The sequence below is a fragment of the Primulina eburnea genome, chromosome 11 (genome assembly GCF_022965805.1).
Source record: "Primulina eburnea isolate SZY01 chromosome 11, ASM2296580v1, whole genome shotgun sequence".
In the NCBI taxonomy this organism is placed as follows: Eukaryota; Viridiplantae; Streptophyta; class Magnoliopsida; order Lamiales; family Gesneriaceae; genus Primulina; species Primulina eburnea.
The window spans coordinates 31,090,738-31,234,916 of record NC_133111.1 but is presented as its reverse complement, the minus strand read 5'-3'; the positions used below and the strand labels follow the sequence as shown (position 1 = coordinate 31,234,916).

Below are 144,179 nucleotides of genomic sequence, written 5' to 3'. Positions count from 1 at the left end.
TAAAGATGCCAACGTCAGGAGACGACCGATGGTATTCGAAACAAGAGACTGAATATTGAACTGACGAGATTAAACCGAATTGATAACAAATGATAGTATTGGATTGATTGTGAATTGTTGATCGATATATACTGATATCGTATAACCAGTATTTGAGATCAATTCTAGCAGAGCTACTTCAAGTGGTATTGTGATATTGTACTTCTTGAATTATTATTCCCGATTTGGAATCAGAATCAGTAGAAATTAGCATATCAGAACGAAGACTATTCCGCTTGTGAAAGTTCAGTAGAATTGTCATGTCATTGAAGAAATTACTTGGGAGACAGAATCAGAGATGAGACAGTGATATTTAGAGTTATTTTCATGACATGAGTATTTATTCAACTTTTGAGTATATTGCTCCTGTTATATCTGATTTGAATGCCTGCGAGTTCGAGGACGAACTCATATCTAAGAGGGGGAGAAATGTAATGCCCGAGATTGTAGGTTGATAAGATGAGATTATGAGGTGTTACATGGAAGAGGCACCGCCGCCGCGCTTAATTTTCTACCGCACCCGCGGTGTAGTGGCAGTAAATTGGATTGTTGCACACTCGAGACACCGCACCCGCGCCAAGAAGAAGACCGCATCCGAGGTCGCTATTTCTGAATTTCTGAACGTGGTGCCGTGAGCTGACCGCACCCGCGGTCTAGAGGGAGCGCACCCGTGGTGCAACGTGTTTGATGAAAAATAAGACATTTGCCCATGCCATGCATATATTATGTGTTGTCTTCTTTTCCTTCTTCCTTCAACACCAGATTACCGAGAGCACCATGGTAGAATTCTCAAGTTTGCTTCAAGCTTAGAAATTGAATTGCACACAAGCCGATCAACCGATTTTCAATTCGAGTTCAGATTTATGTTCCTCTCTTCGATAGCTTTGTAAGGATGTAAGTATTACTATTTTTCAGCATGTTCTGAAGTTTAGATGTTGGGGAAATTTTGATATGATTGAGATTATGTGTCCTTATGATTATTGTGAATGTATATTCGAAATCGGATCGAAGAACGGATAGGATATGTGATTGTTATGAAACTCCAGCATATATGTGTATGATTATATAGATTTTGAGCATGGTGGATTGATGTTGTCGAGGATTATGATTGATTGTTATTGATTATTGATATTTGAATTAATCGGTATCGAGAAACTACGCCGTTATGCCTTCGATATGTACCGAAATGAAATAGTGATAAGTACTTGTATTGGGTTGCGTTTGTTATTGATTATGAGTTGAGACTGATATCTGTTGATATTGTATTGACGGGAATATCGAGATTTTATTGTCATACCGACGAAACATCAGTAGATGGATTTCGATTAGATTCAGTGTTGACTGAGATTGAAGATCAGAATTGTATTATTATTGATTCTGAGATGTTGGGATCGATATCTGATAAATATGTTATTACTGGGTATATCGTTATGGTGCAGTTATGCTGTTGAAATAGAATTTGATCGAGTTCTGAATATATCCAGTATTGATTTGAAAATGTATATTGATATCGCGACTATTCGGTATTGTCATTGTCAGATTGACATGGACAGATTTGAATCTGAGACTTCAACTTCGTCAGACCCAGAAGAAAAAGGTATAAATCGATTTTAACTGGGAGATCGTCTTGAGTTAGATTTAACTTGAGTTTCCCTAAACCACATACTTGTATGGTATTGTTTTTATACCTTTGTGTTTTAGTGATTATGTTTATTCTATGGAATTAGAAAGTAGAAAACAGAGAGCTATTGAGTGAGAGTCACTGACAGAGAGGCTAGACTATGACAGAGGAGTCACTGGCCCATTGCACATTGTCAGAATATGTTTAGTCTTGGACAGACATGCCAAGACACTGGACGTTTTGTAACGTCCCGAAAATCGAAAAGTCCACGTGAACCACATACATGCAAATTATTAATTTTTTTTGGTATTTTATTAAATTCTTTTTAAGCATAAAATGCATGTTTATTTTATTAAAATCTTTTAAAGCGTAAAATGCATGGTTATTTCATTAAATTATGTTTAATTATTTTTATGCATTTTATCCATAATTATTGCATGGTAGAATTTATTTATTTCATTAAATTGTGTTTAATTATTTTATGCATTTTATGCATAATTCATGCATGCTAGGATTTAATTCATGTTTTATTTTAAAGTTCATGCATTAGGATTTCTAGATGCATTTCACGCTCTAACGAGGAACGGAGTCCGGAAAATTTTCAGGAAAATTATTTTATCAAACGATTTATTTTTTATAAATTAATTTAAAGCGTTTTTAAGTGTATTTTTCTAAATAGGATTTTATTATGGTATTTTTACCCGCGAGATTTTATTTTTAACGGTACGCAAATTTTATTGAATCGAGAGACTTTTTAATGGTTCGGCTAATATTTTCAAAATCTTTCCAACAAAAAATATTTTTCGGGAGTGTGATTGGATTTAATGGGCCTACTTTTAAACTCGTTGGGATTGAAATCATTTTAAACCTTTAATTATCAAGTTTAGGCCCATTGATTTATGGTTAACTATTTAATATTGTATATTACGCCCCTAACCTAACCCTAATCACTCCACTATCAGCCGACGCCGACCCCCCCCCCCCCCCCCCCCCCCCCCATATTCTGAATTCAGTGCCTCGATTTCAGAAAAGAGCACCGACTGAAGGCCACGCTTTGGCTGGTGATTTCAAGAGAAAATTCTTTCGGCTCCCTCACTTCATTCTTGAGCATCCACGCATCATAAGGCATGCTTTGTACTTGTTCTTTCTGCATCATACACGTTTATTATGTTGGTGATCATAACCGTGCATGACATACACGATTTAGCTTTGTACAAGAAAATTCTCTCGGTTCCCATGTGATTATGGTGTTTCCTTGGCCAACTCTCAAATTTTCTAGTCTTGTGCAAGGGGCTGCTGTATTAGGATGATGAGGGGTTGTACAGATCGTGAATCATTGAGGTTAGGTACAGCTGGGTGCATCGAGGTCGGGTTTTGATGCAATAGGGTGAGAGCCGATCGGGTACTGTGAGGTGTGAGGGGGCTCGATCCACATTGTTCTGCTACACCAACTGTGCGAGGGCCTTCTCCAGCCCTGTACCAGACCCTGGTGGGTCTGAGTTGAGGTCTGGAAGGGCTCTAACAACACTGGAACGGTGGGACAATCGATTGGGCCAGGGGGTGACGCGTTGGTCTCCGTAGGAGGCGGGTTGGGAATTCTCGCTTCCTAGCTGTTAGAAGCAAGTATGGGGCGGGTATCTTGGCTCTGATAGGTGGCTTGGGATCTGGTCTAGGTCCTTGGTAAGCTGGTTTATGGCTGGAACGACGGGGTAGCTTGTGGCATGAGGTTTCGAGAGAGATGTGCATATGAGGTGGGGAAATGGGTAGGACCGAGAATTGATTTCAAGAGCTGGAAATTTCAGCCGTGGTCTAGCAGCTTTATGACAGTAATTTAGGACCTTTTAATTGTTTTTAAATTATGATAAAAAGTTGGGAAAGTTTAAGTTATTTTTTTGTTTGGGTCGGGTTAAAACCGGGACTCCGGTTTCAGTTTTAAAACAAATTGGTTAAGTTGTGAATTTGGCTCGAATTTACATCTATGAATGATTTTAAAAATGTTTTGAGATATTTTAAGGATTATGGTAAGCTTCAGGTCGATTTTAGAGGTCCAGGAGTGAAATGATAATTTTTGGGTTTCTAGAGGCAAAATGGTCATTTTGCACCCAGTGTGAGATTTTGGTCAAGACAGAGCCCTGAGCACAAATTCATGATATTTTAAATGTTCATGCATCATGATTTACAATTGTTAAGATTTTAAGAGCTTATACGCTGCATGCTTGAATTTAAAGAAAATTGCATATGTGCACGATTTTTATAAATGATGTAAATGATGATGTTTTGAATGACGGAAATTAGTTGTGACTATCGAAGTATATGTAAATGTTTAAGATGTATATGTAAACGATGATGATGATGATGATGAGGCCTAGGCACAGTGGATAGGTAATCTTGTCACTGATGTCCGACAGCCGCCCGGTACCGTGGTTCTATGTATGATGGATCCATCGTAAATGATGATGATGTACAATAGTCACCTCTAATGAACTGAATTCACCAATGATAAATGATGAACGATGAATGATGATTAACGATGAGCTTTTTTGACACGTCATGATTTTACACGACATGATTATGTTACGCTTTTAAAGTTCATGAAAGGTATGTTAAGTATGGTATTTTTCACTGCTGTGTGCTATGTATATGTATTTGCTATTAACGGTGCAGGCGTGTTGAGTCTTTAGACTCACTAGGCGTGTGTGATGCAGGTGAGCTTAATGATGGAGAGACTGGAGGTGCCGAACTCTGAGTAGGCAGACTTGGTGCGGTGACACGACCCGAGGACCACATGTTTTCCGCATTATGATTTTATGAGATTTGAGTAGACACGAGCAGTTTACACGTTTTTATGATACGCTGATGATTTTCCGGATTTTACTCGTTTATTTTATTTATTCATGATTGTGGGCCGAGTTGGCAATATTTTAAACTGCTATATTTTTATTTTCGATTATTTACGATTGTTTTTAAACGGCATAATTTTCAGTAGGGTTATATGCATGCAAAATATTTAAATGTTATTTAGAAAATGGGAGCTTTAAAAAAAAAAAATTATTTCCGCACTTTTTAAAAGTTGTAGACGTTTCAGTTGGTATCAGAGCAAGGGTCCTGTATAGGGTTGTGCCACCGTCAGCTTCTGCCGCTCAGTCTTCAAGTCTCAAGTCTGTAAGCTTTTATGATTTAAATTTTTTAAATGATTTACTCTTATCACTTGTATGTTAACATGATTTATGCTTTATGATGATCTACGGTATATTTTTAACTGCTTTTATGATTTAAGGATTTACTAAAAAAAAAAAAATAGATTAAATTGCATGTTGGTTACGTTTGGAATTGGACATGTCTAAGAATTCAAATATTGGGCTTTAGTAGAGGTTGAAAATGATTTGACTATATTAATTTTTGAGTTAGTAGTATTGATGTTATACTTATGGGTCATAAGTTAATCTTGAAAATTATGAATGCTTTTGGAACTTGTAGAATTTCTAAGAAATTACTGATGGTTCGTGGTTGCTATTTGAATTAATTTTTGAGAATTTTAAGGGCCAAATTGCAAATTCCGAAATTTTTGAGGATTAAATTCAATTTTTTGAGGAACACTTGGTCTATTTCAGTAATTGTTGAGGTTATGATAATTGATTTTGGGTTTAATAAGCTTAAAATTATTGAACTTTATGTTACGAGAAATCTATATAGTGGAATTATGTAATGCCCAAGAATTTAATTACCGTAATCTGAAATGATTTGGATATGATTACTGTAAATTGAGATTAATTCAGAATGATTTATTGAATTAATCAAGATAATTATAGACGGGACGCGTTCTTGTTAGATTTTGAAAGGAAGAATATTGCGTGTGCGTGACTCGAAGGTCTCGCGCATATGCGCGAGAAGTGTACGCGCATATGCGCGAGCCATGCGAGAAGCCAAGGGAGAAATCCAGAAAGTTTGGCGCACATGCGCGGTGTAAGTGCGCGCACATGCGCGGCAAGGCCAGAACCAGTGGCGCATATGCGCGAGTAGAGTGGCGCATATGCGCGGGAGGGCCAGAAGGGGTGGCGCATATGCGCGGAATTAATGGCGCATATGCGCGAGTAGCAGTTTCGCCGAGACAGTAGGTCTCGCGCATATGCGCGAGTAGTGGCCGCGCATATGCGCGAGACGTGCTGCGTGAAGAAGTACGCCACTTGTCTTGCATGCATGAAACATATATATATATATGTATGTAAAGAATCGAAATTTCTCAGAATTGCTGGAGAGAAGAAATCGGTTTTGAGGGAAAAAGCTTCGTTCTTATTTTCTTAAATTGATTTGCGAGTAAACCGTCTATCTGAATTGGAATCCGACTTCGGTACTGTGTTACTATCAACGCAGGCTACACAAGGACGTAAGTTTTATTACGTTTAGACAAGATTTGAATTTATGATGTTGTTAGAATTGAATATGATTCAGATATGGTGTTTCTACTACCGTATATATTGTAGAATCGAAGTCAGATTTAGAAATAGACTGGTTATGGCATTGTTATGAATTTTAGAGTGGATTTGATTGAGGTTGCTATCAGAATTATGCTGTTATTCATTCTACAAGGTACAAATACTGAAGTTATAGATTGTACTGAGATTTACTAGGAATTCTGGTAGTGTAATTGTGATGTTAAGACTGACGGGATTACAAGACTGTAGTGTTATGCCGTCTAAACATCAGTTGGTACAGATTGATCAGATTCAGTATTGGTTTCTGTTATCTTGTGATATGGTTGATATGAATCAGATTGTAGTTTATTCAGATATTGACCAGACAGATTTTGAATTGGATTATACATTGATACAGTGTATGGATTATTGTCATTTCAGATCAGATATGGACAAATTCGACTTCGAGACTTCGTCTTCATCAGACGGGGACGACAAAGGTATAATTCATGTGATATTCGGGACGAACAACTCAATTGAGATCGCGTTGAGTTGCCCAATAAATCACATACTATACTCTTATTATGTGTTATGTGATTATGCTATGATTATAGATTGTTATTCATGCATTAAGATAGGACAGTCTGGAGATCAGGCAGACTTCTAGATGTTCTGTGTATCTCAGCTTAGGAGTAGCTATTACTCTTATTGCAGCCGTTGATACAGCTCAGACCGAAGTCTAGGAATAAGACGTACAGCACCACGATTGGTTGGGTAGGTGACAGCCAGTGACGTCTTATTCACCCCGGGATCCCTAGAGTTATAGTTGAGTCGAGTCTAGACATGATTTGATTAGGACTGCATGCTCATATGGATGTGGCTCCTAGATCATGGGACCCATCATTATTGCTTTCAGTTATGATAGCATGTTTGTATGATTTAGATTGTTTATGTGCATAATTATTGATTTAAATGGCATGCGAGTTTAAATGGATTTCGTAGATTAGGAAATCTATTATTTTGATTCTAATCATGATTTATTTTGAATATATACATGCTTATCATGTTTTATACTGGGATTTATTCTCACCGGAGTTATCCGGCTGTTGTCTTGTTTTGTATGTGTGCATGACAACAGGTGGGGCTGGATCAGGGTCAAGATGATGATGAGAGAAGACGAGTGTAGCGTGGTGATTCCGGACTTACAGTAGACTTGGTTTTATTACTGGACTTTAGTAGTTGAACCTTAGATTAGCTTGTTGTACTTTAATACTGAAATGTATTTTATACAGACATGTATAGTATTTAGATTCCATTACCTTCCGCAGTTTTATATTTTAAAAAGAAAAATTTTTAGACCCTGTTTTATCTTAATTGATAATTAAATCCCAAAGATGATTAGCGTCCGGGTCCCCACAAATTAGGAACGCCAAAAAGTTATGGGTAATTGTTGGACCTCGAGATTAAGGACAAATCGGATAATTTTCGAGGAAATTAAGAAATAATTTTGTAATTTTTTTAGAAAGTTGAGGACTAGTCTAGCAGTAAGTGATAATTGAATGGTTTAAATGATAGAAATTTTCGGTGATTTAGGCTTGAAGGATATTTAGAACCTTTAGATATCTGCATTATAATGTTATAAGGAATGATAATCAAGGGCATTGTAGGATAAATCAATCGTGAGCTTGAAAAATGTAAGCATTAGTGAAATAATGTGGTGGCAAATTAAGAATTTAAAGTGATGGTCATCTAAGGTAAAGTTGATCGGTTATTTAAGTTATAAGAATAAATATTGAGTTAACAAAATTTTGGGAACTTAAGATCTTAAGAGTTAAATTTATACCTTTGTTGGAATTTAATTTTTTTTTTAGAAAGTTGGGCATGATCGATGATTAGGTTATTTGATAGATGACGCATGTAAGAGGTGAGGTAGACACCTTGTCTTGATTAATTTTTGGTAAATCATTAAGAAACTTGGGAATAAGTGAATACGTGTGTTGGAATTATTCTACCTAATACTACTTGGGTTGAGTAAGCTTGAATTTCAAGTTGATGAGATAAGTGTTTCTACGGAAATTTTTGGGTGAAACAAAAACAAAAGGGAATTAGTTGTATTCAACATAAGTTATCAATGAATGAATATTAAGATTTTTATCGACTAAGAAATCTAAAATCTTGATATGGGAATTCTAGAATTCTGTGGGTTATAAGTAAAGTTGATTTATTAGAGTTAGTCCCACATTAACATGGATGACTTAGTAAGTTTTATACGCTAGAATTAATTAAGCATTGAGGATATGTAAGAATGCGACATTCGTTCCAATGAGGGAAGTCCAGAATCTTAGGCTTCAACTATATTGTAATTGAGAAGAGAATATTTTAAGCATGTAATTGATACTAGAAGAGTTTTATTATTAGGTAGAAGATCGATATTGTATATTTTGGGTTTTATGGATTATCACTACTCGAAATTTAAGGTCTGCAACAATTTAATAATTTGGATGTACTTGTAAATAGTAAGTTACGTAAGTTGGGTGCCGTAAGATAAAGATTCGATTCAAGGATCTTAGGCTAATATTATTATGGGGTTGAGATAAGGTTTAACTTTTAAGTGTATTACCAATGATAGAAGTTGATCAGTAACGTTTGGTACTAAGATTTCTTAAGTTGAACAGCATAACGGACAATGTAATATGTTGATAAACATCAGGGGTATAATATAAGAAAAGTAAGACGCGATAAAATTCGGACTGTCATTTCTAATTAATATTGGGAAGTTTGAGAGAAGTTGAAATTCGAGGTTATAGAAAAAATAGAACTAGGTCACCATGAGTCGTTATAAGTTGAGTTTCGCAAACGATGATTTTGATAGGAAAAATAATTAGGATCGGGGAGACATAAGGACGTCTTAAGATTTATTATTTTATCATAGTAGCGCCGCGGAAGCGTGGACTATTGGAATACTAGAATTAAGAGTCTAAACTTTTTGTTTATCGAGGGTAAGCGAATTTCGGGGACGAAATTCAATTTAAGGGGAGAAGATTGTAACGTCCCGAAAATCGAAAAGACCACGTGAACCACATACATGCAAATTATTAAATTTTTTTGGTATTTTATTAAATTCTTTTTAAGCATAAAATGCATGTTTATTTTATTAAATTCTTTTAAAGCGTAAAATGCATGGTTATTTCATTAAATTATGTTTAATTATTTTTATGTATTTTATCCATAATTATTGCATGGTAGAATTTATTTATTTCATTAAATTGTGTTTAATTATTTTATGCATTTTATGCATAATTCATACATGATAGGATTTAATTCATGATTTATTTTAAAGTTCATGCATTAGGGTTTCTAGATGCATTTCACGCTCGAACGAGGAACGGAGTCCGGAAAATTTTCAGGAAAATTATTTTATCGAACGATTTATTTTTTTATAAATTAATTTAAAGCATTTTTAAGTGTATTTTTCTAAAATAGGATTTTATTATGGTATTTTTACCCGCGAGATTTTATTTTTATAAGGCATGCTTTGTACTTGTTCTTTCTGCATCATACACGTTTATTATGTTGGTGATCATACCCGTGCATGACATACACGATTTAGCTTTGTACAAGAAAATTCTCTCGGTTCCCATGTGATTATGGTGTTTCCTTGGCCAACTCTCAAATTTTCTGGTCTTGTGCAAGGGGCTGCTGTATTAGGATGATGAGGGGTTGTACAGATCGTGAATCATTGAGGTTAGGCACAGCTGGGTGCATCGAGGTCGGGTTTTGATGCAATAGGGTGAGAGCCGATCGGGTACTGTGAGGTGTGAGGGGGCTCGATCCACATTGTTCTGCTACACCAACTGTGCGAGGGCCTTATCCAGCCCTGTACCAGACCCTGGTGGGTCTGAGTTGAGGTCTGGAAGGGCTCGAACAACACTGGAACGGTGGGACAATCGATTGGGCCAGGGGGTGACGCGTTGGTCTCCGTAGGAGGCGGGTTGGGAATTCTCGCTTCCTAGCTGTTAGAAGCAAGTATGGGGCGGGTAGCTTGGCTCTGATAGGTGGCTTGGGATCTGGTCTAGGTCCTTGGTAAGCTGGTTTATGGCTGGAACGACGGGGTAGCTTGTGGCGTGAGGTTTCGAGAGAGATGTGCATATGAGGTGGGGAAATGGGTAGGACCGAGAATTGATTTCAAGAGCTGGAAATTTCAGCCGTGGTCTAGCAGCTTTATGACAGTAATTTAGGACCTTTTAATTGTTTTTAAATTATGGTAAAAAGTTGGGAAAGTTTTAGTTATTTTTTTGTTTGGGTCGGGTTAAAACCGGGACTCCGGTTTCAGTTTTAAAACAAATTGGTTAAGTTGTGAATTTGGCTCGAATTTACATCTAGGAATGATTTTAAAAATGTTTTGAGATATTTTAAGGATTATGGTAAGCTTCAGGTCGATTTTAGAGGTCCAGGAGTGAAATGATAATTTTTGGGTTTCCAGGGGCAAAATGGTCATTTCTCCATTTTGCACCCGGTGGGAGATCTTGGTCAAGACAGAGCCCTGAGCACAAATTCATGATATTTTAAATGTTCATGCATCATGATTTACTATTGTTAAGATTTTAAGAGCTTATACGCTGCATGCTTGAATTTAAAGAAAATTGCATATGTGCACGATTTTTATAAATGATGTAAATGATGATGTTTTGAATGACGGAAATTAGTTGTGACTATCGAAGTATATGTAAATGTTTAAGATGTATATGTAAACGATGATGATGATGATGATGATGATGATGATGATGAGGCCTAGGCACAGTGGATAGGTAATCTTGTCACTGATGTCCGACAGCCGCCCGGTACCGCGGTTCTATGTATGATGGATCCATCGTAAATGATGATGATGTACAATAGTCACCTCTAATTAACTGAATTCACCAATGATAAATGATGAACGATGAATGATGATTAACGATGAGCTGTTTTGACACGTCCTGATTTTACACGACATGATTATGTTACGCTTTTAAAGTTCATGAAAGGTATGTTCAGTATGGTATTTTTCACTGCTGTGTGCTATGTATATGTATTTGCTATTAACGGTGCAGGCGTGTTGAGTCTTTAGACTCACTAGGCGTGTGTGATGCAGGTGAGCTTAATGATGGAGAGACTGGAGGTGCCGAACTCTGAGTAAGCAGACCTGGTGCGGTGACACGACCCGAGGACCACATGTTTTCCGCATTATGATTTTATGAGATTTGAGTAGACACGAGCAGTTTACACGTTTTTATGATACGCTGATGATTTTCAGGATTTTACTCGTTTATTTTATTTATTCATGATTGTGGGCCGAGTTGGCAATATTTTAAACTGCTATATTTTTATTTTCGATTATTTACGATTGTTTTTAAATTGTATAATTTTCAGTAGGGTTATATGCATGCAAAATATTTAAATGTTATTTAGAAAATGAGAGCTTTAAAAAAAAAAAATTATTTCCGCACTTTTTAAAAGTAGTAGACGTTTCACGTTTGGTATATCGAGATGCTTCAGATACAGATAGCATCCTTATTATAGATTATTCGATATAGACTAGACCAAAGTCCAGAAATAAGAACGTACCGCCACCGCGACCGGTAGTGGTAGGTGGGAGACCTGTTACGTTCTTATTCACTGGGATCCCTAGATTAGATAAGAGAGAAGTCGAGTCTGAGAGATCGAGTCAAGAGTTTGATTTACAGACTTGTGTTGATTCATGTTTCGTAGATTACGATTCATTTTGTTATTACATTTTGTATCGTTTCGTGTTTTGAGATTTTGATACATGTTTTGATAATTGTTTCATGCTTTTATATGATCACATGTATACATGATTTATACTGGGATTTATTCTCACCGGAGTTATCCGGCTGTTGTCTTGTTTGTATCTGTGCATGAGAACAGATGGGACAGGATCATGGTCGAGAAGAATATGAGAGATTGAGATTAGCGTGGTGTTTCCGGACTTGGATGTAAATAGGTTTCAGCTCTTGACATGTAGTAATTGAACCTTAGTTAGTTTGAATTCACGTTGTTGTAATATATTTGTATTTGTATACTGATTTGTATATTAGATTGATTCCATTACGTTCCGCAGTTTAAGAAAAAAATTTTATGACCCTAATTACTTGACTAGTATATTGATCCTAATAAAGATTAAGAAGATGATTAGCGTCCGGGTCCCCACAAATTTCGACTTCAAATACATGCTATTCCAGCACTTTAATATTTAGAGCTGCTGAAAATAGAATAAATTTACCTCAAAAGGAAGCTCTCGACGCGAGAATTCCGAATATATAATTTGTTTCGCGTTTAGATACCGTTTCAAAGTCGATTTGGACGAAAGAAATTGAAATTTCTCTAATTCCCTCGAAGTTTCTGAAGATAGGTGAAGAAAGAAATGAACAGAAATCTATTCTTATCTCCACCGCTATTGCGCTCGGGCGGTAGAATTCTCGCGCCCAAGCGCGAGACATTCTGTCCGCGAGTGTTACTTGCACCGCGCTCGGGTGGTCAAAAACTACCACTCGGGCGCGGAACGTTCTGTCCGAGCACTAACATATTCTACACTGGCGTTCGGGCAGTCATCTTCTACCGCTCGGGTGCCACACGTTCTGTACAATTACCCAAATTTTGGTACACTGGCGCTCGGACGGTCATTTTCTACCACTCGGGCGCCAGATGTTCTGTCCAAAATATTGGTTTTGTATTGTATTGGCATCCGGCTTCTACACTCAAGCTCTTACAACTTTAATTATGTTAATTAATCAATATCTAGTACGATATTTCATTATCAACACTTATTTTCTCATTTTAATTGTCATGATATACATCATGTACATAATCACATAACAATTTCATAAATTATCGATGATCGCATAAGATTTAAGATAAGACGGTACACGGTGCTTACACAACGTATTTATCGTAATTCCATAAATTTATTGTGGGGACCCGGACGCTAATCAAGTTCTTAATCATGTTTGGGACTAATTAATCAATTATAAAACAGGGTTTAAAATTTTTTTTTAACATACAAAGCGGAAACGTAATGTAGTTTACTCAAATTACATATTAAACATGAACATACATCTCAGTATAAAAGTACAAGTCCTGTACAACATACATTTATTCAACTAGGATTTAACAACTAATATCAAGTGTCTAACCCTATCTCTAAACCAAGTCCGGAATCACCACGCTAAACTCGTCTTCTCTCATCCTCTTCTTGACCCTGATCCAGCCCCACCTGTTGTCATGCACACATACAAAACAAGACAACAGCCGGATAACTCCGGTGAGAATAAATCCCAGTATAAACAATGTAAACATGCAGTCATATAAAAGCATATACGAAAGCATATAAGAAGTATTCATAACTTGTATCAAATCAGAAACATAAATCAATATCAAACAATGAATCATACTCAGACTCAAACTCGACTCAAACAACGCGTCGTCTCAGACTCGACTCAACTCTAACCTAGGGATCCCGATGTCTGGATATTGATAATTATATTGAATCTCAGTCGATAGGAATGAATCAATTCCTACACGGCATCGATATAATTAATATATCCAGTGTCTGGGCGAATCAGCCGCAGAATTGACGAATCAGTCAAGAATTAGGCGAATCAGCCAATAACCAGACGAATCAGCCTGTAATTAAGCGAATCAGCTTAAGTTTAGACGAATCAGTCAATCACCAGACGAATCAGTCGGTGACTAGGCGAATCAGCCTATAATAAGACGAATCAGTCAATAACCTGACGAATCAGCCGGTGACTAGGCGAATCAGCCTATGACTCAACGACTCAGTAATCAATACATACAGTCAGTATCTAAGCAACTCAATCAATGACTAGCGAATCAGCAGTCATTACATGCAGTGGCTATAAATCAATAGACTACAATCATCAGTCTCATCAATTACAAGAATCAACGTAATAAACTAAGTATGTGATTTAGGGAAACTCGAGTCAAACCTTCCTCGAGTTGTGCAATCCCAACTCAACATTAATTTATACCTTTCTTGTTGTCGCTCTGATACAATCGAAGTCTTGATTCAACGTCTGTCACTGTTCAATCTGGCAATGACAATATCAATATTCTGTATCAATATTCTAATCAATTCAAAACATCTCTGTTTTATCAAATTCTGACGGTACAACCGTACCATCTTACGATACTGATAATACTATATCCGTCTATATCAATTCCAATCATTTACAATCAACCACTATACCAATCTGGTATCAATTCTAGTCAATTTCATTCTGAAATTCATAACAATTCCATATTCAGTCCGTTTCTTAATCTGACTTCGATTCTACGCTGTCTAACATGTCAAGAACAACATATATGACGTGTATTCAATTCTAACAACATCATATTTCCAAAACATGTCCAAACGTAATAAAACTTACGTCCCGTAATAGCCTGCGTTGCTAGGAACACGGTGCCGTACTCGGATTCAAGTTTGGACGGACGGATCGAAATATAAAGGCGTAAGGATTTCTTCGAAAGTTTCTCTGAGCCCTTCCTCGATTTCCCTTCGTATTTGCTGAGGAAGGAGACGTGATATACATATATATATCAAATTTGCATGTAGGAGAAACGTGGCGTTTTTCCACCAATTGCAGTCGGCGCTCGAGCGTTGCAAATCTACCGTTCGAGCGCGGTAGGTTCTGTCCACGCTCTTCCGGAATACACCTTTGGCGCTCGGGCGGTCAAAAACTACCGCCCGGGCGCCAAGTCTTCTGCCCGAGACCATTTCTTGATGCACACTGGCGCTCGAGCGGTCACTTCCTACCGCTCGGGCGCCAGACTTTCTGTCCAATTCTTGTATAAGTCATATACTTGGCCCCGTTCGGTCTCGGCATTATGCATCTATAATCATATCAGTTCATCATCAATAAATCATCTTATATTACGTTAATCATCTCAGATTACGGTAACCAAATCCTTGGGCATTACATTTATGAACGCGATGGATAAACATTTAAAACATGATAAAATTTGTTGAAGGCGCTGCCATGACCAAAATCTCACTCCGGGTGCAAATTGACCATTTTGCCCCTAGAAACCCAAAAATTATCGTTTTACCCCTGGACCTCTAAAATTGACCCAAAACTTACCAAACTCCTTAATCCATTCCAAACATATTTAAACCATTCTTAGACATAAACCCGAGCCCATTTCATAACTAAATAGAATTGTTTTAAAACTTGGACCGGAGTCCCATTTTTAACCTGAATCGAACCGAAACTTAACCAAATTTTTCCTAACTCAAACCATGACTCAAACCTCCTTGATCAGCCTTTATCCCACTTATTTCAGACTACTTAGGACATAGAAACAAGCCTAAAGGTTGCTGGAAATCTCCAGCATATGCCTAATTTTCCCAGCTTGAGCGATTTTACGATAAACATCATATCTCCCTCGTTTCTTATCAGAAAATTAGGAATTTGCTATCGAATCGAAGATAACAGATAGTGATACAAATCATATGTTGAACACATTTCCATAAAACCAACCAATAAATCGCAGAATTTTAAATAACCGAGGATGAAGGATTTTTAAACACCGAAATTTCACAGCTTGAACGACTTTACGAGAAAAAACATATCTCCCTCGTTTATTATCCGAAAATTACGAATTTGCTATAGAATCGAAGAAAACAGAGAGTGCTACAAATCATATGTTGAACACATTTACAGAATACCAACCAATAAGTCGCAGAATTTTAAATAACCGATGGTGACAGATTTTTAAACACCAAAATTTCACAGCTTGAGCGACTTTACGAGAAAATCATATATCCCTAGTTTTTTTATCCGAAAATTACGAATTTGCTATCGAATCGAAGATAACAGAGAGAGATACAAATCATTTGTTGAACACATTTCCAGAAAACCAACCAATAAATCGCAGAATTTTAAATAACAGAAAACAAACCACAAACTCCACCCTACTCGCCTCTATCTCATAACCAACCGAGGTTGAGCCGTTCTAGACCAATTTCTCCCAACTTTTTACCACGCCTTATAAACATGTAAAAGACCTTAAAACCATCAAGACCAGGCTACCCAACCCCTCGGCCATAACCTGAAACCTGCTGGAAAAAGTTTGCAAACCTTCACTCGAAAACACTAGTTGCCCATTTCTCTTAATATCGTCTCTAACCTTTGGTCGAAGGGGCCAGTCACTAATCATCCTCACCTAGACCACCTTAGGACCCTATTGGATTCACAAGGCCTCACGGTCACAACCCCAAGCAACCCAAACCCCACACACGAGCACCTGCTACTACCGAAACATGCCAACGACCCAAACAAGCCACCCCTCACCTTATTCCTTCACTCAGCTCCTAGACCTCTACCAACAGCTCACGGTTCTCTCTTGGACCTGTCACAGACCCAAGTGGGTCAGCTCCTTGGCCAAGTTCGAACCATGCACTGCCTCACAAAAAATCCTCTCGATCTACTCACCATACCAACGCACACGTTGAAGCCTACAACCCCTTCTTCCTACCAGCTTTTACATGGTCTGCAGCTTCCATCCTTCATGCAACTCGATACCTATAGACCCTTATCAACCGAAATAGCAGGCCCCTTACACAGATCACCAAAAGAGTGAGATTTGAAACAAAAAAGATGCATGTTGTACTCCAAAACCGAAAAAGCTTCAAGCTATGCTTTGGATCGATAAATCCTTAGACAAATGCACACATAGCAGCATACATATAACGTGTATGATGCAAAAAATAATAGTACGAGACGTGCCTTTGCGATTTTTGCAAGAAAACTTGAAAGAATGCACGTCGAGGAGTCACTGGAGAAGGGGAGATGATCTTTTCTTGAAGAATAATGGAGGAATGAGGCTGCTGCATTTTTTTCTTTGCCAAACCGAAGGGGAGCTTCTGAATTGAGGGGTGAGTGTCGGTGGTGGTTGAAGATATAAGTGTAGGATAGTTTTAGTTTAAGTATAGTTAGGTTAATTAAAATGTGTACTAATGAGCCTCAATTAAAATAAAAAGGATTTTAAGTCCAATAAGCTTAAAAGTAGTCTCATTAAATCCAAACACACTCCCGAAAATTATTTTGTGTTGGAAATTTTTTGAAAATATTAGCCGAACCCTCAAAAATTCTTCCGATTCGATAAAAAATACGTACCGTTAAAAATTAAAATATTACGAGTAAAAATACCCAATAAATCTCAAATCTTGAAAAATACCTTTAAAACATCTTATATTAAATAATAAAAATTAATCGTGTAATTAAAATAATTTTCCTGAAAATTCTCAGGTCTCCGTTCCTCGTTTGGGTGCGAAATGTAACTTAAAAATTTTTAATGCACGAACCTTTAAAATTGAAATAAATTCTATCATGAAATAATTATGCATAAAAATAATTACACACAAATTAATCAAATAAACATGCATTTAATGATTTAAAAAAAATTAATAAAATACCAGTGAAATTTAATATGCATGTGGTTTACGTGAACTTTCAAATTTTTCGGGACGTTACAGCCACATTCGGCTAATTTGGGAGGAGACATACAATATTTTTTCACCTATAAATACTCCATCATGTGTTGGGAATTGACACACCAAAATCCCCCACAAAACCCTCCAAAGGTCGGCCACTCTCAAGCATGGAAGAAATTGTTGTGCTCGTCCATTTCAAGCAGCAACTAGGCGACATCCAAGGTGCTATTCTGCCCAGGAATCCCATCCAAAACCTACTCGAGGTACTACCCAATTCACGTCCAAGTGTTGTCTAGGATCAGTTGAGTCTTCATCCAAGAATCAAGCATGATCGAACCGTCCATTTAAAATAATTGTATGTGGGCTTATGTATTGTTTTAAAGTTTGATATATGATTTAAAATTTGATTCACTACTATATGTTTTGCTTTGGTATGCATTACTATATGTTTTGTTATGCATCCTTTGCTAAGTTCCGATTCGTTCCGTCCATTCTGTTCCGATTTGATCTGTTCGATCCTCCTCTTTCGATTCATGTGATGAGTTTATTTGTTATGATTCAAATATTGGAGCATCGGGAAAGCTTACGAGGGAAAAGGCCCCAAAATGAGCCCGTTTATAGGAGAATGCTGCAGAGGGGTCCCAAGATCAAGGATAGCTCGTGGTCATTATTATAAGATCTATGTACAATATAAGATTCTGATTTGATAAAACTTTGTTCTGTTAAGATTTTGTTCTATTTAATATGATCTGATTGATATAATTTGTGAACTTTGTCTGTTCCGTTTTCGACTTCTGCTCTGAAAAATGATCATTTTAAAGATATGTATATGTATAACTTGTTATTCTAGTATTCGATCGACCCCACTTGCTGAGTGTTTCTAAAAACGATCACCCTTTTATGTCCCTATCCAGATAATAATGAATAATAGGTGGAAGAGACGAAACAAGGTCAATTTTGGGGGTGGTGAAGAAATCCAGAGTTTTGAAGGCCAAATCCCTGATTTCAAGTTTATAGTTTACTAGCTTACGCATTTCACAATTTTCTTTGTAAGAACAGCTACCACGTTATGAATTAGACTGGATTTCAATGAAATTGTTAAACAATGTCGGATGTCTTCCACGCCTTAGTATCAGGGTGTGACATCTAAGTGGTATCAGAGCCGCAAGGTTCATAATCTGGTTGAGATTTTGATAGACAAAATTTGACATGTCAAATTTTGGCAAAGCCCCATGCCTTCTTCTCCAAATCATTCTGACAAATCGAACTCATCTTACATCTTTTAGATTTCCAAATTCGAGCTATTTTCAGTTGTGGGTATATTTAAATGAATTATATCTTCGCATAGAAATCTCAAAACTCGATCACGTAAACTATTCCACACTTTCGATATATGTGAAAATTTCTTAATTTGACACTTTTGGAAAATTCCATGAAAGTATTTTGTCACATTCAAATAATTTAATTGTCTATGTAGTAACTTTGATTTTTGCTATTATTCTGATTCTAAGTCTTTTCACTTGATTTGTCTAGGAGATGGCCGCCCCATACATGTGTTCAAGTTGCACTTCGCATGCGTCAGCTTACCATTGACAACAAAATCCGAGAGATTGCAACCCTAAAGGCTCAACTCGCTAGAGAGAAACAAGAGCTCATGGAAACCAAGGACCTGCTTCAGACTTATGTATAACATCTCACCCATCACCTTGATCGAGAAGAGAGCCATCTTGCCCAAACCCTATGTGACCAATCTCACGTGGTATGATGAGTTGCCATTAACCGAGAGTTGATATAATGGATTTGATATAATGGATTGAAACTAAGAAGGACCTTTCTACCAGCTCTCGTCACCAACACGACAAACTTGCTAGCAAGCAAGAGCGTTACACCGCCAAGCCTCATGGCGCTATGGATAGGCTGCAAGAACAAAATAATTATCTGCACCTCGTCATTGAAAACACATGCTAGCAAACAAATTAAAACTCATAAAGTATATCGGAACGGCAAAAATTGCATCGATAAACAAATCTTCGAGTTAGAATTGATTCAAATAAATATGGTCGAATTCGATGTCATCCTAGGAATGAATTTTTTTGTTAAGATCAATTTCTTGGTAGATTGTTAGAAGAAAAGTTTCAAACTTCAAACTCCAAACTAGGAAGAATCACATATCATGGCAAATCTAAAGAACAAAATCTCTTCTATCTGCATCAAAAGCCTGAAACGCCATGTAAAATAGTGAAGAAATTTACCTGACAATGATCAGTAAGGTAAGTGTTTAAGTTACCTCAATGTTAGAAGATATTCCAGTCATTCAAGAAATCCCAAATGTCTTTCTCGAGGATTTCCTGGCATAATTCCTGACCGTGAAGTGGATTTTGAAATTAATTTGATCCCTGGTATTGCACCGATCTCAAAAGAACCATACTGAATGACTCCGGAAGATTTAAAGGATCAAATCCAGGAGTTTTTGGAAAAAAAGCGAATCTGACCTAGTGCATCTCCATGAGGAGCCCCAATACTCTTTGTGAAAAAGAAAGATGAGAGTATGAGACTATGTATCGACTATAGAGAGTTGAATAAGATCGCAATTAAAAATAAATATCCTCTCCGGATAATAGATTAAATTTTTAATTAGTTAAAATGAGCCAATGTCTTTTCAAAGTTCTCTAAGGTCAGGTTACCATCATTTGAAGGTCAAGAAAGATGATATTCTTAAAACAGCCTTCAGGACTTCACGGAAATGTCGTTTGGTTTGATTAATTCTCCACCAACATTCATGGATCTAATGAATAGGGTTTTCAATCCATACCTCGACAAGTTTGTCGTAATATTTATAGATGATATCCTTGTGTACTCACAAAGTGAGGAAGATCATAAGGAACATCTTGTTCTCAGTCTCTAGACACCCAGAGAAAAAGAACTATATGCCAAATTCAAGAAATATGAATTTTGATTAAAGAGTGTCGCCTTCTTGGGTCACATAATCTTTGATCTAGGAATTTTAGTGGATCTTAAGAAAGTAGAGAAAGTTATGGACTAGCCTTGACCCAAATCAGTAACCGAAATTCGAAACTTTTTGGGTTTAGCTGGTTATTATAGAAAATTTGTCAAAGGATTTTCCTCAATAGTCATCACTCTCACTAAACTCACAAAAAAAAAAATCTAAATCTAATTGAAGCAAAGAATGCGTGAAAAAAATTTAGGTTCTAAAAATGAAACTTGCATCTACACCAGTGCTAGTACTCCCCGAAGATGGCAAGAATTTCACAATATATAGTGATGCATTCAAAGGATGATTGAGATGTGTACTCATGTAGGATGGTCACGTAATTGCTTATGCGTCAAGGCAATTAAAATCCTATGATAAAAATTACCCAACACATGATCTTGAATTGGCTGCACGTGAATTAGCGCTAAAAATATGGAGACACTATCTATACGGTGCTAAATGCGAGATAATCACCAATCACCAAAGATTCAACTTATTCACACAAAAATAACTGAACATGAGCGAGAGGCGGTGGATCGAGCAATTGAAGGATTATAATTAAAAATCCATTATCATTCGGGTAAGGAAAATGAGGTAGTTGGTGTCTTGAGCCGAAGAGACACGTGAAAAGTAAACTTAGCATCTCTTTCAGCTCAACCATTCGTTCAAGTATCCAGCTGAATCTAAACAAAGATCCCTCCATAAAACAAATTAAGGAACAACTCCAAAGAAGAAAACCAAAGAATTCCAAACTGACGAGAATGAAATTCTATAGATGAAAGGACATTTTTGTGTAACGGCTATCGATGAAATTCGTCAAGAAGTAATCTCCGAGTCGCACAAGTCCAAATTTTCAGTTCACTCTAGTAGTATCAAGATATACAGAGATTTGAAGAAAAATTGCTGGTGGAATGTGATGCAGAAAGATGTGGCTGAATTTGTTTCTAAATGCCAAATTTGTCAACAAGTCAAAGCAGAACATCAGTGACCTGGAGGACTCCTGCAACCATTAGAAATACCGAAGTGGAAATGGGAACACCTCACCATGGACTTTGTAGTAGAACTACCAAAATCAAGGCAAAATCATGATGGTATCTGGGTAATCATTGATAGATTAACTAAATCTACACATTTTCCACTGGTTCGAATGAACTACAATCTAGATAAAATAGTCACCCTGTACATGGACAACATAGTAAGATTACACGGTATTCTAATAAGAATATTATCCGACAAAGACTCAAGATTTGTGTCCGATTCAAGAAAAGTATTCAAGAAGCCAAGGGAACCAAGGTCATTCTCTTCACGACCTACCACCGGCAAATAAATAGCCAAACTAAAAGAACAATTCAAACCCTTGATGACATCTTAAGGATGTGTGCTCTAGATTTTCAGTGGGAATTGGAGTGAACATCCACCCCTAATAGAGTTCGCTTATAATAACAGCTACCACAGTTGAATCGAAATGTCTCCTTATGAAACACTTTATGGACAAAAGTGTAGGTCGCCACTATATTGGGATGAAATCGGAGAGAAAGCCATCACATGACCTGAAGTGGTTCAGATACCTATGGATAAATTAGCTATCATCGGGAAGAAACTCAAAGCAGCACAAGATCGACAAAAGAGATGGGCTGACTTAAAAATAAGACCATTAGGGTTTGAAGTCGATGAAAAGGCCTATGTCAAGTTTCACCTATTAAGTGAGTAGTTCAGTTTAGCAATCAAGAAAATTAAACACGAGATATGTCAGACCCTTCGAAATTTTCGAAAAGGTCGGAACCTTAGCTTATCGACTAGCCTTTCTACCAGATATGTCAAGAGTCCACAACATTTTCCATATTTCACAGATAAGAGGATACATCCCCGACTCGAATCATATTCTTGAAGTCTCACCATTGCTAATAGACGGGAACCTGAATGTGGAACTAAAATATGAAGAATTCCCTATCCATATAGTGGACATAAAAGACCACGTACTAAGATGCCGGACCATTTCATACGTCAAAATACAATGGTCTACTGAGCGAGAATCAACATGGGATTAGAATAAAAGATACGCACCCAGTATTCAACTTTTTGAAGATAAAGCAAACTCAAGTTTTGATGACGAAACTTCAGGAGGGTGGGATGTGAGGACACGGATTTTTGAAGCAAATCATGTAAGCAATTGTGGGGACCCGGACGCTAATCAAGTTCTTAATCATCATTGGGACTAATTAATCAATTGTAAAACAGGGTCTAATTTTTTTTTAAAATACAAAGCGGAAACGTAATGTAATTTACTCAAATTACATATAAAACATGAACATACAAATCTTGTGTTATCTACAAGAATTCAACTAGGTTCAACCACATATCAGTACTGAATACTATGTTGCTTCGAAGCCCGGATCTCCACGCTATCTAATCGTCTCTCATCCTCTTCTTGACCCTAATCCAGCCCCACCTGTTGTCATGCACACATACAAAACAAGACAACAGCCGGATAACTCCGGTGAGATATAAATATCCCAGTATAAACAATGTAAATATGCAGTCATATAAAAGCATATACGAAAGCATAATAGAATTATTCATAACATGTCTCAAATCAGAAACATAAATCCATATCAAACATTCAAGATTCATGAATGGCATAAACAATGTAAATCAACATGTCATATCAGACTCAACTCAACCGACGCGTCGTCTCAGACTCAACTCCACTGACGCGTCGTCTCAGACTTGACTCAACTCTAACCTAGGGATCCCGATGTCTGGATATAGGTAATTATATCGAATCTCAGTCGATAGGAATGAATCAATCCCTAAACGGCATCGATATAATTATTATCTCCAGTGTCTGGGCGAATCAGCCGCAGGATTGACGACTCAGTCAATAACCCGACGAATCAGCCGGTAATTAGGCGAATCAGCCAATAATCAGACAACTCAGCCTGTAATTAAGCGAATCAGCTTAAGTTTAGACGAATCTGTCAATAACCAGACGAATCAGCCAATAACCCGACGAATCAGCCGGTGACTAGGCGAATCAGCCTATGACTCAACGACTCAGTAATCAATACATGCATTCAGTATCTAAGCAAATCAGTCAATGACTAGCGAATCAGCAGTCATTACATGCAGTAGCTATAAATCAATAGGCTACAAATATCAATCTTATCATACAGTAGCTATAAATCAATAGACTACAATCATAAGTCTCATCAATTGCAAATATCAATGCAATAAGTAAAAGTATGTGATTTAGGGAAACTCGAGTCAAACCTCACTCGAGTTGTGCAATCCCAACTCAACATTAATTTATACCTTTCTTTCTGATACTCTGATTCTGTCGAAGTCTCGAACTCAAATCTTTCAATACTCAATCTGACAAGAACAATATCGAGGAGTATAATATCAATACACCACTCGAATCAAATCTGTTCTGCTCAATACTTAACCTAATTCAATATCGATGGCATAACGGTATAATATCAATATACCCAACAATACCATATCAATCAGATATTAATTCTTATATCTCATACTCGATAATACTCCAATCCTGATATCAATTCTCAATCAACTCAACTCTAAAAATCATAACAATTTCATATGGTATCTGTTCCTCAGTCCGGTTTCGATTATACGATGTCTAACATGCCAAGAACATCATACATGAATCATATCAGATTCTGACAATACCATAATTTCAAAACATATCGAAACGTAGCAAAACTTACGTCCAGTTGCAGCCTACGTGGATAGGAACACAGTACCGCAGTCAGATTTAAAATCAGAAAAACGGATTTTGTAGAAATCACAAGTTTATGCTCCGAACTTGTTTTTCTCTCTTTCCTCAATTCTTTGCTTCGTTTCCTTCTTCTGAATCGTAAGAATGAATGTAGGTATATATATATATATTGCATGTAAATCGTACGTGGCTTCTCCAAAATTTGCCAAAACACCACTCGCGCATATGCGCGCTTCATCTCGCGCATATGCGCGCTGCGCCAAAGATTCTGGAACTGTCACGCATATGCGCGAGGGCTTCTGGACCCCTCGCGCATATGCGCGTGTTTCTTCGCGCATGTGCGCCGGTCATTTCTTTTGAGATGCTCGGTTGAACATCTTGGCTTATATTATAACGATGCCCGACCTCGTCATTTGAGTTCTTATAACCTCAATCATGTCAATAATCAATGTCTGATTATAATAATTAATTCTCGGGCATTACATTTCTCCCCCTCTTAGATCTGAGTTCGTCCTCGAACTCACAAGTAATCGATTCAGAAGAAATGTATATATATAGTTTAAACCAAAACTCAAATATCTGATTCCGGTCTGGAATAAGAATTCACTAAGTATAATGTCATAATACTTCTCCAATCCTTCTGACGGAATCAATCTCGAATTACTGGCTATACAATGTCCGTATAAACCAATCTACAATTCATCACATATCCGTACCATTTGTTGTTATCAAAGACATCGACAGTCTTCAGCTTCAAATACCACTCGTCATCATCTGACGTTGGTTTCTTAAATCTGTCCATTCTGAACTATCTTCATCTTCCTTCGAATTTTCTTCAAAAGAAATCTGTAGTATTCACCGTATACTGTCTTGTCTATAACTATCTCATTACCCATCTGATAAACTGATAGTTATTGTCACACCGTGATAATAAGTCATATCAATTGGTGCTAACATCCAGCACTAAAGCTGTACCCAAGTCTTCCAATGTCTGGATAATACATTCTGACGGTCTGTCAATCTGTAAAACCATCTAAGAGAGAGTTCATGATATATTCGGTTACGAATACAAACTCGAGAAAAACACAATCTGATATAATCTACTGTGGCATTCTGATCTTTCTGACCACTTTTCTGACATCAATCTGTGTCATTGGGTCATGTTTGTACATTATCTAGTACAAACGGATAGATATAGATTGAACAATCTGTCAATCTTAATCATATCATATTAAAATCTGTAAAATGACGGTAATTTCATTACGAAGGCTATAGAAATGTACTCTCATTTCTATTTAGAACTTTACAATTCTGTAATAATTCTCCTGATTTCTATCTTTCTATCTTTTCTGTTAGCAACTTAGACATATCAGTACAATTTCTGCCAACATTTCAATACAATTCTGTTATAACTGCTCTCATCTGTCTATATCACCACTATTGATATGAATCTTGATACGAATAAATAGCAAACACGATTAAAAATAAATCGCACCCTCTATTCAATTACGATATTAAGATTCGTGTGTTTTTCCCGATCTTTTGAATCAAGTAATATGTGATATTCGCCTCTAAACTAGCAAGAGTTTAGCAACAAATAAACACGAGGATAAACAATCGAAAACTATACGAACCTTCGAAGAACTTTGCCTACGACAATCCGCACAAGCAACGATCGACAAACGCCACAAAGTTAAAAACTTTGATAAGTTTGATTTGATTTGACAAAGCTTGGCTTTGAAAAGTTGAGAGAAAATTCTCAAAAGTTTTGATAAACTCAAAATAAAATATGTATTGTGTGTAATTTTTCGTCCAACATAGTCAATATATCAAAAGATATCAAAAATCTAGTCTCCCAAAATAATAAAACTCTAGAAAAGGAAACAAATCCGCGCAGAAAACAGAGGACACGGACCCCGTGCAGACGTCCGTAGACGGGTCCGTGTACATACTGTAAAACTCTTCAATCGGGATCAAGCGACACGGACCCCGTGCTCACCTCCGTGTACGGGTCCGTGTAGGCACTGTATTCGCCAACTTCAAAGGGCACGGACCCCGTGCCTGGGTCCGTCTCCAGGTCCGTGGAGCCACTGTAAAAACCCTCCCCAGCTTGTGAAGGACACGGACCCCGTGTGCAGGTCCGTGTACTGGTCCGTCCAGACTCGGTAAGCAACACCAATGTTTGAACGACTTTCCGTTGGCCTCCAAACGTACTCCCATGCATCGCGACCTCTTCAGGCTTACTCATGACTCCTTGTAGCGCCTCCTTGAATCTCTTTAGTCGACCCCTCGTGATTGGTCCCTCCGGCAACTGCAAAGGATCCCATGCTTTCCTTGGGACGTCCACGTTCGCATCATCCTCCCCTTCTTGAAAAGGATTTGTCCTCAAATCTTGCTCATCACCTACATCAAACAACGACAAATCACTAACATTAAATGTAGAACTTACGTTGTACTCACCTGGCAAGTCGAGTTTGTAGGCGTTGTCATTGATCCTCTCAAGTACTTGAAATGGTCCATCGCCCCTAGGTAATAGCTTTGAGCGTCGCTTCTCCGGAAACCTCTCCTTCCTCAAGTGTAACCACACCCAATCGCCCTTCTCGAATACCACCTTCTTTTTCCCCTTGTTAGCTTGCTTAGCATATTGCTCATTTCGCTTCTCAATATTGGCTTTTACCTTCTCATGCAAACTCTTAACGAATTCAGCCTTCTTTTTACCGTCTAAGTTTAACCTTTCACTCACAGGTAAAGACATCAAATCCAACGGAGTCAAAGGATTAAAACCGTATACAATTTCAAATGGTGAATAGCTAGTAGTAGAATGCACACAACGATTATAAGCAAATTCAACAAATGGCAAGCAATTTTCCCAATTCTTTAAGTTCTTCTTGAGAATAGCACGTAATAAAGTTCCTAACGTCCTATTAACTACCTCAGTTTGACCATCAGTCTGAGGATGACAGGTCGTAGAAAACAGTAATTTAGTGCCAAGTTTAGCCCACAGTGTTTTCCAGAAATAACTTAGGAATTTAACATCACGGTCCGACACAATGGTCCTAGGCATGCCATGTAGCCTAACAACTTCTCTAAAGAATAGGTCCGCAATATTAGATGCATCATCAGTCTTGTGACAAGCAATGAAGTGTGCCATTTTAGAAAACCTATCCACAACAACAAATATAGAGTCCCTCCCCTTCTTTGTCCTAGGTAATCCCAAAACAAAGTCCATAGATATATCAACCCAAGGTTCGCTAGGGACGGGAAGTGGTGTATATAATCCATGTGGTAGTGTCCTAGACTTAGCTTGTCTACAAGTTATGCACTTCTCACAAATACGCTCAACATCACGTTTCATGTGTGGCCAATAAAAATGTTCATGCAATGCACTTAAAGTTTTAGCCACCCCAAAGTGTCCCATTAGTCCACCCCCATGTGCCTCCCTAACAAGTAATTCACGAATCGATGACTTGGGAATGCACAATCTATCCTCTCTAAACAAGAAACCTTTATGCAAGTAGAATTTATCATGTGGACCATGCATACAAGTTTCAAACACTTCCTTAAAATCATCATCTAGCACATACAACTCTTTAACAAGTTCAAACCCCAATATTTTAGATTCCAAAGTAGAGAAAAGTACATACCTCCGTGATAGTGCGTCGGCCACTACATTTTCCTTACCTTGCTTATACTTGATCATGTAGCGGAATGTCTCTATGAAGGCCACCCACTTAGCATGCCGCTTGTTCAGCTTTTGTTGCCCCTTGAGGTGCTTTAGAGACTCATGATCCGTATGAATCACAAACTCTTTAGGCCTCAAGTAGTGCTGCCACGTCTCAAGAGTCCTCACAAGTGCATAGAACTCCTTGTCATACGTGGGATAGTTCAGCGCTGCCCCATTGAGCTTCTCACTAAAGTACGCCACCGGCCTTCCTCCTTGCATCAACACGCCACCAATACCTACACCTGAAGCATCACATTCAATTTCAAAAGTATTAGCAAAATCAGGTAACACAAGTAAAGGAGCATTAATTAATTTTTGCTTGATAATATTAAAGGACTTCTCTTGCTCCTCGCCCCAATAGAATGGAACGTTCTTCTTGATGACCGCCGTCATCGGTGCCGCCAATGTGCTAAAATCCTTTACAAACCTCCTATAGAAGCTTGCAAGACCATGAAAGCTTCGAACTTGACCAACAGTAGTAGGCGTTGGCCAATCTCGAATGGCACTTACCTTGTCTTCATCAACTTGTATACCTTGTGAACTCACAACGAAACCAAGAAACACAAGTTTGTTTGTACAAAAATCACACTTCTTTAAGTTAGCATACAAATTTTCAGCCCTTAATGTGATTAGTACAAGTTTCAAGTGTTGAACATGCTCTTCAAGATTCTTGCTATACACTAGGATATCATCAAAGTAAACCACAACAAATTTACCTATATGTGCACGCAAGACATGATTCATTAACCTCATAAAGGTGCTAGGTGCATTAGTTAAACCAAAAGGCATAACCATCCACTCATACAACCCATATTTAGTTTTGAAAGCAGTTTTCCACTCATCACCTTCTCTCATCCTAATTTGATGGTAGCCACTCCTCAAATCAATTTTGCTAAAAATGCAAGAACCATGCAATTCATCTAACATATCATCTAGTCTAGGTATGGGATGCCTATACTTAATGGTTATGTTATTGATTGCCCTACAATCTACACACATACGCCATGAGCCATCTTTCTTAGGGACTAGCAAAACAGGCACCGCACAAGGTGACATGGACTCACGCACATAACCTTTATCTAATAACTCACTTACCTGCCTTTGAAGCTCCTTAGTCTCCTCCGGATTGCTCCTATAAGCTGGACGGTTCGGCAAGGCACTCCCGGGCACCAATTCAATTTGGTGCTCAATTCCCCTCAATGGTGGTAAGCCTTGAGGTAGCTCCTCCGGAAATACATCGTCAAATTCCTGCAATAGTGAAACAACAATGCTCGGAAGGGATCCGGCTATATCACTTGTGTTAAGGAGGATCTCCTTGTAAAGAATTAACACAAGTGGCTCATGTGTGTGCAACAAGTGTTTTACCTCACCTTTTTGGGCCATATAAGAATTCTTTTTGGCCTCTTTCCTCTCTTTTTCTTTTCTCTCATTTTCTTTCCTCTCTTTTTTTGTTTTTGTGGCTATCTCACTCTTTTGATCACTCTTTTTTTCAGCCACTTCATTTTTGTTTTCAAAGGCCATCTCACTTTTTAGTTCACTCTTTTTTTCGGCCTCATCTCTCTTTTTCTTTTTCAAGTGGTCCTCCAATACTTGCTTTGGGGACAATGGAAGTAAGACAACTGTTTCTTTTTTCAAGACAAACGAGTACTTATTTTTGAACCCATCGTGAGTCACTCGCCTATCAAATTGCCATGGCCTACCCAACAAGATATGACAAGCATGCATGGGCACCATGTCACACAAAACCTCATCTTTGTACTTCCCAATTGAGAATGACACTAGAACTTGCCTATTAACCCTCACTTCCGCACAATCGTTCAACCATTGAAGCCTATATGGTTGAGGATGTTTTATTGTAGGCAACCCCAATTTTTCAACCATCTCAACACTAGCCACATTGGTGCAACTACCCCCATCGATGATTACATTGCACACCTTACCATTCACAAAACATCTAGTGTGGAACAAGTTCTCTCTTTGGTTAACTTCCTCATCTTTGACTTGGGCACTCATGATTCGCCTAGTCACTAGAGCTTCTCCTACAACCGCCCCATATCCCTCATCGGGATCCTCCAACTCCGGCATATCATCATCACTACCCTCGCCATCCCCCTCACTTTGAGACTCATACTCACCATAATCATTTAAGAACATGACTCTCTTATTAGGACAATCACTAGAAATATGACCCATCCCTTGACACCTAAAACATCTAACATCTCTAGAGCGATTAGAAGGAGTTTCAGATTTACCTTGGACTCCTTGCTTAGGCGCCTCTTGTTTGGTCTCAAATTTGGGCTTGGCCACCACTTTGTTCTCCTCACGCTTCCCCACATTTGATCTCCAAGAAGATGATGCACCTCCGGTTTGATTGGTGCGGCCAACTCCTCGCCTCTTGAGTTGTTGCTCCACCTTTATGGCCATTTGCACCATCTCGTCTAGATCTAAGTAGTGCCGAAGCTCCACTTGATCTTGGATCTCCCTGTTCAAACCACAAAGAAAACGAGCCATAGTTGCTTCATTATCCTCCTCAGTATTTGCCCTAATCATGAGTACTTCCATCTCCTTATAGTAGTCCTCAACACTCTTCAACCCTTGCCTCAAAGTTTGTAACCTCTTAAACATCTCCCTATAGTAATGGTTAGGCACAAACCTCTTCCTCATTACACTCTTCATCTCATCCCAAGATTCAATAGGCCTCTCATTATACTTTCTTTTAGTGGTCACTAATTGATCCCACCAAATGAGAGCATAGTCTAAGAATTCAACCACCGCCAACCTCACCTTCTTTTGTTCGGAGTAGTGGTGACATGCAAATACGAACTCTACCCTCTTTTCCCATTCTAGGTACGCCTCCGGGTCAGATTTCCCATGGAATGAAGGGATCTTCATCTTAATGCTACCCATGTGACCATCTTCCCTAGTCTCCTCATATCTACCCCGCATGGCTTCCCTTCTTCCTCTACCAAATCCTCTATCTCTCCCATTCCTACCCCAATTCTCATTTTGACTCTCATCGCCTCCTCCTAGATCATACTCCTCATCATCTCTACCCAAATCTCTAGGCTTAGGTTTACCCCCACTAACACTAACCTCAAGTTTACCCAACCTCTCATGCAACGACTCCATTTGGGTCGCCATCGCTCTACTAAAATCCCCAAACAACGCATCTAGATGAGCTTTGGACACCCCCGAATTCGAACTATCTCCTACCTCCCTCTCCATTTAATTTCAAAGTTGTACCTGCAAGAAAAGGTTAGTAGAAATAAAATAATCCTCACCCAAATGCTCACGATCACTCCAAAGAAATTCACTCGTCTTTTACCTCTTTATTTGTATGTTCACAACAAATACTCACCGTTCACTCCAAAGAAAAGTCACTCTCACTCAAGTGTATCACTCGAATTTTGAAAGCTCTCTTGGAAGTGCTCAAGCTTTGTATTGTGGGTATATCAAACAATCAAAGTTCAAACTTGTGAACAAATGCGACCGACTCACTTGGACTGTGTAGACAAGAAATTCGAATATAGGAAAATTTTTTTTTTTTTTTTTTTTTTGACTGTGTGAGACAATTGAATATGACTCTATGAAGACAATAGAACAATATATCAAAAAGAAATAATGGTGAATTTTCGGAATTTTTGTACTTTTTTTTTTTTTTTTTTTTTTTTTTTTTTTCCTCTTTGAATTCCGAAAATGCAAAAAAAAAAGGACTCAAAATTTCGTGTATCACAGATTCACGAAAAAAATACGAAGAACGATAGAACAAAACAGATCTGAAAATATTCGAATAAATAATACAGATCTGCAATTTAAGAACAAGATAATTTACTTGAATTCAATAAACCTGGCGCTCTGATACCAAATGATATGAATCTTGATACGAATAAATAGCAAACACGATTAAAAATAAATCGCACCCTCTATTCAATTACGATATTAAGATTCGTGTGTTTTTCCCGATCTTTTGAATCAAATAATATGTGATATTCGCCTCTAAACTAGCAAGAGTTTAGCAACAAATAAACACGAGGATAAACAATCGAAAACTATACGAACCTTCGAAGAACTTTGCCTACGACAATCCGCACAAGCAACGATCGACAAACGCCACAAAGTTAAAAACTTTGATAAGTTTGATTTGATTTGACAAAGCTTGGCTTTGAAAAGTTGAGAGAAAATTCTCAAAAGTTTTGATAAACTCAAAATAAAATATGTATTGTGTGTAATTTTTCGTCCAACATAGTCAATATATCAAAAGATATCAAAAATCTAGTCTCCCAAAATAATAAAACTCTAGAAAAGGAAACAAATCCGCGCAGAAAACAGAGGACACGGACCCCGTGCAGACGTCCGTAGACGGGTCCGTGTACATACTGTAAAACTCTTCAATCGGGATCAAGCGACACGGACCCCGTGCTCACCTCCGTGTACGGGTCCGTGTAGGCACTGTATTCGCCAACTTCAAAGGGCACGGACCCCGTGCCTGGGTCCGTCTCCAGGTCCGTGGAGCCACTGTAAAAACCCTCCCCAGCTTGTGAAGGACACGGACCCCGTGTGCAGGTCCGTGTACTGGTCCGTCCAGACTCGGTAAGCAACACCAATGTTTGAACGACTTTCCGTTGGCCTCCAAACGTACTCCCATGCATCGCGACCTCTTCAGGCTTACTCATGACTCCTTGTAGCGCCTCCTTGAATCTCTTTAGTCGACCCCTCGTGATTGGTCCCTCCGGCAACTGCAAAGGATCCCATGCTTTCCTTGGGACGTCCACGTTCGCATCAACTATCTGTTCGAATACAATACAATCTCAATCATCAGACTGAACACAGAATCCATGACTGTAAGCTTCTGACAATATCTGTTCTTTCTGATTCGAACTATTTGATATACACAATTCAGTTAATAACATAAATTAAAGAGGAAATACCTACCTGGTATTCGGCTCTGACTATCAATATCAAGCTTTATTGTACAATTCTGACACATCTGACATCACAGAATAATCAATCTCATACAACATACACAATCACATATCTGTTACTTTGATCGACACTCTGTTCTGATTATCGATACTGAGTTCTAAACATTCTTATCAGCTTTTTGAACTGCTAACGTTTCAAAATCAGCTCTGGTTCAGACGGTACAATATAATCTTCATTGTCTACAATCCGTCTCAACATGTGTTCAGAATAACATCAATATTCAATCAGATTCAAAACATGCTAAATTCATAGACCGCAACTGTCCGACACTGATGTCAACCTCAGCTGACTAATTACGGTTTAATTCTGTGAAAATCAACGAATATATCATCTTCAGATATAACACATCCTGAATGCAATCTGTCTCAATCAGGATGCAAATTTCAGCAATTTCTAATATCAGTTCAAGGCTAAAATCAATCTCTCTGCCTGAAATTAGATCTGAAATCTGATCGGGGAAAACATCAATAACTTTCATATCATTGGTAAATCAGCCAATGATAGACTCAATTTCAGTAAATCAACTGAATACATAAGGAGTCACTCTGCTCCTTTCTGTAATAATCGAGTCATAGCTAGTACGAATATCAAAGAAATTCTCAGTCTAGAATTCTTATCGTACAATATTCATCTCTTGATCATCTCAGGTCTGATTCTTACCATCTTCTGGAACTAATCTATGGTAGCTCTGTACTTGGTCAGCATATCCATATCAGTAATTGCAGTTCCAAAATCATAGAACACCAGTACAATACAAGCTACTACATGATCTAGTCAATCTCATTCTCATCCTACTGTAGTATACAAGATCTAACAGAGATCGCTGATACAAGATCTTTTCCCAAAGGAAAAGAAACAAATACTACAGTAAATAGGAATTCAACAGATAATGCATGCATCAATGCAAATCTTTCAAAAACAAAAGTATGTGAAGCACCGGTATCATTCAATACATATGCAGGATAATCAAATAAATCAGTTACCTGCAACATCATCATCTGGTGCTTCCTGAGCCTGCTCCTCAGTCAAAGCAAATACTCTGGCCTGCTGTCTAGGAGGTTGGCCAACTGTCTGGCTTCCTCCTGGCCTCTGCTGTGACTGAGATGGTGCTGGCTGAAATGAAGGGACAATCGCTGATCGTCTACTCCACTGTGCCGCTGGTCCAGATGGTTCGGCTCCCTGGGATCTTTGGGAACCCCTCTGTGGACATACTCTGGCAAAATGTCCCTGTTGTTTGCAGAAGTGGCAACTACCAAGTACTCCTTGGCATTGCTCAGTGGAATGTCTCCCTCAACAATTTCCGCAGTAAACGCCGATATAACTCTGCTGAGAACCACTAGAGCTAGAAGAACTGCCGCCAGACTTCTTAAACTGCTTTCCTCTAGCCTTCAGAAATTCTTTCCTTCCACCACTGCTACTGTCACTCTCGAATCGGGGAGGTGGTTGCGGTGGTCTCGACACTGGAGGAACAAATTCAGCTCCTCTCTGCCTTATCAGGCCCGCTTCAGCGCCCTTTGCTCTATTCATGGCATCAGCAAAGTTATTAGGTCGCCCTGTGTTCACCAATGTAAAAATATCGGGATTCAAGCCATTGATGAACTGATCAGCAACGGCTTCGTCATTTCCAGCCACATGTGGAGCAAACTTCAACAAGGTAGAGAATTTGGTCACATATTCTTCAATGCTCAGTCGACCCTGTCTCAAATTGGCAAACTCCGCCCCCTTGTCTTTTCTTTACGATATTGGGAAAAATCTCTGATAAAACTCAGTTTTAAATACATCCCAAGTAACAATCGTACCTCGCTGCTCCAAGGCTCTCTTCATTGTAACCCACCAGCTTTGTGCAACATCAAGCAACTGGTGCCCAATCAATTTAATCCGGCGCTCATCACTGTACTCCAGTGAATCAAACAGCAACTCAATGCTACCTAACCAACTTTCACACTCGACTGATGTCTCAGTACCCGTCAGAGTGGGTGGTTTGAATGACTGAAACCTCTTCAGCAAGGTTTCCATTGGAGTCGGTGTTACATCCATTGGAGGATTTGATGTACTACCCTGTTCTGGTATTCTTCTGGGAGGCATATCTGAAACTCAAAAGGATTAGTAATCCAATCCAACACACCTGTTTCAATTCAGTCTCTCCTCCGATCATCTTACTGCTGATCGAGAATCAATTCAGATTCGTTCCCAATAATACATATTACAAAATCAAATCAGATAAATCAAGTAACATGTATTTTATAAAGCAGTACGACATGCTAGCATTCAAAAGCAGGAAAGAAAACCTCAATTTACCCCGCTCACTAGACTCTTCTATCTCAATCTCAAGAATCTACAATTCTAGTACCTACAGCTCTGATACCACCTGTTGTGGGGACCCGGACACTAATCAAGTTCTTAATCATCATTGGGACTAATTAATCAATTGTAAAACAGGGTCTAAATTTTTTTTTAAATACAAAGCGGAAACGTAATGTAATTTACTCAAATTACATATTAAACATGAACATACAAATCTTGTGTTATCTACAAGAATTCAACTAGGTTCAACCACATATCAGTACTGAATCCTATGTTGCTTCGAAGCCCGGATCTCCACGCTATCTAATCGTCTCTCATCCTCTTCTTGACCCTGATCCAGCCCCACCTGTTGTCATGCACACATACAAAACAAGACAACAGCCGGATAACTCCGGTGAGATATAAATATCCCAGTATAAACAATGTAAACATGCAGTCATATAAAAGCATATACGAAAGCATAATAGAATTATTCATAACATGTCTCAAATCAGAAACATAAATCCATATCAAACATTCAAGATTCATGAATGGCATAAACAATGTAAATCAACATGTCATATCAGACTCAACTCAACCGACGCGTCGTCTCAGACTCGACTCCACTGACGCGTCGTCTCAGAATTGACTCAACTCTAACCTAGGGATCCCGATGTCTGGATATAGGTAATTATATCGAATCTCAGTCGATAGGAATGAATCAATCCCTAAACGGCATCGATATAATTATTATCTCCAGTGTCTGGGCGAATCAGCCGTAGGATTGACGACTCGGTCATTAACCCGACGAATCAGCCGGTAATTAGGCGAATCAGCCAATAATCAGACAACTCAGCCTGTAATTAAGCGAATCAGCTTAAGTTTAGACGAATCTGTCAATAACCAGACGAATCAGCCAATAACCTGACGAATCAGCCGGTGACTAGGCGAATCAGCCTATGACTCAACGACTCAGTAATCAATACATGCATTCAGTATCTAAGCAAATCAGTCAATGACTAGCGAATCAGCAGTCATTACATGCAGTAGCTATAAATCAATAGGCTACAAATATCAATCTTATCATACAGTAGCTATAAATCAATAGACTACAATCATAAGTCTCATCAATTGCAAATATCAATGCAATAAGTAAAAGTATGTGATTTAGGGAAACTCGAGTCAAACCTCACTTGAGTTGTGCAATCCCAACTCAACATTAATTTATACCTTTCTTTCTGATACTCTGATTCTGTCGAAGTCTCGAACTCAAATCTTTCAATACTCAATCTGACAAGAACAATATCGAGAAGTATAATATCAATACACCACTCGAATCAAATCTGTTCTGCTCAATACTTAACCTAATTCAATATCGATGGCATAACGGTATAATATCAATATACCCAACAATACCATATCAATCAGATATTAATTCTAATATCTCATACTCGATAATACTCCAATCCTGATATCAATTCTCAATCAACTCAACTCTAAAAATCATAACAATTTCATATGGTATCTGTTCCTCAGTCCGGTTTCGATTATACGATGTCTAACATGCCAAGAACATCATACATGAACCATATCAGATTCTGACAATACCATAATTTCAAAACATATCGAAACGTAGCAAAACTTACGTCCAGTTGCAGCCTACGTGGATAGGAACACAGTACCGCAGTCAGATTTAAAATCAGAAAAACGGATTTTGTAGAAATCACAAGTTTATGCTCCGAACTTGTTTTTCTCTCTTTCCTCAATTCTTTGCTTCGTTTCCTTCTTCTGAATCGTAAGAATGAATGTAGGTATATATATATATATATTGCATGTAAATCGTATGTGGCTTCTCCAAAATTTGCCAAAACACCACTCGCGCATATGCGCGCTTCATCTCGCGCATATGCGCCAAAGATTCTGGAACTGTCGCGCATATGTGCGAGGGCTTCTGGACCCCTCGCGCAAATGCGCGTGTTTCTTCGCGCATGTGCGCCGGTCATTTCTTTTGAGATGTTCAGCCGAACATCTCGAGATGTTCGGTTGAACATCTTGGCTTATATTATAACGATGCCCGACCTCGTCATTTGAGTTCTTATAACCTCAATCATGTCAATAATCAATGTCTGATTATAATAATTAATTCTCGGGCATTACAGCAATAAAACTTTATATTTGTAATTCAAACTTACCATCTAAAACTCAAACTTTCAGCTCAAAAAGCTCGGGGAGTTAACTCAAAAGAAATCGATGCGACGGAAAATCGCAAGAACGGAAGTATTGCTGATTAGAGAAGAAAACCTCTAGCTCATGAAATCGAAACTTTAGGTCAAAGAAGCTCCAATTTCATGTCCTAAATAAACCAAAAATGCATCCAATGGAAGAGAGAAAAGATTGGAAAATTTTATTGTGTAAGAAATAATCATTGAGTGCACCAAAGTGGCTTTTGGTTGTGAATAAACCTGGACTACATGGAGGCTAATTGGACCATCGCCTTTTACCACATTCGGCTGATTTGGGGGGAGAACTACAACCACTTTTCACCTATAAGGGAGCCTGTCTATGGCAAAATGTTTCAGAGAGAGGCCGGATATGGGAAAAGGCCCTAAAGAGAGTTCATTTACAGGAGAAAACCATAGAAGAAACCCAAGATCAAGGATAACCCATGGTCATTATTATAAGATAAATGTTCAGTATGTGATTCTGATTTGATAAGAATTTGTTCTGTTAAGATGTTGTTCTATTTGATATTATATTATCCATATAATTTAAATCATTTTGAACTTCTGCTATGGAAAATGAACTTTAAAAATATGTATATGTATAACTTGTCATTCTTGTATTCGATCGACCCCCACTTTAAAAAGATCAAGGATAACCCATGGTCATTATTATAAGATAAATGTTCAGTATGTGATTCTGATTTGATAAAAATTTGTTCTGTTAAGATGTTGTTCTATTTGATATTATATCCATATAATTTAAATCATTTTTAACTTCTGCTATGGAAAATGAACTTTAAAAATATGTATATGTATAACTTGTCATTCTTGTATTCGATCGACCCCCACTTGCTGAGTGTTTCCCAACACGCTCACCCCCTTATGTCACTCCCCAGTTAATAATAAATAACAGGTGGAAGAGATGAAACAAGATCAATTTTTCGGCTTGTGAAGAATTCCAGAGTCATGAAGACTGAGTCTCTGATTTAAAGTTTATATTTATTAGCTTCCGCAATTCGCAATTTTCTGTGTGAGACCAACCACCGCATTATTTGCATTTTGCATATGTAAAGACAATGTTTGATGTGATGTCGTTTAGCCACCAAATTTATTTTCCTACTCTGTAAATAAAATGAGTGTAATGATGAGTAGTGTTGAATCTACAGAAAACATGATATTTATTTATTTCAAGGAAATACAATAAAAAAGAGGATTTATTTGATTAGAAATAAATAAAATACTACTAATATTTAGAATACAATAAGAAATAAACAATCAAGAGGAATAACTATTAAATGTAAAATTTAATATTACCAAACTATGATTCAAGAGGTTTCACTATTCAATTATATCGCTTGTCATCCGCTAATATATTATTTATTTATGCAGATACAAGCAATTTACATTAGAATTATAGAGATAGCCACTAAAATCCTCGTGTTTCTTAATTTAATTGACCAAACACAACATCAAGTCAAAACTTATAAATAATCAAATGAGCACGATAGCATTCCATATTGATTAAAAATAACATTTTCGTTTTGTGAAAACAGTCCGAGATAGCTACAATTTATAGATCTAGTTTCTTTGATTTATTTAGATCCTTGAGTACTCAATGTGAGAAGACTCGTGACTTTGTCAAAACTAGTTGTCTCCTATCTTTTGGTTGAGGAGCTTAAAATTTTGAGGTGGAATAAAAATTAGATGTTGCAGAGTTTATGTCATATTGTGCCCACCAAAAGATGGAATTCCAGACTTAATTCTTAAGGTGTCCACCCGGATGTTGAGACTAAACAACATTGCAACCTTTCGAACTTCCCCCAATTCCATCTTGACTAGAGCATCTCGTTGACCTCGAGAATACCTATGAAGACCGATAAGGTACAATGGAGTAGACATGGTATATAAGAAGCGACATGAGAACTAGAGGATCGTATGCGACAGAGAAATTTAGTTCAGACATGTGTAGTTCATCTTAGGTTTTGATTAGTGCTGTGACTATGACGATTATGATTCTTAAACAGATTTCGAGGAAGCAATCTATTTTAGAAGGAGAGAATTGTAATACCATGATTTCTAATAACATATTATTATTAAAATTTATTTTGAGATATTAGACCAATAACCTAAATTGGAAAACTAACAAAATTCGACAGTGACAGGTTTTGGTCATTTCAATTTAAAATAGAGTAAATTATATACTCTTGGAAATATACTGGCTACAATTTAATGTTTTAAGATTTCTCAAATTCCTTACGGGTTGTTCAGAAAAGGGGATGCAGTCAGGCTATACGTGTAGGATGCGAGAATATGTGTTATTTTTGTCAAGGGTTAGTATCCACATTTCACATTTGTTTACCATGATATTTAAAATAGACCTAAATAACTCATTTTTCATACTACATTCTCGCTCTAGGGTTCTGTTCTTCCTTGTCTATAAACTTGCGACTTTGAGACTCGATCTTTCGACTATCCGACTTCGGTTTTGGAATCTCCTCGTCATAGGCTATGTTTGGATGAAAATAATAAGTTGGTATTCTGAGTTTGGCATTTAAGTTACTTGGAACGCCTTGAAAATCAAATGTTAGAGAATTATATTGTGTTTTTGTAGTTGTATTTAAAGTGTACACTAGTAGAAAAATCGCTTATTACTTCGCGTATTCAATGAAGTAATAAGGTAGTTAATTGCCGAAGTATATGGACGTGAAGTAACAGATGTACCTTTTGCTTCGCATAATAACCGAAGTTGTATGATTGAAATTACTGAAGTCTTTGGCTGGTTTTCGAAGGAAAACCGGTCCAGAATTGGACCGGTGCCGAAGTAAGAAATGTGTTTTACTTCATTGATTTTTGTAAATAGTGAAGTAATAGATTATATATAACTTCGTCTTAATTATTATTTATCGAAATAGTTTATAATATTTTACTTCACAATTTACATTGAGTGACGAAGTAATTCATCTGAAAGACTTAATAGTTATGTATTTTGGTGTAGTAATAGACGCAAATAACTTCACAATTTACCCTATTTGTTGAGGTAAATATAATTTATAACTTCAGCATTTATCCTATTTGTTGAAGTATTTTATATTATGTTACTTCACAATTTACATTTATTGACGAAGTAAATGGTTCGAAAGACTTCAATATTTGTATTTTGGTGAAGTAATTGCGCAAAACAACTTCGTTTTTTACAGAACAATGATGAAGTAAATTAATTCTATCACTTCGTATTATTTATTATTGACGAAGTACTTAATATCATGTTACTTCACAATTTGCAAATAACAACGAAGTAATTTATCTATTACACTTCATTATTTTTTATTTTGATGAAGTAATTGTTAAAAAGACTTCGCAATATATAACTTAATACACTAATATAATTAAATTTATAAATTATCCATCTAAAAATGATGAATATCCACGAATCCACAATTACATATTCATCAATCCACAGATAGCCCAAAAATATATCCACAAAACCAAAAGTATATCCAAATATCCACAATGACAAACAAAATATTTATCCCAACATACACCATCCATTTAAACACCTACATAGGAGTAGACAAATTCACTCCATTCACTTCTGACCTCATCACATTGACATTGGTTGCAAAATTGGTTCTTGATGCATCCTGCAAACTGAAATTTAAAAAATAAAATACATTAAATTCTTCTATTTTAAATAAAAATTGACAGCTATATATTTAAAAAGTATTTAAATTGATGGAATATGAACATATTACATATATGTTGGCACTTAAATAAAAAAACAATGGAGATATAATGACAAAAAATTAAAGATATGCTAACAGTCGTGTGTGAGAACTTCACAAAACTGAGAAACCAATTAATGAAGCATGCAACCAAGAGTCGACTCAAAGGAAAATCTGATTGTGCATCAGCATACCATATGAATGTACCAGTTCTCGACTGAAAACACAGATGCTTGGACAGAAAAGTCCAAAAATCACGTAACCAAAAAATGTCAAGAATTTCTGTTTTGAGTTGTTTTTTGTTAATGTGAATGTACCATTTCTCGGCAGAAAAGTCCAAAAATCATAAAATATGCATTTCCAGTTCTCGGCTACAAGTTAACGAAGGCAGTGAAGACATGAAGATGACAACTTGGATATAAAGCTATGCAAGAAGGAAAACCGTTTTTACAGAATTGGTAGAGATAGAAGATGCAAAGGGTTAGCCTTGCAAGAATACCAAAGACACAGCGTTTCGATCCATCAAATTCGTTTACGAGTGGACTTTTCATTGTTAAGTTCACCAAGTTAACAATTCCATAACAGTTTTGTATCTCAATTTGTATTACTGGAACTACAAACTAAAAGAACAGGGAACTTAATTAAAGCATTTAAGAACTCTCTGTAGATACAACAAAGGAAAATGAACGAAGAAGATAGGTAAAAGCAATATTATGCAATGGTACGGATTTGAAGAATCATGGGGATCTGTATAGTTTTCAAGAGTTACCAATTCATGAAACTTTTGAATTTCTAGACCCAATTCACTAATATCAGTGGTTATTCAAGATGATATGGTTTCTGAATCGGCTACAAATTCATGAAACTTTTCATTGAAGAGCCTATGGTTTCTGACTCGGCTAACATAAGTGGTTATTCACTAATATCAGAGGTTATTCACACTGCATAATCCAACATAAAAAATCTGAATTTTAGCAGCTACGATACTGCTAAAATCTGAATACAAAATGCACATTTCATTAATATAAAATCTGCAGAATCCAAAGGCAAACAAGTTACTGTGTTCAGCTAAAATATCACTAATATAAAATATATCACAATGACAACAATTCATCTCAAGCAATTATATCAACAATAAAGAATATCCCAATGGCAACACATTATGTAAGGACCGTGTATCGTATTATCGTAAATCTTACATGATTATCGATAATTCATGAATTTGATATGTGATTATACATTTGATGTATATTATGACAAGGAAATTGAGAAAATGAATCTTGAATATGAACTGACGTTGTAAGAGCTCGAGTGGCAAATCCGGACGCCAATAAGTACAAAAGTTAATATTTTGTACAGAATGTGGCGCCCAGGCGGTAGAAAATGACCGCCCGAGCGCCCGGGTATGTAAAAATTTGTGTTCGGGCAGAATGTTCCGCGCCCGAGCGGTAACTTTTGACTGTCCGAGCGCGGCACAAATGCAACTCGAGGACAAAATATCTCGTGCTCGGGCGTGAGAATTCTACCGCCCGAGTGCGAGAGCGGTGGGAAGATAAGAACAATTTTTGCCGTTCGTTTTCTTCATTTCATTTCAGAGGCTTCGATAGAATACGAGGGATTTCGATTTTCTTTCGTCCAAATCGACTTCGAAACGCTATCTAAACGCGAAACAAATTATGTATTTGTGATCTTCGCGTCGAGGGCTTCTGACTGAGGTAATTTTCTTCTAGTTCCAGTAGCTCGAAATATCAAAGTGCTGGAATAGCATGTATTTGAAGTTGAATTTCTGATATGTAGTAAAATAACCGACAAGAAACTCATATTCGAAGTCGGAATTTAATTATGATATGATTTGGATTTGATATGAATTTTTGAAGTTTCAAATGATATTTGAAACTCATATTAATGATTTTGAAGTATGTTATTGATTGGAATGAGTATGTTATTGATGTAGATAAAGTGTAATATCAATATCTTCAGACTGCATCTACTGGAAACGAAGAATAAGGTATGTTGCGATCGGGTAACATACGACAGGTATCTGTATTTTATAATATATGTCGGATTGATTGGAATGAGATTATGTGTCTATATGCCTTATTTGTTGATTGATGTGGCATACATGACATTGAGATTGAGATATCGATGTATAAAATAAATGTTTTGTTAACACACATCATTTGATGCATACATCGATACATGACATGCACGTTGAGCTATGATCCTTGGATACCCTGATATGATTTGATTGGATTCTGGGGTTTTTTAACACAATTGCTATGTTGGTATTATATGACCCGTAAAGCTTAGACAATTGTGGCCCCGATGATTGGATATGAGATTTGGGATTTGATGGCGCTTTGTCGACGCTATCATACGAGTATCCCTTATTGAGGCCGGTTTGCTAGCTCGAGCTATAATGCCCAATAATTAATCACTGTTAATTTACGAGTATTGAATACTAATTTAATGTGATTACGAAAGGGCTAACCGAGACACGAAATGAGTTTCATGAGAGTTGGAAGTGTGCAAGGGCAGTAGCATCGGCGCACATGCGCGACAAGTACGCGCGCACATGCGCGAGACATCCAAAGAAGTCGGCGCACATGCGCGACGTGTATGCGCGCACATGCGCGAGACGTCCAGAGAAGTCGGCGCACATGCGCGACGTATATGCGCGCACATGCGCGAGAAGTCCAGAGAGTTGGGCGCACATGCGCGACTTAAACTCGTGCATATGCGCGAGGGTACCTGAGAGTTGTGAAGAATTCCTCGCACGTATGCGCCGAACAGGGGCGCTCCTATGCGCGAGCTACCGAGAAGTTATGTGCGATGAACAGTAGGTCTCGCGCATATATGCCGATTGATGTCGCGCATATGCGCGAGACGTGCTGAACTAAGAATGAGCCACACGTCCATTACATGCATGATATATATATCATAAACGAATTCATTGCCTCAGAATCAAGGAGAATGAAGCAACTTTCAGAGAAAGTTTCAGAGAAAGAGTGGAAAATCCTTACGCCTTTTGTGAAAAATCCGTCCGTCTGATTTCGAATCCGACTTCGGTACCGCGTTCCTAGCAACGTAGGCTACAACTGGACGTAAGTTTTACTACGTTTTGACATGTTTTGGAATTATGATTTTTCAGAATTGAATATGACTCATATATGTTGTTCTTGACATGTGAGACATCATAGAATCGAAGTCAGATTAAGAAACGGACTGATTCTGAAATTGTTGTGATTTTCTGAAGTTAATTGACTAAGATATGATATCAGATTGTATTGGTTTTGATTATGAATTGAGGGAATTGTTATCTCGTGATGTGGTATTGACGGGGATATTGAGTTTGTACCGTTATGCCGATGATTTGAATTAAATCCAGATTAACCAGATTTAGTGTTGAATTGAGAATGGAATATTGATATTATGATTCTCAATATGTCGTTTCTGATTTACAGAGACAGTCTTGAGTTCAGAATTGATATTGCTTCAGACCGAGACTACAAACGGAAGGTATAAGTCAATGTGGTATTGGGAGATCGACTCAAGTCGGTTTAGACTTGAGTTTCCCTAAATCACATACTTTACTTTATTGCATTGATATTTGCATTGATTGGACTGATGTACTTGTCTTCTTGAATTATAGATAGCAGGTATTCAGACGAGTAATCTTGTGACAGAAGTGCCTGATAGTGGCGGGATCACCACAGGCACATTGCACGATGTCTCAAGATAGGATATTAGCGATAAAGCTACAGTCTATGACGATTAGGTCAGGACACCGGATGTTTGGTTATATCGAGTAAATATAATTGGAATTTCTTCTATTACGGAATTCGATATAGGAACACCATATTTGGTTATATCTAGTAAATAGAATCACTGTTCCTTCTATTACGGAATTCGATATAGGAACACCACATCTGGAAACCGGGATCCCTAGACTAGGATTGAGTCTAGTCTGAAATGTAGAGTTATGAGCATGGTCGACAGTCTGTGATTGATTATGTTTAAGATTTTGATACATATTGATGTTACCTGTTACATGCTTTATATTCGTTTATATGATTGCATGTTTAGTTGATTTATACTGGGATTATATTCTCACCGGAATTATCCGGCTGTTGTCTTGTTTGTATGTGTACATGACAACAGGTGGGACAGGATCAGGGTCCAGGAGATGAGGAGAGATCGTGATAGAGTAGAAACTTCGGACTTGGATGTATATAGGGTTTTGACACTTGATATTTAGATGTTGAACCTTAGTTTTACTGATTTGTAGACAGTACAGGACTTGTACTTTCTTTTATACTGAGTTGTACGTTCTTTTATACTGAGTTGTATATTAGTTGATTTCACTACGTTCCGGATTTTAAAAAAAAATTAGACCCTGTTTTATAATTTATTAATTAGTCCCAATGATGATTAAGAACTTGATTAGCGTCCGGGTCCCCACAACAGGTTGTATCAGAGCGATAGATCCTTGAGACTGAGATAGGAGCTAGTGAGCGGGGTAGATTGATGTTTTCTTTCCTGCTTTTGATTGCTAGCATGAATTCCTATTTTAAGACATGTTTGCCTGAATATCTGATTTTGATATGGTCTTGTGTATTATTTGGAATGGATCAGCTGTAAGATGATCCGAGGAAAATTGACACCGATATGTGGTAATTGGAAGTACTAACCTCTTCGATTATCAGATATGCCTCCGAGAAGAATACCTGAACAGGGTAGTACTTCAAATCCTCCCATGGATGTGACAGCTACTCCCATGGAGAAATTGTTGAAAAGGTTCCAATCTTTCCATCCACCGACCTTGAAGGGTACGGAGAATTCCGTGGAATGTGAGAGCTGGTTGGATGATATTGAAATGATGTTCGAATCTTTGGAGTATACTGATGAGAAAAGGGTGAAACTGATAGGACACCAACTGCATGACGTTGCTAAAAATTGGTGGATTACAACGAAACGGGCATTGGAACAACGAGGTACGGCCATTACCTGGAATGTGTTTAAAGCCGAATTTTATCAAAGGTTCTTTCCGGTATTGTATAGGAAGGACAAAGGAGCCGAATTTGCAAACTTGAGACAGGGCCAGTTAAACATTGAGGACTATGTGGCCAAGTTCTCTACACTGTTGAGATTTGCTCCCCATGTAGCTGAGCATGATGAGGTTGTTGCGGACCAGTTCATAAATGGCCTAAATCTGGAAATATTTACGTTGATAAACACTGGGAGACCGAACAATTTTACCGACGCACTGAACCGAGCTAAAGGAGCTGAAGCCGGTTTATTGAGACAGAGAGAAGCTTTGTTTGTGCCTCCAGCATTGGCACCACAGCAACCACCTCCCAGATTCGAGAGTAATAGTGGTAGCAGGAAGAAGGATTTCTTGAAGGCTAGAGGGAAGCAATTCAAGAAATCGGGAACTAGCTCGTCCAGTTCAAGCAGCTCGAGACAGATCAGTCAGGGCCAGAGTTATACAGGACCATACTGTAGCACTTGTGGAGGGAGGCATTCCACAGAGCAGTGCCGAGGAGTGGTTGGTAGCTGTCATATCTGTAGACAGCAGGGACGCTTTGCCCGAGTGTGTCCCCAGAGGAGTGCCCAGGGATCACAGGCAGCTGAGTCATCGGGATCAGTGGCTCAGGCAGGTAGACGACCATCTGCCGTCCATTCTTTTTAGCCAGCACCATCTACTCAGTCACAGCAAAGGCCCGGAGGAAGCCAGACAGTGAGCCAGCCTCCGAGACAACAGGCCCGAGTGTTTGCATTGACTGAGGAGCAGGCACAGGATGCACCTGACGATGTAGTTGCAGGTAACTGTTTTATTTCTGGTTATCCTGCATATGTATTGCTTGATACTGGTGCATCACATACTTTTATTTCCGAGAGGTTTGCATTGAGTCGTGCATTACCTATAGAATCATTGTCTGCGGTAGTGTATGTTTCTTCCCCGTTAGGAACAGGTTTGATATCGGTGAAGTCTGTGAAATCTTGTATACTGCAATAAGATGGGCATACGATTGAGTTAGACTGTATTGTGCTTGGTTTATCTGATTTTGATTGTATCATTGGTATCGATATGCTAACCAAGTACCGAGCTACAGTTGATTGTTTCCACAAGATTGTTCGATTCAGACCTGAAATGGCTGAGGAGTGGAAATTTTATGGTAAGGGTTCTCGAGCTCTAATTCCTTTGATATCTGCAATGAATATGACTCCACTATTGCAGAAAGGAGAGGATGGATTCTTGGTATATTCAGTTGATTTACTGAAGACGAGCCCATCATTGGCAGACTTGCCAGTGGTGTGCGAATTTGCTGATGTCTTTCCAGATGAGATTCCTGGATTGCCTCCGATTCGAGAAATAGACTTCAGCATTGAGTTAATGCCAGGAACAGTTCCGATTTCGAGGGCTCCATACGGGATGGCACCGATCGAGTTGAAAAGGTTGAAAGAACAGTTGGAGGATTTACTGGCCAAGGGGTATATTAAACCGAGTGTATCTCCTTGGGGTGCTCCAGTACTGTTCATAAGAAAGAAGGATGGGTCGATGAGACTTTGTATCAACTACAGGCAACTGAACAAGGCAACGGTAAAGAATAAATATCCATTGCCTCGTATTGATGATTTATTTGATCAGTTGCAGGGTTCTGCGGTGTATTCCAAGATCGACTTGAGATCTGGATACCATCAATTGAGAGTCAGGGACTCTGATATCTCTAAGACTGCATTCAGAACCAGGTATGGACACTATGAATTTATTGTCATGCCATTTGGTTTGACGAATGCACCGGCGGTCTTTATGGGATTGATGAACCGCATATTTCAGAAATATCTCGATGATTTTGTTATCATATTCATTGATGATATCTTGATTTATTCAAAGAATGTGATGGAGCATGCTGAGCACTTAAGAACTGTGTTGAGAATTTTGAGGGCGGAGAAATTATATGCTAAACTGTCGAAATGCGAGTTTTGGTTGAAACGGGTGATATTTCTGGGACATATTATATCCGGAGACGGGATATCCATTGATCCCAGTAAGGTTGAGGCTGTGATTTCTTGGCCGAGACCGACATCAGTACCCAAGATTCGCAGTTTGATGGGTTTGGCAGGATATTATCGCCGATTCATTAAAGATTTTTCGAGTATTGCCAAACCAATTACACAGTTGACTTAGAAAAATGCTCCATTTATTTGGTCAGAAGATTGTGAATCCAGTTTTCTGGAATTGAAAAAGAGATTGACCAGCGCGCCTGTGTTGACGATTCCTTCAGGTACTGGTGATTTTGTCGTTTATTGTGATGCATCTCACCGCGGATTGGGTTGTGTTTTGATGCAGCGGGGGCATGTGATTGCTTATGCCTCGAGACAGCTGAAACCCCATGAATCTCGTTATCCAATCCATGATCTTGAATTGGCAGCCATAGTCTTTGCATTGAAGATATGGCGGCATTATTTGTACGGTGAGAAATTTGAAATATATTCTGATCTCAAAAGCTTAAAGTATTTGTTTTCCCAATCAGAATTGAATATGAGACAGTGAAGATGGCTGGATTTATTGAAAGACTTTGATTATGAGATTAAATACTATCCGAGGAAGTCCAATGCAGCAGCAGATGCATTAAGTCGAAAGGTATGTTCGTTATGCTTATCGACGATAGGTGTCTCCAATTTAATTGAAGACTGTTGTTTGTCTGGATTAGTTTTTGAAACAGATTGTCAGCCTCTGAGATTATATACAATTCGAGCTGAACCAGAATTGATATTGAGAATCAAAGAGGCACAAAAAGTTGATCAGAACGTACAGAATTCGATTGCAATGGTCAGAGCGGGTCATCAATCGGAATATCAGGTTCGGGATAGTGTTTTGTATGTGAATAATCGCCTTGTTGTGCTGAATGTTTCGGATTTAAGACAGCGAACACTGACAGAACCGCACAACAGTCGATTTAGCATTCATCCTGGTGGCAGGAAAATGTATAATGATTTAAAGACACAGTATTGGTGGAAGCAAATGAAATTTGATGATTCACATGTTATTCAACCAGACAAAGCCAAACTTAATGAATCTCTGAGTTATGTTGAAAAGCCGATCCGGATTATCGATCGTAAGGAAAAACAACTCAGAACGAAAATGATTCCTCTGGTGAAAGTGCAATGGACTCGTCATGGTGTTGAAGAAGCCACTTGGGAAACTGAATCGGATATGAGACAAGAATTCCCAGCATTGTTTCACTGATGTAAATTTCTTATGCAGTTTTGTATATACTCCTTATTAATATGATTGATTACTTGTGATTTCGAGGACGAAATCGTATCTTAGGAGGGGAGAAATGTAATGCCCAAGAATTAATCACTGTTAATTTACGAGTATTGAATACTAATTTAATGTGATTACGAAAGGGCTAACCGAGACACGAAATGAGTTTCATGAGAGTTGGAAGTGTGCAAGGGCAGTAGCATCGGCGCACATGCGCGACAAGTACGCGCGCACCTGCGCGAGACGTCCAGAGAAGTCGGCGCACATGCGCGACGTGTATGCGCGCACATGCGCGAGACGTCCAGAGAAATCGGCGCACATGCGCGACGTCTATGCGCGCACATGCGCGAGAAGTCCAGAGAGTTGGGCGCACATGCGCGACTTAAACTCGCGCATATGCGCGAGGGTACCCGAGGTTTGTGAAGAATTCCTCGAGCATATGCGCCGAACAGGGGCGGGCCTATGCGCGAGCTACCGAGAAGTTATGTGCGATGACCAGTAGGTCTCGCGCATCTGCGCCGATTGATGTCGCGCATATGCGCGAGACGTGATGAACTAAGAATGAGCCACACGTCCATTACATGCATGATATATATATATCATAAACGAATTCCTTACCTCAGAATCAAGGAGAACGAAGCAACTTTCAGAGAAAGTTTCAGAGAAAGAGTGGAAAATCCTTACGCCTTTTGTGAAAAATCCGTCCGTCTGATTTCGAATCCGACTTCGGTACCGCGTTCCTAGCAACGTAGGCTACAACTGGACGTAAGTTTTACTACGTTCTGACATGTTTTGGAATTCTGATATTGTCAGAATTGAATAGTACTCATATATGTGGTTCTTGACATGTGAGACATCATAGAATCGAAGTCAGATTAAGAAACAGACTGATTATGGAATTGTTGTGATTTTTTGAAGTTAATTGACTAAGATATGATATCAGATTGTATTGGTTTTGATTATGAATTGAGGGAATTGTTATCTGGTGATGTGGTATTGACGGGGATACTGAGTTTGTACCGTTATGCCGATGATTTGAATTAAATCCAGATTAACCAGATTTAGTGTTGAATTGAGAATGGAATATTGATATTATGATTCTCAATATGTCGTTTCAGATTTACAGAGACAGTCTTGAGTTCAGAATTGATATTGCTCCAGACCGAGACTACAAACGGAAGGTATAAGTCAATGTGGTATTGGGAGATCGACTCAAGTCGGTTTAGACTTGAGTTTCCCTAAATCACATACTTTACTTTATTGCATTGATATTTGATCTGATTGGACTGATGTACTTGTCTTCTTGAATTATAGATAGCAGGTATTCAGACGAGTAATCTTGTGACAGAAGTGCCTGATAGTGGCGGGATCGCCACGGGCACATTGCACGATGTCTCAAGATAGGATATTAGCGAAAAAGCTACATTCTATGACGGTTAGGTCAGGACACCGGATGTTTGTTATATCGAGTAAATAGAATTGGAATTTCTTCTATTACGGAATTCGATATAGGAACACCATATTTGGTTATATCGAGTAAATAGAATCACTGTTCCTTCTATTACGGAATTCGATATAGGAACACCACATCTGGAAACCGGGATCCCTAGACTAGGATTGAGTCTAGTCTGAACTGTAGAGTTACGAGCATGGTCGACCGTCTGTGATTGATTAGGTTTCAGATTTTGATACATATTGCTGTTACCTGTTACATGCTTTATATTCGTTTATATGATTGCATGTTAGTTGATTTATACTGAGATTATATTCCCACCGGAATTATCCGGCTGTTGTCTTGTTTGTATGTGGACGTGACAACAGGTGGGACAGGATCAGGGTCCAGGAAATGAGGAGAGATCGTGATAGAGTAGAGACTTCGGACTTGGATGTATATAGGGTTTTGACACTTGATATTTAGATGTTGAACCTTAGTTTTACTGATTTGTAGACAGTACAGAACTTGTACTTTCTTTTATACTGAGTTGTACGTTCTTTTATACTGAGTTGTATATTAGTTGATTTCACTACGTTCCGCATTTTAAAAAAAAAATTTAGACCCTGTTTTATAATTTATTAATTAGTCCCAATGATGATTAAGAACTTGATTAGCGTCCGGGTCCCCACACGAGCATTGATTTGATAGCGATTCGTTTGATTCTAACATGTGCTCAGTGGATGGGCATTTGACATGATACCTCCACGATATACATTCATTGCATACCATATATCATTGTTTAGATATCTGTGGTATATATGATTGGTTGTTCCATACGGAGCTTTGCTCACCCCCAAGGGGGGCTGTTGTCTTTGTGTGTGGACAATGGCAGGTACTCCAGGATATCAGGAGACCAGAAAGGGTACTTCTGGAGGGAGCCACAGCTTGGGCTGAGGTTGTATGTTTATGTCTTGTTCCCAGTATATATGTATATGTATCTATATACCGGGGCATGTCCCGAGAATATGAGATGTTTGTATGTGATTGGTTTTGATTACGTGTGGGCATGTTTATGACGTGAGATGAGATACTATTTTTAGTATTCAAATAAAAGGATTTGGGCTCATTGTAAAGAAATTTTAAACTCGTTTTCCGCTTTGATTAATTAACCTTGATCAAGTTGTATTGTAATAACGATTAGGAGCTAAGGGCCCCACACAGAGTGGTATCAGAGCATAGCTGGGAATGCTCGATTGAGTCTTGTATACACCTGAATAGGCACAAATGAATTGTGCGTATGTGTTTGACATATTTGTATTACTTGCTCTTATGTGAGTTGATTTGAGTAAGTATCTGATGATATTGATGCTATGAGATGATGATATTATGAATTGATATGAAATTGTAATTGTAAAGGCCCGTATTTCGTATTCGTAATTTTGCGGAATTATTAAAAATTTTCTAAATAAATAATTATCTTGTCTCCTTTAATTAAAATAAACATGTAAATAATTTGAACTTTAAAATAACAGCGGAAGCAAATATTTTTTTCAACCAACAATTTAAAATAATTCGACGTAAACATCAACTTAAAAATAATCCAACGTATTAAAACTGAGTTCGAATAATAAAAGGTGCATAAATTAAATCATGAGGTCCTCGGGTTTACTGCTGTTGTCCCAAGCCAACTCACTGGTCTCCGCCCTCGGCCTCGACCCCATCAGTACCTACAACAATAAAGTCTAGTGAGTGTAAAGACTCAACATTTATATATCGTGAATATCAAGTAAATATATCATAAAATCACATGTAACGTAAAAATATGGTATCGTAAAGTGCATGGTAAAAATCGTATCATGTATAATCATAACTACGTGCATATCTGAAAATTATACGTAAAAGCTTTGCTCAATAGAGTTCTGTCATAACATATCATAATTTTCTGGTAGAGATAATGTTTCTAAGCAAGTGGCCCATAACATAGCGTAAGCGCCTGATCAGACTAAACCACAGTATACTGGGCGATAGAGATCAATCACAGCCCTTGGACTGGATGTCCGTACCCGTACATAATCATAAACTGGTCGTAAGTCATCGGGCAGAGAGGTCCTCGGTTGCGCCTACCGACTTCCAAACCCATAAACGTAAGGTGGCCACAAGACATATAGCATATATCTCAAAAATAAACATTTTATATTTTTATGCACGTAATATAATTATAACCTTATTTTTACCGAGTGAGTTGAATCGTTCCCAGGCTTGCTGCGACTTACTTCTAATATGTGACACATGCAATAAATCTTAACTTGACAAAAATTTAACAATAGAACCAAAAAGAGACGACTCGGACCAACAACTTGATTTTTAACCATGGCTTCGTACCAACCCGAACCAACATTAAACCGACGTTTAACCATGATTAAAAATATCCCAAACATACTGAAAAATATGCATAATAACTGTAAAACACGAAAATAGGTGAAAGTAATCCAAAAACATAAAACACTCTTTCGAGAGTCATTTTGGCACCTTTCACCATAAATTCTCGTACGACCTCTAAACTCGACCAAATCACAAACGGCCAAAAACATGACTTTCCTAACCCATTAAGGTACTGTTCAGTCCAAGGCCATGGGCTGAAAGCCAACCAATAACTCAAACAAGCACCAAAAACATGACCCAAAGTTCCTGTCAAACGTGCAGCAGGAGCAGCTTGTGTATTTGAGGTGTAACTCTGAAACTTTATGACCAAGGGCTTGAGCCGCCACCCAATACTCTTACCAACATCCTAAGGCATGGCTTAGACCATGATAAGGGCTTAAAGCCAACAACAAACCAAGCCAACACTTAAGACCATCCAAAGCTTCTACCGAGAACCCATATTCTGTGCAGTGGGGTGTATTAAATTGGTTGTTTGTCTTGTATCGTTCCAATGGCCATTTGATTGACCTTGGCTCGATTTAGACATGTTGGAGTGTTGTATGAACCATAGCTATGGGCTAGAACCCAGCCATAAGCCAAACAACAACACAAAACCGAAGGTATACTCGCACAGAAAGCAGATTTTTGGACAATCGATGGCACTTGTCATGTTTATGTAAAAATCCGAAGGATCCGTCAACCAAGCTTGAAAATTTGATTTGGTAACATCCTAGACATGATAAGGAAGGGTTCTAACCATGGCTATGGTCCTTAAAACAGTCATGATCCGAATACTCCCTTAAACCATTCAAAAGACCAAAACTATAACTCATTTTGCTGCTATAAACCAACTTGCTGTCATTTCTTTGTGTGTGCGTGAATGGCCTTGAACCATTGAACCAAATACAACCTAACACATTCTAATTTATTCATAGAAGTAGCCTTAGAAGCCTGGAACCGAAGCAACCCCTGAAATCAACAAAACACTTCAAACGTAACACATGAATACATGGCCGAGACTTGTGCAGATTTTTCGAGAAATGTAGCTGTCAACAATTCGTTTTGCCTCATGAATCTTGAACATATAAGGTTTTAAAATATTTATAGGACTTGATTGAAGAGAAAAAAACCATATATACATGCCTGGAATTTGTTTTGAAGAAAAACAAATCAAAACGACAATACAACGCTACGGAATCGGAGTTGAGGATTCTTTTCTTTCTTAGTTTTCATGCTGCTGTTCACGAATTTTATCAGCTGGTTTCCTCTGATATTTTCGAGCATATGGGTGTAAGTGATGTTAGGGATGAAGGTGTATGATATAGGAGGTGTTAAGGGGTCATAATATGCATTTAGTTAGGAGTTACAAGTGAGAATTTGATTGGTTTTGAATTGTTTCTCCTCCCTCTTGTAGCCGTTGTCTTGTCCTTATTTTTGCTGTATAATTTTGTGTATATGCTAGCATGATGGATTAAAGAAGAATTAAGGTGTATTTTGTATTTGAATTTACTTATAATTAGTGCATTAAAATGGGGAGATGAACACACCATAGAATACAATTAAAATTGACTTGAATGGGGAGTTACCTATCACTTTAGAAATGGGTTAAGGTTTTCACCGAATTTGCTACTCATTTGCATGGTATATTCTTATTTAATCCTTGCATTTTTATTGTTTAAGATATTAACCCTTCATTATATATTTTAATGCATTAACAATTTAAATTAGTTTAAAGATCTTGCTTAGAATTTTGTATGGTATGCTTGACTTAAAATTGAAGTATTTAAATGTTATGTTTAATTTCTTGAATATATTATACCTAGATTAATTCATCCTCCATTGTTTACACATTTTAATTTAAGCTTTAATTAAATCTTGAACCTAAAAGAATTTATTTAACAACTTAGTTCTAATTAATTTAATAAATCTTAAAACATTCTATTTCTTTAAATTAAATTATTCATTGACTTAACTAAATTTAGGAATATCTTTCTTATTGTTAATTTTATCTTTAATCTCCAAACTCCGGTCCGGCCTTGCGTATTTACCCTGAAAAGATAAAACTAAACCTCTTCTTTTAAAATAACTAAAACACTTCATATTTTCATAATATTTCATTTTTAATTTAAATAATAGAAATTATGCATGGCATATACGTAATTTGATTTTCGGGTTCTACAACTCTCTCCCCTTTAAAGGAATTTCGTCCTCGATATTAAAACTTACCGAATAACTCTGGATAACGACTCTTCATCTCTGGCTCAGATTCCCCGTAGCTTCTTCCTCTAAATGATTGAGTCATTTGACTTTCACTAGCTTAACCATTTTGTTCCGAAGCTTTTTCTCCTGCTTGTCTAAAATTTTCACTGGTCTTTCTTCATAAGACAAGTCCGGAGTGAGCTGCAACGGTTCAAAGTTCAAGACATGCGACAGATTCGCCATATATTTTCTCAACATGGAAACGTGGAACACGTTGTGTACTCCGGTCAGATTCGGCGGAAGAGCAACATGATAAGATAATGTCCCAACTCTGTCGAGGATTTCAAATGGTCCAATGAATCTCGGACCGAGCTTTCATTTCTTTCCGAACCGCGTGACACCTTTCATCGGTGCAATCTTCACGAAAACATGGTCACCAACAGCAAACTCCAGATCTCTCCTCCTCTGATCCGCATAACTCTTCTGTCTACTCTGAGCAATCCTCATCCTGTCACGAATTTTGACAACTACATCGGCGGCCTGCTGCACAATCTCCGGACCCAATTTTGCTCTCTCCCCTACATCATCCCAATGAATAGGCGATCTACACTTACGACCGTGCAGTGCTTCATATGGAGCCATACCTATAGACGACTGAAAACTGTTGTTATAGGTAAAACTCCACCAATGGTAGCTTTGATTCCCAACTCTCGGAGAAATCAAGAACACATGCACGAAGAAGATCCTCCAAAATCTGGATAACTCTCTCGGACTGACCATCTGTTTGTGGGTGAAAAACTGTGCTAAACAACAACTTCGTACCCATAGCTGAATGTAGACTCTTCCAAATGATGAAGTGAATCTAGGATCTCGGTCAGACACTATAGAAACGGGAATGCCATGAAGTCTAACGATCTCCCGGATATATAACTCTGTATACTGGATCATGGAGAAAGTAGTCTTAATAGGCAAGAAATGAGCTGATTTCGTAAGACGATCAATAATCACCCATATAGCACTCGACCCTCTGACTGACTTCGGCAGACCGACAACGAAGTCCATGGTGACATTCTCCCACTTCCACTCGGGAATAGGAAGAGGCTTGAGCATACCCGCTGGTCTCTAATGTTCCGCTTTCACTAGCTGACACGTCAGACACTCGGATACAAATCTTCTGATATCCCTCTTCATCCCTGGCCACCAATATAATAACTGCAGGTCTTTGTACATCTTCGTACTCCCAGGATGAATAGAGTACGACGACATATGGGCCTCAGATAAGATATCCTCTCGAATAGAATCGCTGCTCGGAACCCACATTCTGTCCCGATATCTGACAATACCGTCTCTAACTGTGTACAAGATAGTGCCCTTGGCTTCATCTCTCTGTCTCTACTTAGCCAATTGCTCATCTGCTAACTGCCCACTATGAATATGGTCTAAGAGAGAAGACTGGATCGTCAAAGTAGATAGATGAGGAACTCTACTTCGAGGATATGTCTCTAAATCAAACCTCTGCATATCAAACTGAAGAGGTCTCGAAACCACCAAATGAGTCATCCCTGCGACTTTCCTGCTCAACGCGTCTGCAACGACATTAGCTTTGCCAGGATGATAGCTAATGTCACAGTCGTAGTCCTTTACTAGCTCCAACCAACGCCTCTGCCGCATATTCAACTCTTTCTGTGTAAAGAAGTATTTGAGACTTTTGTGGTCGGTGAAGATCTGACATTTCTCTCCGTACAAATAATGCCTCCAAATCTTCAATGCAAATACTACGGCTGCCAACTCTAGATCATGGGTAGGATAATTCTTTTCATGAGTCTTCAACTGACGAGAAGCATATGCTATCACCTTCCCATGCTGCATCAATACTGCGCCTAATCCGAGTTTCGAAGCATCAGTATACAAAACGAAATCTTCGGGTCCTAAAGACATGGCCAATACTGGCGCTGAAGTAAGAGCATGCTTCAATGTATCGAAGCTCTTCTTGAAACGTCCAGCAATTTTTATTGCTTTAAAAGTACTAGAATTTTTTTTTCCTATCTCTAATTTTTGGCCATAAAAATAAGTTTGTGAATTTATTAGCCGCGTTGTCAAAAAGTTCGTATTTTTGTTGAAAAGCCAACACCGATAAAATTTACGTCCCGACGTATAAAATCACATCAAAACCCCTTATTTTCATAAATAAGAAAAAGAATCACCCTTAATAATTAAAAACAATTAACAAATTAAAATATTTTCTGTTTTTTCAGCCTCGGTCTCCGTTCCTCGATCGCAACTCGAATAACCTCTAAAAATACATTTTAATGCAACAATGTAGAAAATATATTTTAAACATGCAAATATGCACAACATATTTAATTCATGCAATTAAAACATTTAATTAAGATACAAAAAAATTTAATAAATACATGCATGTGGTTTACGTGGACCTTAAAATTTTCGGGGCGTTACAATCTTCCCCCCTTAAATTGAATTTCGTCCTCGAAATTCCCTTATCCTTAATAACCAAAGTTTAAACTTAGTTCTAGTATCCCAAAAAATCTACGCTTTCGCTGCGCTACTCAGATAAAACTTAAATTCTAGAAGGTCTTTACGTCTCCTTGATCCCAATTAAATTTTCCTTCTAATTCCTTAATTGCAAATCGCAACTTAAAAAGACCCATAATGACTTAGTGTTATACTATTATAACCTCGAATTTCAATTTTTTCTTACGATCCCCAATATTAAAATATGGATAACCATACTTATCGTATATTACTTTCATTAATTTCTACCCAAAATGTTCTTCGACTTATCATATTTCAATCTTAAAATCCAAAACGCATTTGCTAACGCTTAGATTTTTCAAGCGTAATATCGATTCATCCTACAATACCTTGATTAACATTTCTTATAACATTATAACCCAAGATATCCCAAGGTTCTAAATATTCTTAAAAGTCAAAATCCTAAAAACTCTTATCGTTTAAACCATTTAATTATTGCTTAATGCTAAACTAGTCCCCAAATTCTCTAATATTTACAAAATTAATTCTTAATTTCCTCAAAAATCATCCTAATTGATCCTTATTTCAAAAATCCTATGATTAGCCCATAAATTCTAAGCATTCTTAATTTCCTTCTATAGGTTTTCATAGCAAAATTTCAAAAATTTACAATTATTTACCCAAAAATCAATTCCTAAAATCAATCTTACCTTTCATCAAACTTAAAATCCCAATTTATATATTTTCTTACTTCCCAAGATAATCGCAGTCCTCGAATAATTATTACTTAGGAGTAATTCCAAAAATTAATTCGACTAGTAACCATGAATCATAAATATTTTCTTAGAAAATCTACGTGTCCCAAAGCATTCATAATATTCACCATTAACTTATAGCCCAAAAATAGAACGTCGATAATAAAACCCAAAAATCAACATAATCCAATTCCACCACAAACCAACATGCGTTAAAAATAAAATAATTTTTCATTTCATATCGTATCACGTATAAAAATTCTAAAGCATATAAACCATATATTATCAAAAAACTATTAAACATTAGACATAAACATATAAGTCATGTACTTATGCAGGTAACATCATAAAATCATCGAAAGCATGTAAACTTACAAATTGAGGCTTGACGACTGATCTTCCCGGCGCTGATGGTTGCACAACCCTTTACAGAACCATTGCTCTGATACCAACTGAAACGTCCTGCTCTTTTTATTGCTTTAAAAGTACTAGAAATTCTTTTTTTCCTATCTCTAATTTTTGGCCATAAAAATATTTGTATAAATTATTTTGCCCTTTAAAATAGAACATCCACCAACTAGCATAAAAAAAAAACAAGTGAAATAGTCTTGAAGATAAAATCGTCTACTGTTTTACCAAACCTAAAAAGCAATAATTTGAAAAGTAAAGCCCATACTAAACCTCTCAAAAATCTCTCAAAGCATAAATAAATAATCTTAAAAATCTTTAACTTAAATCATAAAGCATAACGCGGAAAATGTAGCGTTGGTCCTCGTGTTGTGTGCACCTTCAGTCCAATCTAATCACCCGTCAAGTCCTCGTACATCCTCACCTGCATCCATCACACCTAGTGAGTCTAAAGACTCAACACACCATAATCTTTATAACGAATAATATATATAAAACCACATGTAACAGTGAAAATACTTTTAGGTAAAAATAAAATTTCATGACATGCACAAAAAATCTTGATCGTTTTCCTTATCATGACATAAAACGTTTTTACTTGGTCATAATCATTTTCCTTTTCCTTTTCCTTTGTTGAATTCAGATTATTAATTGTGACTTTCTTGATCATGCTCATGAGGGTCGATGGATCCATCAACATAAAATCACAGTACTGGGGGGCGGGGGACACCGACAACACTCTCACCGGTCAACCAGCCCTGGCCTATCATGATTCGAACAGAAATACGATCGTCGGGGCTCCCATTGGGGATTTTTCCCATAAATTGGCTCCCTCTTGGGCCTTTTCCCCTCACGATATTTCCATTCTTCCGTTACCACAAAACAGTTACCACATATCCGTTACCACATATTCGCAATGGTGGAGACACGATCGTTGGGCTCCCACTGGGACCATAACTCTCACGACGTCGCCAACATTAACGAATTAGTCACAATCATTTCACATCCTTCAAAATTTAAATTCTCATCACTTTATAAAATCATGCATAACATAACATTTTTCATTTTTGAAACCAAGCATGAAACATGTATTTTAAATGTCTTCTTAAATTCATAAACATCCCTTAGACATTTAAAAATCATCATTTAATCATGAAAAATCATAAACATTTGAAAATAATCATATTTTCATAAAAATAGCATTTCGGGCACTGCCATGAACTTTTCTAATTTCTCGGTGTAAAAAGACCGTTTTACCCCTGGACTCGACATTTTACGTTTTCGACTTTTTTCTTGATTTCATGACTCTAACATGTCCCAACTAATTATTTAAGCTTACGTGAATTTTTTCGTAATTTTATTTGGCTTAAATTTTATACTTTTTCAATTATTTTTTCCTAATTTTTTTAACGGTGTTTTAATCCCGAAAAAATACCAAGCTTTAATATAAAATTCCTAAATTCTAAATTTAGTCTTTTTATATTATTTTAGTCCTTATGGACCATGACTCGACCCCCGTGAGCCGTTTTCCAATTTAGTGGACAGAATTCAATTTAAGGGGGGAAGATTGTAACGACCCGAAAATCAGACTACGTATAAGCCATGCATAATTATTAGTATTTAAATTTAAAAATGATTTATATATATATATATATATATGAAGGGTCTAATTCATTTTGATATTTGACAAGTCATAGCTATTTATTTTAAATGCAAAAGTTTAGTTTTATCTTTTCAGTTAAATACGCGAGGACGGACCGGAGTTTGGAAATTAGAAATAAGATTAATAATAAGAAAAATATTCCTAAATTTAATTTAAGTCAAGGTATAAGTTAATTTAAAGAAATAGGATGTTTAAGGATTTATAAAATGAAGTGGAGCTAAGTTAGTAAATAATTCTTTAGGTTAATATTTAATTAAAGCTTAAATTAAAATGTGTAAGCAATTGAGGATGAACTAATCTAGGTATAATATATTCAAGAAATTAAACATAGTATTTAAATACTTAAAGTTGAATCCATGTAAAGTCATGCAAGAGTTTAATCTAGATTAAGGTTGTAACGTCCCGAAAAATTTGAAGTTCCACGTAAACCACACGCATGCAAGTTTTCAATTTATTGTGTACTTTAATTAAATTACTTTAATACATTAAATGCACGGTTTTAACATGAATATATATATATATATATATATATGTTTAATTTCTTGATTAGTTAAAGCTTCACGTATTTGAGTTTTAAGTTGCATTTCGTGCTCGATCGAGGAACGGAGACCGAGGATATTCAGAAAATTATTGTTATGAAAGGATTAATTTTTATTAATCAATATGGAGTGTTTTTAAAGGTATTTTTCAAAAATGGGCTTTATTGGATATTTTTTTACCCGCATAATTATATTTTTAACCGGTACACACAATTTAGCGAGTCGTAGGACTTTTTGGGGGCTCGGACAATATTTTCAAAAACGTACAAACGAAATATTTTTCGGGAACGTTTTTTTATGCTAGTCGGGCTTGATTTAGTGTTTAATGGGCCCAACACTTCTTTTATATCCTTTGATCTTTATTTGTGGCCCATTAGTACATAAGTATTTATTTTAAAAACTCACTAAACTAAGCCTAAACCTAACCCTCCAAAATCAGCCGCCCACCCCCACCATTCAGCATTTTCTCTCACGTCTTCTTCAGCAAAAAAATTCCAGCATGCTCGGTCATTGAGAATTTCTTCAAGAAAGCTTCCTCCCGCCTCCCCGTTTCACTTCCCACGCGCGTATTTTCAAGCTTTGGATCATCTAAACACCAAGGCACGCTTGTATTTCGTTTTTCTCATCATTCACGCCATAGTATTGCTGAAATATATGTAAATGCATGTCCATCCTTTGATCTAATGCGTGGTTACGTTTTGTTCAAGTTTTGTCACGAAACTTGCACCTTTATGTTGCATACTCATGTTTCATTGATTTGTGCAAGGGGCTGTCGATTTTTCAGAGTTTCTAAGGGGTGTATATGCTGTAAGACGAGGTGACACGGTGCTGGAGGTTTAAGGGTGCATGGTATAGGAGAGGGCCGATTGGTTGTCTAGGCGGCTAGAACTTTCCTTGTCGTTCGGTGAGGGTTCGGGATGGCACGGCTGGGGAAGGGCTGAACCATGCTAAGGCGCGATCCAAGAGGGTCCAACCGAGGCTAGGGGTGGTCCATAACCAGCTGGTCACGGCTAGGAAGTAAGTGGCCAAGTTAGGAGCCGGTTGTGTTCGGGTAAGGCACGGCCGTACTTGTTCTTGAGGAATTTTCTGCGCTTCACGGCTTGCATGGGGCTGTGGCCGTGGGTTCAGTAGGTCCAGAGGGACCCTAGGGTGGTCTAGGAAAGGTTGATGTGTGGCTGGTCTCGTTAGGTGCAAGCTAGGATCGAAATTATGGAGGGTAGCGCAACTAGTGTTTTCCAATGGGACTTTGCTGAAAATTCCAGCAGCTTGTGGCTCGTTTTCGTGGGTCTTAGTGGGCTGGAAAAATGTGGTTTATGGGCTGGTAGGATGTATTTTAGGCATGGTTTAAATTTGGGAAATTTTGGTTGAGTTTCGGGTCGATTCGGGTTAAAATCGGGACCCCGGTCCAAGTTTTAAAACGAATTGATTAAGTTTTGAAACGGGCTCGAGTTTACGTCTAATAAATATTTTTAAAAATATTTTGGGACATGTTAAGGAGTTTGGTAAGCTTCAGGTCAATTTTAGAGGTCCAGGGTCAAAACGATAATTTTTGGGTTTCCAGGGGCAAAATGGTCATTTTGCACCCGGGGTGAGATTTTGGTCCTGGCAGCGCCCTGAGCACATTTTATTATGTTTTAAATGTTTATGCATCATGAATATGATTTTTATGAAATTATGAAAATACGTTGCATGCTTGGTTTAAAGGAAAAATTATGTATATGCATGCTTTTATTAAGTGATGAATATGATGACATGTTTTGAAGGAAGTGATTTAGTTGTGACTAACACGATGACACGATGATATGATTGGAGATATCGTGAGGGAAAAGGCCCCAGAGGGAGCCCGTTTACGGGAGAAGGCCCCAGAGGGAGCCCGACGATCGTATTTTCATTGACATGATATGATGACATGATAGGCTCGGGCTCAGTTGACGGGTGAGAGTGTCGCTGATGTCCCCCGCCGTCGGGTACCGCGGTTACACGTAGATGGATCCATCGACTGACATGATGACATGATGATACGAAAGTCACAGCTAATGAACGGAATTCAAATTAAGATTTTAACATGTATATGCTGATACGATGATACTTGCTATTACCATGTTTTGACAGGTCACAGTTACGCATATGATATGATTTTACATAACACGTTCACGAATGCTTTTAAGTTCATGAAAGATATGTTGAGTATGATATTTTTCACTGCTGTGTGCTACGTATATGTACTTGTTATTACTGGTACAGGTGTGTTGAGTCTTTAGACTCACTAGGCGTGTGTGATGCAGGTGAACATTTTGATCAGTAAACCGGAGGTGCTGAAGACTGAGTAGGCAGGCGGGTGTGTGGTGACACGACCCGAGGACCATTATTTTCCGCATATTGATTCATCTTTTTTTTTGTGAGGAGTTACACATTTTTACATGTTACACATTTTTACATGTTGATGACATTACGCTTGTTATACGTTTACGTTTATGTTGATTTTGGACGACTTTAGTTATTTTTAAACTGCGTCATTCTTGTTCATAAATAAATATGATTATTTCAAAGGTTATTTTATAATTGCAAGCTTTAAAAATAAAAAAAAAATTCCGCATTTTTTTAAAACGAGTAGACGTTTCAGTTGGTATCAGAGCAAGGGTCCTGTATAGGGTTGTGCCACCGCCAGCTTCTGCCGCTCAGTTTTCAAGCCTCAAGTCCGTAAGCTTTTATGATTTAAATATTTTAATATTAGCACCTGCATGTTTACATGATATATGCTTTGCAGTACATGTTTATATGTCATTATGTTTGATATTAGATGCTTTAAAATTTTTATGCATGCTTCGACATTAAAGGAGAAATTATATGATTTTCATGCATACTGGTTTTGTGGTGGAATTGGACATTGGTAAGAATTTGGTTTTTTGGGCGTTAGGAAGGATTGGAAATAATTTGACTATATTAATTTTGGTTAGTAAGTACTGATGTTCTACTTGTGGGTCATAAATTAAACTTAAAAATTATGAATGCTTTTGGGACTTATAGATTTTTTAAAAATTTACTGATGCTTCGTGGTTGCTAGTCGAGTTAATTGTCAAGAATTCTATGTGAGAATTAATGATTATGGACTACGACTATCTTTGGAAGTATAAAAACGTAGAATTTATTTAGGATGCATGCTCTACCTAGTTTGATTTAAGGATAGAGTCACACGAATTAAGAATTTTAAGGACCTAACTGCATTAACCAATAATTTGAGGACTTAGTGCAATAATAAATTTCTAAGGGACTATTTAGAATTTACCAAAGTTTGGGATTAAATTTTGATTTTCGAGAATTTTAAGGTTTAATGAGGCCAAGTCGAAAATTTTATGGGGCCAAAAATGTAATTTTCGATAACATTAATGGCCAAGTTTCAAATTATGAAAATCTTGAGGATTAAATTCGAACTTTTGAGGAATACTTGGGTTAAAGTAGTAAATTTTTTTTCGAGGTTATGAGAATTGATTTGGGTCTAATAAGCTTAAAATTATTGAACTTTATGTTACGAGAAATCTATAAAATGAGATTAGGAACGCCAAGAATTTATGGGTAATTATGAATTCTCGAGATTTAGGACAAATCGGATAATATTCGAGGAAATTAAGAATTAATTTTGCAATTTTTAAGAAATTTGAAGGATTTGTTTAGTAGTAAGTGAGAAACAAATGTTTAAATGACCGGAATTTTTGATGATTTAGATTTGAAGGGATATTTGGAACCTTGAGATATTTGGGTTATAATGTTATAAGAAATGGTAATCAAGGACATTATAGAATGAATCAATCTTGGGATTGAAAGTTTAAGCGTTAGTGAATTAATGCTGTGAAAAATTTAAGAATTTAGAGTGATAACAATTTAAGATAAAGTTGATCGATTAATTAAGTTATAAGATTAGACATTGAGTTAAATGAATTTTGGGGAACTTCAATTTGAGGTTTCATAAGTTTTAGTCATGATCTTAACAGTTAACATTATACCTTTGTTGGAATTTAATTTTTCTAGAAAGTTGGGTATGGTCGATGGTTAGATTACTTGATAGACACGTATAAGAATTGAGGTAGACACATGGTTTTAAGAAATTTTTGAAATTCATTAAGGAACTTCAGAATAAGGGAATATGTTTGTTGGAATTATGTTATCTAATACGATTTGGGTCGCGTAAGCTTGAATTTTAAATTTATGATATAGGTGTTCGTATGAAAATTATGGGTGAAATAAAAACCAAAGGAAACGAGTTGGGTTCAACATAAGTTACCAATGAACGAGAGTATTAAGATTTCTATCGAGTAAGTAATCTAAAATCTTGATATAGGGATTCTAGAACTTTATGGGTTATAAGTGAAGTTGATTTATTAGAGTTAGTCTAAGGCTACCATGAGATAACTTATTAAGTTTTATATGCCAGTGCTAATTAAGCATTAAGGATACGTAAGGATGCGTCATTTGTTTAAAGGAGGAAAGTCCAAGGGTCTTAGGCCTCAACTATATTGTAATTGAGAATGAAATAGTTAAGCATGCAATTGATGCTAGAAGGAATTTACTAATTAGATAGAAGATCAATATTGTATATTTTGGGTTTTATGGATTAACACTACTCGAATTTAAGATTTCCAACGATTGTATATTTTGGGATGTATTTGTAAATAGCTAAGTTACATAAGATTGGTTCCGTAAGATAAGGGTTCAAATCAGGGATCTTAGGCTAATATTATTAAGGGGTTGAGATATGGTTTAACTCTTAAGTGTATTACCAAGTATAGAAGTCGATTGATAAATTTTGATGCTAAGATTTCTTAGTTTGAACAACATAAATTCTAATGTATTAGGACGATGAACATTATGTGTATTGCAAAAGAAAAGTAAATAAGTTTGGACATCCATCTCTAGCATGAGGAATTGTGAGATAAGTCCATATTCTAGGCTTGAATAGAATAGAACCAAGTCGCCATAAGTCATTCCAAGCTGCGATTCGCAAATAAGGATTTTGAAGGCATATTTAATTAGGATTGAGGAGACATAAGGACAACCTAAAACTTATTATATCATAGCGGCGCAGCGGAAGCGTGGATTATTGTGATACTAGAAGTAAGAGTCTAAACTTTTTGACTATCAAGGATGAGAAAATTTCGGGGACGAAATTCAATCGAAGGGGGGAAGATTGTAACGTCCCGAAAAATTTGAAGTTCCACGTAAACCACACGCATGCAAGTTTTCAATTTATTGTGTACTTTAATTAAATTACTTTAATACATTAAATGCACGGTTTTAACATGAATATATATATATATATATATATATATATGTTTAATTTCTTGATTAGTTAAAGCTTCACGTATTTGAGTTTTAAGTTGCATTTCGTGCTCGATCGAGGAACGGAGACCGAGGATATTCAGAAAATTATTGTTATGAAAGGATTAATTTTTATTAATCAATATGGAGTGTTTTTAAAGGTATTTTTCAAAAATGGGCTTTATTGGATATTTTTTTACCCGCATAATTATATTTTTAACCGGTACACACAATTTAGCGAGTCGTAGGACTTTTTGGGGGCTCGGACAATATTTTCAAAAACGTACAAACGAAATATTTTTCGGGAACGTTTTTTTATGCTAGTCGGGCTTGATTTAGTGTTTAATGGGCCCAACACTTCTTTTATATCCTTTGATCTTTATTTGTGGCCCATTAGTACATAAGTATTTATTTTAAAAACTCACTAAACTAAGCCTAAACCTAACCCTCCAAAATCAGCCGCCCACCCCCACCATTCAGCATTTTCTCTCACGTCTTCTTCAGCAAAAAAATTCCAGCATGCTCGGTCATTGAGAATTTCTTCAAGAAAGCTTCCTCCCGCCTCCCCGTTTCACTTCCCACGCGCGTATTTTCAAGCTTTGGATCATCTAAACACCAAGGCACGCTTGTATTTCGTTTTTCTCATCATTCACGCCATAGTATTGCTGAAATATATGTAAATGCATGTCCATCCTTTGATCTAATGCGTGGTTACGTTTTGTTCAAGTTTTGTCACGAAACTTGCACCTTTATGTTGCATACTCATGTTTCATTGATTTGTGCAAGGGGCTGTCGATTTTTCAGAGTTTCTAAGGGGTGTATATGCTGTAAGACGAGGTGACACGGTGCTGGAGGTTTAAGGGTGCATGGTATAGGAGAGGGCCGATTGGTTGTCTAGGCGGCTAGAACTTTCCTTGTCGTTCGGTGAGGGTTCGGGATGGCACGGCTGGGGAAGGGCTGAACCATGCTAAGGCGCGATCCAAGAGGGTCCAACCGAGGCTAGGGGTGGTCCATAACCAGCTGGTCACGGCTAGGAAGTAAGTGGCCAAGTTAGGAGCCGGTTGTGTTCGGGTAAGGCACGGCCGTACTTGTTCTTGAGGAATTTTCTGCGCTTCACGGCTTGCATGGGGCTGTGGCCGTGGGTTCAGTAGGTCCAGAGGGACCCTAGGGTGGTCTAGGAAAGGTTGATGTGTGGCTGGTCTCGTTAGGTGCAAGCTAGGATCGAAATTATGGAGGGTAGCGCAACTAGTGTTTTCCAATGGGACTTTGCTGAAAATTCCAGCAGCTTGTGGCTCGTTTTCGTGGGTCTTAGTGGGCTGGAAAAATGTGGTTTATGGGCTGGTAGGATGTATTTTAGGCATGGTTTAAATTTGGGAAATTTTGGTTGAGTTTCGGGTCGATTCGGGTTAAAATCGGGACCCCGGTCCAAGTTTTAAAACGAATTGATTAAGTTTTGAAACGGGCTCGAGTTTACGTCTAATAAATATTTTTAAAAATATTTTGGGACATGTTAAGGAGTTTGGTAAGCTTCAGGTCAATTTTAGAGGTCCAGGGTCAAAACGATAATTTTTGGGTTTCCAGGGGCAAAATGGTCATTTTGCACCCGGGGTGAGATTTTGGTCCTGGCAGCGCCCTGAGCACATTTTATTATGTTTTAAATGTTTATGCATCATGAATATGATTTTTATGAAATTATGAAAATACGTTGCATGCTTGGTTTAAAGGAAAAATTATGTATATGCATGCTTTTATTAAGTGATGAATATGATGACATGTTTTGAAGGAAGTGATTTAGTTGTGACTAACACGATGACACGATGATATGATTGGAGATATCGTGAGGGAAAAGGCCCCAGAGGGAGCCCGTTTACGGGAGAAGGCCCCAGAGGGAGCCCGACGATCGTATTTTCATTGACATGATATGATGACATGATAGGCTCGGGCTCAGTTGACGGGTGAGAGTGTCGCTGATGTCCCCCGCCGCCGGGTACCGCGGTTACACGTAGATGGATCCATCGACTGACATGATGACATGATGATACGAAAGTCACAGCTAATGAACGGAATTCAAATTAAGATTTTAACATGTATATGCTGATACGATGATACTTGCTATTACCATGTTTTGACAGGTCACAGTTACGCATATGATATGATTTTACATAACACGTTCACGAATGCTTTTAAGTTCATGAAAGATATGTTGAGTATGATATTTTTCACTGCTGTGTGCTACGTATATGTACTTGTTATTACTGGTACAGGTGTGTTGAGTCTTTAGACTCACTAGGCGTGTGTGATGCAGGTGAACATTTTGATCAGTAAACCGGAGGTGCTGAAGACTGAGTAGGCAGGCGGGTGTGTGGTGACACGACCCGAGGACCATTATTTTCCGCATATTGATTCATCTTTTTTTTTTGTGAGGAGTTACACATTTTTACATGTTACACATTTTTACATGTTGATGACATTACGCTTGTTATACGTTTACGTTTATGTTGATTTTGGACGACTTTAGTTATTTTTAAACTGCGTCATTCTTGTTCATAAATAAATATGATTATTTCAAAGGTTATTTTATAATTGCAAGCTTTAAAAATAAAAAAAAAATTCCGCATTTTTTTAAAACGAGTAGACGTTTCAAAGGTGTTAATTCACTAATATGTATAATGAGTATTTAGAATCTTAAGAATTTAAATTATAAGGTTTAAATAATAATATACTATCCAAATGAGTAATAAAATTGGTTAAGATAATTCAAAAGAGTAGTAAATTCATTCTAGTCATCTCTATAGCCTTTAAAATAAATACCATTACTCACCTTTAATTCAATAAGTTATTGATAAATTCAAATACTATAATTCATATAATTTCCCTCAACCTATTAGACTATGAAATGAGCTTGATTGTGTTGCAAGAATTTGATGGGCATGCAACGGCAACTAGGAAGAAAGCAGTCAAATAATATTCAAAGCTTGCACTTGTAACCTCCCATCTTAATGCATATTATGGTATCATTAACACCCTTGTAACCATCACCTCCATTACATAGCATTTCTTCATTCCATATTCACGAAAATATCAGAAGAAAGACTACTGAAATTGGGAAATAAAATAATAAGAAAAGTTACAGCAAAGGAAGTGAGAAAAACAATTCAAACCCATTCAATTCTCGACTTGTAACTCTTAAACTAAATGCAAATTATAGCACCTTTAACACATCCTATAACATTCACTTTCATCCCTTACACTTCCTACAACCTTAAGCTTCGAAAACATCAGAAAAACAGCAGCTGAAATCGAAGGAAATATCAGCAGAAAAGTAGAAAAGAAAGGAAGATATCTAACTCGGTTCCGTCACGTCGTATTGTCGTTTTGATTTGTTTTTCTTCAAAACAAATTCCAGGCATGTATATATTATTCATTTGCTCTACAATCAAGTTATACTAGCTATTTTAAATCTGTATATGTTCATAAATCAAGGGACAAACCGAATTTTTGACAGCAACACCCTCCAAAAATCTGTACAGCTTTTCGGTTTATGATGAGTGCTTCACGCTTCAGTATTTTATGTTGTTGACAGGGGGTTGCTCGAGTCCAGGCTTACAAAGCTGCATCTAGACATCATTTAGAGTATGTTAGGGTGTCATTGGTTCATTGTTTTGAGTCCAAACATCTCGAATAAAGGCATGACAACAACATTTCAAGGAGTGACAGATTTTGTGTAAAGTTTCGGTCATTGTGTTGTTTAATGGATGGGTTCGAGCCATCGCTGTCCTAGGGGATGTATCCATGGTTAGAACCCTACCTTAACGTGTCTATGACGTGACCAAATCATCCTTCCAAGGAATGGTTCACAGATCCATCAGAATTCCATCAAAAGCAACACAAGTGCATTTCGTTTTTTTTTTCCTTCCTGTGAGTGCACCCCTTCGGTTTTCAGTGTTTGTATGGATGATGGTTCGCTCCTAGCCCATAGCCATGGTTTACACAACACTCCATCATGTCTAGATCGAGCCGTGGGCAATCAAATGGCCATTGGAACGACCCAAGACAGTAAAACAAGTCAATACATCACACTACACAGAAAGTTGTATTCTCAGTTTGGTGCTGTAATTGTCCTAGGTGTTTGCTTGGGTTGTGGTTGGCTTTTAGCCCTTAACCATGGTCCAAGCCATGCCTTTAGATGTTGGTAAGAGTCTCTGGTTGGTGGTTCCAGCCAATGGCCATGAAATTTCGGATTTTTCCCTTCACACACGCTATAGCCACTGCTGTATTTTAAATTTTTGACAGCAGACTTCAGTTTGGTTTATGAGGTTGGTTTGAGTTCTTGGCTGGCTTTTAGCCCATGGCCTTGGACTGTACAGTACCTCAATGAGTTAGGAAAGTCATTTTTTGGCCGTTCAGGATTCGGTCGAGTTTAGAGGTCGTACGAGAATTTACTGTGAAAGGTGCCAAAATGACTCTCGAAAGAGTGTTTTATGTTTTTGGATTCCTTTCACCTATTTTCGTATGTTACAGTTATTATGCAAATTTTTCAGTATGTTTGGGGTTTTTTAATAATGGTTAAACGTCGGTTTAATGTTGGTTCGGGTTGGTACGAAGCCATGGTCAAAAATCAAGTTGTTGGTCCGAATCGTCTCGTTTTTGGTTCTATTGTTAAGTTTTTGTCAAGTTAAGATTTATTGCATGTGTCACATATTAGAATTAAGTCGCAGCAAGCCTGGGAACGATCCAACTCATTCGGTAAAAATAAGTTATAATTATATTACGTGCATAAAAATATAAAATGTTTATTTTTGAGATATATGTTATAAGTCTTGTGGCCACCTTATGCTTATGGGTTTGGAAGTCGGTAGGCGCAACCGAGGACCTCTCCGCCCGGTGACTTACGACCGGTTATGATTATGTATGGATACGGACATCCAGTCCAAGGGCTGTGATTGATCTCTACCACCCAGTATACTGTGGTTTAGTCTGATCAGGCGCTTACGCTATGTTATGGGCCACTTGCTTAGAAACATTATCTCTACCAGAAAATTATGATATGTTATGATATGTTATGACAGAGCTCTGTTGAGCAAAGCTTTTACGTATGGTTTTCAGATATGCACGTAGTTATAATTATTCATGATACGATTTTCACCGTACGCCTTACGATACTTTATTTTTAAGTTGCATGTGATTTTATGATATATTTATTTGTTATTCACGATATATACATGTTGAGTCTTTAGACTCACTAGACTTGATTGTTGTAGGTATTGATGAGGTCGAGACCACGGGCGGAGACCAGTGAGCGATCTTGGGGCAGCAGTAGTAAACCCGAGGACCTCATGATTTAATTTATGCACCTTTTATCATTCAAACTCGATTTTAACATGTTGGATTTTTTTTAAATGGTTGTTTGAAATGCATTGTTGACTTCCGCTGTTATTTTAAAGTTATAAATTATTTACATGTTTATTTTATAAATTGGGCGAGTTATTTATTTATTTAGAAAAATTTTAATAATTCCGCAAAATTATGAATACGAAATACGGGCCTTTACAGTTGGTATCATAGCCTATGATCTTGTAAAGGGTTGTACTACTACTGCTCTCGAGAAGCTCATTAAGTCACGTCTTCGGTCCGTAAGTTTTACATTTACGTATTTTATTTAAAGCATGAATTATTTTAACAGTATGTTTTCATGAAATGTATTTACGTTCGGATTTTAATTGTTCAGTGTCTATTTAAATTTAAAAAATAAATTATGGAATTATGCATGTTGGGTACGTTTGGAATTGGACATGTCTAAGAATTCGAATATTGGGATTTAGGAGAGGTTGAAAATGATTTGACTATATTAATTTGTAGGTCAGTAGTGTTGATGTCCTCCTTATGGGTTATAAGTTAATCTTGAAAATTATGAATGCTTTTGAGGCTTGTAGAATTTCTAAGAAATTATTAATGGTTCTTGGTTGCTAGTCGAGTAAATTTTTGAGGATTTCATATAAACAATAGCGATTCGAAGACTACGACAATCTTTAGGATGATAAATGTACAATTTGAGGATTTTAAGTAACTATGGAAATGTAAGATCAATTATGAGAATTTATTTAGGATACATGCTCTACCTAGTTAGATTTAAGGATGGAATTGCATGAATTGAGAATTTTATGGACCTAATTGTAATAACTAATAATTTGAGGACCTAAGTGCAAAAAAAAATTCTAAGGGACTATTTTCGAATTTACCAAATTTTGGGATTAAATTTCGAGTTCGAGAATCTAAAAGTTTAATGAGGTAAAGATGGAAAATTTTATGGGGACAATGATACAAATTTCGAATAGTTTTAGGCCCAAAATGTAAATTGGGAGAACTATAAGGGTCAGGTTGCAATTTTCAAAATTTTAAGGATTAAATGCGAACTTTTGAGGAAAACTTGGGATTTTAAGAATTTGTAGAAATATAAGACGTGTTATGGGAATTAATTTTGGGTTTAATAAACTTAAGGCTATTGAACCTGATGATACGGGAAATCTATAAAATGAAATTGGGAATACTAAGAACTCATGGGTAATTGTGGAATTTTCGGGATTTAAAAAAAAAATTCTTGAGATGAGAATTGAAAGGTTTAAATGATAAGAATTTTCGGTAATTTAAGCTTGGAAAGATGGTTAGAACCTCAAAGTAGCTGGATTATAATGTTATAAGGAATGACAATCAATGACACTGTAGGATGAATAAATCTTGGGCTTGAAAATTTAAGTGTTGGTGGCAAATTTAGAATTTAAAGTGACGACAAGTTAAAGTAAAAATTTATCGGTTAGCTAAGTTATAAGAGTAAACATTGAGTTAGCGAAATTTTTTTGGGAATTTAAGTTTGAAGTTTCGTAAGTTTTAACCAGGATCTTAACAGTTAGAATTATACCTTTGGGGGAATTTGATTTTTCTAGAAAGTTGAGTATGATGGATGGTTAGGTTACTCGATAGACGCATGTAAGAATTGAATTAGACACCTTATCTTGAGGAATTTTGAAAGTCATTAAGAAATTTGGGACTAAGCGGACTGGAGTTATACTATCTAATATTATTTGGGTTGCATAAGCTTGAATTTCAAGATTTATAAGATAGCTGTTCATACATAAGTTTTGGGTGAAATAAAACAAAAAAGAATTAGAGGCGTTCAACATAGAGTACCAATGAACTAACATTAAGATTTTAATTGAGTAAGAAATCCGAAATCTTGATATGGGAATTTTAGAACTCTATGGGTGATATGAGCGAAGTTGAATTATTAGAGTAAGTTTATCGCTAACATGAGATAACTTATTAAGTTTTATACACTAGACTTAATTAAGCATTGATGATACTTAAGAATGCGACATTTGTTTCAATGAGGAAAGTCCAGAGTCTTAGGCCTCAACTATATTGTAATTGGAAAGAAAATGATTTAAGCATATAATTGAGACTTGAAGGGCTTTAAAATATTGGTAGAAGATCGATGTTGTATAATTGAGTTTTATGGATTAACGTTATTTGAGGTTTAAGATTTGCAACAATTTTATATTTTGGGTATACTCGTAAATAGTTAAGTTATATAAGTTTGGGCTGTAAGATAAAGATTCGATTCAAGGATCCTTAGACAAATTTTGTTATGGAGCAGAGATAAGATTTAACCTTTAAGTGTATCACTGAGGATAGAAGTTGATCAGTAACCTTTGGGACTAAGAGTCTTTAAGTTGGACTGCGTAAATGCTAATGTAATAGGTCGTTGAACATTACGGGTATAGTATAAGGAAGGTAAGACATGATAAGTTTGAACCACCAATTCTAATATTGGGAACGATGAGAAAATTCAGAATTCGAGGTCATAGTAAAGTAAAGCTAAGTTACCATAAGTCGTTTTAAGTTGCGATTCGCAAATGAGATTTTTGGTAGGCAATCTAATTAAGATTGAAGAAACGTAAGGACAGCCTATGAATTAATTTTTATCAGAGTAGCGCAGCGGTAGCATGGATTGTTGGGATAAAATAATTAAGAATCTAAACTTTTGGATTATCGAGGATTAGCGAATTTCGGGGACGGAATTCAATTTAAGGGGGGAAGATTGTAACGACCCGAAAATCAGACTACGTATAAACCATGCATAATTATTAGTATTTAAATTTAAAAATGATTAATATATATATATATATATATATATATATATATATATATATATATATATATATATATATATATATATATATATATATATATATATATATATATATATATATGAAGGGTCTAATTCATTTTGATATTTGACAAGTCATAACTATTTATTTTAAATGCAAAAGTTTAGTTTTATCTTTTCAGTTAAATACGCGAGGACGGAACGGAGTTTGGAAATTAGAAATAAGATTAATAATAAGAAAAATATTCCTAAATTTAATTTAAGTCAAGGTATAAGTTAATTTAAAGAAATAGGATGTTTAAGGATTTATAAAATGAAGTGGAGCTAAGTTAGTAAATAATTCTTTAGGTTAATATTTAATTAAAGCTTAAATTAAAATGTGTAAGCAATTGAGGATGAACTAATCTAGGTATAATATATTCAAGAAATTAAACATAGTATTTAAATACTTAAAGTTGAATTCATGTAAAGTCATGCAAGAGTTTAATCTAGATTAAGGTGTTAATTCACTAATATGTATAATGAGTATTTAGAATCTTAAGAATTTAAATTATAAGGTTTAAATAATAATATACTATCCAAATGAGTAATAAAATTGGTTAAGATAATAAAAAGAGTAGTAAATTCATTCTAGTCATCTCAATAGCCTTTAAAATAAATACCATTACTCACCTTTAATTCAATAAGTTATTGGTAAATTCAAATACTATAATTCATATAATTTCCCTCAACCTATTAGACTATGAAATTAGCTTGATTGTGTTGCAAGAATTTGATGGGCATGCAACGGCAACTAGGAAGAAAGCAGTCAAATAATATTCAAAGCTTGCACTTGTAACCTCCCACCTTAATGCATATTATGATATCATTAACACCCTTGTAACCATCACCTCCATTACTTAGCATTTCTTCATTCCATATTCACGAAAATATCAGAAGAAAGAATACTGAAATTGGGAAATAAAATAATAAGAAAAGTTACAGCAAAGGAAGTGAGAAAAACAATTCAAACCCATTCAATTCTCGACTTGTAACTCTTAAACTAAATGCATATTATAGCACCTTTAACACCTCCTATAACATTCACTTTCATCCCTTACACTTCCTACAACCTTAAGCTTCGAAAACATCAGAAAAACAGCAGCTGAAATCGAAGGAAATATCAGCAGAAAAGTAGAAAAGAAAGGAAGATATCCAACTCGGTTCCGTCGCGTCGTATTGTCGTTTTGATTTGTTTTTCTTCAAAACAAATTCCAGGCATGTATATATTATTCATTTGCTCTACAATCATGTTATACTAGCTATTTTAAATCTGTATATGTTCATAAATCAAGGGACAAACCGAATTTTTGACAGCAACACCCTCCAAAAATCTGTACAGCTTTTCGGTTTATGATGAGTGCTTCACGCTTCAGTATTTTATGTTGTTGACAGGGGGTTGCTCGAGTCCAGGCTTACAAAGCTGCATCTAGACATCATTTAGAGTATGTTAGGGTGTCATTGGTTCATTGTTTTGAGTCCAAACATCTCGAATAATGGCATGACAACAACATTTCAAGGAGTGACAGATTTTGTGTAAAGTTTCGGTCATTGTGTTGTTTAATGGATGGGTTCGAGCCATCGCTGTCCTAGGGGTTGTATCCATGGTTAGAACCCTACCTTAACGTGTCTATGACGTGACCAAATCATCCTTCCAAGGAATGGTTCACAGATCCATCAGAATTCCATCAAAAGCAACACAAGTGCATTTCGTTTTTTTTTTCCTTCCTGTGAGTGAACCCCTTCGGTTTTCAGTGTTTGTATGGATGATGGTTCGTTCCTAGCCCATAGATATGGTTTACACAACACTCCATCATGTCTAGATCGAGCCGTGGGCAATCAAATGGCCATTGGAACGACCCAAGACAGTAAAACAAGTCAATACATCACACTACACAGAAAGTTGTATTCTCAGTTTGGTGCTGTAATTGTCCTAGGTGTTTGCTTGGGTTGTGGTTGGCTTTTAGCCCTTAACCATGGTCCAAGCCATGCCTTTAGATGTTGGTAAGAGTCTCTGGTTGGTGGTTCCAGCCAATGGCCATGAAATTTCGGATTTTTCCCTTGACACACGCTATAGCCACTGCTGTATTTTAAATTTTTGACAGCAGACTTCAGTTTGGTTTATGAGGTTGGTTTGACTTTTGAGTTCTTGGCTGGCTTTTAGCCCATGGCCTTGGACTGTACAGTACCTCAATGAGTTAGGAAAGTCATTTTTTGGCCGTTCATGATTCGGTCGAGTTTAGAGGTCGTACGAGAATTTACGGTGAAAGGTGCCAAAATGACTCTCGAAAGAGTGTTTTATGTTGGTTCGGGGTATTTTAATCATGGTTAAACGTCGGTTTAATGTTGGTTCGGGTTGGTACGAAGCCATGGTCAAAAATCAAGTTGTTGGTCCGAATCGTCTCGTTTTTGGTTCTATTGTTAAGTTTTTGTCAAGTTAAGATTTATTGCATGTGTCACATATTAGAATTAAGTCGCAGCAAGCCTGGGAACGATCCAACTCATTCGGTAAAAATAAGTTATAATTATATTACGTGCATAAAAATATAAAATGTTTATTTTTGAGATATATGCTATATGTCTTGTGGCCACCTTATGCTTATGGGTTTGGAAGTCGGTAGGCGCAACCGAGGACCTCTCCGCTCGATGACTTACGACCGGTTATGATTATGTATGGGTACGGACATCCAGTCCAAGGGCTGTGATATATCTCTACCACCCAGTATACTGTGGTTTAGTTTGATCAGGTGCTTACGCTATGTTATGGGCCACTTGCTTAGAAACATTATCTCTACCAGAAAATTATGATATGTTATGACAGAGCTCTGTTGAGCAAAGCTTTTACGTATGGTTTTCAGATATGCACGTAGTTATAATTATTCATGATACGATTTTCACCATACGCCTTACGATACTTTATTTTTAAGTTGCATGTGATTTTATGATATATTTATTTGTTATTCACGATATATACATGTTGAGTCTTTAGACTCACTAGACTTGATTATTGTAGGTATTGATGAGGTCGAGACCACGGGCGGAGACCAGTGAGCGATCTTGGGGCAGCAGTAGTAAACCCGAGGACCTCATGATTTAATTTATGCACCTTTTATCATTCAAACTCGATTTTAACATGTTGGATTATTTTAAATGGTTGTTTGAAATGCATTGTTGACTTCCGCTGTTAGTTTAAAGTTATAAATTATTTACATGTTTATTTTATAAATTGGGCAAGTTATTTATTTATTTAGAAAAATTTTAATAATTCCGCAAAATTATGAATACGAAATACGGGCCTTTACACCAATACCCGAACCAACCCCCAGTGCACCATCCTAGGACCCTAATGGGTCACCCTAGCCCAGCCTCTGAGCCCTGGACCAAACCCTCACCCCTGCACAAGCAGCGCAAGACTGCGCACCCTGCACTAGTTCTCGGGTAGGAGTCCTAATTGCGTAGGACTCCTCCCGGCCCTCATAATCCGAGTCCTAGCTTGGATAGGACTCTACCCTATAGCCAATCAGATCCTAGGCCAGCCCTGAACTCGAGCCCAGGCCTAGCCAACCCCTTAACCCATGAACCCGATCGCCAACAACCCATGACAGCAGATTTGGTTTTGAAAAGTGCATGGCTTCACTCCTTCGGTTTTGGTCGTGAATTAGGCATGTGTGTGTGACTTTAATGCATTGAAAAACCTCTCTTGATCTTACCTATGTCATGGCAGCCCCTTAACCAAACCACATGCAATTTATTTGGATCAAAAACCATGTTTCTTCAAGCATACTTGCAATATTACGAAAAATTCAAAGAATAACGTCTTGTTTTTCATGCACCCAATAATTCAAACCATAATTTGATATGATGGATGAGAAAAGGGAGATTAAGGCATGCCTTTGCGTTAAATACGCTCGAATACGTGTTGACAACGAAGAAAGGAACGTGGCGAGGGCTTCTACCTTGCTAGCACTTTCGAAAATCCCTTCCTAAAGCTTCCTTCAAGGTGCCGTGTGTGTATGAGAGTGGTTGGGAGAAATTTCAGAATTACAACTCTAGGTGGCCGATTATTGTAGGGTTTAAGGTGATCAATTACACTTTAAATACTAATTAAATCCCTAAGTAGGCTTTAGGCCTATTAAGTCATAAATTAAGCCCATTAGTCTAATTAGGATTTAAATAAAATATTAAAATAGTTTTGGTAAAAATAAGTTTGTGAATTTATTAGCCGCGTTGTCAAAAAGTTCGTATTTTTGTTGAAAAACCAACACCGATAAAATTTACGTCTCGGTGTATAAAATCACATCAAAACCCCTTATTTTCATAAATAAGAAAAAGAATCACCCTTAATAATTAAAAACAATTAACCAATTAAAATATTTTCTATTTTTTCAGCCTCGGTCTCCATTCCTCGATCGCAACTCGAATTACCTCTAAAAATACATTTTAATGCAACAATGTAGAAAATATATTTTAAACATGTAAATATGCACAACATATTTAATTCATGCAATTAAAACATTTAATTAAAATACAAAAAAATTTAATAAATACATGCATGTGGTTTACGTGGAACTTAATATTTTCGGGGCGTTACACTTTTGACATTCCTCGCTCCACACATACTTAACATTCTTCTTCGTCAATGATGTGAGTGGAACTGCAATGGAGGAGAATCCCCGAATAAACTTCCGATAGTATCCTGCTAGCCCAAGGAAACTACGGATCTCTGATGCATTTTGCGGCACAACCCAATCTCTGACCGCTGCAACTTTCGCCGGGTCTACCTCAATACCGCTGCTAGAAATAACGTGGCCTAAGAACGCCACTTTCTCTAACCAGAACTTGCATTTGCTAAACTTCGCGAATAGCTTATGCTTTTGTAACGTCTGCAATACTGTGCTCAGATGTCTGCTGTGATCCTCTTGATTCTTTGAGTAGATGATAATATCATCTATGAATACTATCACGAACTGATCAAGATAAGGCTGGAATACGCGATTCATGAGATCCATGAAGATCGCTGGCGCATTCGTCAAACCGAACGGCATCACAAGGACTTCAAAGTGTCCATAACGAGTCCTGAAAGCAGTCTTGAGAACATCGGCGTCTTTCACCCATAACTGATGATACCCAGAACGCAGATCGATCTTGGAAAATACTAAAGCTCCCTGTAACTGATCAAATAAATCTTCAATCCTCGGGAGTGGGTATTTGTTCTTCACTGTAACTCTGTTCAACTCCCGATAATCAATGCAGAGCCTCATCGAACCATCCTTTTTCTTCACAAACAAAACCGGTGCGCCCCATGGCGAAAAGCTCGGGCGAATGAACTCCTTGTCAAGAAGATCCTGAATCTGTTTCTTGAGTTCTACCATCTCCGTCGGTGCTAATCGGTATGGTGCTTTGGAGATCGGAGTAGTACCGGGCATAAGCTCAATAGAGAATTCCACCTCTCTCACAGGTGGTAAACCAGAGACGTCGTCAGGAAAAACGTCTAGAAAATCCCGGACAATAGGAACGTCGGATGCTGACTGTTTGGGCTTCTCGGGAACAGATACAAGAGTAGCTAAAAATGCTCGGCACCCTCGATGCATGAGTTTCCTAGCCTGGACGCAAGATATCATACGCGGTAAATTAAATACCTGTCTGGCTCGAATAAGAATTGTTCCATCCCAGGCGGTCGGACGAGAACAGATCTCTGCTGGAAGTCAATCAAAACTCGGTTCCTCAGTAGCCAGTCCCTCCCTAGAATGATAACAAATTCTGGCATCGGCAGAACGATCAGATCCGCATACACAAGATAACCATGAAGTTCAAGGTTTATATCTCGGATCACATTAGTAGCTGTCATCTCCTCTCCAGAAGGAAATGCTACTGAATACGCTATGTCTAGCCCAATTGATTTGATCTTCAGAGAATTTGCAAAGGTTTCTGAAATGAACGAATGAGTAGCCCCTGAATCTATCAAGGCTTTCGTAGCTGAACCGGCTATAAAGATTCTCCATGAAAGATTGGAATATTATGCTAAACCCAATAGTTTTACAAGAACTATGCTTATAGACATGCAAAGGTCAAGGTTCTTCTAACATAATTCCCTAAAATAACACTGATTAGAGCATGCAATCCTATCATAAACTCTAAGTTCAAATTATTAACCCAAAACATTAAACTTCAAATAAAACTTAAGGATTTATGATACCTATCATGAGCATCGTCTCTGGGTTAGTCTCCGCAGCATGGAGAGCAAAAACTCTGCCTTGGGTAGGCAAATTATTCTGAGGGCAATTCTTCAATATGTGGTCAGTACTACCACATTTGTAACACTTTCCCGAACCATACATACAAGTCCCAGCATGACGACGTGAGCACTTGGCACAGACTGGATACTCCACTGTCCTCGGGACTGCTCGTCCCTACTGTGGCTGCTGTGGCCCTCTGTTCCTGGGTGGACCGTGGAAAGGTCTCTTATTTTGATGCTGCGGCTGAGGGGGACGGTGTGGTGCCTGAAATGGTCGTTTACCCTGGCGATCGCGCTCAATATCCTGCTGGTCCTGCTCTGCAGCTAGAGCTCTGGAAATAGCAACGTCATAGGTAGTAGGGCCAGCCACCCTAACATCACGGCGTAAGATCGACCGCAGACCATTCAGAAAATGCCTCAATTTAGCTCCAGCATCATTAGCAATTAGGAGTACAAAGTGACATCCCCTCTCGAACTTACGGATGAACTCCGTAACAGTCAAGTCTCCCTGCCTCAGGGTCATGAACTCCGTGGTCAACCTCGAACGCACCTCCTCAGTAAAATATTTAGAATAGAATACCTCTGTGAAGTGCTCCCAGCTCAAAGTAGTCAAATCCAAAGCCACTGATGCTCCTTCCCACCATAGGCGAGCGTCTCCTCCGAACAGGTAGGTCGCACATTCGGAAAACTCCTCTCATAGGCGAGACTTCACATAAGCTTTCTCGCCCACGCTGAACTCTACCGGCCTTCTCTTAAGATCTGCCCAGCTTTTCTGTCGATCTTGAGCTGCCTTGAGTTTCTCTCGGACAATTTTAACTTTGTCCACAGTCATCTGCACTAGCTCGGGTCCCACTAAGGCTTTCTCTCCGACTTCGTCCCAATAAAGTGGTGATCGACATTTTCTTCAATAAAGGGCTTCGTATGGGGCCATTCCGATACTGATGTGGTAGCTGTTGTTGTACGCAAACTCAATTAAAGGTAGATGAGTGCTCCAATGGCTACTGAATTCGAGGGCGCATGCTCGCAACATATCTTCCAAGGTTTTTATGGTCCTCTCAGTTTGTCCATCGGTTTGCGGATGATAGGTTGTACTTAGGGTCACTTTCGTTCCCATGGCCTCTTGAAAGCTCTTCCAAAAGCGCGAGACGAACCTCGGATCTCTATCAGATAAGATGGTCACTGGCACTCCATGCAGTCTCACAATGTTGTCCATGTACAGTGAAGCCAACTTGTCGAGATTGTGATTCATGCAGACGGGTAGGAAGTGTGCAGTCTTTGTGAGTCTGTCCACGATCACCCATATACCGTCGTGGCCTTGCCTAGACTTTGGCAATCCTACCACAAAGTCCATGGAAATATGCTCCCATTTCCACTAGGGAATTTCCAGAGGTTGCAGTAATCCTCCTGGTCGCTGGTGTTCTGCTTTAACCTGCTGGCATACCTGGCATCTGGAGATGAATTCAGCTACATCTCTCTTCATGCCATTCCACCAGAAACTATTCTTGAGGTCCCTGTACATTTTCGTACTGCCTGGATGGACTGAGAATTTTGACTTGTGCCCTCTGCCATTATCTCTTGGCAAAGGTTGTCACTGTCGGGCACACACAGTCTTCCTTTCATCCATAAGATTTCCTTGTCGTCGATCTGATGATCTTGAGATTTCCCTCCTCTGACTTGTTCCTTAAATCTGGTCAGTACTGGATCTCGATCTTGGTTTAACTTGACGGTCTCCTTTAGACATGGCTGTGCCGAGAGGGAAGCTAGAGTTATCTTGCCTGGGCCCTTCCGACTTAGCGCATCAGCAACTTTGTTTGCTTTACCCGGATGGTAGCTTATGGTCAAGTCATAATCTTTCAGAAGTTCGTTCCATCTCCTTTGCCTCATATTAAGTTCCTTTTGGGTGAACAAGTACTTGAGGCTCTGATGGACTGTGAAGATTTCACATTTAGCTCCATAGAGGTAGTGCCTCCAAATCTTTAAGGCGAAGACAACCGCTGCTAGTTCCAGATCATGAGTAGGGTAGTTCTGTTCGTGCGGTTTCAACTGCCTTGATGCGTAGGCGATCACCCTTCCTTCCTGCATGAGCACGCATCCTAAACCTTCCTTAGATGCGTCACTGTAGATGGTGAAATCCTTATTCTCTGTAGGCAATATTAACACTGGTGTGGATGCTAGTTTTCCTTTCAATGTCTGGAAACTCTTCTCACAATCGTCATCCCAGATGAATTTAGAATTCTTCTGTGTGAGCTTCGTCAGTGGCACGGCTATCGAGGAGAACCCTTCGACAAACTTCCAGTAGTAACCCGCCAATCCAAGAAAGCTTCTGATATCGGTGGCGTTCTTCGGTCTCGGCCACTCAGTAATCGCCCCTACCTTCCTTGGGTCCACTGACACTCCTTCTCTCGAAATCACGTGTCCCAGAAATGACACACTCCTTAGCTAGAATTCACACTTGCTGAACTTAGCATAGAGCTTATTCTCTCTTAAGGTCTGCAGAGCAAGGTGAAGGTGCTCTTCATGGCTCGTCTCGTTTGGAGAATAGACGAGGATATCGTCGATGAATACCACTATGAACTGAACCAGGAATGGCTTGAATACTCTGTTCATCAGGTCCATGAATGCTGCCGGTGCATTGGTCAGACCAAAAGGCATCACTGTGAATTCATAATGCCCATACCTGGTTCGAAAGGCTGTCTTGGGGATATCTTCGGCCCTGACCTTCAACTGGTGATAACCTGTCCTCGGATCCAGTTTAGAAAAGACGGCGGCTCCTTTAAGCTGATCAAACAGATCGTCTATCCGAGGTAGAGGGTACCTGTTCTTGATTGTGATCTTGTTCAATTCTATGTAGTCGATGCATAATCTCATACTACCGTCTTTTTTCTTTACGAAGAGTACTGGAGCTCCCCACGGGAACACACTCGGTCGAATCTACCTTTTATCTATCAATTCTTGGAGTTGTTCTTTTATTTCCTTGAGTTTGGCTGGTGCCATTCTGTAGGGTGCTTTAGAGATTGGTGCAGCACCGGGAACTAAGTTGATTTCGAACTCAATCTCACGGTCCGGGACCGTCCCTGAGAGTTATTCAGGAAAAACATCTGGGAACTCTCTCACTATCGGGATGTCTTCCAGTTTCAGTTTGACTTCTTCTTTTCCTTCCCTGACCATCGCTAGGTAGATGTCCTCCCCGGATTTCATGTCTTTCCAAGTTTGAGATGCGGAAAGTAGTGACTTACGTTCCTTGGATTTACCATGAAACACGACTTCTTTCTGTTCTGTGGTTAGGAGTTTGACTCTCTTCCCCTTACAATCTACTATTGCACTGTTTCTTGCTAACCAATCCATTCCTAAGATTACGTCGAAATCGACCATGATCAACTGTATCAAATCAGCGCTAAAAGTCTGATTACTAACACTGATTTTACAATCTCTATAAATCTCATCAGTTTCAATGGCTCTACTCGTAGGTGTGGCTATTCGGAAAGGTTCAGTTAGCTTATCAGGCTTACGTCCTAACTTCTTAGCAAACCTCTTAGACATAAAGGAATGGGTAGCACCACAGTCAAATAATGCATAAGCAGGCACTGATTGAATTAGAATGGTACCTGACACGACTTCCGTTGCGTCGTCAGCCTCTTCCTGAGTCATGGCAAAGACCCTGGCATTAGGTTTGTCTTCTTTTTGTTTACTAGGGCCTGCTCCTGCATTTGGCCCAGTTCCTCTGTTCGGCCCTGCTGGTCGGTTGGCGGCGGTAGGGCACTCTGCAATTCTGTGCCCCGATTTTCCACATCCAAAGCATACACCGCTGGCCCTTCGGCATTCCCCGGAGTAGTTGAGCCACATGTTGAGCATGGCTTGAGTCCTTTATGGTTATTGACGGGGAGTTTCCCTGAGGGATGTCCACCTGACTGATTGGGCCTCTTGAACATTGTTCTGTCCTGAGAAGGTTGGTTGACAGGGGTCGCTTGTTCCTGTTTTCCCCTTCTCTTCGATGAATATCAGCTTCGGCTCGGATAGCTGCACCCATTAGGTCTGAAAAGTTGGTAGGTTGGTAGAATGCTAGAGCATATTGGATCCTGCTATTCAACCCCTTCTTGAAACGATGCAATTTCAGAACTTCGTCCGCCATAATCGCTGGAGCATATGATCCAAGGGCATTGAACTGAGAGGTGTATTCCACTACTGACATATCTGGAGCCTGACTGAAATTTTCAAACTCATTTAGCTTCTGCATTCTGACTTCTTCCGGGTAGTACTGTTTCAGAAATGTTTCTCGGAAGATTCGCCATGTGATTGGTCTAGCAGCGGTCATGGCTGGCGAGACTGCTTCCCACCATTTAGCTGCCTTGTCTTCCAGGAAGGGCACTATCACGTCCACTTTTAGTGCATCCGGGACTTCCAACAGTCTCAACTGAGTTTCCACGCTTTTGAGCCAGCTCTGGCTAACTTCGGGGTCGGCAGCACCACTGAAAGTTGGGCACCTGTTCTTGCGCAGTGATTCATAATGAAACTTGACCCCATGCTGTGGTGGAGGTGGGGGCTGCTGATTAGCATTGGGGTTCACTAACCCCTGAAGTGTCGTCGCCACGATCGTGGCTATAGCCATTAGGTCCGCTTGATTGAGATTGAACTGAGGTGGAGGCCCGTTGCCTTCTTCATTAGTGTTGTTGTTGTTGTTGCTAGCATAACGGGGGTTGTGGTTTTGTCTTGTGGTCTACCGGCCATTTCCTACAAGTTAAACGCTTCTAAGAATTTGTTGTATATATAACCATATTGAATATATAAGTTATGCTGGAACAACTGAAGTTAATAAGTAAGCATAACTTGAATATACATGAACAACTGAGATAAATAATCATAATTTTATTAATTTTTAAATGTAAAGAAACAACTAAATGAGCAAAGCGTACTGAATGGAAATAAATCATACTGACTGAAATAAAATAGCAACAATGGAAAGATGAACTCCTAGTAATAGGGAAAGGTAACTAAGAAACTCTAATCATCTATCTCTCCATCTCCTATGGCAGTTATAGGCTCGTCGATCTCTATCGGTTCCTCTTCTTCCGGCTCCTCCGGCTCCTCCTCTTGCAGTAGCTCCACCATGTGGGTGAGCTGGGCATTCTCTGCATTAAGCTGGGCATTCTCTGCATTAAGCTGGGCCACCTGTGTCTTCCACCCCCGAACATCTGCCTCTGCCTCGTCCAACATATCTATGGTACTCTGGTGGCGTAGTTCGTACCCCTTCTTATTCTCCTTGATCTTGTTCTTCAGCGCTTCACCCTGTTGAGTCAGCTGATGGTTCACTTTGGCAATGCATCTTATAGCCTCACTTAGATTTTCGAGTAACTTTTTGCTCCTGTCATTCAGCTGTTTTTCTTCCTCCAATTCTTTGCGATAGCGCTCCACATCCTCTCGCAACTTTCCATTTTGATATTTGCACTGTTCTATGACATCCCTGAGGTCCATGTTATCACTCCTAACTAGTTCACCTTGATAGATCGACTGGTTAAGGCGGACTTGAACCTCTTCTTTCTCAGCAGCTCAGGTTTCGACCTCACTCCTCCTCTCACTCAATCTGGCTCTAAGTCGTCGAATCTGACGGGAGTGATAGTGAAGGGCAAGCTCCTTCAGACGAATGGCAGCTTGGGCACGGGTGTGGGGTCGCATAGGGGTAGATGGAGCCATTTCTTGAAATCAAAAAAATGGATATGCTCAGAATCCGAAATATACAGTATATAACAAGTGAGAATATGCAATATATATGAAATTTTCGAAATTTAAATAAATATATTTTTTTCCAAAAATGGAAAGTTTGGAATTTGACATACGGGTTCGAAGCATATGTCGAGAGGATTCCAGAACAGTTGACGGAATCGAATTCGGAATTTCCTACGAGAAGTTATAGGGTCTACGAATATTTCCTAAAACGGCAAAAACGACGTTTCGGAGGTATAAACAAAGGATTTTCGCTATTTCAGCATGGTGCTCACAACTTTAGGTGGTGAGCCTCGCTCGTTGGGCTGTTTCGGAGGGGGTAGCATCGGCCTCGAGTCAAAATTCGTCCGAAAATTTTTCGGTTTTTTTTTTGAAAATCGATTTTTTTTCCCACTCGGATTATGAACCTGGCGGCTCTGATACCACTTAAATGTCACACCCCGAAACTCGGGATTGACACCGGCGTTGTTTAACAATCACACAATCGAAACAACAAGCCTTTCGTAGCACAGTATAAATCGAACCAGTTTATATATCAGGATTTCAATGAAATAACATTGTCTTTACAAAACTGAAATAATTAAGACGACAGAGTTTTAATGCGGAAACATAAATCTAATTAATAATAACGTAAAGATAATCGATTTCTTTGCATTCACCATCCCCAAAACTGCTCGGATTCTTCCTCCTCAATCTGTTCTTCGGACTTATCTGGGAAGGGTTGTAAGGGGGTGAGTATTTGGGGAATACTCAGCAAGTGGGGGAAAAATCGAGCACAATAAAGACAACATGCGTAAATTTCGAATCATAAATCATGAGTTCATACGTACTTCATAACACATGCATAAACTTTGACCCAGCACTGCGACTCATCTACTTTCTACGGTTTATTGACGTCAGTCCCTAATTTTTACTCTTCGAAGGGGGCGAGGCCGTATAGCGGTTATGTCTCCCACCGCGTAAGGGTACGTCGTGGTTGGGATTCCCTCCCGTATACAGTCGACTCCTCACAGTGCTTTTGAAATCGTATGACAATACAAGAAAAGAGTAGAAAGAAGATTGTACTCGACTATTTATTCTTCTTGAAAAAAATCGAAAGCATACATACCCGAATCCGAAATTTTAAAGTTTAAAAACAAGCCCACTTACAGTATTTGATTGCTAAAGAAACGTGACTGCTTGGCTTTGGAATTTAGATCGCTCCTCGCTCCTTGTCCGGGCAGCATTTCGGTTCGATTTCTCGGATGATTTTGAGACGATATTTGGGCGGAGTTTCGCTAGGGAGAGTTGCTAAAATTCTCGAAAATTTGCAGCAAGTATTTCGAGATTTAGGTGTGAGGATGGCTATGTATGGTGTGGTATTTATAGGAGAGGGAAAATGGTCTAAAATTGGTACAAAAACCATGCCAAAATTCATGCCATATCTCACAATTTTGGCTCCAATATTCTTGCTCTTTTCAAAAATTGAGTTACCTAGGTTGTGACGTCCCGAAAATTTGAGGTCTACATGAACCACGTGCGTGCAAGTTATTAAATTCTTTATGTATTTTATTAAATGATTTTAATGCATGTTTATTTCATTAAATTGAGTTTTAATTCATGATTTGTGAATTTGCATTATTTCAAATTATAATATGTTTAGTTGATTCATGTTTAAACGTTTTTCTTGAGTTTTATGTTCAGGCGATTATTCGAGGCGGGATCGAGGAAAAGACCGGTGACGATTTTTAGCAATTAAAAATGTGGTATTTTATTTTTAAGTTGAGTTTGGGACATTTTAAATTAGTTTGTAAAGAGTTAGTATTTTAAAGCCTAAATTAGTTACTTAATAATTTTAGGAGTTTAAATCTTTTAAAGTGGGTTGTACATGTATTTTGGTTAAAAGGAGAGTTTAGTGGAGTGTATCAATTTAATTGATAAATTTGTGTGGGTCAAACTTTTATTAGCATTTTTATTAGTTGATTTAGCAAAATTATCTCCTAATTAATGACCCACACACACGTTAAACACACTAACACACACTTACACGTTTTTACACACACTAAAACACACACACAAGCTTTAAAAATCAGATTTTTATTATTTTAAAAAGAGAGAAACCTAGGGTTCCATAGCATTCAGCAGCCGTCCCCTTCTCTTCGAGTCTCCCAGCAATTTTCGTGAGTTTTATTGCAAGAATTTAGTGCCACGTTCGTCCCGGATCAAGCCTCGCTCCGTTCCCGCATCGGTATCGCCGTTTCGGTAAAGTTTATCATCAAAAGGCACGTATACTCTGTTCTTGCTGTGTCGATCAAGTCATATTATGCGTTGTGTCGATTTTTATGCGTAAAAGTTATGTATGATGATAGTAGTTTGAGCGGATCATGAATCGGATCAATTTCGAAGGAAAATTTTTAGATCAAAAACTCGTTTTTTACTGTTCATGTCAAAACTGCGATTTTTCTGTTCATATTTTGGGAAAACTTTCAACGGCAAAAACGTGTAACTTTTCGATACCTTCGATTTGATATATGATTCGAAATTTTTGGACAAATATTGAGTGAGTTATGGCATTTTTCGTGGGACTGCTCAAACTGCGTTTCAGAAAAGTTATGATTTTGATAATTCTTGAAGTTTCAGTGTTGTAGGCTTCGTTGGAAACTGACGGGCGATCGTTGCTGCGTATAAGCATGCTAGTTTTGAGGTTTGGTGTATTTTTAAGATTTTGATGCAAGTTGTTAGGCGTTTGAATGAGTTTAAAGTTGTAGGAAAGGGATTGAGGTTAATTGCATAATTGGTGTTGCGTTGTGTAGTATAGTGGACGTCGTATTGTGAGGTGTTTGTATAAGTTTTGATGCAATGTTATGGTGTTCTAAGAAGAGTCCTAAGATGGTAAATTTCGTTCCATTGATGTGCAATTGGGAGATTAGGCAGGTGCATAAGTTTTCTCGCAGGTTTCGAAGCAACGAGTGAACACGGACCCAAACACGGACCCGGGCACGGGGTCCGTGCCTTTGTTATTCCTTCAGTGTCAATTTTGCGAGACAGCACGGACCCTTGCACGGATGAGGGCACGGGGTCCGTGCCTTTGGGTTTCACTTAGTGTCTATTTCCAGTACCTACACGGACCCTCACCCGGACCCTGACACGGGGTCCGTGCCTTTGCTTCCTTTCAATGTCTTCTTCCAGAGTCTACACGGACCCCCATCCGGACCCGAGCACGGGGTCCGTGCCCCTTCCGTTTCCCGACACACTCTAGGCAGTATGTACACGGACCCTCTCCCGGACCCAAACACGGGGTCCGTGTACCCTTGTTTTGGGAAATATTTGTAAGTTCATTTTAAGTTTGATGTTATGGGTTAGTGCAAGGATTATTAAGGGCGTGTCGTGGCAAATCGTAGAAGGTCCTAAGGTATGATTGAGCTTGAGAGTAAGCATGTGTTTTCTATGTCTAAGCAATGCAAGTTAAGTATGAAATTCACGTTAGTAAGTTGCAGCAACGGCCCCAGTCGAAGTCCAACGAATCCCTCAACGCCAAGTAAGTATGTTGACGTGCAAGAAAACATTTTTTTAGTTTTTGAGGTATGCTAAATGTCTTGTGACCAAATTATGTTAGGATTGGAAAGCGTTAAATTATGAACGGGGACCAATCCGCCCGTTAAATTATGAACGGGTTAGATCGTGGTTGTGAAGCGTTAAATTATGAACGTGGATCAACTGGCCTGTTAAATTATGAACAGGGATCTTATGTATGCGGCAGCGGATACGTCCCTGTCAGCCCAGTACTGTGGTATAGTCTGATCAGGCTCATTTATGTTACGGGTCACTCGCTTTGAAACATCCTCTACGCAAAATGATGAAGTTATGTATGTTAAAGTATGTTCAAGTATGCAGCATGTTTATGAAAAGTTTAAGTTATGGCACGTCGAAGTATGTATGTACGTATGTTCAAGTTTATTATGCAAGTTCAAGTTCCAAGTAGGTATGTCATATTTTCAAGTTGCATGTGGTTTTATTACGTATTACTCGTTATTTCCAGTTTATACGTGTTGAGTCTTTAGACTCACTAGACTTGATCGATGCAGGTGACTATGTTGAGGAGACAGGAGGTGATGACCAAGGGGCAGGCTTGGGCTGAGTGGCAGGCTAAACCCGAGGACCGCAAGTTTATGTTTATGCAAATTTTTAAAATACTCTGATGTTTTGATTTGAACGTGAGACGTTTTGAGACAGTTTACTTTAGCAAAATTTTATTGGTGACGGATGATGGTGAGATTTATTTTTATGAATGTTGAGTGACGACCGTATGAATGTTTTTATTTAAGAAAATTTTTAATTCTTCCGCAAATTTTAAGTAGTGTAGAATACGGTTCGTTACAGTTGGTATCAGAGCGGTGTTCTTGTAAAGGGTTATGCCTACTGCCAGTCGCAAGAAGCTCACGAAGTCACACCTCAAGTCTGTAAGTTTTAAAGTTTTGCATTATGTTATGTTGTAAGCATTAAGTCATGATTTTCGCATGTGCATGTTTTAATGCTATACATCACCTGTGTGTCTACATGACATACGTTTTAGAGTACAGGCTTACCTGTCGTTATGACTTGAGATTGGATCTTTAAAATTTTATGCATGTTACGACATGAAATGAGAAATTTTTTTAATTTTCTTGCATGCTGGTGTGGTGGAATTGGACATGAGCAAGAACTTTGCTTTTGGGCGTCTGGAAAAGTTGGAGATGATTTGGCTATATTAATTTTTGGTTAGTAGTACTGAAGTTATACTTGTGGGTCATAAGTTAAACTTGACAATTACGAATGCTTTTGGGACTTGTAGATTTTCTAAGAAATTACTGATGGTTTGTGGTTGCTAGCTGAGTTGCTTTTTGAGAACTCCATGTAAGGATTTATTTATTTGAGACTACGACGATATTTAGAAGTATACAAGAATAGAATTTATTTAGGATGCATGCTCCCCCTAGTTGGATTTAAGGATTTAATTGCACGAATGGAGAATTTTAAGGACCTAGTGGTAATGACCAATAGTTTCAGGACCTAAGTGCAAAGATAAAAATCCTAAGGGACTAGTTTCGAAGTTATCGTTTGGGATTAAATTCCGAGTTTCGAGGATTTTAAGGTTTAATGAGACTAAAATCGAAGATTTTATTGGGGACCGGAAATGCAAATTTTGAAGAGTTGTAGTGCCAAAAATGTAAGTTCGAGAACTTTAAGGGTCAAATTGCAAATTCAGAAAATTTTGGGGATTAAATTCGAATTTTTGAGGAACACTTGGGTTAAATCAGTAAAGTTCGAGGCTATGAGAATTGAATTTGGGTCTAATAAGCTTCAAATTTTTGAATTTTATGTTGCGAGAAACTTACACAATGGAATTAGGAACACCAAGAACTTATGGGTAAATGTGGAATTTCCGAAATTTAGGACAAACTGGATAATTTTGAGGAAATAATGAATTAATGCTACAATTTTAAGGAATTTGGGGGACTAGTTTAGTAGTAAGTGAGAGTTGAATGGTTTAAATGATAGGGATTTTCGATGATTTAAGCTCGAAGGGATCATTAGAACCTTAAAGTATCGGGGTTATAATATTATAAGAAATGGTAATCAAAGGGATTGTAAGATGAATCGACATTGGGCTCGAAAAGTTAAGCGCTAGTGAATTAATGTTGCGGCAATTTAAAATTCAGGGTGATAACAATTTGAGGTAAAGTTGATCGGTTAGCTAAGTTATAAGAATAGACATTGAGTTAGCGAATTTTTTTTTTGGGAACTTAAGTTGATGTGTCATAAGTTTTAGTCATGGTTGTAACAGTCAAGCTTGTACTTTTGTTGGAATTTGATCTTTCTAGAAGGTTGGGTATGGTTGATGATTTGGTTATTTGATAGACGACGCATGTAAGAATTGAGGTAGACACCTTGTCTTGGGAAATTTTTTTGTAAGTTATTAAGAAACTTTGGAGTAAGTGAATATTTGTGTTGGAATTATGTTATCCAAAATTATTTGGGTTGAGTAAGGGTGAATTTCAAATTTATGGGGACATTTGTTCATACGGAATTTTTGGGTGAAATAAAAACAAAAGGGAATTAGTGGTGTTCAACATGAGTTATCAATGAAGGAATATTAAGATTTTTATTGAGTAAGAAATCTACAAGCTTGATATAGGGATTCTAGAATTCTATGGTTTATAAGTGAATTTGATTTATTAGAGTTAGTCTAAAGCTAATATGGGATAACTTATTAAGTTTTATACGCTAGGATTAATTAAGCATTGAGGATACTTAAGAATGCGACATTTGTTTCAATGAGGAAGGCTCAAGTGTCTTAGGCTTTAACTATATTGTAATCGTGAAGAAAATAGTTTAAGCTTGTGATTGATGCTAGAAAGTTTTTATTATTTAAGGAGATGATCGATATTATATATTTTGGGGTTTTACGGATTTATGTTACTCGAAATTAAAGATTGGCAGCAATTTTATATTTGGGATGTACTCGTGAATAGCTAAGTTATATAAGTTTGTATCATAAGGTAAATATTCGATTCAAGGATTGTAGGCCAATATTAACATATGGGGATTAAGATAAGATTTAACTTTTAAGTGTATTGCTGAGGATGGAAGTTGATCAGTAACCGTTGGTGCTAAGACCTCTTAGGTTGAACTGAATAAATGCGTATGTAATAGTTCGATGAGCATTAGGGGTATGGTATGAGAAAGTAAGATACGATAAGTTTGAACATCTAATCCTAATATTGGGAATTGTGAGAAAAGTCAGAATTCGAGTTCGTAGCAAAGTAAAACTAAGACGCCATAAGTCGTTTTAAGTTGTGATTCGCAAACGAGGTTTTTGGTAGGTAATTTAATTAGGATTGAAGAGACGTAAGGACAACATAAGACTTAATTTTATTCAGAGTAGCGCAGCGGTAGCGTGGATCGTTGGGATACTAGAATTAAGAATCTAATTTTTGGATTATCGAGGATAAGCGAATTTCGGGGACGAAATTCAAATTAAGGGGGATAGATTGTGACGTCCCGAAAATTTGAGGTCTACATGAACCACGTGCGTGCAAGTTATTAAATTCTTTATGTATTTTATTAAATGATTTTAATGCATGTTTATTTCATTAAATTGAGTTTTAATTCATGATTTGTGAATTTGCATTATTTCAAATTATAATATGTTTAGTTGATTCATGTTTAAACGTTTTTCTTGAGTTTTATGTTCAGGCGATTATTCGAGACGGGATCGAGGCAAAGACCGGTGACGATTTTTAGCAATTAAAAATGTGGTATTTTATTTTTAAGTTGAGTTTGGGACATTTTAAATTAGTTTGTAAAGAGTTAGTATTTTAAAGCCTAAATTAGTTACTTAATAATTTTAGGAGTTTAAATCTTTTAAAGTGGGTTGTACATGTATTTTGGTTAAAAGGAGAGTTTAGTGGAGTGTATCAATTTAATTGATAAATTTGTGTGGGTCAAACTTTTATTAGCATTTTTATTAGTTGATTTAGCAAAATTATCTCCTAATTAATGACCCACACACACGTTAAACACACTAACACACACTTACACGTTTTTACACACACTAAAACACACAACACACACACAAGCTTTAAAAATCAGATTTTTATTATTTTAAAAAGAGAGAAACCTAGGGTTCCATAGCATTCAGCAGCCGTCCCCTTCTCTTCGAGTCTCCCAGCAATTTTCGTGAGTTTTATTGCAAGAATTTAGTGCCACGTTCGTCCCGGATCAAGCCTCGCTCCGTTCCCGCATCGGTATCGCCGTTTCGGTAAAGTTTATCATCAAAAGGCACGTATACTCTGTTCTTGCTGTGTCGATCAAGTCATATTATGCGTTGTGTCGATTTTTATGCGTAAAAGTTATGTATGATGATAGTAGTTTGAGCGGATCATGAATCGGATCAATTTCGAAGGAAAATTTTTAGATCAAAAACTCGTTTTTTACTGTTCATGTCAAAACTGCGATTTTTCTGTTCATATTTTGGGAAAACTTTCAACGGCAAAAACGTGTAACTTTTCGATACCTTCGATTTGATATATGATTCGAAATTTTTGGACAAATATTGAGTGAGTTATGGCATTTTTCGTGGGACTGCTCAAACTGCGTTTCAGAAAAGTTATGATTTTGATAATTCTTGAAGTTTCAGTGTTGCAGGCTTCGTTGGAAACTGACGGGCGATCGTTGCTGCGTATAAGCATGCTAGTTTTGAGGTTTGGTGTATTTTTAAGATTTTGATGCAAGTTGTTAGGCGTTTGAATGAGTTTAAAGTTGTAGGAAAGGGATTGAGGTTAATTGCATAATTGGTGTTGCGTTGTGTAGTATAGTGGACGTCGTATTGTGAGGTGTTTGTATAAGTTTTGATGCAATGTTATGGTGTTCTAAGAAGAGTCCTAAGATGGTAAATTTCGTTCCATTGATGTGCAATTGGGAGATTAGGCAGGTGCATAAGTTTTCTCGCAGGTTTCGAAGCAACGAGGGAACACGGACCCAAACACGGACCCGGGCACGGGGTCCGTGCCTTTGTTATTCCTTCAGTGTCAATTTTGCGAGACAGCACGGACCCTTGCACGGATGAGGGCACGGGGTCCGTGCCTTTGGGTTTCACTTAGTGTCTATTTCCAGTACCTACACGGACCCTCACCCGGACCCTGACACGGGGTCCGTGCCTTTGCTTCCTTTCAATGTCTTCTTCCAGAGTCTACACGGACCCCCATCCGGACCCGAGCACGGGGTCCGTGCCCCTTCCGTTTCCCGACACACTCTAGGCAGTATGTACACGGACCCTCTCCCGGACCCAAACACGGGGTCCGTGTACCCTTGTTTTGGGAAATATTTGTAAGTTCATTTTAAGTTTGATGTTATGGGTTAGTGCAAGGATTATTAAGGGCGTGTCGTGGCAAATCGTAGAAGGTCCTAAGGTATGATTGAGCTTGAGAGTAAGCATGTGTTTTCTATGTCTAAGCAATGCAAGTTAAGTATGAAATTCACGTTAGTAAGTTGCAGCAACGGCCCCAGTCGAAGTCCAACGAATCCCTCAACGCCAAGTAAGTATGTTGACGTGCAAGAAAACATTTTTTTAGTTTTTGAGGTATGCTAAATGTCTTGTGACCAAATTATGTTAGGATTGGAAAGCGTTAAATTATGAACGGGGACCAATCCGCCCGTTAAATTATGAACGGGTTAGATCGTGGTTGTGAAGCGTTAAATTATGAACGTGGATCAACTGGCCTGTTAAATTATGAACAGGGATCTTATGTATGCGGCAGCGGATACGTCCCTGTCAGCCCAGTACTGTGGTATAGTCTGATCAGGCTCATTTATGTTACGGGTCACTCGCTTTGAAACATCCTCTACGCAAAATGATGAAGTTATGTATGTTAAAGTATGTTCAAGTATGCAGCATGTTTATGAAAAGTTTAAGTTATGGCACGTCGAAGTATGTATGTACGTATGTTCAAGTTTATTATGCAAGTTCAAGTTCCAAGTAGGTATGTCATATTTTCAAGTTGCATGTGGTTTTATTACGTATTACTCGTTATTTCCAGTTTATACGTGTTGAGTCTTTAGACTCACTAGACTTGATCGATGCAGGTGACTATGTTGAGGAGACAGGAGGTGATGACCAAGGGGCAGGCTTGGGCTGAGTGGCAGGCTAAACCCGAGGACCGCAAGTTTATGTTTATGCAAATTTTTAAAATACTCTGATGTTTTGATTTGAACGTGAGACGTTTTGAGAAAGTTTACTTTAGCAAAATTTTATTGGTGACGGATGATGGTGAGATTTATTTTTATGAATGTTGAGTGACGACCGTATGAATGTTTTTATTTAAGAAAATTTTTAATTCTTCCGCAAATTTTAAGTAGTGTAGAATACGGTTCGTTACATAGGTTGTGAGATTTATTTCTTGATCTCCTTTCCCTTCATAAATTCGAAAATATGTTTGATGATTATTTCTATTTAGTTATGTATCTTCCCATCACAATCCTTAGTCAAAATTCTTAGGAAATTTCGAAAGTCTATAGCAATATCTAACCTTAACTCCTCTATTTGTATGATATACCAAATCTTGTAAATTTACTTCCCCAAATTCTCGAAAATATGCATGTACAAGTGCATGGATTACTTGTCTTGACATCAAGGATTTCCATATAGAATATTCTCCAATATACCTATCTAATTTTTAATACAATAATCAAAGAGATCTTAAACTCTTATTTTCCTTACCATTGTTTAATCATATGGTGAAAGGAGAGAAAAATCTGTTCCCACATTTACTTTTTTGAGGGAAAAAATGTAATAAATTCAAAATTCAAAAAATTTTGGTATGAAGTGTTTTAATATAATTTATGTTTACTCAAAATTTGATATCATGCACATCTACCGTGCACATCTTTGTGAGCACCGATGAGGTGTCACTTACTCATTTTAAATACGTGAAATAATTATAAATGAAGATAATTGTCACGCCACGGGACGGGGGTTGGTTGACACTGGCGTTGCTCTCAAATTTACATTCGAAAACAACAAGCCTCGGAAGTACAGAATTCAGAAACCAGTCTTTTTATTCATAATACGAAATAAATCAATTGTCTGTTACAACTCGAATACTAATGTTTTACAGCGGAAATGTAAAACCAGATGTAACAGTGTCTGAACAGATGCAGCGGAATTAATATAAACATAAATTAGAACTAATAAACAACTGTCTTCTTCACCAGCCCCAGAATTGAATCTGCTCTTCTTCCTCTAACTTCTCCTCCTCGCTTTTATCTGATATGGGTTTAGTGGGTGAGTGATATGGTTGTCACTCAGTAAGCAGGGGCGGGAATAACTCCCAGTTTTCGAAATCATTTTCAACAGAAATAGTAATACAATAATATACAGAAACTCATATTTTCAGAACAGAAATCAGAATTCAGGAATCACAGGTTTCAAACAGAAATCAGAATTAGTAAGCACTGAGCACGTTAGTGAATTTCATGCCTAAACTGGTATCAGTCCCCTATATGTTCTCTCCTCTAAGGGGTGAGGCCAGAATCAGAATCAGATTTCAGAAATGTTCAGAATATATATTCCTACCCATTAATTCATTAGGGATTTTTAGTGCTTCAAAATCATATATCAGAAATCAAACATACAGAATTGAACTTTAAAACAGAATTATCAAACGGATTTCAAGATATTTATATATAAGTCCACTTACTGTAATTTGCTAGAATTTCGGTTGAAGTCTACTGGAATCTGCTTGCCTCACTACTGGATTCTACTGCCCGAACATAAGCACTCTCTTATCTCAAATATTCAAGTGATAATCTCAAGATTTGTGTAACCCAATTCAGAGTCTGAGGGTGCTATTTATAGGCAAAATTCTTACTGTTAGCCTCCAAATTAATGGCCATAAAATATGCCATTAACAACCTTTATTCCGTGTTAAATGCTTCAGTTACAAGTCTAAGCTGAATCAGTAACTGTCTGCTGGAATATCGTTCTTCTGCTGCTGGATTCTGTCTGCTGGATTTTTTTCTGCTGGAAAAATACCATCTTTTGAAATTTAAATTGCTGCTGGAATTGCTAGCTTCTGCTGAAATTTGCTACCTGTTGCTACTGCTGAAATTTTAGATTCTCACAATAATCATTTTTTGTCTTATAATTTAATTTTTTTCATTTTTGATTTAATATTGAATTGTATTTTTAGTATTATAATTTACATGTTTTTTTGGTTCTCGATAAATTTTTTTTTAAAGAAAGATAAAAATATTTGAATAAAACATCAGTAAAGTGCAAAAAACAGGATAACAGAGTTTGTCCATATACTACTCCAAGAATCAACATCCTCTCTATATATATATACATAGGTTATTGTTAAAAATAGAGACATACACGAAGAAATAAAGAGATATGGAGAATAATGTACATTTTGCTCATGAGCACCCACTCATCTTTACGGAATCAGAGGAAATTCGGCATTGCTGCAATGCATGTGGGCTGTATGTTTTGTCGAGTCCCTGTTACATGTGCACCATTCAAGGTTGCAATTTTTATCTCCACCAAGTTTGCGCACAACTCCCCCCCGAATCGCACCATTATTTCCATATGGGTCAATTTCGTTTACATGTTGTAAAACATGCTCTCGTTTTACTTGCAAAGCCGCGTGATGAGAACTGTTTTTTTCGGTAAATGTGGGAAATTGTGCGAGAATTCCATCTACCACTGCTCCGAATGCGAGTTTGTACTCCATCCTCTATGTGCGTTTCCCTTAGATATCCAAATAAAACACACGAGCCACCCCCAACATCCACTGGTAATTGTGTGCAAGAAGGCTCTGTTGCGTTGGGATAGAACATGAGGGTTATTTCTTCTCGTGTCAAAAATGCAATTTTTGGATTCACCATGAGTGTGCTTTGTTACCCAGCTTTTTAGGAATCCAAAACCACCAGCACTATCTCTCCCTCGTCTATTCTATTGCCTCCTTGCTTGATTATAATTTAAGTAGCGAGTGTCTAATTTGCTCGAAAATGACGATTAGTGATTTCGGGCTTTATTATTGTTTTACGTGTGGATTTGGCACTCATGTGGATTGTGCAATATCACAGATGAAGGACCCAGGTAACTAAATTTACTTGTATATTAATTGTTTCCTATATATGAATGAATATGGTATCACAAAAGCAACACATATATAAATAATTTATATGACTAAATCTGCATGCAGGTGAGATATTTCATCTACCGACTTTGTCGACCGATGCTTTTCCGAGTTCGATGATTCATTCATTAGCAAAGGAGAGGACTATACAGGAGAGAAATTCTACCAACACGTTAGAAAAATACCACGCCCATTCTTTGGTCTTGATCTATGAGGAAGACATTGCACAAGAATCAGTTTGCAACGCATGCATTCACCCTATTTCACCTCCATATTATAGATGTAGTGCCCGTTCTGAATGCAATTTTCTCCTCCGCAAATTTTGTGTGGATTTGCCTCTTTATATCAAATATTCGATTTACACATCAACCATTGGCAGCCTGGTTTCCCCGAGATCGGATGAATTCTTTTCTTTGTTTGAGTGTTATAGTTGCAGCAAGTACTGCAACGGATTCGGATACTCACACGGTGAATACAGCTCTGTGGACGATCTTGCATGTTCCTTTTCTCCGAGTGTCATCGAGCATGATTCACACAAGCAACATCCTCTTGTTTCTTTAAATTATTTTTATGTTAGTTTAATATGATTATTAATATATAGAGTGCTTAATTCAATCAAACTATTTATTGTTGTAATTTTAATTTTACTTTTAAATTTAAAATTAATTATTTTAATATATTTTACATTGACATTAAATTCATAGAAAATCACTATCATAATGTTATAAATTAAATAAATTTTTAATATTACGAACATTAAGGTAATAATGAGAAGACAAATGGAGACACTACAAGAAAAACCACATACAACAACACACATACGACAACGATTTTTGTGCAAAACCGTTGTCGTAGAGTTTTTAACAACGGTTTTAGCCAAAACCGTTGTCTTTTTGGGATCAAAGACAACGGTTTTAAACAACTGTTGTCTTTGGAGGGTCAAAGACAACGGTTTTAGGGTCAATAACAATGGTTCATAGAACCGTTGTCTATTAGCGTGTTTTTTTTGGGCTACGACAACGGTTTTTAAAAACCGTTGTCTATTAGCGTTTCTTCTTTGGCCTACGACAACGGTTTTTAAAACCGTTGTCTATTATTGTGTTTTTTTGGACAATGACAACGGTTTTTTCAAACCGTTGTCTATTAGCGGTTTTTTCCGAGCTACGACAACGGTTTTTAAAAAACCGTTGTCGTAGAATTTTTAATAAAATTAAATTTTTAATAAATATTACGGTCATGTAAAACACTTTTTTCCCATTTAGAATATAGATATTTTCAGACTATTTATGTATCAAAAGAGATACGTGATTGAGAGAAAATGTTTGTATGTAAGTGATTTAAATGTAAACATTTAAGCTATTTAGTCAATTTTCGCTATATAATGCTAAATAAATGTTACAAAATATTATATTATATATTAATCTATTAAATATATGAATTACCTTTGTGAGCTTACTATTTTACCGTTTTTTGTTTTACAATTTGTCATGTTAATGATGTTATTTAAATATTTTTTATGTTAGTTTAATAGGATCATTAATAGTGTACTTAACTCAATCAAACTAATTATTATTTTAATTTACTTTTAAATTTAATTTTAGTTACTTAAATTTATACATTGCTGTCAAATTCATGGAAAATCTATACCATATTAATGATTGGTAATAATGGGGAGACGAAGGAAGGTGAGTCGGATTGAATAAAAATAAATTATTCATAAATATTAAGGTCATATAAAACTTCTTTCTCTCATTTAGAATAAATATATTTTCAGACTCTTTATGTGTCAATAGAGATACGTGATTGAAAGAAATTATTTAATGTAAGTTATTTCAAAAACTGTTTTTAAGCTATTTAGTCAAATTTTTTTATAAGTGCTGCTAAATAAATATTATTAAATAATATGATCTATTTGATCATTTTGTTTTCTTGCAATGAGGGGAGTTTTTTTACCCTAGCGTTAACATGTTTTTATTGTTATATGTCATTTTTATTGATCATGTTGTGTTTGAATTGCTTATGTGATTTATTTATCTACCGAAAGAAAACAGAAAACAAAACCACATATCCCACGAAAATGGTTATTTTTCAATTTTTTATTGTTGAGATTGTAGGACCGAGCGCTTGTCGTTTTACCAAAATCTATAGCTGGTGGTAATGGTGCAACTCAAATCTTTTAAAACGCACAACAGCTCAAGCACCACGGTTTGATCGTTCTACCAAGCATGGATTATTGCACGCAACAGAGATATTTTGTTAATTTTTAAACACATAATGCATATTTTTTGTTTGCTTAGATTACTTAGTTTGAAGTGACTTGGTTTGAAGTGACTTAGAAAATATTAAAAATGCAGAAATATTTTTTTATTTTTACTTTATGTATCAGAATATCAAGAGATAATATTTTTTTATTTATTGAGGCAAATTTTTTTTCAGAATCCTGTTTATAAATCAATATCTAAAATTTTTTACGACATTATTGTATTCTCTATTCAAAATTTTTGTATTTAGATTGATAGAAAGTATTTGAATTTGAGTATTTATGTGCTTGCTTATATTATTTTTGTAGTAATATTTATTGTGAAAATAATAGGTGGACTAAAAAAATTCGATACGTTTAGGAGTCCTCTTGTGGATGGCAAACATGGATAAATTGTTAAAAGATATAATATCCAGTAGATTTTTTGCATGCGATTTTGTTCTAATTCAATAATTATGCGTGATTCTAAATTTTAATTATATCACTAGTAAACGCATGTTTTGTTGTTGTTAGATATATTTTCTCAACAGTGTAATATTTTTCTTTGATTTAAGAAAATTGTGTGACTTTATATTATATTTTTACGACTATTTTTCTTAATGGTTTTATTGAAGGATTTTTTCATGATGATTTCGAATCACCATTTGTGGGTGCCCGGACGCTAATAATCTTCTTAATTGTCATTGGGACTAATTTAATCAATTATAATAAACAGGGTCTAAATTTTTTTTTTAAAGTACATTATCAAAGGCGGAACGTAATGGCATACATCTTAAGATACATGTCAGTATTAAAAGTACAAGTCTTGCACTATATACAATCAGTCTCAACTAAGGTTTAACAACTATATAGCAAGTGTTTAAACCCTATCTCTAGTCCAAGTCTGTAGTCTCCACTCTAATCTCGATCTTTCTTCACCTCTGTGACCCTGAACCTGTCCCACTTGTTGCCATGCACACATACAAACACGACAACGGCCAGATAACTCCGGTGAGAATAAAATCCAAAGCCACTGATGCTCCTTCCCACCATAGGCGAGCGTCTCCTCCGAACAGGTAGGTCGCACATCGAACCCTATCTCCATCATCAAGCCCCATAAACTCGAAAATAACCTCAAGGGACTTAATCCAACCCTCGGCTGCCATAGGATCGGACGTCCCTAAGAACTCCTTTGGTCGCATCTTCATAAACCGCTCATAGATAGCCTCCGTTCCCGTCTGTCTGGCTCCCACTGCATTGTTCCCCGCGAACTGTGCGAAGAACTGAGTCATCCCAGCTAGCATCTGGGCATTCATGTCTGGTGGAGGGGGTGGTGGTAAATCTCTCTCCTCGTTCTCCCCTTGTCTCTGATTCTCACCCTCCTCATGACGGCGCTCATCATCACCTCTCGGGCGTCCAACACGGCGTCTTGGAGGCATGCTGTTCCATCATTATAATGCATACGTAACCAACATACATAATTCCACTATTTTCTTTAAATTTAAGTAAATATTGCATAATCATAATCTTGACATAAAATATTTCATGCAATCGTGATGTAAAAATATTTCATGCTTTAAACGAAATGCGTAATCGTAAAACTTACAGACCGAAGACGTGACTTCATGAGTTTCTCGAGAGCAGTAGTAGTACAACCATTTACAAGATCATAGGCTATGATACCAACTGTAAAAGCCCGTATTTCGTAAGAAGTTCAAGAAGACTGGCTCTGCTTCTTCGTATTCTTTGAGTTCTAGTGGATCACAGAGAGGGAGTCCTGTGATTGCTCCCTATTGTAGCCATTGTGGAGGCAAACATACTATCGAACAGTGTCGAGGTATGTTTGGTACTTGTTATCAGTGTGGGCAGGAAGGCCATTTCTCTCGGGTATGTCTGAACAAGGGTACGACTTCTGCTCAACCCCAGCCAGGATTTAGAGGTGGCCCTAGTATGACGAGACCTGATGTTCCTGTTCCTTCTTTTCAGCAGTCAAGTGCTCCACGATATCGAGGACCGGCGGTCAGAGTGCCCAAGTTCCTCCTCAAGTGAGAGTATACACCATGACTGAGGATCAGGCGAGAGAAGCTCCTGGTGGCTTAATTACAGGTATTTGCACGCTTTGCGATTATCCTGCACGTGTTTTATTTGATACAGGAGCATCTCATTCATTCATATCTCATGCATTTGTTGCATCTCATGATATCGAGTGTACCCCGTTGTATGATACTTTGTCGATAGCCACGCCACCAGGGAAGTTTATTTTGTCTGAGAAAGTTGTGCATAATTGTGTATTGACATATGAGGATAATGTGGTATTTCTGAATTTGATTGTCCTCCCAATGCACGACTTTGATTGTATTGTTGGCATGGACATCTTGACAACAAATCGAGCTACTGTTGATTGTTGTCATGGAGTGGTTCGATTTCGACCGATGGATGGACCCAAGTGGAATTTTTATGGCAAGGATTCCCAAGACAAAATTCCATTGGTATCTTCCTTGAAAATGTCCCGATTTTTTACTAGCGGAAATGAAGGTTATCTTATCTACGCTATTGATATTTCGAAGAAGGAGTCTTTTTTATCGGAGATTCTTGTTGCGAAAGAATTCTCGGATATATTTTCCGATGAGATTCCTGATTTTCCTCCTCATCAAGAAGTTGAATTTAGTATTGATCTTGTACCGGGACTGCTCCCACATCTAAAGCTCCCTATCGCATGGCACCTTTGGAATTGAAAGAATTGAAAGAACAATTACAGGATCTTCTCGACAAGGGATATATTCGACCGAGTGTATCACCTTGGGGAGCTCCAGTTTTATTTGTACGAAAGAAAGATGGTACTATGCGAATGTGTATCGACTATAGGCAACTGAATCGGGCTACTGTGAAAAATAATTACCCACTTCCTCGTATTGATGATTTGTTTGATCAGCTTCAAGGATCATCGATCTGGATATCATCAAGTACGTGTTCGAGAGGAAGATGCGCCTAAAACTGCTTTTCGTACGAGGTATGGCCACTATGAATTCTTGGTTATGCCTTTTGGTCTTACGAATGCTCCTGCTATCTTTATGGATTTAATGAATCATGTCTTTCGAGAATATATTGACCGATTCGTTATTGTCTTTATTGATGATATTCTCTTATATTTGAAATCGAAGAAGGAGCATGCTGAACATTTGAGACTGGAACTTCAAACTCTTCGTACTAGTCATTTATATGCCAAATTGTCCAAATGTGAATTCTGGATGGACAAAGTGGTATTTCTGGGCCACGTCATTTCGAGACATGGCATATCTGTTGATCTTGTGAAGGTCGAAGCTGTATTGAATTGGCCGAGACCTACGAATGTTCCTGATATCCGTAGCTTCATGGGTTTGGCTGTATATTATCGTCGCTTTATTGAATGATTTTCGAAAATAGCTAAACCTATTACTCAACTGACACAGAAAAATCAGCGATTCATTTGGTCAGATGAATGTGAAGCTAGTTTTCTTGAATTGAAGACGAGATTAACCACATGACCTATGCTTACTATTCCCTGAGATACCAGAGGATTTGTGGTGTGTACAGATGCATCTGGCAAAGGTTTGGGATGTGTTCTGAAAGGTGGTTGCTTATGCGTCTCGTCAATTGAAATCTCATGAAACTCGTTATCCTGTTCATGATCTTGAATTGGCCGCCATTGTGTTTGCACTGAAGATTTGGCGCCATTATTTGTATGGAGAAAAGTTTGTTATCTATTCGGACCATAAGAGTCTGAAATATCTATTTTCTCAATCTGATTTGAATATGAGGCAACGCAGGTGGATAGATCTCCTGAAGGATTTTGATTGTGAGATTCAATATCACCCTGGATCGGTGAATGTTACTGCGGATGCCCTGAGCCGTAAAGTTCGTGATTCTGTTCTAGCTTCTGTTTATGTCGCCAAAGTACACGAGGATATATGTACTTCTGGCTGGACTTTTCACTCGAATTGGAATTCTGTCACTGTTTCAGCATTGCAAATTGAGCCGAATTCGATATTGAAAATACAAAAGGCCCAACGAAGCGATGCTCAGATCTAAAAATCGAAAGAACTTGTATCTGCTGGACATCAGTCTGGATTCCAGATTTCTTCTGATGGTTCTTTACGACTTAATAGTCGGCTGGTAGTTCCGAGTGATTCTGATTTGAAATCTGCCCTTCTTCGAGAAGCACATTGTAGCAAATACAGTATTCACCCTGGAGGTCGGAAGATGTATTTGACATTGAGACCTCAATTCTGGTGGAAACGTATGAAGAAGGACATTGCTGAGTTTATGTCTAAATGTCTTGTCTGCCAGCAAGTGAAAGCCGAGAGAATGAAACCGGGGGGATTGCTCCATAGTCTTGAAATCCCGAAATGGAATTGGGAACATATTGCTACGGATTTTGTGACTCATTTACCTCGTTCGCCCAAAGGCTGTGATGCTATTTGGGTTATTATTGATCGGCTTTTGAAATCTGCACATTTTATTCCATATGAGCGGACTTATCCTTATAAGAGAATGACTCGTTTATACATCGAGAATATTGTGAGGCTGCATGGTGTGCCAGTCTCAATTGATCTGATCGTGATCCCAGGTTTTTGCTTCTAAATTCTGGGGTAGTTTTCAAGAAGCTATGGGTACGCGTTTGGCTATGAGTACTGCTTATCATCCTCAAACTGATGGCAAGACCGAGCGTACGATTCAAACGTTAGAGGATATGTTGCTTGCTGTTGTGATGGATTTCAGAATGGGATGGAAAGATGCCTTACCATTGGTTGAATTTTCTTATAATAATAGCTTTCAGACGAGTATTGGTATGGCACCGTTTGAATCTCTATATGAGAGACGATGTAGATCACCGTTATTCTGGGATGAGATTGGTGAGAAACAATTGACTGGACCTGAAATGATACAGGAAATGAATGATAAGGTTCAGTTGATTCGGCAGCGGATGAAAGCTGCTCAGGATCGTCAAACGAGTTATGTGAATAAACGAAGACGACCCTTGGAATTTCAAAAAGATGACAGAGTGTTTTTGAAAATATCTCCCTTTAGAGGCACTGTTCGATTTGGCATGCGAGGGAAATTATCTCCTCGATATTTTGGTCCATACGAGATTCTGCATCGAGTTGGTGATCTTGCGTATCGATTGGCATTGCCACCAGCTCTATCCCCTATTCACGATGTGTTTCATGTTTCTATGCTGAGGAAATATGAACCAGATCCATCACATGTGCTTGCACCTGATGAGGTTGAACTGGATCCTTCTCTTTCCTATGTTGAACAACCTGTTCGCATTATGGATAAAAAGGAAAAGATATTGAGAAATAAATCGATTCCTCTAGTACGAATACAATGGACACGACATGGTGTAGAAGAGTTGACGTGAAAGCAAGATGCGAGAATCATATCCGCATTTATTTGATGCTAGTCCATCTGTTCCATTGTATTCAATGTATTCTGATCTGTTTACTGATTTTAGCTTTGATATATACTATAACTAGTGACATATATATGTTTTCCAATGTTATATATATAGAAGAATGTGTGGCGATCGGGCGGTAGAAAATGACCGCCCGAGCGCCAGGGTATGTAAAAATTTGTGTTCGGGCATAATGTTCTGCGCCCGAGCGGTAACTTTTGACCACCCGAGCGCGGCACAAATGCAACTCGGAGACAGAATGTCTCGCGCTCGGGCGCGAGAATTCTACCGCCCGAGCGCGAGAGCGGTGGGAAGATAAGAACAATTTTTGCCGTTCATTTTCTTCATTTCATTTCAGAGGCTTCGAGAGAATACGAGGGATTTCGATTTTCTTTCGTCCAAATCGACTTCGAAACGTTGTCTAAACGCGAAACAAATTATATATTTGTGATCTTCGTGTCGAGGGCTTCTGACTGTGGTAATTTTCTTCTAGTTCCAGCAGCTCGAAATATCAAAGTGCTGGAATAGCATGTATTTGAAGTTGAATTTCTGATATGTAGTAAAATAACCGACAACAAACTAATATTCGAAGTCGGAATTGAATTATGATATGATTTGGATTTGATATGAATTTTTGAAGTTTCATATGATATTTGAAACTCATATTAATGATTTTGGAGTATGTTATTGATTGAAATGAGTATGTTATTGATGTAGATAAAGTGTAATATCAATATCTTCAGGCTGCATCAACTGGAAACGAAGAATAAGGTATGTTGCGACCGGGTAACATACGACAGGTATCTGTATTATATGATATATGTCGGATTGATTGAAATGAGATTATGTATGCCTTATTTGTTAATTGATGTGGCATACATGACATTGAGATTGAGATATCGATGTATAAAATAAATGTTTTGTTAACACACATCATTTGATGCATACATCGATATATGACAGCACGTTGAGCTATGATCCTTGGATACCCTGATATGATTTGATTGGATTCTGGGGTTTGTGAACACAATTGCTATGTTGGTATTATATGACCCGTAAAGCATAGACAATTGTGGCCCCGATGATTGGATATGAGATTTGGGATTTGATGACGCTTTGTCGACGCTATCATACGAGTATCCCTTATTGAGGCCGGTGTGCCAGCTCGAGCATTGATTTGATAGTGATTCGTTTGATTCTGACATGTGCTCAGTGGATGGACATTTGACCTGATACCTCCACGATATACATGCATTGCATACCATATATCATTGTTTAGATATATGTGGTATATATGATTGGTTGTTCCATATGGAGCTTTGCTCACCCCCAACGGGGGCTGTTGTTGTCTTTGTGTGTGGACAATGGCAGGTACTCCAGGATATCAAGAGACTAGAGAGGGTACTTCTGGAGGGAGCCACAGCTTGGGCTGAGGTTGTATGTTTATGTCTTGTTCCCAGTATATATGTATATGTATCTATATACCGGGACATGTCCCGAGGATATGAGATATTTGTATGTGATTGGTTTTGATTACGTGTGGGCATGTTTATGACGTGAGATGAGATACTATTTTTAGTATTCAAATAAAAAGATTGGGCTCATTGTAAAGAAATTTTAAACTCGTTTTTCGCTGTGATTAATTAACCTTGATCAAATTGTATTGTAATAACGATTAGGAGCTAAAGGCCCCACACATTATCTCAACAATAAAATATATCCCCATGGCAACACATTATCTCAACAATAAAATATATCTTAATGGCAACAATTCATCTCAATCAATCAACAAATTTATCCCAAGAAGAAACTCACCATCTTCTCCAACTGTGGATCATCGCAATCGACTATCTCTTTCATGTACCTCATCACATAATATCCACATTTAACAGAACCACTTTGTTTTAGATTACCCTATAATGGAATTGAAAAGTTAATGCAACAATCACAATCTAATTAATAACCACTATCGATTCATGTATTCATAAATAAGTACGATACATACCGTCAACATTTTAAAACCTGGCCCTTTAGAAATACCCTTCGAGGCATTGTACATCTTCACCCCACTACATTTTAAAAAATAAGAAGTAATTTTTTGCATATTTATAAGTTAATATATTCAAAATCAACATAAGCTACTACCTACTTTGTCACAATAGTTTTCCATGTATCATCTCGGTTCCTGTTAGTCGTAGAATCCAATAAATATATCATACTCTTATCTTCGTTGACAATAGTCAAGATCCAATGATACCTGAAAAAATGAAATTAAAGCATTGACTATGATGACGTAGAAATCTATAAATAACTAAAATCTTACCCAGTGTTGTATGGGATGAGGCAGATGCTATCTTTACACACTGCTTCCAACTGGTCAACAATGTATTGTGATAAATAACGGCCATCTGTGCCAATCGGGCATGTAGGTATATTACCGGGATCAACAAACGAAAAATAAGCAACCTTATCTTTTTCCTTCAAATATTTGTAGAGGTGACTGCAAGATATAGATGCACAAATATATCGTTTAGAAAATTTTCAAAATATGAACAAGTACCACAAAAAATATTATATAAATGCACAAATATTGTAAGTTAGACATTATACATACCCCATGTAAACTAAAATTTGTCTGGCACCTATCTCCCTCATCTCCATAAAGCGTAAGATATCTTCTCTTAGCAACCGTATGCTTTTAGGATGTCCAAACATAGCGTCCTCAAACTCAATGTATATGGTATCCGATTCATTCAGCAATCTAACAACATGAGAGTAGATATACTTGCACGACATGGGTAATGTTTTTTCAATTTCCTTGAACTTGTCGCGCTGACCAGGAACATCCGCAAGCGCAATTGATTGAGGTTTCCATTTCATCTACAATTTAAAATATTATTCATACAAGTATATTAAAATAAAACATTGTTCGAGCAACATATCTTACAATTTCAAACACAAAGTTAAATGAAAACCTAAAATACCTTTGTCGTTGGAAAAATAACCAACTCTTTAGGCCAACCAACAATGACTCCAACAGCATCATTGATGATTGTTTGTCCAAACTTAATTGGGATCGGAAGCTGTGCTTTTTCATCTAAGACAACATCAATAGATATCTTGAAGTTCTCTTCCCCAAGTGGAACATGGTGAATCATAACATTTGGACCTCCTTCTGATATTATTGTGCCATAAGCCACCACGTTTTTGCGTTCTTTTACAGCCAGGTGACATTTTTTCCCCTTTCAGGAACAAAAAGACATGATATAATTTTATATGGAGGTGAATAGAATTTAATTGACATTAAATTCAGAGACATACAACCTTCGTATTTGAAGTGCCGCAATCATAAACTTCTTCCACATCAGTCTGACAATTTTGAGTCTTTCACTCCTGAGAACTTGTTTGATGCTACAGTCTCAGAAGATCGATCATTGATTAATGGAATCACAGCAGCAAGTTGAGACCTCAGCATCTCCAATTCAGCTTTCAAACTTTTAGTCTCCTCCGATTGTGCCTTTACATTTTCAATCACAGATTTTGAGATAATTTCATTCTTCTTTCTTGGAGTTTTAAAGTATACTTGTGGTTTTACGCAACCTCCCACACCTCGAACCCTTCCATAGTGTTCTTGGCTTCCTAAGGCAGCGGTTAACACGTCATTCATTCCAAAAGATTTGAACTCTCATTTGCCTTTCTTTTCCAACAATTCATCCTACAATTGAAGATATGACAAATCAATTCACAAACTACAGTGTTATTTATCTAGGCAATATGGCGATTGAATAAAACTAAACATTTACAATTTTTTCAGCTACTTCTGATGTCTCCGAACATGTTATGTTGCCAGATTTGTCTTCTCGAGCTTTACGCCAAAGCACATATCTATCAACTTCCTCATCTTCAGCAACCAGTTTTGTTCCGCTACAATTTCAAAATTCATATGTTTAATAACATGAAGAACGTGCTAAAAATACAAATATATTGCTTTGTTTCTTACCAGTTCAGCCTCCAAGCCGATGTAACCCTTGCGAGACATTCTGTGGTGATATTTACAATGCATGGTCCGTTGTTTTTGTTTTTCACGAGTAACCTACATCATTATGTTGGCTCAGTTAAGTATTGAATTTAATAAATTCGTGAGGAACCATATCAATTATAAAGTACCTTCCCATGATGGATCCAGTCTCGCATCCACAAATGCTTTCCAATCTGCATTTGGGAGTTGATACTGACTTGGTGGAGAAATAAAATTTTCAGGATTATCTTTGTTCGGCCAAACAAATCTACAAGTCAATTTGTTTTTGAAATCTCGTCACTTCTGAGATGCTGAATTCATCACATACACTTTGTGGCGCTAGTTCAATGACATTCTGCAACAAAAACAGATTAGTTAGAGGTGCAAGTATGACTGTAAATTCAAATTGAAGCTTGTACTTACCGAGATTCTCTTCCCACAGTTTTTGTTTTATGTTTTCTGGAACTTTAGGCCATGACTTTATACTGATTGGCACCATGGCTCTAGCAATAGAACCAATGTATGAATGTAAAGCCCTTCCATTTGCATTGTATGCTGGCCGCCTCATGTCATCATAATCAATCTTTGCTTTTTCCCCATCTGGCAGTAGCAATTACTTTACCCATCAACGTAGGGCCTCGCTTTTTCCTCTGCACATCTATAGGATGTTCTTCTCCATCAATAAATATAGGGTGCTCTACATTAGTAATTTCGTTTAGGTTATCATCATGCACTCCTTGTATCATCTTAACTGTAGCATTTGATTCCTTTTTTTTACGACCCATTGAGCTTTTTTCTACATATTTACATGAAGGAAACCAATGTTAAAACTTACACAATAACATTAACCATTAAAATAACATAAACAATAATTTTAATAAGACATGTATAAACACGAAATAAATAATTACAGAAACAATAATAACATAAATAATAAACATGACTTGTAGAAATCTGACATAAATAATAAACATGACATAAATAATAGCAATGAGGTTATGTTTATAGCATAACAAAAAACATGACATAAAAGTGAAAAACATCATTTTTTCTTGTTCGTTTCCCAGCCACCCTCAGTTTCTGATCTAAAGTAATTTTCATGAGCCGGAATACAATGAGTATCAACATCATCAACTGGTCGAGAATCAGGAATACTAGTCCAACCATCATCATCTCCCTCGTAACATCGATTTGGCACAGGGAGTACAATTGACCACCCTTTTTGTAATGGGTCATCAATATAAAAGACTTGATTGACTTGACTTGCAACGACAAATGAGTCATTCTTGTGCCCTATTTTGTTCATATTGACCAAGGTGAATCCACATTTATCATTGTTGATTACTCCTTTGTCATTTGCAACCCACGCACACTTGAAAAGAGGAACTTGAAATTTATGATAGTCCAACTCCCATATTTCTTCAATCACTCCATAGAAAGTCACATAAGTCATCAAGGGATTCTTATCTTTGGCACTACAGACAAGCATGGTGCTAGCAACTAGAGAAACCCCACTGTTTTGGCAAACTCTCTCATCATCCCGTGCCTTTGTTTGGTATGAATTGCCATTTATCACGTAACTACTATACTTAATGGCTTGCCCACGTGGACCATGAGCCAGCCATGTCAATGTTGATGTCGTTCCACCATTGCAGCTATCTATTTCAGCATCCACCTGACATTTATACAATTAGAATAGGGTGATTAAAATACTAGCTAAAAAATGTTCACCGCAAAATGCATAAAGCAGATTTATCCACCTAACCTTTGCACGAAACCATTCAATGAACTTCTTATTGTGAGCATCTTGTATCCACCTTTCATCTTTATCTTTTTTTGGAAACATTGACTTCAGGAAATATTTATGTTCACGGTGGAAATATTTATATAGCAGTTGTGTTGGATATTAAATATTGACAATCACATGGGTGCAGAATTATAGATTAATGCAATACACTTACATAATGTAGGGAGATACTTCTTCTGTATTTTCCAGCACAGTCAAATGTGCTTGTTGAAGGTCAACTTGTGGCACTATAATTGGTGTTTTGCATGCTAAGAAGCCAAGAATGTTTGATTTGGGATCGCGATTTGATTGAGGGACACCAATGGGATCAAGGTCATTTAGGTATTCCGAACAAAACTCAATTGCTTCTTCGGCTGAATATCTCTGAACAATGCAACCTTCAGGATGTTTTCGACTGCCTACATAACTCTTAAGCACCTTCATGGATCTTTCGAATGGGTACATCCACCGGAAGTACACTGGTCCACATAATCGAACTTCTCGAACAAGATGAACTGTTAAGTGAAGCATGGCATCGAAGGAAAAATGGGGAAATACTGCTCCAATAAGCAGAGTGTAACAACCAAGTCAGATTGCAGCTTATCTAACTTGGCTACATCTATCATCTTGCAACAAATATCTTTGAAGAAGAAGCATAATCTTATGATGGCATATCTAACATGTTTTGGTAACGCATCGCGTATAAGTATTGGCAGGAAATGATGCATTAGAAACATGACAATCATGAGATTTCAAGCCAATCAATTTCAACTCAGACAAGGACACAAGATTTTTCAGGTTCGATGAGAAACCTTCTGGGACTTTTATATCCATTATCGACTGACAAACTTGTAACTTTCTTTTTTTGTGAATGAGCATGCAGCAGGAGGAAGATATGTTCTTTTTTCACCAAATTTAAGTGTCAATTCAGGCCTAACTCCCATTTGAACCATGTCTAACCCAGCTGCCACATTGTCATTGGTTTTTCCTTTAACATTCATCAAATTATTAATGAGAGATTCGAAGACATTTTTCTCTATGTGCATCACATCAAGACAATGCCTAACATGCAGGTGTTTCCAATAAGGAAGATTGAAAGAATTGATTTCATCTTCCAACATTTTCTGAAATCTGTTGATCCAAAATCTTTTTCTTCTTTACTATCTTCCAAATTATTGTCCTTTGGATTCTTTCTCTTTTTACCTTTCACACTAATCTTCTTTCCGAAAACACACCTTATATCAGAAAGCTTGTCAAACAAAGCAACCCAGATAATGGTGTAGATGATTCTCCATGTTCTTCCATACCATCGAACTCTTTCGTTTGCCTCGGATATGGATGAAACCGTGGTAGGAATCGTCGATGACCAACAAATGACATTTTATTCCCATTTTCCAAATGCTTTGCACAAGTGTCTTCTTTGCATACTAGGCATGCATAATAACCATGTGTAGTACATCCACTAAGGTTATCATAGGCAGGAAAGTCATTGATGGTCCACAATAAGACTGCTTTAAGATTGAAAAATTGTCTTCGATAAGCATCATAGACACCATCAATTCCATCCCACAATCGTTGCAAATCTGTAACTAACACATCAAGATAGACATCTATATCATTTCCTGGCTGTTCAGGCCCTGAAATGAGCATAGTTAGCATGATGAATTTTCTCTTCATACACATGTTTGGAGGCAGATTATAGGTGACCAACAGAATTGGCCAGCAACTGTACCGACTACTAAGGTTTCTATAAGGATTAATACCATCAGCTGCAAGTGCCAGGCGAAGATTTCTTGGTTCACTTTCAAAGTCGGGCCACATATGATCCACCAACTTCCAAGATGGTGAATCAGCTGGATGACGTAACTGACCAGGAAATCATGTGGTTTCTGCATGCGATGTTAATATTTTGGAGGTATGTAGAGATTTAAACATGCGCTTAAATCTTGGTATGGGAGGGAAATACCACACCACTTTTGCAGGAACACCTTTCTTCTCAACGTTCTTATTGGTTAGCTTCCACCATGACAAGCCACATTTAGGGCAGTTTACGCAGTCTTTATATTGCTTCCTGTAAAGAATGCAATCATTGGAACAAGCATGAATCTTTTCATGACTCGACGCCAAACAACTCAATGTCTTTTTTACATCATACATTTTGGTTGGCAGGTTGTGATTATCTGGTAGCATACCCCAAAAATCCATTAGTAGATCGGAAAATAGAGCGTCACTCATTCCATGCTTTGCTTTGGTGTTGTATAGTTTCACAATTGCACTCAACTTTGTGTAACGCTTATATCAATTATACAAAGGTTTCTCTGCTTCCTTCAAAAATTCCATAAACGCTTCTAGATTTTCTGTATAGTTATCATATGCTGCCTCACACATATTAGTGGTTTCAAAGTCTCCGTGATAGTTACCAATTGGCTCCTTGTTGGTGCTCCAATTACTGTCACTTTCAGCAGACTCACCGTGCCGAATCCAATTCACATAATTTTGAATAAAACCATGGAAATAAAGATGCTCTCATGGACTTAACTGGTCTTTTTTTAAGATTTTTACATTTGCATCAAGGACAATGAACTAAATTTGGGTCAATATGGGGATTCTCTAAACAACCTCTGATAAACAGTTCCACACCCTCCTCGTACTGTTTTGACCTTCTATCCGAGTGAATCCAAGATTTATCCATTTCAATACAGCAAAATACCAGAAATATATAACAATAAATTTGATCTAAACCTGAAAATATATATTACATTTAATAATGTCATTTTCAATTTAATTTCTTGAACGCAAAAAAAAAATGAAAGAAGACTACCTATTGATGAAAATAAAGCAACATTGGTAAGTAGGCATTTAAATCAAGAAAATTAATACAGAAAGATGGATATCTCTTCATAGCACGATTGGAAAAGCCTGAACACACAGTTGCATATAAGTTAGAAAAACAAAAACAATTCGATGGAGAAAATGACTAACAAACACCGTCATGTCCAGTCCTCAACACACAGTGCATATAAGTTAGAAAAACCGAAAATTAGACAATGCCTAACAAGATGGGGACAACAAACATTTTAGACAATGCCGAAAATTAGGAACCCAGAGACGGACAACCAAGGCGACGACAAGAAATTAACCAATTATCGTTCCAATCAATACCATACCTCGGGAAACTGGAGACGACTAACATAGGTAAAGAAATATCATTCCAGTCAAAATGGAGAAGAAACAAAGGCGCAGGGGACGGCGGTTGTGTATCTCAGTCTCTTCTTCCGTCTCAGTGCTTTGAACGGTGGTGGTGGTGTTTTGCTTCCCTCTTAGTGAGTGGAACGGCGGTGGTGTTGGTGGTTCGAAGCGAACGTTGTGTATCTCCAGTGGCAGCTTCCCTCTCGGTGCTTGGAACGGTGGTGGTAGTGGTGGTGGTGTTCGTTCCGCCTTCTTCTCTCTCGGTGGTGGAACGGCGGCGGCGGTGCGTGGAATGGCGGCGGCGCAGCGCGGTTTGAAGCGAAGAAGACTGAAATTAGGGTTAATTTTGAAGGAAAATGTGGATCAATCGAAATGAGTTCGTCTCTGAAGGATATATATATGATATAATAGATATTAAATTAATTAATTAACTTATCGGTTCATCTTTTTACTTCAGTATGAACTTATTTTCTTTATTTTTTACTTCATCAACATTGATATGTCGAAGTAAAATATAATAAAAAAAATACAGTGAAGCCCGTGTTTTTACTTCGCTTGTGTTATTACTGAAGTTATTGGTAATGTTTTATTTCGTAATTTATTATTGCCGAAGTAACGCTTGTCGAAGTAAAATCCAATTTTTCTACTAGTGGTAATTCCGAGTTACCTTGCTTACATGTCGAATTTAAGTTAACAAAGTTGGCAACAAATTAAATCTATTCTTACAGATCCGATATTTGATTTACTGAGATTTTAGCGTTCGAATTTTGGAAATATGGCCTTCAGTAAACTTATACATTGTGTTGGCTTAGATTTGTTTTTTAAATCACTTTATTCTATTAAGAAATAAATGAGATACATGGAATTTTGCTGAAACTGGTACAACATTACGAGTAAGTGGAGATTCATTTTCATGGCTTCTGTTTATTGAAATTCTGGGAATGTTTGCAATATCAATTTGGTGTTCAAATAAAAAATTTAGAACTTTGTCTTCTCTTCAAAATGAGAAAAATGGCTTGATTCCTTTAAATATTGAAAATTGTAATGGTAAAATACCAGACTGTGCCAAATCTGTGTTGTTACACAATTCACGAAAATGATCCGTAAATTTCAGATTATAAACGACCTAGTACATGAGTTTGTTTGGATAAAATAGGATTTAATTTTCTTGCATATCCAACTAACACAACATGATTTGAAGTAATATTCAAGGATTTATGAATTTTCTATAAAGGCTGCTTTGTTTGGAAATCTGTATCCGATTTTATGTTATGCTTGAGATTGAGCCATGCCTTATCCTATGTATAGGATTGAATTTGGGAATGTGTTCAACGTATGAAATAAGTCAATTTGAGTTAGTTTTCATGCCCAACTTGAAACAATCCAGTTTATTGATTATTTTGTCAGATTATGTTCTTATTAACTAAACCTTTTTTTTTTGAAAAAAAATGTTGTGGATTTTAATGATTGAATTGGATGAGTCAATTTGTGAGATATTGTTGAGTTTTGTATATCATATGAAATAAAATTGAGTATTATGGAATATTTCAGATTGAGTTGAAGAATTGAGCTAAGCTTTAGCCTAAAAGATTGGTATTACCATTTATATATGATGTTCATCGACAAGGTATGAAACGACAACGCCAGGTAAATTTGTGATTGTCTCGAGTTTTACCCAAGGATTGATCAAGCTGATAAACACACACATGTGCTTTTAGTGTTTTTGTTGGAATATATATTACATGTTCATTTGAGATGTAATTGATGATTGAGGCATTATGAAATTTATATTGTTACCATGATTTATTTTTAGACATTGAGCATGACATTGCATCCTGAGCCTCATTCTCTCATATGTTTTGGCTGATTAGCATGAGATTAAAGGACGTATGGGGCTATAGTTGAGTTGGCATAGTGTATGTGGAGGTCGCTGATGTGGCCCGAAAACTCACTATAGGCGCACCATAGTTTGGGAGAATTGTGTCACACGGGATCACCCCGAAAGGTTGGATATAGTGATGACCTATGCTAGAACACGCGCCCAATGATTGGGTACCTTGTGGTTTACAGAGATAAAAGTATTGATCCAGATTTATTTGATCACCCCGATTTTAAATCATGAATTGCATTGCATTGCATATTCACTCATTTCCATAATATATCTTTGCTTTTTTATTGTCCTTCATTCTAAGTTTTGTACTCATCGGATTTCCAGTTGTTGTCTTATTTGTGTGTGTGGGCAAGACAACAAGTAATATGAGATCAAATTTACTGGAGTGCAGTTCGAGGGTAGAGAAAAATAGATTTTAGAGTGGGATATTAATTCAGATCTTGGGATTTTATTATGTTGCAATTATGATGATATTTTATTGATTATCAACATGCTTATAATTATTATCGGACATGTATTTTATTTTTCAGGTTCTGACCCGAGGGTATATTGTGTTTGTGGAGCATGTTTTATTTTTTGAGAATTATGTTTGTTTTTGTTTTGAAATATTAATCTTATGGGTTTCATGTTGACATTTTTAAGTCCATATTGATGCCGGTTTTATTTTTAAAAAAATTAATAGGAATGGATAAAATTTTAAATTTACCCGTTTTAATTACATTATACAAAAGGTGTCAGATCTGGGGCATATACAAATAAGTGGATATTCGAGTTCATGTGTTCTTTTTTAAAAAAATTCTGAGACACGTATTTGGATGTAGATCTTGTCTTTGAAATGTGACCAAAATGGCATGATTCCCTCAAGTATTGAAGAAGTTATGCTAAAAATAAATATATGTGCCAAATCTTAGCGGTTACAGAATTCACACATATGATCAGTAACTTCCAAATTATAAACGACCTAGTAAATGAGTTCATTTTAAAAACTTTGGGAAGATTAGTTTTTGGGCTTTGTTTTTATTGCATATACAACTGATGGAACTTGATTTGAAATAATATTCAAGGAGATATGAATTTTCTATTAAAGTTGTTCTGTTTGAAAATTTGTATCCGAGTTTATGTTATGCCTGATATTGAGCCCTATCTTAGCCTATTTACAGGGATGAATTTTGAAATGTGTTCAACTTATCAAATGAGTCAATTTGAGTTATTTTTCATGTCCATCTGGAAACAATTCAGTGTATTGAGTATTTTGTGAGATGTGTACGTTCTTTTAAATGAACTTTGCTCAAAATGAAATAGTGTGGATTTTATTGATTGAATTGGATGAGTCACTTTATGAGATATATTATTGAGTTTTGTATATCATTTGAGAAGAAAAAAAAGAATATTATGTAAATATTTATGATTGTGTTGGAGAATTGAGCTAAGATTTAGCCTCAAGGATTGGTATAATCATTTATATCTGCTATTCATCGAAAAGGTATGAAAGAAAAATGCGAGGAAACTTTTGTGATTGTCTCGAGTTTATCCCGATAAGTGCTCGAGCTAAACACATATATATGCTTTATATGTTTATGTTGGAATGTACATTACATATTCATTTGAGATGTTATTGATGATTGAGGCATTATAGAAATTATATCGTTGCCATGATTTATTTTGAGACATTGAGCATGACATTTTATCTTGAACCTCATTATTTCAGATTTTTTGCCCGATTAGCTTGGAATTAGAGGATGTATATGCGGCTCGAATAATCATTATAGGAACTCCATAGTCTTTATTGGATATATATAGCAGTTAGCCACTGGTTAATTATTTAATTGTATACTTAGTTGATACAGTTAGCTTGATAGCGGTTAGTTGGTAATTAGAAGTCATTATATGCAAACGCCAAGTATAGAACCAATCAATTCAGTTTTTCTGATTCAATAAACGAGAACTCTTCGTCCTCATCTCCATGTGGCTCTCACGTAATATGGTATCAGAACAATCGCGCCGACTATGGTGACCGGAGGTTCAATTTTTGATTCTTTGAATTAATCTCCTGTCTCGGGTGTTCTCAAATCTTCGTATCTATTTTTTTTTTCACACATCTCATGGCTCCTGGAAATTTTCCAGAATTCTCTCGAGGAAATGGTCAATCCTCCATTGATGATCCAATGAGCCCATATTTTTTACATCACTCTGATAATCCGGGCCTCACATTGGTCTCTCAATCACTAAATGGAGACAATTACGCATCCTGGATCAGAGCGATGCGAATTGCAAATTTTGGTCAAAAACAAGTTGGGCTTTGTAGACGGGACAATTGGCGACCATGAGAGGATGATGCAATTTTACTCAGTTTCTGGATTAGAAAAAAAAACATCGTGATCTCCTGGATCTTGAATTCTGTGTCCAAGGATATTTCCGCGAGTGTTCTTTTCTCAGAATCTGCAGCTGGCATATGGGAAGATCTCAAGGAACATTTTCAACATAGTGATGGATCTGCAGCTGGCATATGGGAATATCTCAAGGAACATTTTCAACAGAGTGATGGGCCAAGGATCTTTCAATTACCACGTGATCTTGTGAACTTACGTCAAGGAAAATTATCTGTAAGTGTCTATTTCACAAAACTTAAAGCTCTTTGGGAAGAATTGAACAATTTTCGTCCAATGTGTAGTTGAGGTAGGTGTTGCTGTGAAGGTGTAAAGAAGCTGGACAATAATATTCACATGGAATATGTCATGACTTTTCTTATGGGACTTAGTGATTCCTTTACACAAATTCGAAGCCAAGTTCTTTTGCTTGACCCACTTCCCCCCATAAATCGTGTATTTTCCTTGGTTGTCCAAGAAGAACGGAACAGAGCAATCAGTGCGCAAGTCACAGCTCCCGTTTTCACAGGAGATATGGAATTTGCTTTAAAGAATGATCAATCGCATAAAATTGCTCAAGGTCGAGGTTCCGCAAGATTTCCCAAGGAAAGGCCTTTCTGTACTAAGTGCAACGTTCATGGTAATACAGTGGATACTTGCTATAAGATCCATGGATATCCTCCGGGTTTTAAGCTTCGAGGAAACACCACAACTAGGTACACGACAGCAGTGCAAATCAAATCACTGGAACGCCTACATCCAAGGCTCATGCTACCACCAGTGATGATTTGTCTCAGAATTTATTCCATGGTTTCAACAGAGATCAGTTGCAACAATTGAGGGTAATGTTAGATAAACATATTACATCACATGACACGCATAATTCTTCTATCAATGCCTCAAAGAGTCTTCACATCACAGGTACTTGCTTATCTACATGTGCTCATAATAATTTGTGTTCTCCCTCGTGTTGGATTATCGACTCTGGAGCATCCAGACATATTCGCTCATATGAGTCATTGTTTAGTTCCCTTCAACCAGTCACGGGTTCCACGATCACTTTGCCTAATCACACAACAATTGAAGTTAAGTTTTGTGGCAGTATCAAGCTTGGTGCATCATTGATTCTTGAAGATGTCATGTTTATACCGAGTTTCGAGTTTAATCTGCTATCTGTCAGCTCCATTATTGCCACCACTAAATCAATGATCAATTTCTATCATGATTCGTTTATCATCCAGGAGGTGATAACGAGGAAGATGATTTGCAAGGGTAGGAAAGTCGACGGCCTCTATGTTTTGAATACAAGCTCGGCCCCTCAAAACGCTTTCATCAAACAAATTTCAGTAGAGACATGGTGATATAAATCTAGCCAGCCACTATGCGTTCCAAAAACCAATCCCGAGAGTACTCTTGAAGATGTTGAATGTTGCCCTTCATTCAACCAATGAAAGCTTGGAAACAAAGATCGAAGGTTTCGGGTTACATCACAATCAAGTAGAGGATGAATTGGAAGCTTACTAGTCAGCGCGTCGGAAATACTGTTCACGGAGCCGGAATTATTGTTCATTGCCGCGATTACTGTTCAATGTCGGAATTACTATTCATCGTGTCGGGATTTACTATTCATCGTGTCGGAATTATTGTTCACGTCGCCGGATTTACTGTTCATTCGCCGGAGTTACTGTTCACGTGGATTACTGTTCATTCGCCGGAGTTACTGTTCACCCGGAAGAAAAAAATTTGGGCAATATGCTTGATAGTCAGTTTCAGTCATTGTTGATAGAATTTGGGAAAAGAATGGAGGAAGAATTTAAACATTTGTGTGAAAGATATGGGCAAGTGGATGAGAGTGGAAAGATGAGTAAAGAGCAGAGAAGCACAACGACACCAGCGAGGAGTTCAAAACGTGGATATCAAGGTACATCGCAATTCTCACATAATTATATTTCTGATATTCGATGTTTATGGTGTCTAGAGGTAGGACATGATTTTCATCAATGTCCGAATGAGGATGTGAAGGTGGATTCCACTTCCAACCTTGACGCCAAACTTGTGGATGATTTGAATGTTGATACTCCAATTGTGTCTCGTGCGAGTATTGAGTGTTGTGCTATGGAGGGTGAGTTGTTAGATGATGTACAAGTTATTTCTTTTGCTCAACTGTCTACGAATGTAATATGTATTGGTGAATCAATTTGTTATGAGTTGAGAGAAAAAGAAAATGAGATGGTCGAAAAAGAGAGTGACAAAAAAGGAAGGATGGCCATCGATGAAAAAAAGAGTTGTGTGAAAAATAGGCCAAACAGACAAAAAGAGAAATTATATATATGGCCCAAAAGAGTGAGGATGAAAGATTCTTTATTTTGAATAAACCACTTCATGTACATCTGTGCAAGGTCGGTTTATTTTTTTTTAATGAAATAGCCGGTTCGATCCCGAGCATTGTTAAACTCTACTTGCAGGATTGTGGAAAAGGCATGAAATGTATTGATCTTCCTAGTTATCAAGAAAGACAAGATTTGAGGGCAAATATTTTTAAAGAAAGGGAGTATGATATGAATCTAGCCAGCCACTATGCGTTCCAAAAACCAATCCCGAGAGTACGCTTGAAGATGTTGAATGTTGCCCTTCATTCAACCAATGAAAGCTTAGAAACAAGGATCGAAGGGTTCGGGATACATCACAATCAAGTAGAGGATGAATTGGAAGCTTGCGACTTAGCACGTTGGAGGCCAAAGGAACAATTTTCAGGCATCTTTGTGAACAACCGAGGCTACACGGACCCGAGCACGGACGTGTACACGGGGTCCGTGTCCTTTGTTTGATGGAGAGTGTTTTTGGCCGAGTGTACTCGGACCCTTACCCGGAGGTCTACCCGGGGTCCGTGCCCTTTACGTTTGGGCGAGAAGATTTTTCCTAGTTTACTGTTTTAATTATTTTGGCAAGTAGATTTGATATCTTTAAATATGCAATTTTCTATAGTTAGGGTTTTGATACCTATATATAAGCTAGAATACGATGTAAACTTTTTACTTTTTTACATTATGATTTGATATCCAATTGTGAGATTTTCTCTCAAACACACTTCGGTGTTTTCAAAATTAAACTTTCAAAGGTGGATTCTTCTGTCGTTCGTCTACCGATTTTCACGAGGGTTGCCAAGGACGGGTTCTTTGGAGGTTCTCTTGAACGCGATTGTTTCTATCGTTGATTAATTGTTGCTAGACCGTGTGATCTAGAGGCGATTATCACACCTATCAATTACTTGTTTCAAAGATCGGGACAAATCAAAGATCTCGTGGGCGGGATAGCGTCACATGGCACAGTCGCCTTGGACATCCTTCTGGTACAGTCATCAATACCTTAAGGGATCGGTTACATTGTCATAATGTCAACTTAGATAAGTGTAAACCTTGTCCAATTTTTCATTAGCTAAGAACCGAAGACTCGCATTTGTATCTCATCATAACATGTCTGATTCTTCTTTTGATCTTGTACACTGTGATATATGGGAACCATACAATGTTGTAACACACGATAATCAGCGTTATTTCCTCACATTGGTAGATGATTGTACTTGTTTCACGTGGATATTTTTACTTCAGCAAAAATCAGATGCTTGTGGGCTTGTTTCTCGATTTTACAGTATGATTAAGACTCAATTTCTTAAGAAGATTAAAGCCTTCCGCAAAGATAATACAAAAAAACTTGCCTTCAAAGATCTGTGCATGGACAAAGGCATTGTACATCAGTTATTTTGTGTCCAAACACCACAACAGAATTCAGTGGTTGAAAGGAAGCACCAACATCTTCTCAACGTGGCTAGAGCTTTATTTTTCCACTCGCATGTGGTTACTGAATTTTGGGGTGACTGTCTATTGACAGCAACTTATTTGATCAATCGAGTGCCATCCCTACGACTCACCACAAGTCTCCTTATGAGCTACTATATCAACGAGATTTTGATTATTCCTCGTTGAGAACATTTGGGTGTCTTGCTTTTGCGTCCACGTTAGCTGCCAATCGAGACAAACTTTCACCAAGAGCTCGTGCATGTTTTTCTTGGGGTATCCAGCAAGCATCAAAGGTTACAAACTACTAGATATAAATACTAGAGAGATCTTCATTTCTCGGGATGTCATATTTCATGAAACCACATTTCCATTCCTATCACTCACTCCCAATCTCAGTGTTGATTCATTTCCCAGCGTGGTTCTCCCATTGATATTGGATACATCAAGACATGAAACTCTCATTCCACCATCAAATGCTGCTCCACACTCACTTGAACTGCACACCACATCTTCACCCTTGGTTCAAGATCCTAATCCACCAGCTTCTGTGTCTCATCAACATCATCCAGAAACATCCAACCTCCATCATACCTTCGTGATTACCATTGCAATCTGTTACACTCAGACATTTTGTTCACCTCTAAGTCATCATATCCCTTAAGCTCCTACATCTCATATGCCTCTCTATCAAATTCATATCGAAATCTGACACTCAATGTGTCATCACATTTTGAACCTCAATTTTATCATCAAGCCAAAAACCTCCCTCAATGGCAGGCAGCCATGAGAGATGAACTTGATGCCATGGAGGCTAATCACACGTGGTCAGTAGTCCCTATACCAACAGGAAAGCAAGCCATTGGTTTCCGCTGGGTTTACAAGATCAAATACACATCTAATGGCTCGGTTGATCGACATAAGGCTCAACTCATGGCCAAAGGATATACTCAACAAGAAGGAGATGATTTTTTTGAAACCTTTTCTCCCGTGGCCAAACTAGCTACTGTCAAGGTGTTGCTGGCTCTTGCTACCAGTCAACCATGGAACCTTGCACAATTAGACGTGAACAACGCCTTTCTTAATGGGGACCTATTCCAGGAAGTCTATATGGACTTACCACTTGGTTATGTTCAACATGGTTCACCCATTGCCCCATCACACAAACTTGTGTGCAAACTTCACAAGTCGATTTATGGGCTTCGACAGGCATCTCGGCAGTGGTACACTAAATTTTCCCACGCCCTCATTCAATCTGGCTTCATTCTTCACTCACAATCTGATCACACGCTGTTTACTAAAGGCACAGGGTCTTCTTTCATCGCCTTATTGGTGTACGTTGATGATTATCATTGTCGGACCATCATCTGATATTATTCAATCTTTAAAGACATATCTTCAAGGAAATTTTAAGCTCAAAGACTTGGGTTCGCTTAAATATTTTCTTGGCCTCGAAATAGCAAGATCACAACACGGTATTTGTCTCTCACAGCGTCATTACAGTCTTACGCTGTTAGAGAATACTGATTTCTTAGCCAGCAAGCAAACTCCAACACCTATGGAACCACGTCTTCGCTTAAACAACATTGACGGAGAGCCCCTGGTAGACATCTCCCAATACAGGAGTATCATTGGACGCCTTCTCTATCTCACATTTTCTCGCCCAGACATCATGTTTGCCGTGCACAAACTCAGTCAGTTCGTATCTAAGCCACGAACATGTCATCTGCAGCCTGTACATCATCTTCTCCGCTACCTCAAATCCACACCGGGTCAAGGCATATATTTCTCTGCCTCCTCATCCACTCACTTGCGTGCTTTTTCTGATGCTGATTGGGCATCTTGTCCAGACACAAGAAAATCTGTTATAGGCTTCTGCATATTCCTTGGTGATGCATTGGTCGCCTGGAAAGCCAAGAAGCAAGCCACGATTTCCAGATCATCCACCGAAGCTGAATACCGAGCCTTGGCAAGCACCACTAGTGAAATCCTTTGGCTCATTCAATTACTTCGAGATTTTCACATTCATCCATCTTCACCACCCACATTGTTTTGTGATAGTCAATCGGCCATGCACATTGCGCATAATCCATTGTTTCATGAAAGGGCAAAACACATAGAAATTGATTGTCATTTCATTCGCGGAAAGATTCTCGATGGCTCCATCAAATTACTACCCATTCGTTTGAAGTAACAACTCGCAGACATGTTCACAAAATCATTGCCTTCTCCTACTTTGTCTCACCTACTCTCCAAGATGTCTATCAAAAACATTTATAGTATATCTTGAGAGGGGGGTATTGGATATATATAGCAGTTAGTCACTGGTTAATTAGTTAATTGTGTAGTTAGTTGATACAGTTAGCTTGATAGCAGTTAGTTGGTAATTAGAAGTCAATATATGCAAACACCAAGTATAGAACCAATCAATTCAGTTTTTCAGATTCAATAAACGAGAACTCTTCGTCCTCATCTCCATGTGGCTCTCACGTAATATTCTTGTTTTGTGTGTGGGCACGACAATAAATAATATCAGATTAATTAGATTTATTGGAGTGCGGCATTTTGAAGAGAGAGAAAGAGAGATTTTGGAGTGGGATACCTGGATCCTTGGATTTTATTGTATTGCATTATTATGGTATTTTGTTGATTAACAAAATGCTTAGAATTATTATCAGACATGTTTTTTCCTCCGGTTGTGACCCGAAGGTATATTGTGTTAGTGAAGCATGCTCATCTTTTGAGAATTAAGTTTCCGCTGTTTTAAATTTTGATCTTATGAATTTTAGGTTGATTTTTTTAGGTCCGTATTCAGACTAAATGATGTAGGTTTTATATTAAACATTTTGTTGTATGCAATAAACAAAAAATTAGGGTAAAAACTTGTGTGAGACGGTCTCACGAATCATATTTTGTGAGACATATCTCTTATTTGAGTCATCCATGAAAAAATATTACATTTTATGCTAAGAATATTACTTTTTATTGTGAATATCAGTATGGTTGACTCGTCTCACAGATAAAGATTCGTGAGACTGCCTCACAAAAGTCCTATTAAAAAATTTATAGGATCATCCGTGCAATCAGTAATCACAAAGCAACTATATCTCACCTTATTCAAATATAAAAATATCAAAAATAAAAATTGCAAAATACCATAATTTTTGTGGGGACCCGGACGTTAATACAGTCCTTAATCGTCATTGGGAATAATTAATTAGTATAAACAAACAGGGTCTAAATTTTTTTTTTCTTAAATTATACAGCGGAAACGTAATGTAATTAAATTCAAATTACATATTAAACATAACCTACAATTATTGTATAATCTACAATAATCCGACTAGGTTCAACTACAAGTCAGTGCTGAATCCTAAGTTGCTTCACAGCCCGGATCTCCACGCTATCTAGTCCAGCCTCGTACTCTTCTTGACCCTGATCCTAGCCCACCTGTTGTCATGCACACATACAAAACAAGACAACAGCCGGATAACTCCGGTTAGATATAAATATCCCAGTATAAATCATGTATACATGCCATCATATAAACCATATAAAAGCATATAACAGAAAATCATATCCCATATCAAAATCATGACATGAAATAATAACAAGAATAAATCATATTCTAAACATGTACCCTATTCAGGAACATAATCAATATCAAGAATAATTCTTATTCTAAACTTGTACCAATATCAGGAACAGCAAGGAACATGAACCATATTCAGGAACATAAATCAGTATTAATCAATACAATAAGATATAACTGTCACTCAATCCAGTGACTCTACATTTTAGACTAGACTCAGTCCTAGCCTAGGGATCCCGGTTTCCAGACATTGGCATTCCATATCGACCAACAGTAATAGAAAAGACTCCAGTTCTATCCACGTCGATATCGTATCGATCACCAGTAATAGAGAAGCTCTGTTCCTATCCACATCAGTATAGTATCGATCACCAGTAATAGAAGAAACTCCAATTCTATCCACATCGATATAACATCGATCAACAGTAATAGAAGAAGTTATAATTCTATCCACATCGATACAATACTGATCACCAGTAATAGAAAGAGCTATAATTCTATCTACATCGATAGCCAATTATCCAGTGACAGACTATGGCACTTCCGTCAATACAATATCTCATGACATTGTGCAATGTGCCCGTGGTAATCCTACCACTATCAGGCACTTCTGTCACAAGATTACTCGTCTAACACCTGTTATCTATAATTCAAGAAAACAAGTATATCAATCAATTCAATGCAAATATCAATGCAATAAGTAAAGTATGTGATTTAGGGAAACTCGAGTCAAACCTCACTCGAGTTGTCCAATCCCAACTCAACATTAATTTATACCTTTATCTTCTCGCTCAGAAGAAGAAGAAGAAGTCCCGACTCTATCTCGGTCCATTCTCAATCTGGTAATAACAATACCGAACAGATATAATATCAATATACCATTCAATTCAATACCTGTTCTGATCAATATTCAAATCAAAATATACTCTGATCCATATCAAATCAAGATGCAATCTAATCCATATCGACGATATCACGATATAATCAAAATCACTACTGAATCTGATCAATATCAATCAACTGATGTTTCGACGGCATAACAATACTGTCTGGATAACCCCGTCAGTCCAAACATCACAGATATAATACCAGAACTCATAATCAATATCGATATCAGTCATAATCTCAATAACCATACATATCTGATATGAATTCTCAGTCAAATCGACTTCAAAAATCATAACAATTTCATAAGCAGTCTGTTTCTCAATCTGACTTCGATTCTATGATGTCTAACATGACAAGAACATCATATATGAATCTTATTCAATTCTGACAATAGTCTAATTTCAAAACATGTCAAAACGTAGCAAAACTTAGGTTCAGTTGTAGCCTACGTTGATAGGAACTCGGTACTGAAGTCGGATTCAAAATCAGACGGACGGATTTTCCACCAAATCAAATTGAGCGTAACTTTTCCGGATATATATATATATATATATATATATATATATATATATATATATATATATATATATATACACACGTCGCTCATACAACCCAAGTGGCAATCCTACATTTTGCATGACTCGCGCTCGGGCGGTAAGAAACTACCGCTCGAGCGCGGAAGTTTCTGCCCAAGCATTTTCACTTGCACCCTTGGCGCTCGGGCGGTAATATTCTACCGCTCAGGCGCCACATCTTCTGCCCGAGACACATTTCTGTTGAACATTGGCGCTCGGGCGGTCAAAAACCACCGCTCGCGCGCCACACTCTCTGCCCAACTTCCTCGAATTTCACATGTAGTCTTATTTTCATGTTCCGATTAATCCTTTCATAATCATATCAAATTATATATCAATAATCATAGATTACTAGGATTAAATTTCCGGGCATTACATTTCTCCTCCTCTAAGATATGATTTCATCCCCGAAATCACAAACACTCAACTCGTGTTACACAGATAATCATATCATATCTCAAGTCAGATACCAGAAGGAGATGTACAGAATATGCAATAAGCTCATATCAACAACATCATTCTTGATAAAATCAATCTTATAACCATGGCTATACAACATCCGTATATACCAATCAATCAACTCATAACAATCAATATCCTCATCTGTTAATCCCAGTCAAAGACATATTCAATCTTCGGCTTCAAATACTAACAATCATCATCCGACGTTAGCATATTTAGTCTATGTATTCTGAGCTATCCTCCTTTCTTCTGAATCAGTTCTATTTTCTTTATCAGATCACTGATCTTAGCAAATCTGCTCTCAAGCATCACTGTAATATCATTCCCATACGAAGGAAATTCACAGTTCTCACTGTACAATACTTCAACTCAAGCTATTTCGATACTCGTTTAGTAGCTATTATCGTATAATAATTCAAAAGTGACAATGAATCATGTCAACTAGTGCTATAATCCAGCACTACATTTCCTGGATATCCTCCAGTATCAGAATAGTTCACTCCGACTATCCTTTAATCTGTAAATCATAGATCAAAAATCATGCTATAGACCCAGCCAAAAGTGTAAAATCAAACGAAAATGACAGTCTGATAAAATCAACTCTGGCATTCAATACAATCTGACTCCCGTTTCTGACATACCTCTCAGTAGTCTGGTCATATTTGTACGTCATCCTGTACAATATAACCTATACAGATTTGAACAATCGTTCAATCATAACCACTATCTTGGCAAGGTTACAGTAGTATCATCACACCATCCATAGAAATGTACTCCCATTTCTATTTAGAAATCAATAATCAAGATCATTAATCTAAAAATTTCTATTTTCCTGTCTTCATCTGTCCGCGATTTAGATATTTCAATACCAATTCTGACATATCTGATTTTTATCTGTTTACTTCAAAACTGTCTATTCGAATTATCACACATTTCCTGTTACCTGAATAATACTGAATCTACTACTGTGTGCAGCTGACAATACCTGTCATTTCAAATTCGAATATCTGACACAAACAAATCAGCTAATAATATAAATTAAAGAAAAATACCTACCTGGTATTCGGTTCTGACTATCAAAATCAAGTTCTAAACAGTCTGATCAAACTTCTGAATCGCTGAATTGTCAAAACCAGTTCTGACTCGACTGAGCTGTATATAAACTCAATGGTTTATAAGAATCGGTATCAAAAACGGACTCAGAATGATAATAATATCGGATCAATTTCAGGATAACACTACGCAATACTGATCGAATAACTGCATAGAACGCAATTTCTGACATTTCGAAAATTCTGCCATATTCAATGTCGTTCTCAGCCACTGATCACGGTCGCACAGTACTATAATCAATCACTATACTGTCTTCAGATAGCATAGACTCTGAATACAATCTGTTACAATCGAGATTCATATCCGAACAATTCTGTATACCACTCTCTCAGTACCCAGAATATTCAATATAAATGTCAACTGTTCGATTCAGTCAATCATATGCTGCGAATATATCAAAATATCATAGCTAGACTGAGCATAAAATCATTAGAACACTTCCAAGTACAGGATTTATCAACCCATAAACAGAACTGAAGGATTTTTCAGAGAAACACATAATCAGATGTAACTCTAACTCTTCAGGTAATAAATCTTTCAACTGATATCTCAATTCTCTCAATTCAATCAATATCAGTCTATAAGAATTTCTAAAATGAAACCAATACCTGGTATCAAATCAAAGCTGAAATCACTCTTCCTGATACTGGACGAACCTGAAATCTCATCAACAAGACTATAGCAAACTTCTGCTACTAGTAAATCAATCCCTGATAGGCTCATCTTCAGTAATCAACGTATATACGAGGAATTACTCCATTTCTTTCGATAATCATCGAATCATGTATATAATACGGATATCAAGGAATTCAAAATCAAGAATCCTTACCGTATATCATTCATTCTTTGGCCATTTCAGGTCCAAATCTTACCATTTCCTGGCCAGACTCTATAATAGCACTGTACTAGTTCGATATATCAATATCAATCACGCAGTCATCATCAGACAATACCAATACAAGCCAGTCTAATTCACTCTTATTCTCAACTTACTGCAGTATATGACATATCACAGAATATCACTGATATCAAATTCTTTCCCCAAAAGGTAAAGAACCAATACTACATTAAATACAGACCCAACAAGTAAAGAATATATCAATGCAACTCAATCAAGGATAATCATAAGGAATGCATTAGTATATATCAATACATATGCAATCTAATCATAAAAGATCAGTACCTGTCACTGTATCATCAAGTGTGTCCTGGGTCCGTTCCTCGATCACCACCCCCAGATGATCCTGCTCCCTGAAATCTTCGGGAACCCTTCTGTGGACAGACTCTAGCAAAGTGTCCTTGCTGTTTACAGAAGTTGCACCGACCAGTCACTCCATGGCATAGCTCCGGGGAATGTCTCCCACCGCAATTCCTGCAATAAACTCCAGTATAGTTCGGACTAGAGCCACTGGAGCTAGATGAACCGCTTCCAAACTTCTTGAATTGCTTCTTTTGGACTTTCAACATCTCTTTCTTTCCACCACTGCTACTGCCAATCTCGATTCTGGAAGGCAGTTGTTGTGGTATCGGTGTTGGAAGAACATATGAAGCTTCCTTTTGTCTCATTAGAACGGTTTCTGCTCTTTTGGCTCGATTCAGAGTATCAGTAAAATTACTCGGTTGTTTCACAGTTACCAAGGTGTGTATTTCTAGATTCAAGCCCTTGATAAACTGATCAGCTACAGCTGTATCATTTCTAGCCACTTGCGGACCAAACTTTAACAAGGTAAAGAAATGGGCCAAATATTCATCAATCTTCAATGGACCATGCCTCAAATTTGCAAATTCTGCACTTTTGTCCTCTCGATATGATAGAGGTACAAACCTTTGATAAAATTCAACTTTGAAAAGTTTCCACGTAATCGTGAAACCACGTTGTGCTATGGCTTCCCGGGTTATCAGCCACCAACTCCTAGCGACTTCCCGTAGTTGATTCCCAACCAATTTAATTCTGCACTCATCTGTGAATCCCAGAAATTCAAACAGCATTTCAATCTCCTCCAGCCAAGTCTCACAATCAGCTGGTGCCTCAACACCCCTCAAAATCGGTGGTTGAAACGACTGAAACCTTATCATCTGTGTTTCCATCAGAGTTTCAGACACATCCATCAGATCATACAATGTACTACTTCTTTCTGGAATCCTTCTAGGAGGAATATCTGATAATCACAGACGTTAGTAGTAACAAGAGACAAATCCGTCTCAATCCCAATCCTGATCAGCTTACCTCTGATCAAGAATTGGTTCTGATCCAGTTTCAAATAATACATATTACCAAATCAACTCAGATATTCAGGTAACATGTAGCTTAATATACAGTAAAAACATACTGAAATCTTAGCAAATACAATGTAATTTCAACATTATATTCAATCATATGCCATATAAATCCAGGCAGTAAAGCATAATATCATGCTAGCGTACACAATGTAATTCTACATTATAATCAATCACATGCTAGCAATCACATGCAAGGAAAGAAAACTCATTCTACCCCACTCACTCTTCTCTATCTCAGTGCTAAGGAACCTATAGTTCAAGGACCTACAGCTCTGATACCACCTGTTGTGGGGACCCGGACGTTAATACAGTCCTTAATCGTCATTGGGAATAATTAATTAGTATAAACAAACAGGGTCTAATTTTTTTTCTTAAATTATACAGCGGAAACGTAATGTAATTAAATTCAAATTACATATTAAACATAACCTACAATTATTGTATAATCTACAATAATCCGACTAGGTTCAACTACAAGTCAGTGCTGAATCCTAAGTTGCTTCAAAGCCCGGATCTCCACGCTATCTAGTCCAGCCTCGTACTCTTCTTGACCCTGATCCTAGCCCACCTGTTGCCATGCACACATACAAAACAAGACAACAGCCGGATAACTCCGGTGAGATATAAATATCCCAGTATAAATCATGTATACATGCCATCATATAAACCATATAAAAGCATATAACAGAAAATCATATCCCATATCAAAATCATGACATGAAATAATAACAAGAATAAATCATATTCTAAACATGTACCCTATTCAGGAACATAATCAATATCAAGAATATTTCATATTCTAAACCTGTACCAATATCAGGAACAGCAAGGAACATGAACCATATTCAGGAACATAAATCAGTATTAATCAATACAATAATATATAACTGTCACTCAGTCCAGTGACTCTACATTTTAGACTAGACTCAGTCCTAGCCTAGGGATCCCGGTTTCCAGACATTGGCATTCCATATCGACCAACAGTAATAGAAAAGGCTCCAGTTCTATCCACGTCGATATCGTATCGATCACCAGTAATAGAGAAGCTCTGTTCCTATCCACATCAGTATAGTATCGATCACCAGTAATAGAAGAAACTCCAATTCTATCCACATCGATATAACATCAATCAACAGTAATAGAAGAAGTTATAATTCTATCCACATCGATACAATACTGATCACCAGTAATAGAAGGAGCTATAATTCTATCCACATCGATAGCCAATTATCCAGTGACAGACTATGGCACTTCCGCCAATACAATATCTCATGACATTGTGCAATGTGCCTGTGGTAATCCTACCACTATCAGGCACTTCTGTCACAAGATTACTCGTCTAACACCTGTTATCTATAATTCAAGAGAACAAGTATATCAATCAATTCAATGCAAATATCAATGCAATAAGTAAAGTATGTGATTTAGGGAAACTCGAGTCAAACCTCACTCGAGTTGTGCAATCCCAACTCAACATTAATTTATACCTTTATCTTCTCGCTCAGAAGAAGAAGAAGAAGTCCCGACTCTATCTCGGTCCATTCTCAATCTGGTAATAACAATACCGAACAGATATAATATCAATATACCATTCAATTCAATACATGTTCTGATCAATATTCAAATCAAAATATACTCTGATCCATATCAAATCAAGATGCAATCTAATCCATATCGACGATATCACGATATAATCAAAATCACTACTGAATCTGATCAATATCAATCAACTGATGTTTCGACGGCATAACAATACTGTCTGGATAACCCCGTCAGTCCAAACATCACAGATATAATACCAGAACTCATAATCAATATCGATATCAGTCATAATCTCAATAACCATACATATCTGATATGAATTCTCAGTCAAATCGACTTCAAAAATCATAACAATTTCATAAACAGTCTGTTTCTCAATCTGACTTCGATTCTATGATGTCTAACATGACAAGAACATCATATATGAATCTTATTCAATTCTGACAATAGTCTAATTTCAAAACATGTCAAAACGTAGCAAAACTTAGGTTCAGTTGTAGCATACGTTGATAGGAACTCGGTACTGAAGTCGGATTCAAAATCAGACGGACGGATTTTCCACCAAATCAAATTGAGCGTAACTTTTCCGGAAGCTCTCGTTCTTTCCTCTTTCCTTTCTAAGAAGAAATTCTGATATGTATATATATATATATATATATATATATATATATATAATATATATATATATATATATATATATATATATATATATATATATATACACACACGTCGCTCATACAACCCAAGTGGCAATCCTACATTTTGCATGACTCACGCTCGGGCGGTAAGAAACTACCGCTCGAGCACGGAAGTTTCTGCCCAAGCATTTTCACTTGCACCCTTGGCGCTCGGGCGGTAATATTCTACCGCTCGGGCGCCACATCTTCTGCCCGAGACACATTTCTGTTGAACATTGGCGCTCGGGCGTTCAAAAACCACCGCTCGGGCGCCACACTCTCTGCCCAACTTCCTCGAATTTCACATGTATTCTTATTTTCATGTTCCGATTAATCCTTTCATAATCATATCAAATTATATATCAATAATTATAGATTACTAGGATTAAATTTCCGGGCATTACAATTTTTTTGCTTGAAAAACAGTAGGTTACTTAAATAATTATCTTTACTGATTATCAAAAAACATAGTTGATTTTTTTAAGTCCTAATTTTTTTTTTTTAGACGTTATCATATTTACTTTAATAAAATATGTTGATCAAAATTAAATATTTTGTGGACTTTAATTAAAATAATTTAACATGGTGATGAATTTTAGACGCTTTTCGTATCTGAAATTAAAACATCATTAAAAGATATATCGAAATGGACGCACAAATTGCTATTTGCACAAGCTGATTTCCCCCAAAACAATAATTACTTAATATTTCTTTTATCTTCATTATTTAGGACGGAAACTGTTTTGCTCGATCTTCTTTTCCTATTTATTGTTTTTCTTTTATTTCTAATGATGAATTAACAAATAGTTCTGTTAAAATGACTTTTTCGATTCATTGTAAATAAGACAGATCGAAATGATTTTTTCATAAATGCTAAGAACAAAAATTACAATTATCATCGATTTTTTAACAGAGTAATAGATATAGAAAATTTAGATAAGTTTCCTACTAAATATCATGAACAGAAAAAATCATTTCACGAGTTAATTTTGTGATAAAGATCTCCAATCCGATTCAATTACTAAAAAAAATGTTATTTTTTATGTTAAAAATATTACTTTTCATTTTAAATATGAATCGGTTTGATAATATATCAGTGAGATCGTGTCAAAATAGACATATACTAAATCATGAAATAGTTCTTTACTCTAACTAATTTGGTAGGATTTTTAAGACATGAGAATATTAATTTTTTGAACGACCCACCATGAATGCAATCCAAACCATTTCAGAATCTCTATAAAATATAATACGTTAGGTTTCTAATTAAACTTATTTTAATCGGGTTGTGCATGAACTAGTGCATGCATGTTTCCAAGTACAGTGAACCTTAATGCATATATATATATATATATATATATATATATATATATATATATATATATATATATATATATATATATATATATATATATATATATCTGTGTGTGTGTGTGTGTGTGTGTGTGTGTGATACCACTCGAAGTATTTTGTTTCTTCAAATGGGACACCTAAAGTAAGTAACACTAGGGGAATGTGTTTGGACTAAGGTTGTCTTAACTGCCTTTCATCATCGTGACAGATTGATATGATCTAAAAATTATTTAATTATTAAACATAAAAAATAGTATTTAAGTTTAAAATTTTAGAAAACAAATTCTTCAGGTTCATAGTACACTGTTTTGGAGGACTCCTGTCAGAGTGTAGATGGTATTTGTGGGATGTATAATTTTATTTCAATCCCTCATCTTTGTCCTAAAAACATTTTCGGCTACTCATTTTTACAACTTCATGAAAGAGAACTGCAATTCCGTCCTTTATAGTTTTCTATTTACAATTTTGGTCATATATGTCGTCAAATTGAGTTTTAGTCTCTATACTTCATTTTGTGAAACATTAAATTTATTCATTTTTTATCGAGAATGTGTCGCACGTGAGCATCACATCAACTGCTTGTTGGAAGAAAACAAAAACAAAAACAAAGTGGCAAAAAATACAATGATAATTAACTAAAACTGAAATTTGAAAACATATAATTAATTTATTTCATGGACTTCCAGCCCTCTTAGAAATTTAGCGATATAATCAAATTTTAATTTGGTCCTAATCTTTGCGACAAAATGAGATTATGTTCCAAATGTTTTAGTTATTAATAGAATTGATCTCTCGGCATTTCTAGCTACATTTAACGATTAAGGCTACTGATCATATCAATTTGTTCCATCAAAATCGATATATTTGTGTTATTTCCAATGATTTGTCTCATTTCATAATCACTACAAGAAAAACGACTTTCCGCAGCACGTCATCAACAACGTGTATTAAAAGCACGCTGCGAATACTACTTTTCACGGCGTGCACCCACCTGTGCGCCGTTAATAGTGTTGCACTTGATACTATTAACGGCGTGCATTAAACGAACGCTGCGGATAGTACTATCGGCGGCATGCATATAAAGCCCGTTGCGGATAGTAACTTGATACTATTAACAGCGTGCATTAAAAGCACGCTGCGGTTATTACTATGGACGGCGTGCATTAAACGCACGCTGCGGATAGTGATATTTGCAGCATGCCTTTTTGTGTGCTGTTAATAAATTATATAAACGACAGCACACAATAAACGCACGCCGTTAATAATATTATTAACGACGTGCAAGTTTATGTGTGCTGTTAAAAATAAATCGTATTCAGACATTAACGGTGTACATTAATCGCACGACGTTAATAGTATTATTTACGGCGTGCATATTATTAGCACGCTGCCAAAAATGAGTTCGAATTTCGATTTAAGGCCACATTTAGCGACGGTTATCTAAAACCGTCGCCGATGCTGCGGAAAAATTGCACGTTTAGCGACGGTTATCGCCAACCGTCGCCGATGCAGTGGAAAATGAATTGCTTCAAGGCCACATTTAGCGACGGCCAACTACAACCGTCGCCGATGTCAATCGGCGACGGTTAATAGATAACCGTCGCTAATAGACACACATCGGCGACAATTTACATACAAACCGTCGCAACAAAGCGCAAATTATCTATTTAAACCCGATCTCCGTTCCATTGTCTTCCACATCACTTAACACTTAAAATTTTTCTCTTGTTATATGATTTTAATTTCGACTTAGATATTTGTTTTTATTTCAATTTTTGGTTAATTTTTTAATTGAATTTTTTATTAAAATATAATAAATTATAAAAGTAATTTTTTTTTAAATTTACGCAAAATTTAGCGACGGCTTTTGGAACCGTCGCGAAAGTTTTAACCGTCACATTATTTTAAGACCGTCGCTAGAGTAGCGACGGTGTTTAATTTCGGAACCGTCGCTGATTTGCGACGGGTTTATCGAAAACCGTCGCTAGGATTTTGTTTTTTTATGACTATTAATGGCTTACACATGCACGTTGCGGAAAGTTGTATTAACAGCGTACATATGCACGCCGTTGATAATAGTATCAACAGCGTGCAATGCACGCCGTGGATAATCCTGAACTTTTAACGGCTTGGAACTTTGCAATGCGCGCTGCGGAAAGCTTATATGCGCGCTGCGGAAAGCCGTTTTTGTTGTAGTGAATGTTGGAATAAAGGTATGGGCTTTTAGGATTATGGGTTTTCCATGTGAATGAATGGAAATTTGGAAATGTGGGTTTGTTCCACATTGGAAAAATGAAGTGGTATAGATAAGTTTATATTGTGTTACACTTTATGGAGGTGCAACTATGATTGGTCAAGAGGTTCTCTCGCGCACACAGGCGCAGGGAGTGCAAATCATGAGCCCGATTTGAAGTGGAAAAAGGCTTGACTTGTGTGCAAGCATACGAGCGCGACCTGAGTGCGTCGAATGTCAAACCGATCAAGGCAAAAATTGCCCAGCAGTTTATGCAATCTTTTGTTAATTTTTTCAGTTGAGACCTTTCACATGCCCTTGAGACCTTTCGCATGGTATAACTGTTGGTGCTTCATCTCCCCAATGTTGGTGCTTCATCTACCATATTTAAGGTAACCTATGGCCTTTCATATGGATGATATTGACATGTATAAATAAAGGATGTGCCTAGCCTAGAAATAGAGACCGAAAAATCCACTTTCTCCTGCTGCTACAGTTCTTCTGCTTCTTCTGCTACAGTGCTTCTGTTCTGCTACAGTACTTTTGGTACTGGTTCTGCTACAGTACTGCTGCTCGTTCTGCTATAGTACTTCTGATTGTTCTGCTACAGTACTGCTTCTGCTGCTACAGGACTGCTTCTGCTTGTTCTGCTTCTACTCTGTTCACTGATAAAGTTCAGGTACTGAATTTGTTCGCTAGCATAGTGCTTTGTGCTGCAACTTTGCTGGTTTGCCCGTTATATCCTGGGAAACAGACTTTTGCTGAATCCTCGAAGCACATACCGGAGGGAGCGAATTTGTTTTAAGGAAACTGTACAAGCTACAGGCATCGGTTTAATTTAATTTAGCATTATACTACTGTTTTGATTCATTATACCGATTTGTTGGTTTTACACATAGATATCTGTCCAGTTTTTCCATATATTTTGGACAACAAACTTAAAACAGATTTACTCATTACGTGGTTAAAGTTCAGATATGGCTACTGAAATCAGCGTGCAAAGAGAAACTGGTCATGTTGTCCCTACTGTGCCTCCTCAAGTTGTCCCACGGGCTGCTGCAGTTACTGTCTCAGCCAGCCACGGTGAAAAGGCTGAGAAGTTCACTGGTGTGGACTTCAAGATGTGGCAGCAGAAAATGTTGTTTTACTTTACAACACTGAACCTGGCTAGATTCCTATTCAAGGATGCTCCTAACCTGAAAGAGGGTGAGAGAGATGTTGAATCCATCAGTGCACTGGAGGCTTGTAATCATTCTGATTTCCTATGCCGAAATTATGTGCTGAATGGATTGACAGGCTCGATGTACAATGTGTACTGGGAAAAGAAGACAGCCAAAGAGCTATAGGAATCCCTTGACATAAAGTACAAAACCGAGGATGTCGGGGCCATGAAGTTTCTAGTAGGCCGCTTTCTAGATTTTAAAATGGTGGATTCAAAGCCGGTTATCAGTCAAGTTCAAGAAATCCAAGTGATTCTTCACGAGATTCACGCCGAGGGGATGACGTTGAGCTAATTTTTCCAAGTGGCTGCTATAGTTGTGAAGCTACCACCAGCTTGGAAGGATGTCAAAAACTACTTGAAACACAATCGAAAGGAGACGAATGTTGAAGATCTCATTGTTAGACTTCGCATCGAGGAAGACAACAAGAGTTCGTAAAGACGATTGTTTTCTCCTATTGCCGCTAAGGCAAATGTTGTCGAGCATGGCCAAAGCTCGAAAAAGAGAAACTTATCTCCCTCCAACAAGAAGTTGAACCTCAGACCCAAAGGAGGTGTTTCAAAGAAGAAGTTCTCTGGAAAATGCTATAACTGTGATGGCCTGGGTCACAAGGCATCTGAATGTAAGAAGCCAAAGAGAAACCGAGAGGTGAATATGGTGGAGAAAATATCTCAAGAGGTTTCGAACATGAATCTATGTGCTGTAATATTATAAGTTAATATTGTTGGTTCCAACCCAAGGAAGTGGTGGATCGACACTGGTGCCACTCGCCATGTTTGCTCCGACAAGGATATGTTTGCTATTCTTGAGGAATCTATGAATGGTGAAAAGCTATTCATGGGAAATTCCGCCACTTTCGAGATCAAGGGTTAAGGAAAGATTGTCCTAAAGATGACATCTGGAAAAGAACTGACTTTGAACAATGTGTTGTATGTGCCTGACATCCGCAAGAACTTGGTGTCAGTGTCGCTTCTTAACAAGCATGGTTTCCGCATTATATTCGAGTCAGATAAGGTGGTTTTGTCGAAAAGTGGAATGTTTGTTGGAAAAGGTTATGTTTGTAATGGGTTATTCAAGCTCAATGTTATGGCTGTTAAGCCTGTGATGAATAAAGTTCATACTTTTGCTTACTTGCTGGAGTCTTCTTGTTTATGGCATGGTACACTTGGACATGTTAATTACGATACAATTCGTAGACCAGTTAACATGAAAAGCATTCCTGCATTCCATATTGATAAACAACACAAATGTGAAACTTGTGTTGAGGCAAAACTAACGAGATCATCTTTTCGAACTATTGAAAGAAATAGTGAACTACTTGATCTAATTCACAGTCGTATATGTGATCTAAAAAGTGTGCAAACTCGTGGTGGAAATAAATACTTTATCACTTTTGTTGACGATAGCACAAATTTTGTTATGTGTATCTCCTCAAAAGTAAGGATGAAGCTATTGAAAAATTTGTCCAATATAAGAGTGAAGTTGAAAACCAACTTAGCAAGAAAATTAAGGTGCTAAGAAGTGATCGTGGAGGTGAATATGAATCACCATTTGCTGAGTTTTGTGCTCAACACGGTATTAAACACGAAAGAACTGCACCTTATTCTCCTCAGCAAAATGGCATTACAGAGAGTAAGAATCGCACATTGAAAGAAATGATGAATGCGTTGTTATTAAGTTCTGGTTTACCACAGAACATGTGGGGGGAAGCTGTTCTAACAGCAAATTACCTTTTATATAAGGTGCCCCAAAAGAAGCAAGATAAAAGTTCATATGATTTATGGAAAGGTAGAAGTCTTTCCTACCAATATCTGCGAGTGTGGGGTGTCTTGCCAAAGTAGTAGTACCTACTCCAAAGAAAGTAAAGATATGACCAAAAATTGTTGATTGCATTTTCATTGGATATGCTCAAAACAGTAGCGCTTATCGTTTTCTTGTACATGAATCTCAAATACCTAATATTCACAAGAATACGATAATGGAATCAAGAAATGCTTCGTTCTTTGAACACATGTTTCCATGCAAATCTAAGGAAGAACCAAGTTCATCCAAAAGATTATATGAAACATTTGATGAAGAACAAGATCTTGATCAAGATATTGAAACTAGACGTAGTAAGAGAGCTAGGAATGAGAAATCCTTTGGTCCGGATTTCATCACTTTCATGATGGAAAGTGAACCTCAAAGCTTCAAGGAAGCAATGAGTTCATCTGAGAGACCTTTATAGAAAGAGGCTATCAATTCCGAAATGGAATCTATTTTACAAAACCATACGTGTGCATTAGTAAATCTTCCTCTGGGAAGCAAACCACTAGGCTGTAAATGGGTTTTCAAAAGGAAAATGAAATCAGATGGAACCATAGATAAGTATAAAGCCAGATTGGTAATTAAAGGTTACCATCAACGTGAAGGGCTTGATTATTTTGACACATATTCTCCTGTATCGAGAATAACCTCTATTCGTGTGATGTTTGCGATTGCCGCCTTGCGGAATCTTGAAGTACACCAAATGGATGTAAAGACAGTTTTTTAAATGGAGATTTAGAAGAGGAAATTTACATAGAACAACCTGAGGATTTTCTGCGACTGGGCAAGAAAATAAGGTTTGTAAACTGGTGAAGTCTTTGTATGGCTTAAAACAAGCACCAAACCAATGGCATGAAAAATTTGATAAATCCATGTTGGAAAATGGATTTAAATTCAGTGATTGTGACAAAAATGTATACATAAAAAACACTGAAAATGGATATGTCATTTTATGTCTTTACGTAAATGACATATTTATCATTGGTAGTAATGATAAGATGATCAAATCCACCAAAAAGTTATTGAAATCAAGATTTAACATGAAAGATTTGGGCTTTGCCGATGTAATCCTTGGAACTAAAATCCATAGAACATCAGAAGGGCTAGTCCTAATTCAGTCACATTATGTTGACAAAATACTTGAGAAGTTCAATAATGATGACTCTACATTTGCTAGAACCCCGATAGATACCAGTCAACATCTATCAAAGAATCGAGGTGAATGTATGTCTCAATTAGAATACACTCGAGTCATTGGAAGTCTGATGTACTTAATGAGTTGTACAAGACCAGACATAGTTTATGCAATGAGCAAATTGAGTAGATTCACGAGTAATCCAGGAGTTGAACACTGGAAAGCAATTATCAGATTGCTAAGATACTTAAGGTACACTCGTGAACATGGACTGCACTATACCAGATATCCTGATGTTATTGAGGAATGCGATGCAAATTGGATATCTGATATGAAAGACTCAAAATCTACAAGTGGATTTATATTCACTTTAGGAGGTGCAGCAATTGCGTGGAAATCTTCTAAAAAAACTGTAATATCCAGATCCACAATGGAATCTGAGTTTATATCTCTTGACAAGTGTGCTGAAGAGGCTGAATGGCTGCATCACTTCTTAGAAGATGTTCCAGATGGGAAAAACCAGTGCCAGCTATAAGCATACACTGTGATAGCCAATATGCGATTAGTAGGGCACAAAATAAAATGTATAATGGTAAGTCTAGGCATATACGTCGTAGACATAATACCATTAGACAACTACTCTCAATTGGAGTTATCTTTGTTGACTATGTAAAGTCAAAAGATAATATAGCGGATCCACTGAACAATGGGTTAAACAGAGAGTTAGTTGCGAAATCGTCAAGGAGAATGGGGCTCAAGCCTATAGAATAAATTGGTGCGAAGGAAAACCCAACTTACGCTGACTGGAGATCCAAAGAACTAGGTACAATGGGACAACCTAATCACACTAATTTGGAGAAGGACTGTGGGGGTTATCCCTAGTCCATTCCTATTATGAAACAGTGATTGTTGAGGATAAGCTTACGGCTTATAATGAATCTGAAATGAAGCAAAATCGAATCACCTATGTGAGAGAAAAGTGGGACTGCTTTGAAAGAATTGCAGGGCTCAATTCTAGACT

General features: G+C 37.4%; 2 protein-coding genes across 2 annotated transcripts; one reads left to right on the top strand and one right to left on the bottom strand.

Moving 5' to 3' along the window:
* Positions 1 to 40,950: 40,950 nt before the first annotated feature.
* Positions 40,951 to 110,777, bottom strand: LOC140804802 (uncharacterized). Its single transcript, XM_073160937.1, has 7 exons — positions 110,223 to 110,777; positions 109,853 to 110,118; positions 109,562 to 109,738; positions 109,388 to 109,495; positions 109,244 to 109,307; positions 109,054 to 109,152; positions 40,951 to 41,175 (listed from the first exon to the last, which is right to left on the bottom strand). Exons 1-7 carry the CDS (start codon positions 110,394 to 110,396, stop codon positions 41,077 to 41,079), a joined length of 987 nt encoding a protein of 328 aa, XP_073017038.1. The 5' UTR covers positions 110,397 to 110,777; the 3' UTR covers positions 40,951 to 41,076.
* Positions 110,778 to 120,224: 9,447 nt separating this feature from the next.
* On the top strand, positions 120,225 to 126,476 carry LOC140805521 (uncharacterized). The gene is made up of 12 exons (XM_073161787.1): positions 120,225 to 120,413; positions 120,531 to 120,725; positions 120,794 to 120,798; positions 120,905 to 121,204; positions 121,309 to 121,409; positions 121,530 to 121,760; positions 122,275 to 122,409; positions 122,467 to 122,663; positions 124,508 to 124,578; positions 124,682 to 124,880; positions 125,063 to 125,491; positions 125,586 to 126,476. The coding sequence occupies exons 1-12, from the start codon at positions 120,225 to 120,227 to the stop codon at positions 126,474 to 126,476; spliced, it is 2,943 nt and encodes a 980-aa protein (XP_073017888.1).
* Positions 126,477 to 144,179: the final 17,703 nt, after the last annotated feature.

Coding starts and splice junctions, on each gene's coding strand:
- LOC140804802 (XM_073160937.1), bottom strand. CDS start 110,396: ATGATTCACCATGTTCCACTTGGGGAAGAGAACTTCAAGATATCTATT. Junction 109,739..109,852: donor CAAATTTTAGTTTACATGGG/GTATGTATAATG, acceptor TATATCTTGCAG/TCACCTCTACAAATATTTGA. Junction 109,308..109,387: donor TGGAAAACTATTGTGACAAA/GTAGGTAGTAGC, acceptor TTTAAAATGTAG/TGGGGTGAAGATGTACAATG.
- LOC140805521 (XM_073161787.1), top strand. CDS start 120,225: ATGGCTCCTGGAAATTTTCCAGAATTCTCTCGAGGAAATGGTCAATCC. Junction 122,410..122,466: donor TTCAAAACGTGGATATCAAG/GTACATCGCAAT, acceptor TATGGTGTCTAG/AGGTAGGACATGATTTTCAT. Junction 124,881..125,062: donor CCAACCTCCATCATACCTTC/GTGATTACCATT, acceptor CCTCAATGGCAG/GCAGCCATGAGAGATGAACT.